The 118,495-nt window shown below is 37.4% G+C and overlaps 1 protein-coding gene across 5 annotated transcripts; it reads left to right on the top strand.

The window, feature by feature from the left end:
* The first annotated feature begins 31,664 nt into the window (after positions 1-31,664).
* Positions 31,665-103,265, top strand: ZFAND6 (zinc finger AN1-type containing 6). 5 transcript variants are annotated; one of them, XM_063089894.1, is made up of 8 exons: positions 31,665-31,809; positions 52,786-52,856; positions 69,363-69,523; positions 87,551-87,721; positions 89,198-89,306; positions 90,423-90,523; positions 99,906-100,019; positions 102,350-103,265. In XM_063089894.1, exons 4-8 carry the CDS (start codon positions 87,568-87,570, stop codon positions 102,496-102,498), a joined length of 627 nt encoding a protein of 208 aa, XP_062945964.1. In that variant the 5' UTR covers positions 31,665-31,809; positions 52,786-52,856; positions 69,363-69,523; positions 87,551-87,567; the 3' UTR covers positions 102,499-103,265. The 5 variants fall into 5 exon arrangements, with proteins under 5 accessions (XP_062945964.1, XP_062945966.1, XP_062945965.1 ...); XM_063089896.1 differs by lacking the exon at positions 52,786-52,856; XM_063089895.1 differs by lacking the exon at positions 69,363-69,523.
* Positions 103,266-118,495: the final 15,230 nt, after the last annotated feature.

The raw sequence follows: 118,495 nt of genomic DNA, 5'->3' as shown, positions 1-118,495 counted from the left end.
CATGAATGTCACATATTTGATGTTACCACCCTAGATAAGTGGGTGTTGTAATTATCATCATAATGACAGACATCATCTGGAGCAGCCTTAAGAAGACACAGCTGTATCATTAAAGAAGATGCAGAATATCAGCTAAAAGAGAATGTGGCTTGAAGAAATAAGTAATTTACTTTGTTGGACTAGGAGTTGGTATCCCAAACAGCAAACTCCAAGCAGGCCCTCGGTGAGCTAGGAATAGAGCTGAACATTTAGCTCCTTCTCCATCTGCTTTATGAGTTCCTTCTCATCTGCCATTTCTCAAGTATCCAGGCGAGGCCCTCTTCCACTGCCATGATGCCAGCTCACAGAGCAATCTTATCTACTCCTATAGCTTCAACCACCTCCATGGATATCTCTGGCCCAGATCTCCTAAGCGCTACACCTGTGTATCCAACAGCTATCTGTGCATTTACACTTGATCTGTGAGAGACCAAGTGTCTACTTGCAAGCAACAGAGACAATTCTGATGAACTAAAGCAGAAAAAACCTATTTTACCAGATATTAAGTAGGGACTGGCCAGTTAGCTGACTTGGTTAGAGCATGGTACTGATAACACCAAGGTCAATGGTTTGGATTCCCATAGCAGCCAACTGCCAAAAAAAAAAAAAAAGTTATTAGGTAGTTCACAGACTCTCTGAAAGGACAACCAGGCAACGCAGCAAAGAATAATGTCAAAGGTCATGCCACAGAACAGCCATCAGTGGACAGGCATAGAATCCTGGGCAACTAATATCACTGACATTGAACACCGAATGCTGCAGCTGGAACAGTGGCCACTCCAGCCTCTGTACACTGGCGGGGGGGGCAGGGGGGACACTGCTACTGCCTTCCTGCCCTGAATGGATTCTGCATGGCTGCTGATTCTTTGAGTCATTAGCTTCCAAATTGAAGTTTGGACATTGTTGGGAGGGAGGGGGGGAAAGGGAGGTGGGAGGGAGGTTTCGGTTATTGGCCACAATAATCAACCACATTGTATATTGACAAAATAAAATAAAATAAAATATTTTTAAAAAAAACAAATCGAAGTCTGGGGGAAAAGTATCTGAATGACAGAAGTGACATGTGCCCATGCCTTGGACTCAAGAAAGTCCAAGAAAGTAAAAGTGTGGCATTTTTAGCTTTATGGTGGAAGGCAGGTTCTGCCTCTTAAAGTATGGAAGAAGGTTTAGATATTAGATGGTACTTTGGGGCTAAAGTGGTATGGTGGAGCCACAAGATAGAAGGAGCCTGGGTCCCTAAAACACCTGGGAGCCTAAAATACCATTTCATCATGTCACTGTGCTGACCCAGAACACCTGCATTAGACTGTCATGTGGACCAAAACAAAAACAAAATAATCAAATAAAACCAAAATTTCCATTGTGTTAAGTCACTGAAATTGTGGAGCTTATTTCTTAGGGCAGCTAGCAATATTATCCTAACTACTACAGTGACCAAAAATAATTTATAATTTCCACTTCACTGCCTCAATAGATACCTCGAATTCAGCAGGTCATCCTCTATTGCCAACCTCCCTACCCCTCATTGTCACCTTGCATTCCCCCCTGTGCTTCACCCCTGACATTCAGCCAGAAACCAAATCGTGCAGATTATCTACTGTCAATCCCCTCCTCAGCTTTCCTACTTCTATTGCCTTGACCCATTCACCAATTCTCATCTCTTTCCTGCTCTGACTTCTGGCTCAGTCTCAAAACTGGTCCTTGCCTTCACTCTGCCTCAGCTCCAATTCATCCATCCATCCATCCAACCATCCATCCATCCATCCATCCTTCCATCCAGTCAATTTATATTTATTAAATACATAGCCATGTGCTAGACAGTGTAAATACTATAATACATGAGTCCCTGACAGAGATGATTGTGGAGACCAACACTAATAAAATAGTCCCACTATAAATATATAATTACAGGTGCTATGAAAGAAAATTACAGGTTGCTGCAAGAGCATCATAATGGGGCCCTGAACTGGTCAAGGGGCCAGGGAAGCCTTCCCTGAGTAGGTGACCTTTGAGCTGAGGTCTAAAAGATGGAGGAGATAATTTGGCAAAGAGAGGTGAGACTAAGATCTTCCGAGCAGCAGGAACAGTGATTGTGAAGGCTCTGAGGCAGGAAGGAGCAGGACACATTTGGGAAGCCAAAAGTCCACCGTGGCAGAAGAATCAGACTTTTTTTTTATCTTGATATTCCCAGGACCTAGCAGCACATAATAAGTGTTTCAATAGTTTGCTGAAGGAGCCAATGAATGAGTGAGGAAATGCATGATGGAGAGAGATGGACAAAGAGATGAAGCTGTAATTCATGGCACAACCTACCACTGCAAAACAGAGCGGGGGCTTACTTGCTGGTCTCCCTACTTAAAGTTTGCCCACCTGCAATCCCTACCCCACCCTATGGCCACAGGTGCTTATGCCATCATAGCACTTATCACACTGTATTTAATTGAGTGGTTATTGTCTCCCTCCTCCTCCACAATGAGCTCCACAGGAACTTGTCTTGTTTACCAGTCCAGCCCCAGCACCCAGCCTACTACCTACACAGAGGAAGCATTGTATATAAATATCTAATGAGTCGGTAGGCATAGGAGGCAAACACCAAGCATCAAAGTCAGTTGGGCAGTAAAGGGTGGAGTTTGGAGTGAGTAAAAACATGAGTCAGCTATCAGCATCAGCCAGCATGAGAGGGGTGGAGAGCCAAGTAGAACACACACATGCCAGTGGCATTCAGCAGTCACCACTGAAGACAAGGCCAGAGTCTGCAGAGGTGAGCGAGGAGGTGGGTGCGGGGGACCCAAGGAGGAACCACAGGACATGCCAAGTCAAGCAGGGGATGGCATCATTCTGACTGCTCTAAAGAGCCTGTCTTACACTTGTCAGGTCATACTATGCCTTCAAAAGGAGGTACCCACACCTGACACTTCACTGCTTCTTTTATTGCATTATGGCTCTGTGTGTGTGTGTGTGTGTACGCACGGGCTGAGTTCTCCTGATACACATGCATCCCTCGGGGAACATCCTGTTTCTATGCACCCTGCCAATGCCCAGCCCAGTGCCTGACCCTTAGTAGGAGTGAGTAAATGTGTGTTGGGGGAATGAACGGCCAGCAGCAGAAAAAACACCGGACCTGGCAGCCAGACCAGCTGTTTAGGTAGGTCCCTAAACAAACAGGACCTTGCCAGGAAATCTAGCAACACAAGGCCCCACATACAATTGTGAGTTTGTTGTCTGAATGCTTCCTGTTTGCCTGCTTGAAAGCAGATTTCCTGCAATGTCTATTCTGGTCCTCTCATTTTGACTTACCACCTTTCAAAATGATCAGTTTCACCATTTCATTCTGCCCTTTAGGCTCCTAGTTTCTGCAACAGCTACATTGAATCTTCATGCATTTATTCATTAAACATTTACAGAGTCCCTATTATGTGCTAGACACTAAGCCACCAGACTGGGGATTCTGTGGGAGAATCTGGTGGAGAAACAACCAAATAATAAATAGTCACAATCCAGAGTGATAAGAGAACAAAATACCAAGGGGATACTGGGGAGCAGATGTTCAAACCAAAATAAAGTACTATTTGATCTAAAATGCTTTTCCTGAATCCACTTCCCCATGTATAAAAGTGAGTAATGAACCAGAATTGGAGGTATTTGGGTCAGAGATGACACTAATTGTTTCCCAAACACCCAGCTGTATGGTCCATCAGAGCAGCTGGGAACAAACACCAACCCTGAAGCATTTACATGTCCATGGATCAAGCCTGGGGGCTTTTCCTTGGCACCAGCATTAACTCCCTTGGTACATAGCCACTCCTCAGTCTTAGCTGCCCAAAGGCCTCAGTCCTTGGTCCTCGTCACTCTGTACTAGAGGTGTTTCCCGGGACAATGCTAAAATCCAACCAGTCCTGGGCAAATCGGGACAGTTGGTCACACTGAAGTCTATGTCCTTTGCTGCACTTTCTGCATGTATTCCGGGGCCCAGGCGTTAACTGCTGCTGCACAGAAAGATCTCAGTGTCAGCACCTGCCTCCCTGAACTGGCACCCCGCCAGACTCTGCTCCCAAGATTGAGGCCACTCAAACTTCCTGCCTGCTGACTCAGCCACACTTCAGCTCCTGAGTCAGTCCTGATGGAGGCAGTAAGGGCAGCTTTGTGTTTGCAGGGAGGGTGGAGACCCTGCTGCTCTTGTCCATCACCCTATCCTTAGCAGCTAACACAGTGCTCTGTAGACCAGGGTTCAATAATGAATGAGTTAGGAGTGGTCTTGGTCTCTCTACTCATTAGAGCTTAGGTTAAAGCCTCTGAGTTAGGCCATGTGCTCCCTCCTCAAGTCTCCTCTGTTGACATTCAACTACAGGACAGCCAAGACCCCAGGGATCAGCTTAGAGAAGCCATGTGGCCTGAAACCCAGTCCTATTCATTTTCCCCTCTATGGGGACTCTGTAAGGCTGCCCAGGCCCCTTTGGCCAGTATCTGACAGCACCCTGCCCCCTTTCACCTGTAGCCTTTCCTTGTGACTGCCAGACTTCCCATGGTCTGGTGCTGGAGTTTCCACATCCTAGGCAGATAGATCTCCAGTGTGCTGGCTGTTCCCTCACCCATGGTCTTCAGTCTGGCGCCTGCCTAGATGAGGATCCTATGTTTTCCTCTATGTCCCCTCTGGGAAACCTGCATGCTGACCTTCCTGATCCTCCCGGCTGGCAACTGCTATGATTTCTACCCCCACCCAGCTGCACTGTCAGGGTCAGTTACAGTCAGCCAGGTTTTAAGGTGAAAAATGAGGCACCAAGAAAAGTGGCAATCTCTCCTCTTCCCCTTCCCAATCAACACGTTTACCACCAGCTAGCAGCTGAGTCCCCAGAGAGCTGTGAGGAGGGCGTAGGAGGAACAAGGGGCTATTTGTAGACTCACAACCTCAGAGCTGGAAGGAACTGTCTGGGTCACTGAGCCCAGCCTCCCACCTGTGCAGGAATCTTGCTACATTCTGCAGATACATGGGCCTTTAGCCTTTGCTTACATCTGCCTTGCTGGGTCATTCACTCCTTTTCCAGTGTGTACTTACTAGTTAGGTAGTGCCCATTGTTAGGAAGTTTTCCATATATACTCATCTCTTGTATGGAAACGAGCCCCTTATCATGCAAGTCACATTCCACTGTTGAACTCCTGCACTCTGGGGAGCTCACCCTGTTGGCACCACTGTGGGTTGGGGCAAGATCTCCCCCTAAGGATGTGATTGTTGCCAACTGTATCAATCAGCATCCCAACAGGTGGTACACTCAAATTAGAATAATGTGAGGAAGATTTATTTATGAAGGGGCTATTGGCCAAGTTGTGAGCAGGATGCAGGGGAACCTCAGGGATAGTGCAGTAACCTGCTTAAGTAGCAGTGGAATTCTTACTCCTTAGGCCTGAAGGACTTGGGGAAAGCGGTGAATACTGGAACCAACAAGGTAAATTGCCTCATAGGAAGCTGTCTATCAGAACCACCTAGGGGCTTTTCAAATATACTCCCCACCCCCAGACTCCTACCTAAGCTAGGAGACAATGGTAGGAAGGGGCATGGGGGCAGGAGCAGGCTCTCCAGGAATTTCCTGGAGCAACTACTGGGGACTGCAAGCTGGATACCAGGGCTTGCAAAGCAGAAAAGCTGAATTTCCAAATCAGATCTGAAGGCTGAGTCTGAGGCTAAGAAAGAACAAAGTTTGGGTGATTCAGGCAGTCACTGGTTTGGACAAAGCACACAGACAGCCTGTGAGAGTCCCTGCACATGAGATGAGTGCATGGGGCCTGCTGTTATAGCTGGCCTCTGGCTGTGGTCGGGGCCTGTGTTGCTCCCCAAGATTTCTTTGCTGCCCCAGACCCAGGATCTATTTCCTGGAGTAACAGATCACTCCTTCTTCTCCTCACTAGGGAGCTCCTTCTGTCTGACTGGACTCTTCCCTGTCCTTGCAAGTTCAGATGGGTGACCTGGATCAGCTGAAGTCTTTTCTTTGGGCCTGGAGCCCTGCTCTGGGGGCCCAAGTCAGTCTATAATCCCACCCTAATGCTTCTCAAACTGTAAGGTATCTAAAAATCCCCTGGGGGCATTGTTAAAATGACAATACTAATTCAGTAGGTCCTGGTGGGTCTGGAGATGCTGTGTTGCTAACAAGTGCTTAGATGACGCTAATGCTGCTTGACCACAGACCACACTTTGAGTAGCAAGGCTTTAACCTAGTGGCTCTCAAACTTTGGTTGGAATCAGAACCACTTGGAGAACGTGGTCAAAACACAAAGGCCCAGGCCTTTGTCTACTTCAGTGAGGCTGGGTCTCAGCAGGCTGTATAGGCTCTCCCGGTGACTCTGATACACAACAGAGTTCAGGAACCATTGCTCTAAACAACAACTGATCCCTGCATGTTGCAGGTGGCCGGCCTGATCGGATAGCATTGGTAGCCACCTGCATTGGATGCCCTGTGCAACCCTACCAAAACCTCCTGGAAGACCCAGCTTTACTAAGGGTGGCTTTATGTTGCCACTCCTACAAATACAAATGGGGTGAGGATCAGTGCCCCCTCCCCTTGGTGCATACCACGACCAGGAAATTTGTCTCCTATTGGGACATAAATTACCATGGGGCTCCTATTAACTGCAGCTTTGAGGGAGTAAAGTGTGCCCAGTGTGGGGGGCTCCAGGTGGACCACAGCTAACAAACCTTCCCGAGCAGCCCCTGGATCATCCGTCCTCCCTGGGGGTCTGTTGATGCTTCCCCGGCCTCCTTCTCCCTTGTCTATCTACAGCCAGGAAAAAAGGGCTGGCAGACAAGTGTGAAACACAATTGCTTTCCACAGGCAATAGGCTAACATACCTTGGCTACCAAATAAAAATGTCTAACAGTTCATAAATACAGTTTCTTGATTGGTTGAAGATTGTGGAAATGGTGAGAAAGAAGCAAGGCAGTCACTAGGGAAGCCCAGGGGAAATGTGGAGAGGCATCTAACATCCCTCTCTCCTACAACCTTTTAACCCCGATTGGGATGCATAGTAAAAATGTTAATCATAGTAACAGCACCATCAAGGCTGGAGCATCATCTCCTGCCCCAACAACCTCCTAAGATATGGCAAAGATCCCTGGCCTGGGACTTGGCTCAGTCCAAGGCTTTGGAAGGGGGATCTAGCTTGACATTATGGATCTCCTGCAATGCCCTTCATCACTCTCCAATCATTGGTCCCTTTCTTCAAAGATAAAGAACATCCCTGTATTGGCCAGCCACCAAAAAAAAAAAAAAAAAAAAAAAAAGATACAGGACAGTGCTGATGTTGTTTGTCCCCATTGCCTACAGCAGGGTTGGCAAATTATGGCCCACAGGCCAAACCCAACCTGACACTTGTTTTGTAAATAAAGTGTCATTAGAACACAGTCATGCTCATTTATTTACATCACTAGCTCTCAACTGGGGGTGATTTTGATCCCTTCCCCCACATGGTGACACTTTGGGTTGTCACAACTGAGAGGGGCTACTGGTGTCTAGTGGGTAGAGGCCAAGATGCTGCTCATCATCCTACAGTTCACAGGAAAGCTCCAAAACAAAGTATTCAGCCCCAAATATCAACCGTACTAAGGTTGAGAATGCTTTTACGTATTGTCTATGGCTGCTTCAGAGCTAAAGTGGGAGGGCTGAGTTGATGCGACAGAGACCATACGACCTGCGAAGCCAACAATATTTGCTATTTGGGCTTTGTATTTGAAAGGGTTTTCCAAAGTAGTCCAACCAACAGGGTGTGTGTGTGTGTGTGCGTGTGTGTGCATGTGCATGCGCGCACGTAGACAGAGACAGAGAGAGAGATTTAAGGAATTGGCTCATATGATTATGGAGACTGGCAAGTCCAAGGTCTGCAGGGTGGGCTAGCAGGCTGGAAAGAGCCAATGTCGCAGTTCAGTTCCAGAGGCCATCTGCTGCAGAATTCCTTCTTGCTTGAGGGAGCTCAGTCTTTGTTCTTTTCAGGCCTTCACCTGATTGGGATGAGGCCCACTCACATTGTGGAGGACAATCTGTTTTACTCAAAGTCCGCCAATTTAAATGTTAATCTCATCCAAACACACCCTCACAGACACATCCAGAATAATGTTTGAATTAATAGCTGGGCATCAAGGCCTAGCCAAGTTGACATATAAAATTAACCATCACAGGCTTTTACAGAAAGAGTTTGTAGAACCCTGGGAGTCACATTTGACCAGAACTGAAAACTTATTGGCTTGGACCCATGAAAGAATTTTAGAGAAGTTACCTCAACTGCACTCAAGGTGGACATGATTTGGGGTGTCAGGGAGAAGGATGAAGAGCAGCCTCTGATGAGAAAGCTGGGCCACGCTTCTATGACTACAGCTGACTCCACCAAGGAGAAAGTCCACCTTGACTATTCCAACTCCCCATATGGACACAGCCTTTAGTTTATTTATTTATTTTTATTGAAACATAGTTGATCATACACATCTCTGGGGTACAGAGTTGAATATCAATACACGTATGCAATATGTGATGCTCATATCAGGATAATTAGTATATTCAACATTATACAATGTAATCATTTTTTTTTTTTTTTTTTTTTTGCCCTTTACCAATTCCTCCCTTACCTCCCGTCCCCCTGTCCCTTTTCCACCTCTGGTAACCTCAGTTCTGTTCTCTCCTTTTAAAAGTTCAGCATATTATGTGATTGTCATATCTTTCCTTTTTAAATTTATTTGCTTATTTTTTTTAGCTCCCACTTATGAGTGAGGACATGTGGTATTTCTATTTCTGTGTCTGGCTTATTTTACTTACCATAATTTTCTCTAAGTTCATCCATGTTACTGCGAATGGCAGTATTTCATTCTTTTTTATCAGCCTTTAGTTTAGGATGCAATTTCCCAATGTTTTCTTTGGTTCCTTGAAATGACCCTTTAAGGTAGAGTCAGGGTAGGTTGTACTGATCCACTGATAAGCAAACTGAGACCCAGAGAGGTGAGGTAATACCACTCATGGAGCAGGGGTGAGAATGCTTCCCATTTTGGTGTTCTTGGGAATCACAATTCACTGTAGGGTGACCAACTGTCCCAGGTTTTCTAAGCCTGAGGGATTTCCTGGGATGCAGGACTTTAGGTACTAAAACTGGGGAAGTTCCAGGCAATCTGGGACCAACTGGTCACCTTATTTTACTACTTCTGGGATGTCTGATATCAGTTACTCTAGCACTAAGCAGAATAAGCCAACCAGGAGCTTGGGACACTGGGGAGTCATCTCTCAGTTACATGTGATGTGAAGAGACTGACAGCACAGGTAGCTACACATGCACCTACTCTCCAAACTTGAGAAAAGGAATGAGATGGCGGCTTGGAGGGAGACAGGGAGGAGTGAGCACTGGAACCCAGGGGTGAGACCAACCTGGAGCTCCACCCCTTTGGCAGCCAACGCAACCACTTTCCCCTAGGTTTCTGCATCTCTAAAATGGTGATATTTGGGTACACCTAATTACATACATATATTTTCAAATCATAATTTCTTGTAGCGTCAGAACTAATACTCATAATAGTAAACTTGAAAAAAATTAGAAAAAGAGAAAGCAAAGTTTTTAACATCCAAATTACCACTAATTCTAGTTTTCCCATATCTTTTTCCATGTACAAAGTTTTGCTTACTTTCACCTGCTAGTGATTATAGTATACAAACTTTCCTAGATTTTTCTTTTTTTAACCTTTGGTTTTGAAAACATTTCTTGCCAGATTATAAAATACAAAGTCATGGTGAAAATATGAAATGTACATAAAAGAAAGCCAATAGTAATCATCACCTATAATCCTATTAACATTTTTGGTGTATAATACTCCCACTTATTTTCCTAGGCATATATATCTAATATATATGTATATACACATACACACAGAGCACACACATACACAGATATATATATAAATATAAACACATGATTTATATATTTGTTTATGTACAATTAATTTTTTATTATAAAAGTAATAATATTCATTATAAAACATTCAAACACTTCATTAATAAGCTTCTTACCACTCAAACCCATTCCTCAGAGACTATAATCACTATATTCATTTTGGTATCTATCTTTTCAGGAATTTATTTTATGTGTACATGTTTCTACATTTTTAACACAGCTATGATCTTAACATAGTACTGTACTGTCACTTGCCTTTTCCACTTAATAAATTATTGACATATTTGCATATTCATAGAACTTTCTCTCCTGCTTTATTCACTTAACTTTCAAAAACAGCTTATAGACTGTAAACTCAAATGAGTTTGTAAACTGAAATCCTCTACAGCTAAATGTCTATAGCTGTTGAATCTTACTTTGGCATTTGTTGTTATTCCTGATTTTAACTTAGTTTTTATATTCATAAGTAATAGGTAGATACATTCACATTGTAAAAAATTCAAATTAGAAACAAGAAGAAAGAGCAAAACCTCACAGTTTGCCTCTCTTTCGTACCCATATTCTTGTCCAGCAATAGCCACTAATAACAGTCTTTTTTCTATGCATTTACATCTATGAACATACGTACTTAATTGGAATCACACTGAACCTATTGTTCTGCAACTTGCTTTTTATATCCATATAGAAACCTACAGGGTCTTTGCTAGCCTCTTCAACGCCTTTACCAGATTTAGAAAAAGGCACTCCCTTCTCAAATAAAATATTTTTAAGTTAGTGTGTTATTGTGTAATCTCATCAGCTCTGCCAAGGGTACCTTCCGGAGAACGGCAGCCCAGCAGCCTGGCTGTGCACCCACACTCCCACCCACTTACACCCCGAACTCTCTGAACACGAGGGTGCTCAGGCCTCCAGATGAGGAAGCTTGTGTCAGATTTGGAGTTGGGCAGGAGGCAGGAATTAGGGCAGCAGGTGAGCAAGGGGATACTCCAGTGGGCCTCTGGGATACATGTGGGACTGGCTTAAACTACACATACGTGTGTGCCAGTGAGTGTGGGTGCATGCTCTGCTGAGGGTGTGTATGGCCACGTGTGCAGGTACTAACTTACATGAGGACCCGTGAGCTCTCATATCTCAGTATATAACTAAGATGTCAATGAAGCTCCCTTGGCGGTGGCTTCCTTGTGCAATGAACAACCTGAACACCAGTAGATGGGAGCCCTGAAGATGGACTTGATTGTATTTAACAGCAATTAACATAGCAGTTCATAGGATGGCTGCATCATAATTTAGTTAGGTGTTTCCTTTTTGACGGATATATTCCTTCCTTCCTTCCTTCCTTCCTTCCTTCCTTCCTTCCTTCCTTCCTTCCTTCCTCCCTCCCTCCCTTCCTTTTTTTCTTTCTCTTTTCTCTCTTTCTCTTTCTTGCCTTCTTTCTACCACCCATCAGTCTATCTGCCTATCTGTTTTTATTACAAACAATGGTGTTAGGAACTTTATACACACTTCTTTATTTCTGTGGTCTACACTACTTAAAGTACAATTTCTGCGTCGGAAGTAGGTGCATTTAAATTCTGAGAATGACTGCATTCTGGTTGAGAATCCCTGTTTCATCATGTTCTTTCTTCCTTTAAGTATTATTAAAGCAACTTTCTAGTTTTGGAGGCAAGTTGGTATCTCACTGTTGTTTACATTTCTTTGCTTACTACCTAGGCTGAACATGTTTACAACTAGGCTTACCAATTATTTTTGGTTGCTTGCTAATTGTTTGTTTGTGTCCCTACTCATTTATCTATTGCAAAAGACCATCTAATTTTAGCCATGACTGGATTAGATAATTAGATAATATTTATAACTACTGTTTACTGAGCATTTATTTTTGTGCCAGACACCATGCTAAGCACTTTGCATAGACTGTTTTTCATTTAATCAACTCAGTGAATGAGATATTATTATCTCCACTTTAAAGATAAGGAACTGAGGCCTAGAGAACTAAAACAACTTACCTCAGATCACTCGCCTCCTAAGCTGAAGGAGCCACCATTTGAGCCCAGCACTGACTGCCCAGTATTCTCACCACTCAGTTGCATGGTCACAAGGGTCACTTATAACTTTAACACTTTGTGATTCATTGGCTGATTTATTCATCTAACAAACATTTACTGGGGCAAGCACATATCTGCCTGGTACTCAGGGCACTGGATAGGTTTCTTGGTGCTACTTATAAATGCTACACACTGAGTGCTGAGTGAAGGCCCTGCTTCAGACTGATAAGGGATGAGGGCAGGGAGCTGTTACTGGAACCTGGAAAGAGCAGTTGAATGGAAAGAGCCACTGATAAGAGCTATGGCTTTGGTAGAAGAATGTCACCAACCTTCTGGGATCCAGCAGGGCTAGAAACCAAGAATAAATAACCCAAACTCACGCTCCTCTCTCCCTTCCATGTCCTGCCAGTGTTTCCCATGGACCAACTACAACTGAGTGCTTAAGGACAAAGATGGTCACTGAGGAAGTCCATGTGAGTCAGCCTCTTGGGGAACAGAGTTGGAGGAAAACACATGAAAAAGTGTATCTAGAGGGGCAAACAGAAAACATACAGCACTCTGTCTTCTGCACATCAGTGCTGGGTCCCAATAATGGCTGGGTGTCCACCCATCTTACTCACAGAACAGGGTACACCTTAGTAATGGCCAGTAGTAGGGTCCATTAGCCCAAGGCCCAGCCAAGGCGGGTTATTGATGTGAGCCCAATGAAGAGTAAATAAGTTTGGAGGGGGTGTTTAAGGGCTTACTGAGAGTTTTAGTTTTTTAAATAAAAATTTTATTTTAGAATAGTTTTAGATTTATAGAAAAATTATGAAGATTGTGCGAAGAGTTCCCATATACCCCACACCCAGTTTCCTGTATTATTAATAACTTATGGTACATTTGTCACAATTAATGAATCGACATCAATACATTATTTTTAACTGAAGTCCCTACCTTATTCAGATTTCCTTAGTTTTTACTATGTCTTTTATCTGTTCCAAGATCCCACCCACGATACCACATTACATTTAATTGTCATGTGTCCTTAGGCTCCTCTTACTGTGGTAGTTTCTTAGACTTTCCTTGTTTTGAGTGACCATGACAGTTTTGAGTACTGGTCAGGGATATTGCAGAATGTCCCTCAACTGGGATTTAATCGGATGTTTTTCACATGATTAGACTGGAGTTATGGATTTGGGGGAAGAAGACCACAGAGGTAAAGTGCCATTCTCATCACATCATATCAAGGGTACATGCTATTAACATGACTTGTCACTGTTGATGTTGTTCGTGATCACCTGGCTGAGGCAGTGTTTGTCAGTTTTCTCCAATGTAAAGCTACTCTTCCCCCCACCTTCCACACATAACTTGTTGGAGGGAAGTCACTAGGCACAGTCCATACTTAAGGGGTGCAAAATTAAGCTCCATCTCCTTGAAGGTGAAGTATCTACATAAATTATTTGGAATTCTTCTGCATGGGAGGTTTATCTATTCTCCCCCATTCATTTATTAATTCAATCATTTGTTCATATTAGTATAGATTCATAGATATTTACTTATACACTTTGGATTATAATCCAATACTACCTTATTGATTTTGTTACTCAAATTGTTCCAGCTTTGGCTATTGGGAACTTTCAATTGGCACCTGTGTTCCTTTGATATATCCCCATTGTGGCAGGGTTTCATTGAGCTCTGCTTCACTTTCTGGCACTACAAGATGCTCCAGTCACATCTTGTATATTCCCTGCCCCAGTCCTAGAAGTAGCCATTTCTCCAAGAAGCCCTGGTTCCTTTTATTGGACAATGGTATTAGAAACCAAGATCTGGGTGCTAGGTGTGCTTGTTGCTACTGGGATGTCATTGTTTCTGGGCCCTCTCAGCGGACACATATCTGTGTATCCTAATAAATATAAATATACACACACATACATGTATGCACACACACACACACATATGAGGGGTCTTCAGAAAGGTTGTGCAAAGATTCGTATTATCTTTTAATTCTATTTTCCACAACCTTTTTGAAGTACACTCGCATATGAATATTCCTCCATACACCCCTCTGTAACTATATTACGTTAAACATGACCGCATACTGATGTCTTCAATTCCAATCCAGTACCACATGGATCATTCTAGCCTTTTCCCCCTGCTTGTCTGTAACCTCCCATTACAACAGCAAGAAATGTGGCTCCCACTATTTATCACCCATACATTTTAAGGTTCATGCTTTGTGCTGTCAAGTTCTATGGGTTTTAACAAATGCATAATATCATGCATCTACCACTACAGAATCATACAGAATAGTTTCATCACCCTAAAAAAATCCCATGCTTCACCTATTCAAACCTTCCTCCTCCCTTAAGCTCTGGTAACTACTGATGTGTTGACTGACTCTACCTAGTTTGCCTTTCTCAGAATGTCATATAAATGGAATGTAGTCCTTTCAGGCTGACTTCTTTCATTTGGCAGTATGTATTTAAGATTCATCCATGTCTTTTCATGCCCTGATTGTTCATTTCTTTTTATTGCTGAGTATTGTTCCACTGTATAGATGTACAATAGTTTGTTTATCCATTCACCTACTGAAAAACACCTTAGTTGCTTCCAGTTTTTGGCAATTATGAATAAAGCTTCCATAAACATTTGTGTACGGCTTTTTGAATGGCACACATTTTCAAATCAATTGGGCAAATACCCAGGAATATGACTGCTGGACCATAAAGTAAGTCTATGTTGACTTTTGTAAGATATTATCGAACTCTCTTCCAAAGTGGCTATATAATTTTGCATTCCCACCAGCAATAATGAATGAGAATTCCTGTTGCTTTGCATCCTTGGCAGAAACTTATGTTGTAGGATTTTTGGATTTTAGCCATTCTAATAGGTGCACAGTGGTACCTCATTGCTGTTTTCATTTGCATTTCCATAATGACAAATCATGCTGGACATCTTTTCATATGCTTATTTGTCATCTGTATATATTCTTTGGTGAAATGTTTTTTCAGATATTTTGCCTGTTTTCTAATTCAGTTGGTTGTATTCTTATTGTTGAGTTTTTTAGAGTTGCATATTTTGGATACAAGATCTTTATCAGATGTGTGTTTTGCCAATATTTTCTCTGGTCTATGGAGTGTCTTCTCATTCTCTTAAATGTGTCTTTCAGAGAACAAAAGTTAATTTTAATAAAGTCCAACTCACTTGTTTTTGCACATAGAGTGTGCTTTTGGTGATATGTTTAAAAACGCATCAGCAAACTCAAGGTTGAATGGATTTTCTCTTAAAATAAAACTTCTCAGAAGTTTAATAGTTTTATGTTTTACACTTAGGTCTATGGTCCATTTTGAGTTAATTTTTTAAAAAGGCATAAGGTCTATGTTCATTTTTTCCCCATATGGATGTCCAATTGTTATGGTACCACGTGTTGAAAAACTATCCTTTCTACCTATAGTCAGTTGACTATATTTATCTGGATACTAAGATGTCTTCATCAAATAATATAATTAAAATGCTTAGCATAGGGCCTGATGTAGAATAACCAATTAGTGTTAGCTTTTTTTAGTTAATGCATCTTTTTTGGTAGTGAGTTCTAATTACAATAGAATAAAAAAATTTAAATAAATCATGAAATATATGGATGTTATTTGGCTAAATCCCACTTTGGACATGGTTTAAAAGCACTTTTTTAAAAAAAAATCAAGAGGAGGTTTTGCCTTTTGTATGGTCCTCTTTGATGAACAGAATGTAGTGATCATAAAAAATCAAAAGAGGTTTTTGCACTATGGACTATGTTTTAATTCAGTAACGACATAAACTTTTATTCAGGAAAATGGTTTACATAGCATAATTATAATTTGCATTATTTTAAATCAAGTTCTTTTCACAACATGTTTCTAAGTATCATATGTACTCCTGCTGTTTGAATCTCTCTACAACTCTGGAAAAATTTATAAAATTACCAACATACAGAGACATTAGGAAATGGTTAACACCTTTGTTATTAGCAAGAGTATTAGCAAGAGGTAAATAAACCCTGAAAGCTGCAACCAAGAAAAAGATGCAACTGATGATACAAAGACAGGCAGCTGGAGATGCCTCTCCTCTCATCTTACAAAATCAAAAGGACTTGACTGTATCCCAGACTTTATTTGTTATGTTTTGTTTTGGTGGCTGACTGGTACAGGGATCAAACCCTGGACCTTGGTGTTATCTGCACTGTCCTCTACCAACTAAACTAACCAGCCAGCCCTATTCTAGACCTCAGAAACATATATTTCTATTGTGAGGCTACAGGGACAAGAACTGAAGAAGAGGACAAAAAGCCTAGGTTCTAGCGTGAATTTGATAGTGATTTTGCTGTTCATAGCCGTGTCACCTTGTGGCAAGTCATTTGGCTTCTTTGTGTTTCAAGTTGTCTTCTGTATAAAGAGACAATAATACCTGTACCTGGCGGAGAACCCCATAATGCTGTTGGGAAAATCACCTAACGTAGGTGAATATATTCATAATATACAAAATGCTGTTCAAATGTTAGATATTTTGAAACACTTTCATTAAAAGGGATTCTACCCAGAAAGATACAGGCTAAAAGAAATAAAATTCTGAAAATACAAATGAAAGGAACCTAGTGTTGGAGAAAGAAAGCCAACATAGAAATCAAACAGTGTGGGACCTTCATACAAAAGCAGCACAGCTCAGAGGTCAGTTCACTATCATAAAGCCTTCTATATAAGAGAGCTACTAAGAAAACAGCCATTCACTTTATGATTTTAGGAGAAGGGGGGAAATGTTCTAATGAAACTATTAGGAAGAAAGTAATTAAGATAATGTAATATTGAAATCAATTAGAAGTCACAAAAAAAGAGTAGAACTGGTAAATAAATATAAGATCGTATATTTTTAAAAAGATAATAAAAACAGGTAATCCAATGAACTCTAGCCAAGGAGCAGGAGTAATTACAATTAGAATGAGGAAAAGGGATATATGAGTAGGTCTAGGATAGTTTTATGTGTTGAGGACAGCTAGCTTGGCCATTGCAATGTTGTTAGGATGTCCTGCCTGGATGAGACTAGTGGCAGTGGAATGTCCCCTGAGAGGCTTTACAGGGCAGCATTCCCTACCCTTGTGTGTTTACATCAGGTGCTCATTCTTGCCTCTCAGAAAGCTGGTTTTGTCGTGAGATCCATTTCTCATTCGCAGATTCACATTAGCCAAGTTCATAAGACTGATGAATAAAATCCAAGTACCAATTTATAAATTAAAAATGAGAAATATAAATGAGGGTGGAAAATAGCCCAATCTTATTAACTCACAACAAAGGAAGTCTGATAGATAAGTTGAGCACTTAATAACCAAGACAACCTTGTAGAGAATGTAAACTGGATAAACAATTTCATTAATAGGGATGCCCAGGCCAGCTAGACCAGCATATATGAAATCTAGCACTGAACTTGCCCATTCCCTGGACAGTGCTGAGATGGGCACTGCCAATGACTGCATCTCTGATTCTCCTCTGTCTCTGCTTTTATTGTGACCAACCCTTCTTTCCTTCTGATTGACATAGGCTTGCTTCAGATATGTCAGTGCATTCAAAAAGGTTACATTAACAATTGCAGGCCTGGGAGCTACTTTATCTCTTTAGTTATGGAATTCATAGACATGGATCCATGGTCCACAGCTAGGTTCTAGGAGATATGAAAACTTTCTAAACTAGACAGAAAACTTTACATATAGTTTTTGCAATTTTCTAAGGAGAAAATCTACAGTCTTTTATCACACTTTCAAAGAGGCCCACAGACTAAAAATAACTGCAACCTTTAAACATCTGTACTATGATCCTTGTGAGTTGGATTTACAGTTTAATTCTCAGCAGACAATTTACATCCTACTGCTTAGAGGAACTCACATTAGCCCTAAAGTACTGACAATACAAGTATACACTAACAAATGTAAAAGTCTCAATGAAATAGGCAACTTTCTACAAAAATGTATATTATCAAAATTCATAAAACATGGAGTGAAAAGCCTGACCAGACCAGTAAGTCAAGCAGAGACTGAGAAAGTTATCAAGAGTAATACTGGAAACCAATCTCACATATGGAAATATGTATTAAGGAAATTGTAAGTATCATGGAGAAGACCGGAATCATAAACACAGTAATTTGGGGGATTGTCTGTGGGCCCATGAGGCAAAGCAATGGGTATTCCTGCATCTGATCATCTTAAAACAGGTGGAACTTGGGACCTGGAGAACAGAGGGGAAGGATTTAGTCCAGGTGAGCCTTTAGTCTATCCTGTCTCCTTGCTGCTGCTAGTGGGAGAGTATTTGAATATTAGCCCCTCCAGTGAGCCGATCTCTTCAGCCCCTTCCTCTTTTGCCCAAAGGAACTCCTGCTGGGCAAGAGAGCAAACATGGTAAGACTGCCAGGGACACCAATGGATAGAGCAACAGAACCAGCAACCAAATAGCAGAGATCCCTATGCTGATTCAGGTGCATTCTATGAAGGGGAAATAAACTTTGACCTGAGTAAATCCCCTAGAATTATCATGAAAGGGAGGGTGAGAGAAGGTAAGGGAAGGGAGGATGGGAGTTTAGAATCATTTAATGTAAACTCATTTGATACTACTGATAAATTGGGTTACATCAGGTAGATGTAGGTGAAAAATCTAAAATATTAGCAGATATAATTAAATAATGTAATGAAAGAAAAAACTCACCATAATTGTGCTAAGCATATCGGTAATGTAAGAAAAATTCAATGTGAGTAAATTTATTAATATACTACTGTAAAATTATAGATCAAATATGAAAATGATCACCTTCACATATGAGCAAAAGTGAGTCAATACAATTCAATAGCCACTTCTAACAAAGATTAACTATAAAAATTGATGGTACTTTAGCATCATTTAGACATTTTTTTAAATTATGGTAAAATACATATAACCTAAAATTTACCACCTTACCCATTTTAAAGTGTACAGTTCAGTGGCATTAAGCACATTCACACTGTTGTGCAGCCATCACCATCATCCACCTCCAGAAATCTTTTCATCTTGCAAAACTGAACCTCTGAACCCATTAAACAATAACTCCCCATTTCCTCTGCCTTAGCCTCTGGCCACCACCATTCTAGTTTCAGCCTCTCTGAACGGGACTAGGCCAGGCATCTCTCTCATCTAAGTAGTCATACAGTGTTTGTCTTTTTGTTACTGGCTTATTTTACTTAGCACATTTGTCCTCGAGGTTCATCCATGTTGTAACATGGATCAAGATTTCCTTCTTTTTAAGGCTGAATAATATTCCATTGTATGTATATATCATCTTTTGTTAATCCATTCATCTGTCAATGAACGAGGGCTGCTTCCACCTTTTGGCTATTGTGAATAATGCTGCTATGAACATGAGTGTATGAATATCTCTTTGAGACCCTGCTCTCAATTACCTTCCCTCAGAAGTGGGATTGCTGAATCATACGGTAATCCTATTCTAATTTTGGGTGGCTGTACCATTTCACACGCCCATCAACAGTGTACAAAGATTCCAATTTCTCCACATCCTTGCCAACACCTGCTATTTTTGTTTTTGTTTTGTTTTTATAGTAGCCATCCTTAGATGGCTTGGTACATAATTTTACTAGGTATTTATTCCAAACAAATCAGCATTTGTCAGAAATTAGTCTAAAGTGTCATATATTACCAATATTATTTGATTTTGCTTTGAAAATTCCAGCTACAGCAGTAAGACATAAAACTTAAATAAAAAAATATAAAAATTTGAAGGAACAGAGAAAATACTGTTTTAGTTAGGATTACAAAAAACAAAGCAATCAACTAAAAAATTATTAAAAATACTTTTTAAACACCAGTTAAATAATTAGGCATAAAATAGATACATAGAATTAAAGAACATTATATTATCAATGACCAGTTTGAAAATATAATAAAAATGAACTTTCATCCACAGTATCAACAAGCATAATATAAGTGAATTATTAACAACAAATATAATGCTCATGAGCATTTTCCTTAATATTTCACTACATCATATTAAATTAAGGAAACAAAAACGGTTTGAGAAATGTTTTTTTTTTAATTGAATAAATGGGGGGAAAAAGACAGCAGATTTCTTAATGGGCCATTCAAATACTATAAATATGTAAATATTTCTCCCTGCTTCCCTAAACTGTTTTCCGTAAATGCAATTCCAATTAAAATCTTGGCAGGATACTTCTTGGAAAACTGACAAAATTATTCAAAGTTAACCTGGAGGCATAAACAAATCAGAATTTCAAAAAAAATTCAGAAAAAGAAGAGCAGTGGATGGTGGAAAGACAAGTTCCACTAGATACTAAAACACACTTTAAAGCAATGTGCTCAAAATGTCATGGGTGTTCAGTGAACACACACTGCTGAAGGAGAATAATAAGACTGGTGGGAAAGCTCAGATCTAGAATCTATTATGTATAAAAAGTTAGCATATGGTGAAGGAGGCCTCACACAAAACCATGGGGAAGAGTAACATTGATATATTTGTTAGAATAATTAATTGGAGACTTGGAAATTTACACCAATTTATACCCTTATCTCATACCAATATTAAAAAATATATACATCAAACTTCAGAAAGACAAGTTTCTGGTCTAACTAGGGAGGAGGCCAACACATAGACTGACAAATTTCAATTTAATGTGGTAAGTGCTGTTGCAGAAGAAATACAGTGTGTTAAAACACAGAAGAGAGGAGCCCGAATTTTGCTTATAAGAGTCAAGAAAGCCTTCACCAAGCAGCAGGTGTTTATACTGGGTTTTGAGGGATGTGTAGGAGTTTGGTAGGAATAAGAAGAGAATACATGCACAAGGGTGAGGTCATAAAAAGGGCCGGCCTCCTGAAGGTAATGAATGGTAGCAAATGAGAAGTATGTCCATGAGTTGAGGGGGATGCTTGCCGGGGCACCTTCTTCCAGTGTAGTACCCTTTCAACAATTTTAAGATACTGTGTCAACATGGTGGTAGTTTAGAGCAGTGGTTCTCAAAGTGTGATCCATGAACCCCTAGGGGTCTTTGAGACACATTGAGGGGGTCTGTAAGGTCAAAATTATTCTCACTTTAATACTAAGTCATGATTTACCTTTTTCACTGTTATTCTCTCATGAGTGTACAGTGGAATTTTCCAGAGGCTACATGATGTGTGATATCACAACAGATAGAATGCAGAAGCACATGTGAGAATCAAATTATGTTAAGTCAAACACCAAAGAGATGTGCAATAAATGTAACTCAATGCCACTTTTCTCACTAACTTAAGTTCTGTGAAATATAGTTGTTTTTCATTTAAAAATGTCCTTTACATTAATATGTAATAGGTTTGTTACTGCTATTTTTAAATGAATTAATAAATACTATATTTAAATGTCTGTTTTAATTTCTAATAAAAGTAAATATTGACAGATATAATCCACATACATGAAAGTTCTTTGGGGTCTTCAATAATTTTTAAGAGTATCAGTGGGTGCTGAGACTAAAAAGTTTGAGAACCGTAGGTTTAAACTCGGATGAATAGTCATTAGAGGAAGCACTATTGGCACAAGTTAAGTCCATGAGTTTTTCTAAGGGTGCCTCCCTCCCCACTAACCAGAGCCTCAGATTCTATTCTGGCCCTACCCTTCCCTGGCGAGTTCCCCCTTATGTTAGAAGTGGGTTCATCTTTGGAGATAGTGTTGAAAAGGTAAATTGGTGGGGTGTATTAACATGGCCATAAATTGGCTGCAAGCTCCTTGCTTCAAAAGGTAGAGTCTAGCTTCCTCTCCCTTGAGTCTGAGTCAGTTTTGTGTCCTTCTTGGATCAATAGAATATGGGAGAAGTGGCATTATACAACTTCTAAGAAAGACCATGCTCATGTCCCTCATATCCCCAGAAACTCCATGCTGTGTAGACCTACGTGGAAATAGGGGCCCAGCTGAACAGCTAACACAGCCCAACTTTCACTGGGCTTCTCTATGAGAGAGCCCAGGCAAGACCAGCAGCAGAACTGCCCAAGCTACCCACAGAAGCATGAGAATAAATTGTTCTAAGCTACAAGGTTTGGGGTGTATCTTACAGAGCGACTGATATTTGATAGAATTGGGGACCAATTGGCTAGCCTCAAATGTAGAAGGTTGTATTTTATCTCCCAAGCCAGGGTTCCTCAACTTGGCATGATTGACATTTGGGGCTGATAATTTTGTTGTGGGTTGCCCTGTGCATTGTAAGATGCTTAGTAGCATCCCCTGGGGAACAAAATCACACACACACACACATCTGGGTTTAGAAACACTGTTCTAGGCCAAACCATTCTGAGAATAAGAATCTACTAGGGGTTTATTAAAAATAGATTCCCAGGCCTCGCCCCCTAGACATTCTCATTTATTGTGACCAGATTATGGACCTGCAATTTGAATTTTTAAAATGCTCCAGGTATTCTCATTGGGGGATTTTGAGAGCTGCTTCAGTAGGAATGGGGTGCCAAAAGAGGTTTGAACTGCTCATTTTGTTTCAGGAAGATCCTTCTGGAAGCAGTTGGAGGACCAGTTGGATGGAATGTGGGGAATAGAGAAAAGAGAACAGGAGTTAGAGGCTATTCTTAAAGTCAGGTGAGAAATAATAAGGGGGTTGTATAGGGCAGTGGTGGTAGGGGTCCATTTCAGAGATACTTCTAAGGCAGAATCAGTGAAATTTCTAACTAATTGGAGAGGGAGGAAGGGAGGACTTAAGAAAAGGATGAGTCAAAATTAAACATCTTTATGCTTCAAACAATACCATCAAGCAAGTGAAAAGACAACCCGTAGAATGGGAGAAAATATCTGCAAATTGCATATCTGAATAGGGACTTTTATCCAGAATATGTAAAAACTCTTACAATGAATAATAAAAAGACAAATAACTCAATTTAAAAACGGGCAAAGATCTGAACAGACATTTCTTCAAAGAATATATACAACGGTCAATAAGCACATGAAAAGATGCTCAACATCATTAGCCATTGGGGAAATGCAAAGCAAAACCACAGTGATAGAGCACTTCTTACTCAGGAGGGTGGCTATAACCAAGAAGACAGATTACAACAAATGCAAGGATGTGGAAAATGTGGAAGCCTCACTCATTGCTGGTGGGAATGTAAAATGGTGTAGTTCCTATGGAAAACAGTCTGGCAGTTCCTCAAATGATTAAACACAGAGTTACCACATGACCCAGCAATTCTACTGCTAGGTATATACCCAAGAGAAATGAAAACATATGCCCCTACTGTGTTAGTCAGGGTTCTCAGAGAGACAGAACCAACAAGACATGTTATAAATATATGAGAAGGGATTTTTTTTTAGGGGAATTAGCTCATGCGATTGTGAAGAGGAGTACTATAAAAGGCCGTCTGCAAACCAGATGCTGGCAGCATGACTCTGTCCAAGTCCAAAGGCCTGAAAACCAGGGAAGCTGATGGTGCCATTGGTGTAAGTCCTGGAACCCAAAAGCTGAAGAGTCTCGACCTCTGGTGTCCACGGACAGAGGAGGAGTGTGTATCCTAGCTGCAGTGGATAGTGACAGGGACTGGCCTTTTTTTTTTTTGGTTCTCTTGGGCCCTCCAGAGGATTGGATGGTTCCCGCCCATACTGAGGGTGGATCTTTCCCATCCAGTCCACTCAGGCTGTCATGCTAATCTCTTCCAGAAACACCCTCACGGATGCACCTAAAAAGATAGCTTTACCAAGTTTCACAGTATTCCTTAATGTAAACAAGTTGACACCTAGAATTAATCATCACAAGTCCACCCCTTGTCAACTTGGTGTCCATTCTTATCTCCTTAGACCACACTTAATCTTCAAATGGGACAATAATGTAATAGTTCCACCTAATATGATGCAACCACCCTGTGTACAACTGAAAACATATTAATCCCTTTCCCAGAGGAGGACATAAAGTCTTTAGATGATATTTACTCTTCTCCTGATATCCCATGACTTAAACGCAAATACTATGATGTAAAGTTAACAACAGTTAAATACTGATATAAAGTTAGTAAGTTTTATGGTACATGATGAAGAATAAGACGAACAAAAACAAACATAATTGTTTAATATAGGTATAGTATATAAACATAGAGACATGTTACACAATAAGGAGAACAATTACAATCTTCATTTCTGTAATTGGTCACATGGTCAAAGCTGGTATTTATAAGCACCTTCCTCTACTACCCATGCTGTATTCCCTATGCCTTCAGCAAGCACCTCAATGGATCTTAGCTCTTTAGCCGGCAAAGTGACTCAAACCTTCATCCCTGAAGAGTCTAGGCCTGGATTTGCATAGTCTTGCTTGGATTTGGTTGTTGTAATTTTCCACTGACCTTAACCACAGGGCATGGTAGTACTAAGAGATGCCCTAAGGGATCTCCTGTATTCCAGATATAATCTTCCTTACCTCCACTGTGAAGCAGTAGTCCAACTTTCCCTTGGTAGTCTGGGTCAATCACTCCAGCCAACACCGTGACTCCTTTCTTAGCCTGTTGACTCAGAGGCACGAGGAACCCAAAGTGGCCAGGTGGCAGCTTTAACTTCCAGTTCAATAGAATCATTTTTGTGTCTCCTGATGGAAGCATTCCTCCCTCTGGAACCAAGACCTCTAGGCCAGCAAAACATAAAAGTGTGGAGAGAGTAAGCAAAAATTTTGACAGTGGGTCACTAGGGGTGAGTGGTGCCACTTCTGTTTCCACCCCTTGATTCCTGGACCCATGAATCCTGGCTATAGGAGAAGCAGTACCATATATTGGGCACTGATTTAGAGCATATACAGCCTTCTGGAGAACCCTGCCTCAGCACTGCAGGGTATTGTCACTTAGCTGGTACTGTAACTGTAACTGTGACTTCAAAAGGCCATTCCACTGTTCTATCAGACCAGCTGCTTCAGGATGATGGGGAACATGTTAAGACCAGTGAATTCCATGAGCATGAGCCCATTGCTGCACTTCTTTGGCTGTTAAGTGAGTTCCTTGGTCAGCAGCGATGCTGTGTGGAATGCCACAACAGTGAATAAGGCATTCCGTGAGTCTTTGGAGGGTAGTTTTGGCAGAAGCATTTCATGCCAGGAAGACAAATCCATATCTAGAGTAAGTGTCTATCCTACTAAGGACAAAACGCTGCTGCTTCCACGATGGAAGCAGTCCAATGTAATCAACTTGTCACCAGGTAGCTGGCTGATCAACCTGGAAAATGGTGCCATATCAGGTCCTCAGTGCTGGTCTCTGCTACTAGCAGGGTAGGCACTCAGCAGTTGCCATAGCCAGGTTGGCCTTGGTGAGAAGTCCATGTTGCTGAGCCCATGCATAACCTCCATTTCTGCCACCATGGCCCACTGACACGTGCTCATGAGCAATGACACAGATGGCTGGAGAAAGAGGCTGAATAGTATCCACAGAAAAGGTCATCCTATCCACCTGATTATTAAAGTCCTCCTCTACTGAGGTCACCCTTAGGTGGGCATTCACATGACAAACAAATATCTCTGTGAACAGTTCATGCCATGGACTACAGTGCTCTCTATATTATTAGAAGTTGAGCTATTAGCAATTTTAGGTCTAAAGCCCTGAAACCAATTGAAATTGAACGAATTCATCTTGAAGATTCTGTTTCTCTAAAACCACTCCCAGTACTGAAATCTGTATTGTCATAAACACTTGGATACAAATATTGATAGAAGCACTATTCATAAAAGACAAAAAGTACACAACAATTCAAATGTCCATACATTAGTGAATGGATAAATAAAATGTGGTATATCAATACAATACTATTCAGCAATAAAAAGGAATAAAGCACTGGTAAATGCTACAACATGGGTGTAAAACGTTATGCTAGGTGAAAACGCTGTGCTAGGTGAAATCAACCAGTTTCAAAAGACCACATATTGTATGATTTCACATTTATGAAATGTCCAGAATAAGCAAAACAATTGGGACACAGAGTAGATTAGTGGTTGCCTAGGGCTGGGGGGAGAGGGGTAGGCAGGGAGAAAAGGGAGGGAGACTGCTAACGGATACAGGGTTTCTTTTTGGGGTGATAAGATGTTCTAAAATTGATTGTGGTAGTATTTGCACAACTGTGAATATACTAAAAACCACTGAATTTTATCTATTAAATGGGTGAATTGTATGGTTTATGCATTTGAAAGGTCTGTGATGAGCAAAGACTGGTACAGAAGAGAAATCAGGCTTGGAAGCCTTTATTTGAGCAGGCAGGCAGCACAGGCAATGGGCATGCACGAGATCTTGCCTTCCCCCACCCCCAGGGGTTGGGCTTATATTTCTTCTTCTGGTGAGTTGTGTTGTTCTGATTGGCCATAGGTTACGTTAATGAGGAGTTAAATTAAATATCCAATGGGAATTGTTGAGGCCTTATGTTAATTAGGTGATTTTAGGTTTGCAGTGATTGGTTCCCTTAATATGTAAAGTAGGGTTTGAGAGGGGACCAATGGCATGGAGTTCTGTTGTGATTATGAGTTCCTTTGTCTTTTTATTTTAGGGGGACATCCTGTAGGGCAGGGACCTCCATTTTGAGTATCTTTGGGTGGCGCCATCTTAAGTGGTCCTCCCTGAAAGTAATAGTATTAAATCTCAATAAAACTGTTAAAAAATTAAAGGAAAAAAAGTAAAGGATGAGTTGCTAGCTTTAATAACTGGAAATGTGGTGTCACTACTAGCCAAAATTAGGTCTATAGGAGGCAGGACATGTTTGGGGGTAAAAATGAGCCTTGAACATACTGAGTGGCTGTAATGAACAGACATTAAATATTCTGGTCTGGAACACAGGAAAGAGGTCAGGCTGGAGATAATAATGCAAATAAACTATAACGTATTGAGCACCTATTATGTCCCTGGGGCTATAGATACATTGTTTATGTACACTGCCCAGTAGGTTGCATATGTATACTGTTCATTGTTTCTGTTCCCTCTCTTCCCCTGTGTAAATCAATGAGAAGAGGGCCTTTATCTTTCGCACTCACTGCTGTATCCCAGCACCTACCACACAGGGTGGCAGAAAGTTGGCGTGCAGCATTCACTGGATGAACACAAAAGCAGTATCTTTTAACCCTCATAACAATCTTTGAGGTAGGTTTTTGTCTTTATTTTACATGATTTTCCTAAGACCACAAAGTTCATAAGTGCCAGGGATCTGTCTGAATTCCAAATCACTGTGCAATGCTGTAATCTCTCAATCTCTCAGTCCAGATGTATAACTAAGGAAAGCAGTAAAGGTCATGTAAACCCAATGTCTGCAAATTCATAACAAATACATATGAACATCCAACTGTGTTAGGTTCCAGAGTTAATACAATGATAAACTGGATAAGAGTCTGAACAAAGATATATTTAAGATAAAATCCATATGATTTGCTTATATCCTTTCCAGTTTACAAAGATAAAGTGAAGATAAAGTTTCATATTTAAACCTCCACAAAACCCCTAATAAGCATGTATTATTTCCACTCCAAACAAGCTTTTGCCCTCCCCCATACTGTACTCCCCAAGGTGACCTTCATGTTGCTAAATGCAACAGAACAGTCAATTCTCAGTCCTGTACAAGTCTTCATTGTACTTAAATAATCAGCAGCTTTTGACACAGTTCACTTTACCACCCCCTCCTTGACAGGCCTTTCCCTGGCTTCCAGCTTACCATATTCTGTTGGTTTTCCTCCTAACCTCTCAGTTTCCTCCTTCTTTGTCTCCTCTGTTAATTCCTGCACTTCTCCATGAACTCTCAAGGTCAGAGCCCTCAGGGCTCAGTCCTTCTTCTCTACACTCACTTCCTGATCAGTCTCATGGCTTTAGGTTCCATAATGACTCTGGAATTTATATCTCCACCAGACCTCTGCCCTGAACCCCAGTCTCATACATCCAACTGTCTACCTGACATTTCCACTTTGATGTATACTAACCTCCAATTCAACATGTGTGAAAATAACCTCAATCTTCCTCTTGTTCCACCTCTCAGTTGCTTAAGCCAAAAATACCTTATGTAACCCCTGACTCATCCCTCTCCTACCCCACATCCCATGTATCATTCCATCTATCAGGAACTTCTGTTGGAAGTACCTTCAAAATATGTCTAGAATTAGACCACTTCTCATTACCTCTATTGCTGTTCCCTGGTTCAAGTCACCATTACCTCTCATGTGGATTCAAACAGAAAAATAGGTGTTCCTACTTCTAACCTTGTTGCCCTTTAGTGTACTCTCAACACGGTAGCTGAAATGATCCTTTAAAATAAGTCAGATCTTGGGCCGACCCCGTGGCGCACTCGGGAGAGTGCGGCGCTGGGAGCGCAGCAACGCTCCCGCCGCGGGTTCGGATCCTATATAGGAATGGCCAGTGCGCTCACTGGCTGAGTACCGGTCACGAAAAAGACAAAAAAAAAAAAAAAGTCATATCTTGTTACTTTCCTGCTCACATCTCTGCACTGGCTCCTCATCTCACAGGAAAAGCCAGCATACACACATGGCTCACAAGAACCTATGTGATCTGGTCCTCCCCTACCTCTCTAACTTCTCTCTATTCTCCCCAGTTCACCTAACTCCAGTGACATGGGCTTCCTTGCTGTTCCTGCCTTGGGACCAGTGCTCTAACTGTTCTCTCAGTCTGGAATACTCTTCACATGACTGACACCCTCACCTCTTGCAATTCAAACCTCCTTCTCATAGTCCCTTTTGTACTACTATAACAGGATACTGGAGGACTGGGTAATTTATAAAGAACAGAGATTTATTTCTTACAGTTCTGGAGGCTGGGAAGCCCAAGATTGAGTCCATCCCACAAGGGCCTTCATGCTTCACCATCCCATGGCTAAAGGTGAAAGGGCATGAGAGTAGGAGACAGCAAGAAGGGGCTGAACTTGCTTTTATAACAAACCAACTCCTGTGGTAATCTATTAATCCAAGGCAGAGCCCTCATGACTTAATCGCCTGTTAAAGGTCTCACCTCTCCACCTTTTGCCCAGGGGATTAAGTTTCCAACACACGAACTTTTGGAGACACATTCAAACCATAGCACTCCCCTTCCCAATGAGGCCTACCCTAACTACCCTGTTTAAAAACTGCAATCTTTACTCCCCACCCATCCTTCATCCTGTTCTACTTTATCTTCTGTCTATACCACTTTCCAACTCACAACATATATGGTACTTATTAGCTTTACTATTTGCATCCCCCCCCCATTAGAATGGAAAATGTATAAAGGCAGGGATCTTTGTTTTGTTCACTGTCATTTCCCGAACTTGAAGAAAATTGAGAGTAGGGAGGTTACGATATTGCTCAATGTCACAGAGACAAAACATGTCTGAGCAGGAATTTGTATGCCGGCTAAAACCCTAAGTTATTTGCATATAGTTCTGCTGTATGATGATCAGAGACCAGTGAACAGCTGAAAATACTCTAGGCTGCAAAATTATTCCTAGTACCAGCAGTTTCTACCAAGTTGTTATAATTCACCATTTCCTTTCCTTTTCGATTCCTTCTCAAATGGCTTCCCATTTCTCATTAAGTCAAGTCAACCATAGATGCTCCTCGACTTACAATGGGTTTATGTTGGTTATGTCCCAATAAACCCATTGTAAGTTGAAAGTATCCTAAGTTGAAATGCATTTAATACACCTAACCTGTCCATCACAGCTCAGCCTGGCCTACCTTAAATGTACTCAGAAGACTTATATTAGCCTGCAGGTGGACAAAATCATCTAACACAAAGCCTATTTTATAATAAAGCATTGAATATTTCATGTAATTTATTGAAAACTGTACTGAAAGTAAAACACAGGATGGTTGTATGGGTACCTGAAGTACAGTTTCTACTGAATGCATATCAATTTCACACCATCATAAAGTTGAAAAATTAAGTTGAACCATTCTAAATTGGGACATCTGTACTCAATTTGGCTCTTAAGACCTGTCATAATTGAACCCCAAACTATCTCTAGTCTCCACTATAACCTAGTCTCCATTATCAGATATGATATCTTTAGGCAAAAATCCTCTTTTTTGGATTAGCCCATTGCTTGTTTGTATGTACTTTTTTTTAGAGCCAAATTTAGTAGTGGGGGGAGTATAGGAACTTTAGTGACACTAATGTTAATAAGTTCTGATAACCCACTACCAGCCTTTATGTACGATTTTAAAATTGAATTTGAATGCCTTTTAAAGACATATGATGAATACTTTTAGGCCCTGGACAAGCACCCTTCAGTTTACCACTGTCCTGCTCCAAATTTTTACATAGGAACAACTGTAGATGTCACATTCCTTACCAAGCCCCTGAAGAACCTGTTTGTCACCTCACAAAATATCATACTCTATTCTTAAAACCCAGCATAGTATCTTCCAGCCTCTTTAGGACAGCAGGAAAGTGCTTCCTGACATTCCCAGCAGGCTAAGCCTTATGCACTCTTCCGTGTCAGAAACCAATACCACCTCCTCCTTGAAGACTTCCTTACGGCCTGTTTTCCCCTCCATAATTAACCGTTTCTTATCCCAATGGCCCATTGCAAGATGCCTAACCTCTACACAGTCAGCTATATCAAAATCCTCCTCCCCCAAGTGAGCCCCACTAGGGTGAGACTACTGAAGTACTCACTTCAGGCATAAGACTTAAGGAGACAACAAAAAGCTCAGTAATCAAGATAAGTAACATTTTAATACGAGTCCCATATATTTAAAGTTCAAAATTAATGCAAAAAGTCCATGAATATCAAAATATCAAATTTAAAATAAAGACAGGATCCTCAGGACTTGGTCCCCTTCCTACCTGTGGGCCCCATCCGAACCCCTCACTCCCGGTAGGATTGAATGACCTCGAAGTGTCATGTACTTCCTGCTTGTGCTGCAGGTCAGCGCGAACGAAGGCTGAGAAACTCCGAGGGAACCATTCTCCCCACCTCACCCCTTCCCCAGCGCAGCAGTGCGGCCGGCACCACGCAGCTGGGAACTGGAGTCCGCGCTGTTGGAAGAGGCTGGGAACAGGGGATGCTTGTGGGGGGCGTGAGTGACCGTACATGTGTGTATGGTACACGTGTGCACGCACGCTTGTAGTCTTGTTCCTCTTTCCAAGTTCTGGCTCAGGACAGGGCAGAGTACCGTCTTCAAGAACGTACCCAGAGCTCGAACTTTGCGCTTGCAAAGAACGGGGACGCCGGGTGGCGTGGGGAGAGCCGCTCAGAATTCCTTCTTGCACAACTGGCAGATGGAGCGCAACTCTTTCTGGCGCTTCAATCAGAAAAAGGAACACGCCACTCCCTGCGAGGTAGCAGAAACCAGACCATCACCAGACCTTTTAAGTCTCCGCGGGACCTCACGAACCGCCCTCCCCCAGCCGTAGGAAGAAAAGAGACCAACGCGAGAGGCGCCCCCCGAAGGCAGGGCGAAGAAAGAGACAGTGGAGGCGGAGAGGGCGGAGGAGCGTCTGCCCTCGCCCTGCCCCGCCTCTTCTCTCAGGTCCGGCCAATCGCCGCTTGCTCCGAGCCTTGACCCCGCCTCGCCCCGCCTCCTCCGGCCTGCACCTCCGCCCGGGTCGGTAATAATTAGGCTGCGGGCGGGGGGTGTCGCGTCAGCGCCCGGCGCGGGCCAATCCCGGAGCTCTCCCCCGCGGTCACGTCATAGGCCGAACAACCAAACAGAAAAGTTTAATAAACAGCGGACGGAGGGGCCGGCAGCGGCGGGGCCGGAGCGAGCCGAGGTTCGGCGGCCTCACCTGTCCCCATTCACCGGCGGCGACCGGCGGCGGCGGGCAGCGCGTCAGGTGGAGAGAGCTGCCGCCAGGTGAGGAACGCTGCCCGCGGGGCCCGGCCGGCCCGGCGCTGCCCCTCCCCCGCCCGCTCCCTTCCCCCACCCGGCTGAGGCTAGGCGAGGCCCGCCCCCGGCTCCTCCCGGCGGGGGCCTGCCGGAAGCGGAGGGCGGCCCGCCGCGCAGCAGGTGGTGGGCCGGCGCCGGGCGTTTGCAAGGGAGCCGGGGCGAGAACTCCCGGCGCTGGGGGCAGGGGCCGGGGCGCGGCGGCGCTCGTGGGCCCAGGCCGGCTTCCCATCCGGGGGGAGGAGTCGCGCCGGGCTCCGGACCCCCCACTCCCTGCAGGCCGTGGGGGCCGCGAAGCTCGCCGCCCTGACCCAATTCCGAGCAGTTGGCGGGTGGGAGTCGGAGGGGCCGCGGGCACCCTTCGGCGCGTTCCCGTCCCGCGCCTGCGAGTCCGAGGTCCTATTTAGAATATTTTTCCACCTGCCGTGTTTTCAGAGACCAGAGTGGGGTGCGTGGGGAGCAAGTCTAGCACGTCAGACTCCCTCGGACCTGCGAGGGGGACGGGAGTTCACCTCTTTTACCTGCTTGTATATATTTGCTCAGGATTCTGAATTTTCTTTCTACTCTTGAAATAGCATTGTCTAGTTTTTGTCTATAGTTACGTAAACAAGTACGCTTTTGTTTTGAAATCATTTTAATTTTATTTTGACGTACTGTCCTAACCGTACAGTTAAAACGCTATGATTTGCCTTCACAACTTGAAGGTGGTTACTCACGTGAGGAAGTTAAAGCTCGGGTTAAAGTTGGCGATAAAAACTGGGCGGTCTTAATGGTTTTGTTGCTGTGAGAAACAGGATTAAATTCCCCTTTCAAACCAAATTTTTGGAATTTTTTAAATGTAAAATACCATAAACGTTTATGTGAGTTATGTAGTGATTATGTCACCAATTTTAGGGCACTTGCGAGTTACGTATAGTCTCTAGGGCTTCAGGGAAAATATTTTTTTGCAAAATGTGCACATTTAAGTTTCCGAAACAGGTTGTCTTTTAAATATTTTACGTTTTAAAATATATTTAAGGGAGGCAGTAATCACAACTTAACCACATTTCACACTTCAAATATATGCAGTTTATTGTACGTCAGTTTTCTAAGTTTTTAAAAAAGTAACCAAATATATATTTGTCCAAATACCCCTGCCTCTCCTCACTGAGGTGATCATTCTAGTCCGGTGGATTTTGTGTTTATCATTCCCTTGCCTTTTTAAGAAATACTTTTATCACATATATTTGTATGTCCCAACAATGTGGTGTTTAGTTTGCTTTTCTCTTGAGCTTTATAAAAGTATTATGTGCTTATAGTTCATTCATTTCATCGCTCTTTAATCTTGTGTTAATCTGCCATAACTCATGGGCATTTAGATTGTGTTTTTGTTTTGTTTCTGATTTTGTTTTGCTATTAGCAGCTGTGCTCTATGAACATTTCTTATGTCCTGCTGTTGGTGCACAAGTGCAAGAGTTTAGAGTAAATATTTATTTATTTTTTATTATGCTAGAGTAAATACTTAATGTGCATTTTATTACAACGTTTTAGGTAATGAGTAAAATAGATTGAAATACTTATAAATAAAGTGAATGAAAAACATTGTGATTCTCTATTAGGTTTAAATGGAAGATTCATAGCCATAGTTATCGATTCTTAGTTGTTTAACATTTGCATGAGAAACCAAGATTTCTGTTAATTTGTATATAATAAATTTCTTTGAAAATACATTGTAAAAAATCTGGCACTATTTGGTATCTCCTTTTTCGGTGTTCAAAAAAAGAAAAAAAAGTAAATATAGTAGAAAAAACACTCAATTGTATGTAAAATAAATAATTCTTTCTGCCCTCCCTCCCATCTTGGGCAAATTACCTAGAAAACTCAAGTGCCTTAGCATACTCATGTAAGAGAAACCTGTCCTAAGTTTATTCTTCCAGTTTTTCACAGGCTTTTAATTAAAGGAACCACCTGTCAAGCGGCCACGCTTATAAGGGAAAGCGTTAGGACCAAGGTGTTATTCCATAGAAATACTGTACTGAAACACTTTTAGAGAAAGATGAGTAGTGTGTATTTCGGTATGTGTTAACCACAAGTTTAAGTATTTTTTAGATTTGAGAATGCTCCAGACTGTGCTTCCAGAGTGGTGTTTTATTATGCTAACAGCAATGCAGTGACAAATTAGGGAGCAATATTTCCTTAATTTCCTGAAGATGGGGTGTATATGTGTGTAAGTAATATGAGTTTATGTACAGCTTTGACCTGTTTTTGTTCAAAGGTGTAGGAGTAGAGATGGTTTTATTTATTTTTTATATGTAGGTAGGTTGCAGACAAATATCAGGATGCTTTGTTTTGGTAGGGCTGTAGGAGGGGTCTTCAAAAAGTTCATGGAAAGTTCAAAAAGTTTGTGTTATCTTTTAATTGTTTTTCCATGAACTTTTTGAAGTTCCCTTGTATTATCCTGCTTTAAAAAGACCTCTTTTTTGTTTTTGATTATAGGGGCAAGGGGAGAGAGAGAGAGAGAAGTGTGTGTGTGTGTGTTTTCCTTGCAAACTTTGAGAATAGAAAGTTAACCTAGGAAATCTACCTAACACCACGGTAGGTAACCATTTTTAATATTTCTGAGTTATACCCCTGGTCTTTGTATAATCTTTATATCCTAAACTATTAAAAGTTAATTCTAAATAGTATTAGGCTGGCTCTACCTTCATAAGTTATCCCCAAATATGATCTATCCCAAATATAATCCATGTCACCATCTTTTTTTTATGTAAGGTGGTAATAGTAGTCGTCTAACTGGCATCCTTGCTTTAACTTTTGCTCCCCTCCTGTGAAGGACAATCATTTAAATTTGTAAATTAGATTACCTTACTCCAAGGCACAAACCCTTCAGAGGCTTTTTAATACACAGAATAAAATTCAGTCTTTTAATATGGCTTATATCCCCTAGACCAGCAATGTCCAATAGAAATATAATGTGAGACACAGTTGGGAAACACATTTAGTAATTTTAAATTTTCTGATAGCCACATTACATAAAAAAGTGAAGTATATTTTATTTTACCCAAAATGCCATGATTTCAACATGTAATCAATATAAGAAACTATTAGTGGGATATTTTACTTTTTTCAGACTGTCTTTATAATATGGTGTGTATTTTCCACTTAAAGTACTTTTCAATTTGGGCTAGTCATGTTTCAAGTGCTGAGTAGCCACATGTGGCTAGTGATTGCCAAATTGGACAGTGCTGCTCCAGACCATCCTGGCCCTGCCTGCTTCATCCCCATCTCTTCTGCCATTCTCTCCCCAGCTCATGCATCTTCAACTATCCTGGCCTTTTTTGGAATTCTTGAGCGTGCCAACCTTATTCCTTTAAAATTGTTGTTCCTTCTACCTAGAGCACTTGATCATGTTTTTGTTCAGGTGTCACTCCTTCAGAGATGCCATTCACTGACCACCTTACGTGACCACTGTGTTACCCTGTTTTCATTTCTTCATAGAATCTATCATCTGAAATTATTTATTTAGTTACTATCTGTATCTGCTTAAATGCAAACTGTTTGAGAGCAGGGATTTCCTCATCTTTACTATTAGGTTCCTGTATTAGCCTGTTTCTGTTGCTTATAACAAAATACCTGAAATTGGGTGATTTATAAAGAAAACAAAATGTATTGCTTACAGTTTCGGAGGCCAGGAAGTCCACAGAGCAGGGAACACATTTGGGGATGGTCTTGGTGGTGGTGACAGTGACACGGGTGTCTCACATGGCAGAAGATGGTGGAGCAGAGAGAGAATTCCTCATGCCCTCTCCTTTTAAAGCCCTCAGAACCACACCCATGACCACCATTAAACCATCAGCTTAATCACCTGTAGAAGGCCCCACCTTTCAGTTATCATAATAGGATTTTAACAGTTACAGTGGGAATTAAGCTTCTAATATTTGAACTTTGGGAGGACACAATTCAGTCAATTCACAGCAGTTCCCTTTTTGGTTTCTTTTCAGGTAATGTTTTATTGTTGTTTTGAGTATGCTTGTATTATTTTGTCTCTTGCTTAAACAAAATACCTAAAACTGGTTAATTTTTAAGGAAATGAAATTTATTGCTTATACCTTCAGAGGCTGGGAAGTCCAACATCCAGAGAACACGTGTTATCTGGTTATTGTTGGCAGTGACTCTGCAACAGTGCAGGGTATCACATGGCAAATGGCCTGACCGAGAACGCTAAGCTGCTCAGCTGATCTCCTTTTAAAGCTGTCAGAACCACACCCCTTACCCAATGAAGATCAATCCCTTCATGAGGACATAGCCCCGTCTTCACAATCTAATCACTTCTTTAAGGCCCCACCTTTCAGTGACCATGATAGGATTTCCCACCCTTATAACAGTGTCACAGTGGGGATTAAGTTTCTAATACACAAAGCTTTGGAGGATGCATTCAACTCATAACCATGCTCCTGATTTTTTAAATCAAATTATCTTCTTCTTTTTTTTTTCAGTTGATTGTACATATTCCTGGAGCACAGAGCTGACCATCAGCACCTGTGCCCAAGATGTGATGATCAAATTATACATATTCCTGGAGCACAGAGCTGACCATCAGCACCTGTGCCCAAGATGTGATGATCAGATCAATACTATCAGCATGCCCATCACCACAAATCAGTTATTCCCCATGCCTCCTGCCCAACCTCTCCCCATCCCCACCCCCCAGCAGCCCTAGTTTTATTCTCTCCCTCTGCAAGTCAACACACCACTGTGTCTTTTTTTCCTTACTTCTTTATCTCTTAGCTCCCACTTATGAGTGAGGACATGCCGTGGTTTTCCCTTTGTGTGTGGCTTATTTCACCTAACATAATTTTCTCCACGCTCATCCATGTTGCTGCAAATGACAGAATTTCATTCTTTTCTATGGCTGAGTAGTATTCCGTTGTGTATATATACCATACCTATCCAGTTGTCCATCGATGGATGTGTAAGTTGGTTCCATATCTTGGCTGTTGTAAATAGAGCTGCAACATGGAAGTGCAGGTACACATTTGATATGATGATTTCCATTCCTTTAGGTATATACCCAGAAGTGGGATTGCTGGATTGCATGTTAGATCTATCTGTAGTAGTTTGAAAACCTCCATACTCTTTTCCATAGTGGTTGTACTTAATTTACAGTCCCACCAGTAAGTCCCTTTTCTCTAAAATCCTCACCAGTATTTGTTATTCTCAATCTTTTTGATTATAGCCAGTCTAACTGAGGTGAGATGATATCTCACTGTGGTTTTAATTTGCATTTCCTTGATGATTAGTGATGTTGAGCATTTTTTCATGTACCTGTTGGCTATTTGTATGTCTTCCTTCAAAAAAATGTCTGTTCAGCTCTTCTGCCCATTTTTTAATTGGGTTATTTGTTTTTTTACTGTGTGGTTGTTTGAGTTCCTTGTATATTCTGAATATTAATTCCTGTTGGATCTGTAGTTTGCAGATATTTTCTCCCATTCTGTAGGTTGTCTTTTCACTCTGTTGATTGATTGCTTTGCTGTGCAGAAGCTTTTTAGTTTGATATAATCCCATTTGTTTATTTTTTCTTTTGTTGTTTGTGCTTTTGGGGTATTATTTGTAAAGTCTTTGCCCAGTCCTACTTCTGATTGTTTCCCCTGTTTTCTTTTAGTAGTTTTATAGTTTCATGTCTTATACTTAAGTCTTTAATCCACTTTAAGTTGATTTTTGTACATGGTGAGAGGTGCAGGTCTAGTTTCATTCTTCTTCATATGGATGTCCAGTTTTCCTGACACCATTTATTGAAGAGGCAGACTTTTCCCCAGTGTATCCCATGTAAAAAAATATGATTTGGGTGGGGGAGAGGGGGGCAGCTGGCCAGTACAGGGATCTGAACCCTTGATCTTGGTGTTATCAGCACCATGATCTAACCAACTGAGCTAACCAGCCAACCCCAAAATATGATTTTTAGAGTACATACTATTTTGTCTTATGAAAGTACTATAACTTGATTAGTCATCTATTATGTGTAACTTGTTACTTTATCCCTGCTATAAATAGTGTAAAAACCATCTTAAGAGTTACTTCTATGTATTTCTCATTATTTCTTTAGGATTTAGTCTCAGTCTTACGATTGCTAGGTCAAAGCATATGAACTTTTTTTTTTAAAGCCTTTTTATAAATATTGCTAAGTCCTGTCCTTAATGTTTGATCAACATTATAGTATAAAGGTTGACTAAAAATGTGAGAGAATGAACATTATTTTTATGTCTTTACCAACACTATTATATGTCCTTCCTTCCCTTTTCGTAGGATTTATTATATATTTCTTTGATCAATTGTGATGATAAATAGAGATACGAATATTGGACATCTTCTAGTTTGTCTTTTGCACCTTTTTGGATGGTGTTTTTATATTTGTGATACCTTTTTTTAGTCTTTTATGTATTTAGGATAGGCACCCTTTGCTATATGCTGCAGATATTTTTCCTGGCTCTTCATTTGCCTTTTATTTGTTTACAGTGTGTGGCTTTTTTTTTTTTTTTTTTTTAAAACGTACTAGAGTTTTTACCTTCTAAGAAAATTTGATTAATACTTTCTTTTTATGGCTTCTACTTTGCTTTTAAAGGATTCTCCTACCCAGATAACTTTTCTTCTAGTTCTTTTATGATTTCATCTTTAACATCCTCTTTCTTTTTATCTGGGATCTATTTTGACGTAAAATGTGAAGTGAAATAACTTCCCTTATTTTTCCTTGATAGTCAACCAGTTATTTCAGTCCTCTCCCCAACCCAACTTTTTTCTTTTTCTTTTTCTTTATTGCCTTGAATTTATGATAAACTAAGTGTATGTTTACTTGGTTCTTTTTAGATTTTATTCAATACCAATGATTTTGCATGATATTTTCATTTTGTGAACAAATTTCATTTTGTTATGTTATGTATTCCCCACCCTTTTTTCTGCCCAAATTCTTGGTTTTGCTTTTTTAGTTCTTGAGTTTTATAGTTGATTCTTTTGGGGCTGCAGGTTGGATTTGGTTTTGAGTTTTTTTTAACTTTAAAAATATATATATATTATTTCTATACTTACTTAATATTTTCTGTTGTATAATGAAAGAAGTTAAGGCCATTAAATTTTCCTCTAAGCATAGCTATAGCAATATTCTTTAAATTTTGACGAGTGATATTTTTGTTATATAAAAATCCCTACATTTGCAATTTTCATTCTTTCAACAAGTAGTTGAGCACCTACTTCATGCTAAACATTGTGCTAAATGTTGAGGATACAACTATGAATAGAACAAGGTCTTTGCCTTCTTAGAGTTTACAATCTCTTGGAAAAGATAGGCAATTAACAAATCAACCACTAAAGAATTTTCAGTTTTTGACAAATGCTAGAAAATAAAAAAATGGAAGGTGCTAATTGGGTGTTCTGAGAATGTCTCTCTGAGAATGTAATTTTTAAGTTGATTGATGGTACCAAGGTGTGTTTGGGAGTTTTTTTAGCTACCCCAGTCTGTCAGAACATTTTTTTAAATTATGATTAAGTTTTTTGGTAAAAAATTTTTTTGTGAAAAATTGCTTTGCAGGCAGTTTTGAGCCACTCCCACACCTTTCAACCGAATTACTGCCCCAAAGCTTGTCCTGTTTAGAAAATTCGGAACTGTGTGATTCTGAGTTCTAAGATCAAGAAGTAGCTGGAGGAAGTTTCCAAGTGCAGGGAACTGCTAGCACAAAGGGTACGCAAAGTGCTTGACTTGATTTAGAATTTGACAGAAGATTGGAATGACTAGAATTTACTGAGTGAGGAGGGTGTGACAAGCTTTATTTCAAGACTTATTTGGGAGACTTATTATTTCCATGTGGTAGGGCTGCTTCCACCACCCCCTCCGCCTTCCTATGCAGTTTAGATTCTGTGATCCAAATCAGTCTCCTACAAATAAATAGCCTATATTGTTTTGCCCACTGGTACTTTTCTTCATTATTTCTATTGTATTTTCAGTTTTCTCCTCTTAAGACCTTTGCGCATGCTGTTCTTTTGCTTAATTGCAGTATCCTTGAGGAATCCTTTCTTGATGTTACAAAGTGGTTTAGGTCCTTGTGTTGACTATACGGGCTCATTTCATATTGGGCATCGCTTCTGTAAACATTTGTAACAACTGCAGCTCATTAAGTGTGTGTGATTTGTTTTAGTGTCTTACTTCATCCAGAGCTGTGCTTTACAGTCTGGTAGCTACCAGCCACTTGTGGCTATTTAAATGAATTAAAATTAAATAATATTAAAAATTTAGTTCCTCATTCATATTAGTCACATTTCAGGTGCTCCTTAGCCACATGCGACTAGTGGCTATTGTATTGGACAGCAGAGATATAGATCTTCTGCGGTGTTAGAAGTTTATCTTAATTTATAATCATGTGGCTAATAGCTACCAGATTTTATTTAAATTTAAATAGCCACCTATGGCTATTGAAATGTGGCAAGTCTGAAATGAGATGTTATATAAGGATGAAATATGAACTTGATTTCTAGTACGAAACCAGAGTGAAACTTTCTCAATTTTTAAAATATTGATTTCATATTGAAGTAATGTTATTTTGCAGATACTGTGTTAAATAAAATATATTATTACAACTAATTTTATCTGTCTTTTTTAATGTTTTAATGTGACTATTAGAAAATTAAAACTTACATGTGGCTTTTGTTATATTTCTATGGGACAGTGCTGATTTGACTCTAGACCATGTTTCTGTAATGGTAGGGACTGTCTATTTTGTTTACCACAGTATTTGCAGCAGCTAATAGTGCCCAGCCCATATTACGTGTTCGGAAAGATTGGGTGAGTGAATAAATTGACTCTGTTAACTCTGAATGTTATTGTATAATTAACAGAGAATGTTGCTATTTAACTTATGCTTTTCAGAATTTTTTTTTTCTTTGTGACTCTAATTTTTAAAAAATTATCTGTCATGAAAAGAAGCCTTTCCTTTGATAGCTATATAAAAATTAACCTTCATCTTTTAATCTTTTATTTTTTTCTGGTTTAGGCTGCCAAGGAGAGAGAGAGAGACCTTAAAGTCTACCAATCTATTTTCTATTTTTTTACGTGTAGCAGTTTTACTCAATGATCTATATAGTATGTTAATTGGCACATGAAAATTTATGACTATTAAATCTTAGTAGTTGAGGATTATGAATACTTTTTCCTTTAGTTTCACTGTCATGATCTCTGTTTCTTTTTAATTTGCCTTTATTGGTGACTTTGTTTATTCCGTTAGACATAAAAAAAAGCTACTTACTGTCTCTTCTAGAAAAATATCTCTTCCTATCAGCTTGGTTATGCTTTCTTATCTGTATGTTTCCTTAATGTTTCCTTTGTGTTCAGTGTTTCGCTTAATGGGTCATTACCACCCTCCCAAACTCCCCATACGAAACCTTATGGATTTATTTTCCCTTAATGAATTAGCAGATATACACCAGGAGTTGCAGACTCAAATGCATACCTCACTTTTGTAAGCAATGTGTATTTGCCAAGGAAGCATTTTTTAAAGTTATTTTTTATTCTCCTTTGGATGGTGGTTGTCAGACTTTATCCTTAGTGATGCCAGGTATGTTTTGCTAATGTCAGGGTGGTCCTTTCATCAAAACTGCACCAACTACCAATTGTGCCCAGAGGAATGCCCAGGATTAATTTCTTTTGGAGGAAGAGCAGTTTGAGCTATTCTCAGTCCTTTAAAATTCCAAGAAAGTTTTTGCCCTGCTGTGTATGTACTCTACCAAAAGTGGTTCCTAATAATCTAGGTGTTGATTCTTTATACATGGTCTTTTTAATCAAAAGTGATTTGGGACCAAGTTGTTCAGTGGCTTGTTCTCTTCTCAATTATTTTTAGCTGATAGGTTTGAGGGAAATCTCTAGACTCCCACAAAGAATATATAATACATCCTTTGAATACTTGATATTCAAAAAGTGGTATTGTCACATGCAATCAGGGAGCCCTGGAGTTTTTGCAGGCTCCTTGTTCCTGTGAAGCAATATTGTTTTCATGTAATCTCAGTTATGTTTTATGGTTGTGATATTGCTTTCCTTTTATTTATTTTGTTGCTGTTTTCTTGAGCTGCTGATTTAGAAATGGAATAAAATACCCTTAATTTTAACCTGTATGTCACATAAATGGTAATCATCACCTTGAAGTTTTTCTAGTAGGTCCTGGAGATCTGTTAACAATCTAGAATCACTAAGTCCACATCTCTTTTCTTTTCTCTTGGTTATAGATAGAGAGTGGTCTTGGTGTTATGTTAGTGTATGATTTGTGTCTGTTTCATATATATAATTAACTTTGAAGTGAAAAATTGGTGTCAAAGCAAAGCTTTATTTGGTTCCCATAGCTGTCTACTAATTTTATGGTTGCCAAATTTTAAGATTAAAATATTTGCCATCTCTTTTTATATAACCCTGTAAAATTTTTGGCCATCTACAATGTTTCCATCAAGTCTTATGCTGTAACTTAAATTATGTATTCTTTCTGCTGATTGCTCCTATACCTCTTCTGCTTCCAGTGTTCTTCTGCAGGAGTGTCCACACAGTGGGAAGAAAGCCTGAACTTGACTCACAAAGTACTGGGCATTCAAAGCAGTGAATCCTTGCAAAGGATCTTGGGACTAGACCTCTGTGAATTGGCTCTTTCAATTTGTCCACTTAAAGGGCATAATAGATTATGCAGCTGTTTGGGCTTCAGCAGGGTATTGTTCCATATTCATGTCATTGCAATTATGTGAATTTTCAGGTTGTTACAAAGACTTCTCTTTGTATTCAAAATAATTTTGTTGCCATTGTGTTCTAATAAGAGTATTTTTTGAAGAAAAATGGTTGAAGATTTTGGACTTTGAAAACTAAGTTTAAATTGAAAATTATTTAATATGTAATCTTATTAAAAGCATATTTTAAGAAGAAACCACTCTAATTTTCTTTAGTTTTGAATTTATTTTTGTGAATCAATAAAAATTTTTGGTAGAGATAAAAATTATACTTTACTAAAGACATTCAGTGTTATTGAATTAGATAATATTGTCAGAGTAATGTTTGGGTCAAGCTACTAAAACATAAGCAGCTCTAATTAAAATATATTATAAACTTATATTGTAAAATATAGCAAACAGTAATATTATAAAGTGACAGTAGGTCTCTTTTGTTTAAAAATCAGAGTGCCTGTATAGTATATCTTTAAAATCTCTGTAGTAAAAATATCATTTAATGAAGCTTAGAATTTAAGAGGAATAGACCCTTGAGCTGCACCTTAAGATACCCATGTCACCTTGAATACTCAAGGAGGGTGCAAAAAAGTTTTCATTCTTTTTTTAAAAAACAACAATTAAAAAAAACTTCCTAAACTTTGTACCTGAACATGTCATTAGAACAAGTTGCCTTTTTCTTTTAGATCTCTGTTTGCAACGGATAAGCATTAGCCTTGGCAGAACACTCACACTACGTCAGACCTCTGAAATGTGGTAGTATGGAAATAATACTTCTGTCCAATTTTTTCTTCAGTTTTAAGTAGAAATATCAATCTTTGATGTCACTTAAAATTTTACTCTATTGTGATATTGAGAACATAAATGTCAGTCAATTTCATAGATAGCTTAGAAATGAATCTTTTGCACTCAGGATTTTAGTGCTGTATATTTTCACTTACGTTATGTTCTCTTTACAACTTAGAGAAAACATGGTTTTGTTCCTCTTAGCAAAAGTTTTGTAATGGATTTTCTGTTTCCATTTTAAAATTTTCAAATAAAATGTGAACTCTTGTTTTTAAAAATCTACCTTTTTGAAGCATAACTTCACCTTCATGGCTCTGTAAAAATAGCAAATGGTTTAGGTTAAAAGCATTGTATTTTAAACAATTGATCCCTGAACTTTGAATTATAGCTTCTCCTGTGAGATTTTCATTGATGTTACTTAGTTTATTTGTTTTTTACCTAGGCAAAAGAGTAAGCAAATAGTATGTGATGGGCAAACTGAAACATTACCTACTGTTTCTTTAAGAAACCAGCTTATCCAGGGGGTTTTAGTGTGTTTAACCTAACCTGCTAGCAAGGAAAAGTTCTTTAAAATAATGGATATTAGCCGTATCCAATCACAATTATCAGTTTCACTAACAGGGAGGAGATTTTACTCTTCAGCCACTAGAATTGGAGAAGGTGGAGCTTGGTGTTCAGGTTTGGTTGCTTTGGAGTACAGCTTCAAGTGAAGTTAATCTGAGGTGAAGCAAACAGAAAATTGTGGAGGTTTTGTTGGTAGGATTTTTGTTCTAATCTTTTAATGATCCTTTATTTTATACTTTTGCTCCTTTATGCTTCTGGGCGTGTTAGGTTTTGTCACTGTTTCTATTTTCTGATGCAAACTGAATATTAGATTTAAGCAGGGAAGCAGAACAAAAGGGCTGTTTGGACAGGAAATAGGTGTTCAGAGAATCAAACTTGACTTTTTTTAATCATTATTTTTAGTTCAGAATTTGAGTGTCATTAAAAAATCTTTAAATTAAAATTATCTCCAATCACAGGCTTTTCTCTTGGATTGGATGTTTGAGCAGTCATTTGTCAGTTTTTATAAATGACATGTTGAGGAGGTCTATTTGATATGTCATTTACCTTAAACTTAATATGTTAAGTTGCTAAAAGACAGATAAATGTGGTAGGCTTAAATTTGTTTTTTTTAAATAATTGAAATCCCAACTGTTTAATTTTCTTTTTTACCCCTAGCGCACAAACCCCCTTTTTGACTTCAGTATATTTTATATTTATAATATGTTGGCATTTTTAATGTGCTCATAGTTTTGGCTTTGTTTTTTGAAAGGACATTGATTTGTCTTATATACAACAAAGTAAAACTGCTTTTTCTTGCTTCATTCAAACTCTTCTTTCAAAGGTGGAGATAAGTAATTAACACTGCTTTGAAACAGGAAATGAGTGGATTTATATTTTTAAAAGCTATAGATAGATAGGCTACCAAAACTTTTTTTTTAAAAGTATCTATGAATCTATTAATGTTTCTTATGAAATAATTGCATTGTTTCAGTACCAGAATTTTTAAGATTGTTTTCTTTATATTGTTGCTCTTTGCTCTCATAGAAATTAAGATATAAAAGTTCATTTCAGTAATCGATACAAATACAGCTAAGCATTTTCAGCTGGTGTATTTGTATTTGCTATGCTACTTGTTCCAGATCATGCAGGAGTTTTTAAATTAATGTCTTCTATATCTATTGCTTAAACAATATTATAACAATAAAATCAAGAAAAGTCAACTATATATACTCAAAAGAAGATCATTGTTATGGTGGTCTCGATCTTTTCCTCTTTCCTTCTGGATCTTATATTTTTGCATTTTTCCAATGATTGTAAGCAAATGCAGTTTTGTATTTTTTTCCACTAAATTGTATTATATGTTAAAATGGTTTTAATCCTGATAGCTATATAATTCTCTTAAGTTGATGTTATCTTAATTAATCAAGTCTTTTGCTTGTTCTACTTTTTTAGGTTGTTCCTAGTTTTTCCCCATTTTAAATGGGACTACATTGAACACACTTCCATGTGTACCTATAAAATATTTTCCTATTTTAAAATGATTTATTTCCTTTGGAAAAGTTCCCTGGAGTAGGCTTATCTAGATCAAAGAATACGAACACGTCACTGGCCAAATTGCTTTTCAAAAAGGTTATACCAATTTGTAGTGCCACCATCAGGATGTGCTTCAAAATTTTTCTAATGGGTAGCCCCTTAGATATTCTATTAAAGTGTGCCTCTGGACTCTCTGACTTGTTGATTAGTTTTGCCTAAACTAATAGCCTATTTTAAATTCCATTTTCCAAAATGTAGATGGATCTAAATTCATTTTCTGGACATGAAAATCAGCTGAAGGAAATTGGAAAAATTTTTACCCACTTAAGTGAGCAATTACATCTTTGTTGGGTATTTTCTTTATTGTATGTATTGCTATCAGTAAGTACAGGGCTTAATATTTTACACTGGCTTTGTTGTTCTCAGGCCAGCTTTCCTTAGTATGTGCTTCTGGTGAGCACATCCAGAAGAAATATTTTCTTCTAAGAAAATATATCAGAAACGTTTGAGGGAGGGAACTGGAGTAGTGCCAGTTAGCATTACTTGACCTGTGTCTGAACACAAGTAAATAGCCTTTGTCACTATTAGTACATTTCTGAATTTTGAGTTTTTTTTAAATATAGTTTAGAAATGGAGAATTTGTTATTTGTGTATATAATTGTAGGTTTTAAAAAGGGTATGTCAGGGCCGGCCCGTGGCTCACTCAAGAGAGTGTGGCGCTAGTAGTGCTGAGGCTGCGGGTTCGGATCCTATATAGGAATGGCCAGTGCGCTCACTGGCTGAGCATGGTGCGGGCGACACCAAGCCAAGGATTACAATCCCCTACTGGTCACACACAAACACACACAGAAAAAGGGTATGTCAGCACCCTTCCACTGTTTCATAGGTTTTCAGTTAAAGGTAAGAAAATAACTGTATATACACGTAGTGATGCCAGACATATGTTGTTGCTTTTTGTCTTTAAAAGCATTCTTTGGCAATGACTGCTGATTTATGTATACTCTTACAAGTTAGTCTGTTAAATAGAATAGGATGTAACTGCTTGGGTTATGAACTAGTTGACCTAATCTTCTAAAATAAACTTAAAAGGTTGTTTTAAAGCAAAATTCAAGATAATTAAAAATACTAATTTATAAGTAGAGGGCAGTTATAAGCCATGGGCTAAGCTGTAACTCATTGATGCAACCAGAAGTTGAGGAGGTATGATCTTGAATTAAATAGTTCATTTTGCAATTTAAATAATTTAACTTATTTTCTGTAAGCTTTTATTTCAACTTACTGGTAACTCTAACTTTCAGAGCTAACGTTGGTATGTTTGTCACCGTCACTGTGTTTGTTTCGGGGGAAAGTTTTGGGTTTTTTTTTGACTGGTAAGGGGATCGCAACCCTCAGCACGATGTGGTCTGCACCACGCTCAGTCAGTGAACGCACGGGCCATCCCTATATAGGATCTGAACCGGCAGCCTCGGTGCTACCAACGCCACACTCTCCCGAGTGAGCCACAGGCCGACCCTTGGGGTGCTTTTAATGTTTATTTTGTTTGTTAGGGTTGAAGATTTTTCCAGACACTTCAGTTTTCTTAATATTTAGAATAGAAGAGTTAAAAACTTAAAATTTTCCATATTTATATCACAAATATTTTTCTTGTTCCTAATTTGAGAAAATGTATTTGATTTTTTTCTTAATAAAATTTAATCTTATTGCCACTAGGTAAATATATTATTGTGAAAATTATGTTTCACTATAATTTTAGTGAAAATCATTTCAGGTTTGTCTGTTGATGACATTTTTTGGGTACCCAAAGTAAAGATTTACCTACTCTTGTACTCTGGGGAACACGAGAACTTTGAGAAACTGTGGTCTCTAATGGTTTCTCTACTTTATTATACTTGTTTCTGGTAGGCAGAAGTAGGAAGAATCTTCAATATATTGGCTTCCTGGGGAGAGTAGAAAACAGTTTTTTACAGGGAAAAAAAACTCAAATTGATCTGGGTACTGGGGAAAGATATGAATATGATAGCTGTGTTTTATTCTTTTAAAATGGAGAAAAAATGATACAGAAGGTATATTAAGTGCCTTAAAAGTCTCCATTGTTAGTTGCCATTCAAGGGGAATGTAGTTATTTTTTCTTCTAATAATATAAGGAAAAATTTTAATGTGCAATAGGTTGATAAAACTTGAAAGAACTTAGCACTAGTGGCATAGTATTTATAAGGTCTCTTTGTTCTGTATAATAGGGGAACTTAACAGTTTTGCAGCATTTCTCCTGTATGGCTTCTTTATGAAAATAGGTAAATGTTTTAGGAAGTAACTTTGTTGATGACTTAGGAAGTGCTTGTTTATGAACTGATGTGTCTGTGAACCTATTTGAATTTGGTTTTCTGTGTTATTAGAAAAAATGAACTTGAAACAATTGTTTGGTTAGTAGTGTTTTGGTAGAAGAGAGCAGATCCATATATCCCTCTTTGTACCTTTTTTTCCTTCCCATTATAAACACACACACACACACACCCGTGGATTTTTTTGAGTACTTAATTTCTCAGCAATATTTAGAAATATTGCATACTTTGCCTTCTTGAAACTCTTCCCATGAATATTATGGATACTGCCTGTACTTCCTCCTATTTGTGATCTCTGTGTCCTTTGCAAATTTTCCCTCTTTACAACCATCAAGTAATGGAGTTTCATAGGATTCTGATCTTAACATTCTTCTCACTCTATACTTCCCCTTGGGTCATCTCCAGTTCCACATCTTTAATTATCATCCTATCATCGTATATATGTTAATGGTTCCAAGATCTTAAGTCTAGATTTTTTTTTTTGGCGCTTAAGACCCATATTCATGTAGCTCACGAAATGGCTGCAGCAAATAGATGGTACTACCATTCAAGCCAGAACCTGGGTGTCATTCTGATTCTTTCTTCTCCTTCACCCCCAAGTAGACACAAAGTCCTATCAATTTTAAATTCCTAGTATCTCCCCATTTTGTTTTCCCCTACCTCCATAGCATAGGCCACACTATGGTTTCTCACTTAGATTATGGAAACAGCAGCCTAACTGATCTTAACTTCCAGTTTTGGCTCTGTATTATACATTCTTAACTATGCAGTTATGTCTTTTTCTGTGCTTAAAATTTGTTAGTGAATACTTGTTGCCCTATCATCTTTAACTTCCTAGGGTGAATAATACCAGCTAATTCTGTACTAAACATTCTCTCAGGTAGTTTCCAAACAACCTTAAGAGCTATGTATTGTTATCCTCATTTAACAAGTGAGACATTTAGAAAGGCTAATTACTTTCTCCTTCAGCTAAGGTTGCCTTAGCCAGTAAGTAGCTAGCACACTTTGAACTGAGGTTTGCCAGACCAAAGACCTTTCAAGGACTGAGCTTTGTGCCTTCCTAAACTAGCCCCTGCTTACTTCTCCAACCAATTTTCCCCACACTACTCCACTTCATCCTTAAACCAGCTATATGCAATTTCTCTTCCTATGCCATACTCAAAGCCTGTTGCCTAAGTCTAAATGTGCTTTAAAGAAAACAAATATTTTCAAAAAACCATTTCTGACAATTTTTTGAAACACTCTGAAAAAGATGACACTTTAGCATCCCCAGAATAAAAGAAGATAAGAGAAAGACATAGGAAAAGTAAAGGTAGTTTTCCATATGTGGTTAGTTTTGAATTTAAAAGCTGTTGAATTCCTCACATTTAATAAAAGCTTGAGACCAAGCTGAGTAAGAGGAAGATTAGGCAAAGTGTGAAAGCACTTTATCTAACTTATTTGAAATGCTAATGACCTCCTTGAAATAGCTATTAGTATGGACCTTGTGCTCATTTTGCATCCAGATGTATAAAGCGTCTACTACTTGTGAACAGAAGTCAGATAACCTACAGAGTAACTTACAGGTAGGGTAGAAAGGCTATATATATTCTTTTGCTTCAAAGATCACATCCACAAAAAGTTAAATACCGCTGCCAACATCACATAAAAAGAAAAGTGAGGTAAACTGAGGAATAGTTGATTTGGAGTCATTTTCATTTCAAATATTTTATTTCTTTTCTCTCTATCTTTCTCCACCATCCTCCCTACAACGTATTTTAAAGCAAAAAGACCTCCATTGGACCCCCCCCCCCAATAGCCTTTTCATCCATAGCTTTGAAAGCAACTTGGTGATAAAGGAAAAGGAACAAATGGATAGAACTTTTGAAATAAGTAAATATTACCAATATTTGTTTTTTGGAGGGATTGAGTTTTTAACTGTAGTTGAGAGTTAAAGATAATTATAAACTTAAAATCAAAATCCATGGGTTACCCATTATAAAAACAGGAGTGTTTGGGTATTTGTTTTGTTTTTTTACCATTTAAAGTTGTTTAGAGGCAGGAAGTGTCATACTACTTTCATAAGTTTTAGTGTGACACATTTTATTACCCACAATAATCTTTTGCTATTTTTAAAATAATAAAAATGCAAAATAACACTTTACTTAAAAGATTTTGAATATTATAATACATCTATATAATACTATAATATATAATTTTAAAAGAATGGTTTTATTTAGCTTTGATAAATACCACAACTATTTTAAACTTTTTAGATAGTTACTTGAAGTATATAATGCATCTTTTCTCTCAGTGAATACTAAATCTCAGTAGCATAGAACTTTATAAATATGTTTACTTTTAGGAGGAAAAAATCTTCTTGGCAGATTATTTAAAATGAAAACCTACACTGGAAAGGTTCCATTAATTGCCTAACTTGTTTCAGTAGAAAACTCTTACAGAGTTGTGTGCTTCAGAGCCTAGTCAGGTAATCGGAGTAGTTACCTGGTCAGGTGAGTTGAAAAGTGCTGTGAGACAGATGGTCCATTTCTGATGGAAGGTCACATACAGTTTGATGAAATTGGGGGATATGAATATTTCCTATTCAGTAAGTCAGTATTGTATATTACTAAGTACCAAATTGTGGTTTCTTATAAATGATTGCTGTATTTATACGGAAAAGATCACTGTAAGCTAAGATAATCAGACAATTAGAAAAAGTAAAATCTGGGACATGCCTTGAAGATTAGATTTGTTAGCTGTGTTTGAGACTGCCCTGGTGACAGTGGGCTTTCTTTCTTAATTTTGGATAGAGAGCAAAGCTTTAGTCTATTCACTTGAAAAGGGACAACCGTGGAAAATGGTAAAGTGGAGAGAGTAATAAAGAGAGATTCTAGATACTCCAACCAAAGTTTTATTGGTTTAGCAGATGGCATATAATTTTCCACTTGTCCAGGAAGCCCCAACTTCCTGGGATTCTTGAGGTGGGGAAGGTATAGGGAGGATTCTCAGGATGGAGTGACTGTGAGCAGTGTTGAACTACGAAAGTGTTTACACAGAGAAGTGGTGAAAACAGTGTTAGGAGTAATTTAATAATTGCAACTCATATACTGAACAGTGTATCAAACACATTAAATTTTTAAGTTCTCACAGCAATATCATGATTTGGGTATTACTATTGTCCTTATTTCACAGATGATAATACTAAGTCATAGAGATATTAGACAGCTTGACAAAGGTCAGACAGCTGGTTAAGTGGCAGAGCCTGGATTCAAATTGGTAAGTCTGACACCAGAGCATGATCTTGCCATTCAGGTTTGCTTGGAGAGGGAGAAAAATTCAAGGCAGGGAGAGACTGCCAGTTGTTTTTGATGCTACGTGGTAATCTGAGTAATTTTTCTGTGTAATGTTCATGAAATTTGGGTTTGTGATCTTAAGATCACTATCAAGTGACTCCCTGGGAAGGGTAGGAAAGATTGACAGAGGTGTATAGCAAGGATTATTCATTCTTATTTCAGTGAACATCAAATGGTAGAAATTGGTAGAGTTCCAGATCCCCAAGGATTTTATGAGGGTTGGACCATGCTCCCTCCCATCCCACACCCCCACTTTCCACTTCTGCTGAGTTTACATCTTCTGATTCTTTGATTTCCTATGAGCTCAAAATCAGAATTTCCTTTTAGAAATTTATTAATCGATCTATCTTCATCTCCCTGAATTTTCTTTTATAAAGACCCCTCTGAAGTGGATGTGGTATAGATAAAAATGGTAGTGGACTGATTACCTACTATGTACCATTGTACATAGTTTTTTTTTTTTTTTCTTTATTTTATATTTATTTATTTATTTTTTTAAAGATGACCAGTAAGAGGATCTTAACCCTTGACTTGGTGTTGTCAGCAACATGCTTTCCCAAGTGAGCGAACTGGCCATCTCTATATAGGGATCTGAACCCGTGGCCTTGGTGTTATCAACACCACACTCTCCCAAGTGAGCCACAGGTTGGCCCTGTACATAAGTTATTTTTAAACCTCCCAGCCCTGTGAGTTAGTGGTGGTACAATAACAAATATTACACAGATTTCTTAAGCACTTACTAGGTGCTGTGCTGGGAACTTATGATATCTTGGGAACGTGCAGAGAATTAAAATGTTAAGTGATACAAGGAAAAAGAGACCAGGTTTTAATAGGAGCAGAGTAGACTTTATAGAGGAAAAAGTGGCTGTGGTAAGATTTAGATAGTAAATAAAAGTCAGAGTGAGTGAAGGGCTGTGATAGGTAGGCCTTAATAGCTTGAGAGAATATCATGTGTGTGGAGATGTGTGTGGAGATTAAAAGCATGGAACCTTAGAGCTTTAAGGTCCATGAGAAAGAATGGCAGGAGAATGAGACTGGATGGGCAGGCAGAGCCAAACCTGTTCTCTTAGGGATGGAAAACCTTTGGATTGTTGATCTAGGGAGTGGTATGATACTGTATTTGCTTTGAGTATCTTCTTTGGCAGTAAAGTGGTAGGGGTGGGAGTTCAAGGTTGCACAGCTAGTAACAAACAGAGCTCAAATTTAAATCCCGGCCTTGACAGTATTACAGTACTTAGCTTCTTTTTAAGTCTATTTGAACCTAGACCATTTTAAGATACCTATAGTGTTCAGGCCCATTGGTCAGGAACATAGACAAGGAAAGTGAGTTCAGCACACACACAGTTAGTTACCAGAAATCAGTTCAGCGAGGCAAGAGATGAAGTGATGAGAGGTACTTTTAGTAACAAGAATGACTGGCCAAGAAGTGGGAGGAATGAAGTGTAATGACATAAAATGGTCAGATGAGAAATATCGACCTAATCTTAATTTCTAATTTACACTGGGGGAGGGGGGACAGAATGACTGAGGTGTTAAGCCAAGTTGCAAGGAGAATCATATAGTTCCCTTGAAAGAAATTACTAAGTCAAGCAAAGCTGTTTTCTGGAACAAGTTATTGAGCTATGTTGAATTTTGAGGTTTAGGATTTTCTCTTCAAATCATTGAAGATTTCTCCTTGTACTACCTTTCAGATCTGGCTCTGTATTAGACTCTGAGGATACAGAGATAAATAAGACGTGCTGTCCCAGCACCTGAGGACCAGGTCAGTATCAGCTTGCACCATCAAGCTTCAAAATACCTCCTAAGCTGCAGCCTAAACCTGGTTAAGAATTTTTGAAGTCAGTTTATTCCTACCATGCCCCCTTGGTTCCCATACCAAAGGCAGTTTACTCCTTGTCCCCCTTTTGCTCTATAGCTCTTTTCTTAGTAAATGAGATACTTAACTCTTCACAGAATATTCTTTTGTCTCCTACTTTGCTTTGTCACCTGCAGAAGCTTTCCTCTTCCCTGTGGTACTCTCAAGTGGTGGCTGCTGATTCTTCCATACTCTACACCAAGAGGTTAAAAAGGGAGTGAGGTCTGTTTCTAGCTCTGTCTTCAAGCCATTACTCTTCCAGGCAAAACCCCTGTGATCTTTCTATCAAGGCTATTTCTCTTGTTCATTATCTCTTTATCTTCCCTACATCATTCTCTCACATTCATTGAGGATTTTCACACCTGGCTTAAGTTCTTCATTCAGAGCCTTCCAAGTGACTTTTCACTTCTGTGAATGCTGGAATTTTGGTCTGTTTTATTTATTGCTATATTTTCAGATTCTAGAATGGTGGCAAGTGCTTAATTGAATGCATTTAAACTTCAAAGTAAATTAATTTTTTAAAACTACTATGATATCTGTCTCCACAGAGCTTTCGAAACCCACTCCCAAGATCAAGGCTTGGACCTTATCATTGCTTGAAACAATTCTTTTTTTCTGATTATAGAATTATAATACATGTCATATATTGAAAATTTAGAAAATGGGTGGGCAAAAGCACAAAACACTCATAATGTAGCTACCTAGAGATAAAAATGGATAAAAATGCCTACATATCTTTCTAGCCCTTTTCTTATGCCCGTACATACATATTTTCAATTTTTTAAATGGACGATCATAGCGTTCATACTGCTTTAACAATCCAGGTGTGTTTTGTGTGTGTTTAACTTAACTGCAGTTTATTGTGAAGTCTTTACGTATAATTAACTGTTCTTTATTCACTCAAAACATATGAGTACCTGCTATGTGGCAGGTAGTCTGCCAATTGCTGAAGATAAAACATAAAAGGAAACAGTCCTGCACTAAGAATGCTTACATAAAATCTAGTAAGTGATGACATTATTGTTATTGGCTACAACAGTGTTCTGTTGAATGAAGTATCGTAGTTGGTTTAACCCAGTTCCTATTCTTTTTACTTTGGAGCTAACTTTTTTACTGTTAGAAATAGTGCCACCATCATTATGTTCTTAAGATAAATTCATAGAATTGGAATTTTGGGTCAAAGTGTATGAGGAAAAATAGCAGTAAAAGGTAATATAAATCCGTACACAAACTTTTGGAAATACACTTTATGCATTTTTAACTTAATTCTGGAGAAATGTTGTATTACTTTATACTGTCACCAGGAGGATATGAAAAAGTAGTTTATCTGCACCTATACCAGTAGTAGATATGTTAATTTTTTTTTGGTAATTGCCAATTTGGTAGGTAAAGATTTTTTTCTTTTTTTCTTGGTTGCTGCACAGTAGTTTATTCTTTTTAATGTTGTGCAGAGTTTACAAAATTAAAAAATATATAGTATATATATCATATAATGAAAATTTTTCTTATAATGAGTTATAATTTACATACATCAAATTAATACATTTCATAAATGTTTAGTTCAATAATTTTTAGTAAATTTACAAAGTTGTGCAATTACTACCTCAATTTAGTTTTAGAACATTTCTCTCAACCAAAATATCCCTTGAGCCCATTTTTAAACAGTCCCCGTTCTTATCCCCCAGTCCTGGGTAACCAGTAATCTGCTCTCTGTCTCTATTGATATGGTCTTTCTTGGCATTTGACATAAATGGAATTATAAAATGTGTTTTTATAATGTTTTGAGGTACATTTATGTTGTAACATCTATCATTAGTTCAGTTCTTTTTTTCTTTTATTTTTTATTGTAATAAAATATAAGATAAAGTTTACCATTTAAACCATTTTTAAGTAGACAGTTCAATGGCATTAAGTACATTCATGGTATTGTTCACCATCACGCCTTCTAGCTCCAGAATTTTTATTTGTATTTTTTCTTTATTAAATTTTATTTATTAGGCTCCAGAACTTTTTAAATCATCTCTTACTGAAACTTTGTACCCCTTAAACAATAACTCCCCATTTCATCCTCCCCCTGGATCCTACTGAACAACATTCTGCTTTATGTCTCTGAGTTTGACTATTCTAGGTACTTCATGTAAGTGGAATCATACAATATTTTTCCTTTGTGTCTGGCTTATTTCATTTAGCATAATTTCTTCAAGGTTCATTCATGTTTTGTAGCAAATACCAGAATTTCATTCCTTTTAAAGGTTGAATAATTTTCTATAGTATATTTATATATGACATTTTATTTATTCATTCATCCATCTGTGGACCCTTGGGATGTGTTCACTTTTTGGCTATTGTGAATAATGCTGCTATGAGCATTTGTATATAAGTCTGTGTGGCACATGTTTTTGTTTCTCTTGGGTAGAAACCTAGGAGTGGAATTGCTGGGTCATATGATAATTAATTGCATGCTTAACTTCATAAGAAACAGCCAAACTGTTTTCCTAAGTGCCTGGTAGCTTCTTCATTCCTACCAGTAATGAACTGAAGATTCTGGGTTTTTTTACGCTCACCAACACTTGGTGTGGTCAGTCTTTTTGATTTTAATGATTCTAGTGGATGTAGAGGGATATCTCATTGTGGGGTTAATTTGCGTTTACCAATGACTAATAACAACTCTAATATTGAATGTTAATATCCTACTTTTCTGGCTGTAGCCTCCTGCCATTCCAATTCTCATTCTCCTTTTCCCCACCAAATTTAGTCTTAAACTTTATCAAGACCTGCTGTCTCAAGATCTCTTGTTCCGTTCTTTGCTCTAGCTCCAGTTCCCTCTTCAATCATTTTTCTTCCGAGTATCCTTAGCTTTTAATCTTTGACCAGTTCTGTCATTTACTTGCTTCTTTTTTGTAACTTTATTTTCATTTAATTTCAAACTTTAACATAGAAGGTGCATGAACAGTACAATGAGCTCTCATATTTCCCCTTTTGCTAGATTCACAATTGTTATACTCTGTCCCATTTGCTTTATCATATTCTCACTTCCTGCGTGTGTGTGCGTGCATGTGAATACTATATACTTACTCATATATATGCATATTAATTTTTTGTGAATCATTTGAGAGTAAGATGGAGACTTACTCTTTTACCTCTAAGTACTTCAGTGTGTATATCCTTAGAACAAGAATATTCTCTTATGTAGTGAGATGAAGTTAGCAAAATCAGAGATTTAACACTTAGGCAGTATAGTAGTAGTATTTAATCTACTGTCTACATTCAGTTTTGTCAGTTATGCCAACAGTATCCTTTATAGACTTTAAACTTTACTACAAACTTTTTAATTTACAACTTGAGCTTGGACTTGGCCATCCTTTTTGGTCACATACCTCTCCCATTCTTCTGTGTGGCTATTTTAAGCCTTCTCCATTTTTTCAAGACTTTGACCTCATTCTTGCCTGTTACTTCATAATTATCATTGAGATTATCATATGAACTTTCTCCATTTCCTGCCCCTCTCTTCCTTAACTTATAAATAACCATATCTTCATTTTCCCCATTTTCTTTGTGCAAGATATATTCTTCTTCCTGGGTAAATTCTCCTTGCATGTGCTGTAGATCAGTGCTGTCTAATATGGTAGCCATTAGTGGCTATTTAAATTTAAATTAATTAAAATAAAGTGAAATTAAAAATTAAGCTCCTTGTTGCACTAGCTCCATTTCAAGTGCTTAGTAGCTACCGGCCAGTGAGTGGCTAGTGGCTACTGTATTGGACAGTGCATTTCTGGAATCCTTTCCTTCCCAACATTAGAAGGATTTTTCTTTACTGCTTCTTATTCATAGAGCCCCACCATGATCTTGCCCTTGCTCATCTGTGTATCTTCATATGTCAACACTTCTTCACATATACCTTATGCTTCAGTCACAACAAACTACATACATTTTCTCCAAATATCCTATTTCATGCCTTTTTTCACTTTTACATGCCTCTGCCTTGTGTGCTCTTCCCACATCTTCCTGAGACACCTACTCGGAATTGATCACCCCTGTTGTTATCTCACTAATCATACCAGATTATAATAATTTAATACATTTGCCTTTTGTACTGAAGTTGTTAGATCCTTAGAGGATAGAGACCATATATTATTTACCTTTGTGTTGTTGTGACGTAGCATTCAAATATATGTTGAATTGAAGTGAAGAGGTAGTCTCTACCCTCTGGCAGCTTACCGTGGGCTGATGATCATCTCTGTAGACCCCCATGCCTATGAAAGTGGAATAGCTTTCCCTGTAACACTGCCTGAGCTCTGCTTTCTACCCAGTCCCTGTTAGCCTAGTTTGAGTCCTGGACCTTGACTTTTGTCTGGATTTTTGCACTATGTTTTCATTATTTTTCTAATCGTCTAAAATCCAGCCTAACTCTCCCGCCTCCTAGATATTTATACTTTGGAGTATCAATCTACTTGTGGTTCTGTGAGCACACTATGTGTAATCATGGTATCATGTTTTATTTAGTATGGAATGTCTTTTATCTTCATTCAAAATATTAATCAGGCAACATCCACCAGAAGCAAAACAGTCCTCCTTTCCCTGTAGAAAGCTAATCACTCTATTCTATAACTTCTTTTGCTTGTTTATGTTTGTGTTGTTTCATATTGTATTGTGACTTGTTAACTTGTCTGTCTTTCTGAGAATAGTGACCATTCCTTATTCAAGTCATACTGCTCAGGAACTTTACATAGTTATTAAGTGGTAAAACAAGAATTTGAGCCCAGGTGCATTTTTTGTTTTTTTGTTTTGTTTTGTTTTCCAGTAATCTGGCCCATACTTAGTGCTCAGGAAATGCCTCTTGAGTTGATCAGTGACCACAATTCATCTGTCAGAATCTACAACTCATTTCTTCTTGGGGTTTTAGCATGTTTAGGTGTTTGGGTTTTGGAGTCATACTCTCTAGGTTCAAATCTTTGATTTACCACTTACAAGCTGTTTGACCTAAGCAAGTTATACAATCTCTCTAAGCCTCAGTTTCCTCATCTCTGAATAGTTTCTACCTCTAAGGGATATTGTGAAGATTAGAGGAGACAGTGCTGATAAAGCATTTATCATGGGACCTCTTAATTATGTTCTTATCTTGTCCTGCTACTCTGACTTAGCTGATAGCTTGTCTTAGTTTATCTTGGTCTCCACTGTCATCCCATGATCTTTTTACTGGCAGAGCCAGTGAGACACCTAAGTGAATTTCTAGTAGGCAGTTAGCAAAAAGAGCCCCTGGAAAAAGGTCGGAGCTGGAGTCACAGTTGAGAGACATTTGCTCAGAGCTGCTAGTTAGAACTTTGAAACCTGAGCTGATGTACATAAAAAGACAAATAGTAGGTGATGGGATTTTGAAATAAAGTTTCAGGAGCCATACATCTTTGAGCAACCTAGTTTTCAAATATTTTTTATTGGCCTTCTAAACTTCTGGAATATTTTAGAAGTATCAGCTTTTTACCATACATAAAATACAGGGTCACACACTTGGAAGCAGCACAGAAATTTTAAGTGCCCCTTTGCTGCAACCCAACAAAGATTTATGTTTTTCCACTAAAATATTCTGTCTTGCTGTTAGATCACACACCATTAATGTTAACAGCTGATAACATTTTTGAATTTAAACTTTTGCTCCCTAATAATGCAAAAACCTTATTTCTCATATTAATAAATCATTTGCTATGATTATTCACTTGACACATTGGAATAGAAGCTCTTTTATATTTTTAGTACCTTAACTCTTAAAATAATTTAGAGTGTTTGTTAGTAGGGAGAAAATATTCTGGCTTGCTGGTTGTGACCATTTGATTCAAGTTTATATTACGTCTTAAAATTAAAATACATATATGAATAACTTTAAAAAGACAAACATATTTCTTACTAACCAAAACTCCTGGATGTTAAATGAATCTGACTGCCAGTCTTTTAGCAAAGGGAAAAGGAAGGAGAATGAGTGTTGATTGATAGGAAGAGGTAGAATTATTTTGTACTGCAGGTAAAATATTTTGTATATTGCCTGTCATTTTTTAGACCTAGCTCCTTAAATAGTTAGAATAAAAAAGATGAAAAGATATTAAGTAATGTTCAAAGTACATAGGGTGTAGGTAGCAAGAAACCCCAGGGTTTCTGTAAGGTGTTAGCCACAGCTGAGCATTTTTAAAAGATCATAATCTCAAGAGGTCTAATTATTTCATAATTTACATTTGCCTAATCAAAATGTGTATTCTTAATGGGCATTCAATCTTTTAGATGAAAGTCTTTTTGCATGATAGTTGGTTTTAAAGTTTAGAAAGAGAAAAAACAGGAAAATAAATTGATTTAATCATAGAAATTCCTGTTATCTGCAAAATGTGAACATCTTGGAATAATATAAACATAGATATTGGAACTTTGTTCTGTGAAGTCATACATTTTGTTCATATGTTGCATATGTATGCTTTTATGAAAAAAAAAACAAGCAAAAACTCTCAGTTCTCTGAGAGATCCTCTTGGTGAAGAAGGACTTGTTTGGTCTCTTCTGTAAGTATGGGAGAGTAGCACTTGGCAGTATTCTCATGTGGATCGGGTTTTCACCCTCTGGAAATAACTGAGGCAGAGTGAAGCCAGGGATTTTTTTCTCTCAAAAATAGTTTTTCTTTTTGTTTTTTGATTTTTTTTTCCTAACTGCCACAGCTTTTCCATTTTACCTTAGCTGTAGTACCAAAACTGGAGTGAGGCCAATGAGAACTGGCTTTGTCACTTAGATTATGTGGCAGACATTTTCTGTAAATTGAATGCAATAAATGGGTGTCTCTAAGATTTTGAGAAGTATTTATTGCATACATTAAATGTGACATGCTGAAAATTGTAACTCCTGAAACTTCTGATAATCTTGAAAAGTATGTCAAGTGCCTAGTACAGTGCTTGCCACAGAGATTTTCAGAAATACATAATGGTTTCCATTCTTCTGTCTGTTTTTCCCAAGTAAATACCTATCTGTTTTCTCCCCTCCCGGGTGATTGATTTCTTGGTCTTATTATTTGTAGATTTCTTCTTAGGTAACTCATTGCAGTTTCCTAGAAGTCTATGTCCATGCTCTGTTTTGTCTGACAAACTTCTGTTTGCTGTATGAACCCTTTCATGGGGGAGGAGTAGGGTTGGTGAATTGAGGGGAGATGTAAATTTTCTTTATACAAACTTTAATTTTTCTGACAACTTACAGTTTCTGTAGGGGAAATGGCTAGTGCTATAATGTTACCTTTCTCTTCATCCAGTTGAACCGATTTGGCTTTTCTTCCCTTTACTAAGTCATTTGTCATCTTTTCACTAACTTACATGGTTGTAAATATATTGTGGTTCAGGGTTGCAATTATGTCATATTTCATTGTAGATAGAGTTTGTGTTCTTATTTCTTTTTTTCCTTGTTACTGCGTGAGTTTTGAGAGAAACTATTTTACTCTGCAGTCTTAAAATTAGATGGCCCTATCTACTTTAACCTCCACCTCCTCAAAATTTTACTTACTATTTTTTGCCTCAAGATCTGAGTAGCAAACGTCTGTGTCAGTACTCCCTTTATTTTAGTTATTATGCTTACTAAATGGTGAAAAAGAGAAACCACTTGGTCCCTACCAGCTACTTACTATATTAATTAGTACTGAACACGTTTTGTTATGTCTAGTCAACAAGAAGCATTTGCTAAAATGCCAGATAGTGGTTCTCCGAAGTTTATAGTGGGAAATAATTGTTTGTTGACAGATTTCTTTTCGGGATGCAGCCTTTGGCCTAATTTTAGTTGACCCAAATCATTTTGAAGTTATCACCTTTACATTTTCTTTTCAGCTGTAAATATGTACTTACTGTATTCGGAACTAAAAGTGATATTTTCCATTATGTATCTAAAGTAGTGGTTCTCAAACTTGAATCTAAGAATCTCTTGGGAGCTTGTTAGTGAGTGCTAATCCTTGGGCCCACTCTCCAGAAATTGATTCATTAGGTGTGGCGTAGGTCTAGGAATTTGCAGTTTTCCGATGCTGTTAATCCTTGGTTTTGAGAAACACAGATCTAAGGGAGAGAAATCCAGTTTAGTAGTTATTTCAGGAAAACTTCAACTTTTTAAACTTGCTTATCTCTTGAAATTTTATATCATACTCTCTTTGGTCTTTGGTTTTAGCTGACTTAAAGCCAGGTCTTTGAGACTTTAACTTCCTAGCAATATGTTCAGGCCAAAGTTGGAGCCAGTTGGACTTCATCCAGCAGATTTAAGACGAATAACTAAGGAGCTATTTATTATAGAGCCCGTTGGTGGAAGGGGAAAAATGAATGCTAAATGGCTTCAAAGAGTATGGTACCTAGCAATTTATTTTGTAGCTTTTATAACTACACATAGAAACAGGAGAGAAAAGCCTCATCTTGGAATGACTGATTTAGGCCTGTCAGACATTCATAGATCAGGTATCACTAACATAGGAATCTAAGTTATCAAGGTGATCTCTATGCAGTGTTGAAACCAGATCAATGCAGATTCACTTGTGATCGACTTCTAAGTGGTTTTAAAGCTAATATGCTTCTACTTTTTTTCTAATTAAAGGATACTTGAAAATTAGAAAGATTGCTAGTGCTTTTTTAGCATTAGGAGTTGAAAATACACACGTAGGGAGTTTTAATGATGAAAAGGGGACTACTGTGATGGTGCTTGTATGTCATTTTTGTTGATATGTTTTTCTTAAATGACCTATATGGGTGCCGTTAAATTCTTGAAGAGAATATAGTACAAATTAGAAAGTTTTAACAGGGACTTGTCATCTGGTATACTATTTTTAGATTATCATAGATTAATCTACTGCTGACTAATGTCCTGGAAGGAGGAAAGAAGCTAATTTAGAGTAGATTAGTATGTTCTACATTGTTAAAGCATTCCTGATTGATCTTAAAAATTAAAGATGAAAAAGACTTTGGTATTTTGATTTTTGTATGGTCAGTTGGATTTCCCGTAGTTGATATATTAGGGGTTCAGGGTTTGCTTTTGTAATGTGGATAAATGCAAATCAAGTGTTAATCTATTATATAAACATTTGAATACCTAGAACACCTGTTCTAACAGGTGTACCAGATAGTAGAAATACAATGGTGAGCAAGACAGATGGCTCCTAAAATTTAGTGTTATCAAAATGTAATGGGCTGAATTATATGACTTCTCTTCAGCCAGAAATGTAACTTGTATATAAAGTGTGCTTTGTTTCCGAGTAGTGATGGTGTTTTTGTGTTTAGTTTTCTCCACATGTATCTATTCCACTTGCAACAGGTAGTATTTATCTGCAAGATAACTGTTAATCAAGATGGATGATCAGAGAGGATTTATAGAAAAAATTTGGTTTGGTGGTGACTGGAAACTTTTTTTTAAATCAACTGTATTCTCAACAATAAACTGAACATGGAATTTAAAACATCAGTTATTCAATATTAACATTTTTTATTAGGTGGGTAGTAATATTTTAGTTTATTTTAAGTTCTCAGTGGGAGGTTAGGGGAGAAAGGATTTCCACCTAACTCGTTCAGGCAGGATTTGTATCTTACATTTTGTATCCCTAAAGGCTCTACACATAGTCAGTGGTGACTGAATGGGTTCATTACAGATGTTTGCCCTGGAATATTTTATCTTGGCATCATTGATATAACCATAATACTGATAGAATTGAGAAAAATTGCTTAAATTGAAAGGCTACTCTTTAAAAAATAGCCATTATTTTGAGCATTTTAATTTTATGGTAAATAAGTAAAAATATTTTAAATGAACTATATTTTTTCTTAAAAATACTTTTTATTTTCAGTTCTCTGAAGAAGTCTCTTGGTTTCAAATTACTATTTACTATAAGTAAATACTATTACTGTAAGTAAGTAGTAAATTACCATTTACTATAAGTTAATCTTTTGATTTTATATTTAAGTATTGGTTATTAAACTTTTCAAGAGAAGTATACTTTTTTTGAAAGCGAAAGTTCTTATCTGAGAAACTGAAAATTCTTTAGGAACATGAATTATTTTGTAATATAAATTTAATGAATGAGCAAGGAAGTTGTATCTGAGGTGTGAGGAAGCTGCTTTCTCTCTCTTTTTCAAAGAATTAGGAAACATTCAGAAATGGTTCCTGATTGAAGGAATAAGCTATGCTGCTTTTATTTGACAGGTGTGTTTTGCTGAAATGCAATAAATTACTTAATATCAGTTACACCTTAAAATCTAGGACTAGCAAATAATGTTTAGTAGAACTTTTCAGAATTATAAGCTTCTCCCCCCAGCTTTAAAAATTGGTGATAAAAATGTTTAAGCTCCAATTCATGCTTTATGCTTTTTGGAAAATAACATATGTGTGTTAAAAAAGCAAGGTACCAAATCATTTTCAAGGTATTGAAATGATGTAAGAAGTAAAGGAGAGAAGTTTGCCTCTGCTTATAGCTAAATGAGGATAATTATTTAGAAAATTATTTTAAGATATAAAAAATAAAAGTTGTGTAGTGGAAAACTGATACATGCAGAAATTCAAAATCAGTTTTGTGCCTCTTCTTGGTGTAACTCAAACTTTTACTCCTTACTCTTTACCTAGCATAGGCTTAATTTTGAATGATGTTTTGAATCAAAATGACTGTTTCCACTCCTTTGTTTCATTTTATCTTTTAAAGTCAGCTTTTTTGAGGTAAATTTATGTAAAATAAAATTCACCAATTTTAAGTATGCAGTTTCAGGTATGGCATATATGATTGTGTAACCACCACCACCACCACAGTCATGAAGAAGAACATTTCCATCTCCCCAGAAAGTTCCCTTGTATCACTTTGTAGTCAGTCCCATCTCCTTGCCCAGGCCCCCTACCTGTGGTTCCTGGATCTGCTTTTCTGTTATGGTCACATTTTTATTAACATTTCATATAAATGGAATCATACATAGTTATTTGTATGTTTTTCTTTCACTTAGCATGATAATTTGGAGATTCAGTCATATTGTGTTCATCAGTAGTCCATTTTTTTAATTGATGAATAATATTCCATTGTGTGGATATGTCACAATTTGTTTATTCACCATTTGATAAATATTTTGGTTGTTTCCAGTTCAATAAGGTCACTGTGAACATTTCAGTACCTTTGTGTGGACATGTGTGTAAATAACTAGGAGTAAGAACTTTGCTCTATTTTAAATGTAATGTTTCATAGTTCTTGTAGAGAAGATAAAAAAGTCTATATTAAACCAGAAGGTTAATATTTATCTCAGGGAAGGAATTAAATTTCCAGCTATTATATTCTTTTACTTTTTATCTATCCCCCTGCCCCCCAATTAACTAAACCTCTCCTAAAATGATAGTCCGTATTTAAAACTCTTATTTACAAGAATATGATAGATTTTTAAAGGGCTAGTTGAATCTTGGCTATGGTGCAGCACTTCCTGTCCCCTACTCCCTAGTATTTCTTACCTTTATACTCAGTTTTATTGTTTTGGAGCCTTTTTTTTTTTTTTTTTAAATTTTATACCACCTCCTTTCTTTCAGGGTTGGGACTTAATGCAGTTTAGGTAAATGGAAATACAAAAGCAGCTGCAGATCAGGGTTGATGATTTATAATGTCATATGTTAGGAATTTGCTAGAAATTCAGCTGCATAACCATGTTGATTTGACTAATGACTTACTGAAAGCCTGTGAAATGAGCTCTGTTTGCTGACTCATATGTTGTAATCTCCTTAGAGTGTAGGTGTAAGAGTTAATTTAGAAAAGAAAACTGAAAACTCACTCTGTTCTCTCAAATATGTTATATATACATACGTATACAAATACATTTATTCATATACATATCCTATATTTCTTAAATTAGGGATTTTAGTTTTAAAATGGCTTATATTTTAGGTTTGAGTTAGTCAAGTTTCATTCACATTGTGGGTTATGCAGATCCTCTTATTATAATGTCATTTACCCGAAGCATTTAGGAAACGAGTTTAAATTGAGATTGCCTCAATAAGCATTATCAGGAAATCAACAGGATGGTTACAAATTCAGGAAAGCCATCTCCTATTAAGAAACCACTAAGAAATGGGAGCAAGCAACCTAGAGAAAAGACAAAAAGAAACACATCTTAAAGGACTGTTAAAGAAAAAGAAAAAAAAAAAAAAAAGCAGGCTCATCTCATGTGGCACAAGAGTACAGAATGTCAAACAATGTATGGAAGTCTCAATAGACAAACTCCAGTTCAACACAGAACACTTTCCCATTTGTGTGGAGATAAAATAGGAAATCTGGTTCTCTTGTTAGGTATTCAGAATGCTTAGAAAAAGTTGGAGGGCTAGTAGATTTGGCAGGGGTAGAGAACTTGACAACTTACTGAAAAAATGAGAGAGAAGGCAGAGATTAGAATTGGAATAAAAAGACTTTGCATGTTTTGCAGTTGGGCATTCTGTAATAATCTGTTAAAATGCCTTCTTTAAACAAGGCAGTGTTAGGTGCCACGGGATCACAAAGATTAACCTGATGTAGAGCCTGCCTGAAAGAAGGCCACTGCTCATCAACAGGGCTCACTGCCTGGAATTAGCTCAAGTAACAGTGTTGTGCCGTAGGTTGCTGATACCTAATGTAGGATATGTCCAGGTTAGTGTAGTAAGCTTTATCCCATTCTTCCCAGGTCAGATTTTCCCATCCTTGACTCCTTCATAACCTCTGCATGAGCTAGGCAATATGTTCTATCACTCCAATCCTTTCCAGTGTGAATTGTTTGTGAGAATTTCCTAGTAGAGAGACTGCTGTTTTGGGCCTCTCTGTGAGTTTTAAAAAAGGAGGGGGGGAGTAATGGCGTAAGATGCAGCCACCATTTGTGTGTTAATCTCTCAGGATTAACATTCTGTTGTCTTTCTTCTCTAGGTGTTCTGTATTGAATGTGTGCTTCATCAGATTTTTATTGGTATTTTGTTGTTTAGAGTGGAGGTTTTGTTTTAATATTTTCTGTATGTGTTATTGATCACTCATTAGGTCTTGATTTGGTTCTTTGCTATCTGACATAATTAGAATTTAACTTAATTTAGAGTTTTTAGCAAGGAGTCACACTTGCTACTACATTCCCACCGAAGAATAGCAGTGCTATATTAGAGACATTTGTCTCTTTTTTTGAACTGCACCATAGTTTTGGGAAGATTGCAATAGAATAACAAGGTTAGGAGGATGCAGACATCTGACTTAGATCCACAGGTCACACCTTGTCATCAGTGGAATGGCATATGTCATTTGGTATTCATATTTGATGTTTTAAACCAGAGCACTGTTTTTTATAACTCACCGAATATATACTCATAAATCAGTTTAGATTGCTGTTGGATTGGAGTTTGTATGTGTGGCGATAAAATAGGAAATCTGGTTCTCTTGTTAAGTATTCAGAATACTTAGAACATGTCACGCTCAAATATTTATTTTTCAGGCTTTATTTTGAAATAATTCAAATTTATAGAAAGTTACAATAATACAAATAATTCCTAATACCACTTAGCAAGATTTATTCATTGTTAACATTTTGCCCTGTTTGCTCTATCATTCTTTATATTTTTTCTGAGCCATGTGAGAATAGGTTGCATGTATATCCCTTTCCCATGTAATACTTCAATGTATTGTTTCTAAGAACAGACTTTCTCTTGAATACATTAACATTATCAAATTAAGAAAATATAACATTGATATTATATGATTAACATACGTTCAGATTTCACTAGTTTAATAATGATGTTCTTTAATAATTTTTTTCTAGTCCAGTATCCAACCCAGGATCATTCGTTGCATTTAGTTGTCACATTTCTTTATTCTCCTTTAATCAGGAACATTTCCTTAGTCTTTCTTTGTCTTTAATGACATTGACATTTTCAAAGAATGACAAACCTTTTATTTGTAGAATCTCCCTTAATTTGGGTTTGTTTCATGTGTCCTCGTGATTTAGGAAATGTAGTTTTGGCAGGAATATTAACATGTGTGTTTCTCAGTGTATCACATCAGGAAGCACATGTCCACTGGTCCTGTTATCTGTGATAATTTTGATCTTTGAGTTAATGTGATGTCTGTTGGGTTCCTCCATTTAAAAGTTGTTATTTTTCCTTTGTCACAAGTAATTTATGGGGAGATTCTTCGAGATTCAATATGTGCCAGTCCCCATAAAACATTTATTCGTAGGGAATTTTAACATTCTTTGGTAATTTTGTCTGAATCAACTATTACTATCGTGGTAATAATTCACATATTTAATCAGGTTCAGAAGTTGCACTAGCTCAATACTATAGGAGGGAATCTATTCCAGCTGTTGGATTCCTTAAAATGGGAAAGTGTTTTGTGTTGAACTGGAGTTTGTCTACTGAGACTTCCATACATTGTTTGACATTCTGTACTCTTGTGCCACATGAGATGAGCCTGCTTTTTTTTTTTTTTTTTCTTTAACAGTCCTTTAAGATGTGTTTCTTTTTGTCTTTTCTCTAGGTTGCTTGCTCCCATTTCTTAGTGGTTTCTTAATAGGAGATGGCTTTCCTGAATTTGTAACCATCCTGTTGATTTCCTGATAACGCTTATCTATCAGGATCACACTTAAAACATGGTGCTCAGTTCTGGATACTAACTCCAGATGTGGTTTGATCTTTCAGTACAGTGGCTCACTGTTTGCCTGAAATCCAGCTTGGTAATCAAGGGCACTAGGCTTTGGAGGCAGATAGATCTGGCTTCAAGTCCTAGCTCTGCCACTTATTAGCTCTGTGATCTTAATCAAGTTCCTAACATCTCCATAATCTGTAAAGAATTGGTAATAAGTAATATCATCTGCCTTTTAGGGCGGAATAAGGATTACATATGCATGTAAAACTCTCAGGATGGTGTCTTTTTACCTTGTAATCACTTATTAAATGTTAATTTTTATTATACAGGAAGCATGCTTCTGTTTTACAGCCCAATATTGATATAATTTATTTTTTAGTTATGTTGTACTGCAGGTTCATTTAAGTTTGTGGTGAAAATCAGAAAGTTTTGACAAGTTCTAATGATGCAAATTTAGACTCTTGGACAGATATTTTAACTGTTTGAAAGATATTCTATCCAGTTACAACTCTTGTGAGATTTTTAATTATTTCTTAAAGCTTTTATATATATATATATAAATATGTAAAATATAAGTAAATGATAAAGAAACATTTGGGTTATTGTCAATAAGCGCTAAAACGTTTAGTTGCCTTTTATAGCATAGCAAATGTGCAATATTTCAGTGTTAAATAATACTTTTTAAAATTAATATACATATACATATCGAGGTTAATGTACATATAGGAGAAGAGTAGTTAACAGGAATTCTAGGACATTTTGATTGAAGTTGTGCATATTTTGGCTGAAGTTTACTTGTAATTGTAGGAAAAAATGCAGATTGAAAAGAAAACTATTGAAACGTCTAAGTCTAAAATCTCCTGTATGAGGTTTTCAGATGGTATTATACATTAAAATTTATACATGATAATAGTGTTAGATTGTTATTTAAAAACTAGATTGGACAAGGATATGGGCAGTAAGGCTGTTGAGAGTTATGTGTCAAATTTTTAAGTGGTATTTCGTTTTTATCTAGGAGTATAACTTTTAAAAAGTGAAATCTTTTAAATGAAAGTCTTTACTGTTTATTTCTGCAGTGCACACTATCATTATGACTGCCTACATAACATTTATTTGTTAATGGGATGGAGAAATAAGGATTTTTATCTTGTTTTTGTAGTTACTTCCTAATTTACAAACCTTTTGGGTTTCCCTTGTTATTTGTATTTAAAGTTCAGTTTGAGTAGGATAAAATATTTTTTATGAGAATGCAGCTTTATTTTCCAGACAAGCCTTCTAACACCTGATTAGCGATTAGCCTATAGTAATAGTGGTTCTATAGAAATTTGAATCTGTGGAGAAATGTGCTACAAACCTTCAGAAACATGTCTCCTGCTGTTACTACAGGACAAGGTTGGAATCTCATTCTCCCCAGTCAAGAGCTATAACAGAGTTATACTTGTGACACTGAAGACATTCCACTATCTATTTGTAAAGGTGTTCTTTAGTTGATGGCTGTTTATTCTAAATAAATAAGCTAAACTTTTGAAAAATAGAAAAATACTTACTTTTGCTTACTTTGGGTACAAAAGGTTGTAAAAAGTAATCCTGCTCACCCAGCCTGTGGCCAGATGTAGAAAAATCAATAGGTTAAAGTTACATATTATTCTATTATACACTAGTGTCAGATACCAAATAGAATATTTTTATTTCTTAATTTTACCTCAGCAACCCTTTTTACATAGCTGTAATAGTAAAAGCACTCCTTAAAATTTTAAATGATTAAAATGTGGTACATAATAAATTTTAACTGTCTCAACTCTGTTTCATGTTAAATGTGTTACAGGAATGAATCTGAAGTCTGCTGCAGTAAAACACTGAAGGCTTTAAAATGTTTTCTTGCATAAAACTCAAACTTTAAGTAGCTGCTTATGAGAATAGGGAAGGCAGGAAGCTAATGTCTGTCTCAAGATACAGGACAGCTGTTTGCTCATCAACCTCCACTGTGTGAGTAGAGACTTCAGTAATTGGGCATAGTAACTTAATTTTTTTAAAATCTAAAGTGCTTGAGGATGCGCTTGAGTCAGCATGATAAGACATTTTTTAGGGTCTGCTTTTTTTTCTGGTGGGTAGGATACTGAGGGTGGAACGGGTGGCAGATTTTTATTTATAAAATACTTTTGTGCAGTAGCACAACTAACGTCAATAGTGACTGCATCTTTTTTCAGAATTATTCTAAACATTGGAATCTGCGTTCCTAATTTTATCATAAAGCAAAAGATTATAGTTCTTTATACTGCTTTTTATTTTGCAGTTGATTCTAGCCTTTTAAATTAATATTTTGACTAAACAACCCTAAAATATGGATTTTCGGAATATGATGTTTGATATTTATATAGGAAATTGCTCCTGGAAATACTTTAATAGTTTAAATTATAATTAATAATTTTAAAAGTTTGTATTTTAAAAAATAGCTTTATTTAATCACAGAGAGCATATACTTCAAAATAAAGAACTCTTGTTCCCTAAATTTAGTGGGAAGTCTTAAATTTGTCAATTTTATTTTTTAGTGTTTTGAGAATATAAATTCCTATGAAGAGAAAAAAAATTCTCTTTTTCTCTTACTAAAGATTATCACCTTAAGAATTTATTTAGGGGAGTGTCTGTTTTTTCTACTTTCCCCCTTTTTTTCTTCATGGATTTAAGAGTGAGACTCTTAATTGGATGTCTTCCCTCCACCCCCATTTAGAAGAATGCATGATTTGTACAGATGGGGTGATTAAAATATAAAACATTATATCAAGCAAAATGATGAGCATGTAGATAAAGATGTGTAAAATCTTGTTAACTAGTGAGGCATGGAGTAGAAGGAATGTATTTGCATGGCATGTTTGCACTTAGATGAATTTACTTTTTCATATCACAAATGTGTTGACGGAAGAAAATTCAGTATCGACTGTTTTTAGAAACATTGAATGAAAAGACATTTAGAAAGCATGTGAAGAATACACATTGAATATGGATATTCTTATGAAAGTAGTAAAAGAGTACATGGCAGAAATGAAGGAGATACATGTAGCTGCGTTCAAAAGTAGTGAAAACCTCAAAGGTTTCAGTTTGCTCTATCCTTTTCTTTTCTGGGTTGGTCAGTAGATGTACAGCATTGAGTGAGTCTGCAGAGGCTATGTATTCCTAATTTTTCAGCAGCTCTAGAGGAGAAATTATAATCTCTTTTTTTAACGACAGGCCTCACTTTAATGAAGTTTTAAGGTTTGTAATATGAGATTTAACTCTGCAGTTACAGTCATTTGGTATTTCACTTGTAAAGCCAAGTTTAATTTGGTGCCGCTATTTTGTTTACAGTACATCAACATTCTTCCTTCCTTTTTCTTTTTTAATTAGTGTCAAAAATAAAGAAAATCCAAGGTGAAAGAACCCTTTGGAACGTACTAATGAAATTTTGATTTTTAAGATGAGATTAGACAGAAAGGACACAAAATAGGAAAGAGAGAAGCTTTTATAAAAACTGTAGAGGATTTGTGGGGGGGGGGATTGTACAATAATAAATTGGTCCCAAATTTCCTTTTCTCCTTTTATCTCTCTGAAATGATTCTCTGTGTTCTACATTACTTTTCTTTCAAGGGGTTAGAAGAAAATGCTAACAAGCTAACTAACTTTACTGGGATAGAACATACATAGGAGTATGTGAACACCATACATAAAACTGTTCTATCCTTTCTGTCCTGAACTACTCTTTACCTTACCACAATAGTGTAGGCCTCTATTGATCTTGTACCCACTTCTATGACAGAATTTTACCTAGGTTTATAAATGTATATTAGCTTCTTTTACTGTTGTATTATGCAGTATGATTAAGATGGAGATCCTGGGCTACGTAAGGCCATGTAACATGGTTAAGTACACAGGCTGTAGAGTCAGGCATTGTGAAGTGTTGTGAACTTTATGAAGTTATCACCTAAGTGATAAGCATAAATGATAAGTCCATGCATATCCTTAGATGCTTTAAGATTTTATTTTTAACTCTGGCTCCTTGTAGACTGGCTCTTAACTTCAAGTTAGCTATGATACTATTGATTTATATTGAATGGTAGTCCCAAAATACAACCCCAGAGATTTATATTTTACTTTACAGATTATTGACCATATCATATTGTGTTCTACTTAATGAAATGCTCTAACATTATCTGGGTCAAGATTTAATTGTACTTCTCCTGAGTAATTTATTTTGTTTTTCTTTAGAATATTGTACTTTGTAACTAGTCGTGTCTTTCTCTGCATTAGCTGTTTGGAAGAAGAGAGTCAAATGAATGGTTTCTATGGGGCATATACCAAATGAATGGTTTCTATGCCCTTACAGGCATGTGTTTTGTTTATTAATAATATTTCTGATTTCTTATTTTTTCTGCAGTTTTCCCTTGGATTGACCATTTTTGCTTACTTTTGGTGTTGTCACACAGCATGCACTTTTAAAGCCAGCTTGAATTATTTTCAGAACAATGTGAGGTATATTAAAAATGGTAGTATTTAGTAAACAGCATTTGTTAAGCCCTTCTTCCCATTCTAGGGTGATTTATTTGCAGTTATCCAGAATAATTTATGCATGATTTTATAAACTTTTGAGAAGAGGATGATAGAAAACATTCTCTCACACTTTTAATCAAGAAAGTAGTATGGTCTCAGGTGGACGTGAGGCATATTCAGAGATATTGTCAATGTGGCAAGGAGGCCTTTTATGTATGTACCTGCCCTCTGTGAGCTCCGGGTAAATGAGGAATCTTGAATGTATGATTGCAGCTACTTTAAATACCTAACAGTTTGCAACTCTTCCTGTCAAGATGAACTACAGATATTTGACTTAAATAAACTACCCAATTCTGAACTGAGCTTTATATTACTGTTTGTGTGTTGTAAAGTGTTTTCACAATCACTGCCCCATTTGATCCTCCTCAAAATCCTGTGAATTAGAAAGGACAGTTATCACACCTGTCTTCATATGAGGAACTTGAGACTGATCACTTACCTAAGCAGGAAGTGGCAAATCAGAACCAACTTTGATTGTTGGTCTTCTGCTCTTTTCAACTTTTCTTTTTTTTTTTGGCAGCTGGCCATTCACTATTCTTTACTGCTCATCATGTTGTCCCTATGTATATAACAGTAGTTTTACAATGATTTAGTTTTGCCTCTTTTCATGATACAGTTGTTATTCATCTCCCCAGAGAGATTTTAACTAAAAAAGAAATCATTTTGTGGAATATCTTGCAGTCATTTTGGGCATCTTTTTTTTTTCTTTTTCTTTTTTTTTTTTTTTTTATAACTCTATGAAGTTAGAGTGATATATTTTAAAACTTTATTGTTTTGGTGCTTCTTAGCCTTTTGTGTTTTTGTGGCTGATAGAGTTGTAATTTTGGAGCCAGGTGTGATGTCTGTGCAGATACATGAAAATCAGACATTAATATTTCTGTGCTGGTACCTACATTGATCCTTGAGAACAGAACCATGTGTCATAAATTTCTGACTTTTGTAGTACCTTAGTGGAGTGATAAGCACACAAATAAGATGTGACAAAAGAAAGTAAAACTGTTTTATAGTCATCGAATTTTGCTGTATCTTTCCTGATAATATTTCTTACTGAAATAGTTTTAAAATCATTCATTTATCCAGTGTATATTTGAGTACCTCCTATGTGCCTGACGTTGATCTAGAGTGGGAATTGGCAAACTGTGGCCCACTGTGGCCCAAATACATTTTAGTGTTTCTTGCTGTAAATAAGTTTTATTGGAACGCAGCCAATATTCATATTTCATATTGTCTGTGGCTTCTTTTTCACTACTGGGTGGAGCTGAGATGTTTGCCAACCCTAATCTGGAGTGCTAGGAATACAGCTCTGAAAAAACTAAATAACTGTTCTCTGTGTTTCATTTGGTTTTTCTCTTCTATGTTATAGGCTCTCTGTCCTTGCAGACTTATTATTTGCTCATTATTCATATTTTAATTCATATTGAAGGATTATAATGATCATTATGAGTAGCTTACAGTTCTTTTCTTCTGAATTTGTGTAGGTATCTTCTTCCTCAGTAGGCTTTTTTCCTGAAATGGGAGACTGTTTAGGAGATTTGTACCCCGATTCTGATCAAGGGTAAACTTCAATTTGTGGTATGTGAAGAGGAAACTGGAATGAGGAAAGCTTTACTCTGGTACAGTATCCTAGAATAGATCAAAGAAGAATGCAGTGCAGTGTAATCAGTATCAAAATTTCATACAATTAATAATTTTATTGTTTCATCAAGAATATTAGTGGGCTGGCCTCTTAGCCCAGTTGATTAGAGCATGGTACTGATAACACCAAGGTTCAGGGTTTGATCCCTGTACCAGCCAGACACACACACAAAAAAAACTGTAAGTGAAACAGGTTTTTTGGGTGGTGTGTTTTTGGGGGTTTTGTTTGTTTGTTTTACTGTTGAGAGTATGGTAGTGATGAATTTAATGGCTACTAGTACAGTTTGGTGTAACTGCCTTGATTAATGCTCAAGCTCCAGTGTTTTACCATCCACTGCTTTTATTACACGAGTACAAATGTTAACACGGGACAAGGCAAATAACAAGTTCTTGTTGTTATGAAAATAGTTTTGCCCTCCTGGATCTCTGGAAGCATCTCAAGGATCCACTGAAAGCTTTTGGGAACTACTGGTTTAGAGAATGGGCTCCAGCCCAACTGCTTAGATTGAATCCTAGCTCCACCACTTACTAGCTGTGTGACCTTGAACAATTTACTAAATTAACCTCTCTGTGTCTCAGTTTCCTTATCTATGAGATGAAGATGGTGGTAGTGCCTACTTCATAGGATCATTATGAAGATGAAAGGAGTTGGTATTTATAAAGTGCTTAGAACAGTGCTTGGCACATAAAGCACTATATAAATATTGTGAAATAAATGGCAAACCAGTTATTTGTATAAAAAGTATTGTGCAGAGTTTTAAGGAAACAGAAGAGGAGATTTAAATTTAGAGAGTGACCATATTAAACTGAAGAAATTAGAGAGAGACATTCATTTATAAATACTGGAAACAAAATTGGAGATTTGACTTGAGGGGGAGAAGAGATTACTTTAAAAGGGTTGGGGTGGAGAGGGGAAGTGCAAAGGTCTGTGTGGTTGAATTATAAGCTTTAAGGTCAAAGAGAAGGGAATAAAAAAGTTTGTTGAAAATTAAAATTGAAAGATAATATGAATCTTAACATGAGCTTTTTGAAGTACCCTTGAATACAGATCTTATTTTATGCTAGTCTTTTTGAGAAGAAACGTGAATGTGTGTCTGTCAGTGTGGAAGCCAATGGGAAAATTTGAGTGGGTTTTCTCGAACCCTTTTGTAAAAAAGGATATTGGGTGGCCTTATGCAGGTACAAACCATCCAATTCTTTAAGGTATTGCGATATGGAACCTAGGTCAGTTTGAGAAGATAAAATTGGCTACAACTTAATTTTACTCATTAAATTACTGTTTGGTGTGTTAAATTAGATTGCTAAACATACTCCTTTCTGAGTAAACTGAATTGGTAAAGATGCCCCAAAGCTTGGAGCATGAGGCCAGCGTCTTTGTTTAGTGCACAGATTGCACAACCATATGTAGTAGACCCTGATGGCAGACTTAGATCTCTCCTTAAACAGCAAATTTAATTTCTTTAAAATGAGCCTTTCTCGTTTCTTGCTTTGGGATAGATACTTGGCTGCTAGCGGCAGTGTGCTGGCAAGGTGGCAGGGCAGTTTCATTCCTACATTCAACAAATACTGCGTACTGTTTGCCAAGCATTATTTTAAGCATCAGTGAACAAAATGGGCAAAATACCTGCTATTATGGAGGTGACATTTTAGTAGAGGGAAGACAGACAAAATAAGTTTAATAGTAAAATAATATTAGGATAAGGGCATTGAAGAAAAATAAAACTGGAAAAGGTTATAAAGGATTCTGGGGACAATTTTAAATAGGGTGGTGAGGGAAGGTCTCCCTGAAAAGCTGACATTTGAGAAAGACCTAAAGGAGGCAAGGGATCCTAATCATAAGGATTTCTGGAGAGTAGGAGGAATAGCAGGTACAAAGGCCTTGAGACAAGAACACACCAGCATGCCTGGCAATGTATGTGATCAGGGGAGGAGTAGAAGAGGTCATGTATGGGACCAGATCATGAAGAGCCTTTAAGTCATGATGGTAAGGAGTTTGGCTTTTACTCTTTGCTTATTTGGTAAACTCTTGAAAGATTTTGAGTAAGCAAGATGTGTGATTTGGTTTAGATTTTAACAGAATCACTGGCTGCTGTTTTGAAAATAGACTATAGAAGGGCAAGAACAGATGCAGGGAGACATGTGAGGTGTCTTCAAAAAGTTCTTGGATCTGAGTTTCATTCTATATTTTTTTAAGTAAAAATTTGTTGAGAAGATTTGTATTATCTTTAATTCCATTTTTCCATGAACTTTTTGAAGTACCCTCATAAATACTCGTAACTGTATTAGCTATCAATTGCTACATAACAAAGTACCCCAAAATTTAGTGGCTTAAGACAGTGAACAACTATTATCTTAACACAGTTTCTGTTGGGAATATGGAAGTGTCTTGGCTGTATGATTTTGGCTCAGGGTCTGTCATGAGGTTGCAGTCCATCCACAGCATGTAGTCATCCAAAGACTTGATGCAGGTGAGGGATCTGCTTCCATTTTCAGTCATACAGCTGCTGGCCAGAGGCTTCAGCTACTCACCACATGGGCTTTTATTTATGACACGGCAGCCAGCTTCCCCAGAGTGAGTTACCTAGAGACAAAGCAAGGCAGAAGCCACAATGTCTCTTGTGACCTAAACTTGGAAGTGGCATACTGTCACTTTCATGCTATTCTGTTGATCGCCCAGACCAACACTTGCACAATGTGGGAGGGGACTGCGCAAGGCCTGGATACCAGGAAGCTTGGAGAATCATTGGGGGCCACTTTGCAGGCTGGCAACAAACAAATAAAAATCAAGATTTTAAAATAAGATTTATAGTAGATTTTAAACAGATCAAATACCTAGGAATATCTAATAAGGGATATTCAAGAACTCTTCACTGAATACTATAAAACATTGGAGACTCAAAATAGACCTAAATAAATTGAAGGATATACATTGCATGTACATCTGTAGAGTCAACACAATTCCAATCAAAATCCTATTAGGTTGTTTTTTGGTTTGGGGATTTTTTTTAAGTAGAAATTGAGAGACTGAATCTAAAATTGTATGGAAATGCAAAAACCAAGAATAGCCAACTCGGTCTTGAAGAATAAAACATACCAGATATCCAAACCTAAGCTGTTATCAAGTACCCAAAAACTATAGTAATTTAAAACAGGATAGACAAATAGACCACTGGAACAGAATCCTGAGCTTAGGAAAAGACCCATACATGCATTGTACCGGTTGTATGCATGAAATTGAGTCTGCAATGTAGTAGAGAAAGATGGTTTTTTCAGTAAATGGTTTTGGGTTAATTGGATATCCATATGGAGAAAAACGTGAATCTTAACTCTACTTCATTCCATACCAAAAAAAAGAAACTTCCAGGTTTTCACATCAAAATGTGAAAGGTAAAATAATAAAGTTTAGAAGAAAAATATAGAACAGCTTTATGACCTTGGAGTAGGCACCTAACTATAGGGGAAAATTAACAGAATTCAAATCAAGGTGAATTTTGGTTTAAGACAGCACTAAAAGTGGAAAAGATAAGCTACAGAGGTGAAGACATAATAAGCAAAAAGCAAACAGTCCAACAGAAAAATGCACAAAAAACTTAAACACACTTAACAGAAGAGCACACCTAAATGACTAATAAGCATATGCAGATGTGCCCAGATTAATGGCAGTGAAATTTATAAGACTGCAATGAGGTATCACTACATACCCACAAGAATGTTTAAAATAGAAAGGCAGATATATTGATTTCTTAGGGCTGCCATAAATTAATATAAACAGGGTGGCTTAAAGACAAAGAAATTTATTCTCTGATGATTCCAGAAATCCAAAATTAAGATGGCGTCTATCTCAGAACTTCTTTGCCTCTTAAGGGTACATGTGATTGCATTTAGAGCCCACCTGGATAATTCAGGATAAGATATTCTCAAGGCCCTTAACTTAATCACATCTTTTGCTGTAAGGTAGTATTCACAGGTTCCAGGGATTAGAACGTGGACATGTCTTTGGGGCCACCATTCAGCCCAGTATAGCTGACAATACTAAGTATTGGTGAGATGGGGAATAACCGGAATGCTCATACATTCTGGAAAAAGGCATGAGGAAGCTTTTGGGGTATGTTCTGTTTCTTGATGTGGGTGCTAGTTACACAGTTGTGTTCAATTTGTGAAAATTTAAATTTTACACTTAGGAGTTGTATACTTTTTACATGTTAAAAAAATAAGTGGGAATAGTTGATTTCTTTTATAGGTTTCTTTACTATAGGATGTCTTTTGATTGAATTAATGGAATATCTTTCATTTTGATTTACATTGATTACTCTCTTAGGTTTGAGTTTTAGTAAAGCAATATTTAGTACTTGATTCTAATTTTTAAAGGACTTTGGGTTGCAAGTGACAACCACCCAAATCAAACTAAAACAAAACCAGAATTTTGTCTCACATGACTGGGGAGTCTAAGGAGAGGAGCTGACATCAGCAAGGTGGATGCAGGACATCGACCCATCTCTGCCTTGGCTCTGCTCTGTCTACCCATTTTGACTTTGCTTATCCTTTTGTTTTAATTCTCATTCAAGTTCTTTCTGCATTTTGGTAAAGATGGCCACCAGCAGTACCCAAAGCAAATGAAATGGTCTTTCTGGAAAAAAAAAAAAAAAGAGAGAGAGAGAGAGAGAGATGTTCTGTTACTTTAAAAGGGTGAAGAAGGAAAACATACTCAGCAGACAAAAATTGTCAGTTTCAGGACTACAGATATCATTCGGTTTCATTTATTGAATGATTTACAATTTTTTTTTTTTTTTCATTTTATTTTGTCGATATTCATTGTGGCTGATGAATGATTTACAATTATTGACACCACAGATTTATCTCCTCATAGCTATAACTCTCCATATAAGCCGCATCTGGGGGTACAGATTTGGATGAAATATGAACTAAGACATGTGAGGCTTAACAAGAACATATAATACTTAAAATTTACATTCAGTTTTGGATTAGAGAATCCTGCAGTTAATAGTACTTATGTTTCAGTCCCATGTCTCCCTAGCCTTCTCACAATATCTGTAGTGATAATTACACTAAAGTTGTTTGCTTATTTAATCCAGGGTTTGGCTCATCACCTATTTTTGTTCAGCTCATGAGCTGAGAATGGTTTTTACATTTTTTAATGGGAAGAAAATAAAGAGTAACATTTTGTGATGTGACAATTCTGTGAAATTTACATTTAGATGGACATGGGTATAGCTTTATTGGAAGACAGCCATAGTCCTTTGTTTATATATTGTCTATGGCTGCTTTTGCATGGCAACAGTAGAGTTCATAGTTGTAACAGAGACAGTGTGGCCTGCAAAGCCTCAAATATTTACTGACTGGTCATTTACAGAAAAATTTGCCAACCCCTGATTTAAACATTGTTGGTCATAATGCAGTAAGTGAGAGCTAAGATAGGAATGCCAATCAGTTTTTCTAAAAGCTGTCTTCAGCTGCAAACAATATGGTGGCTTCTTTTGGTGAGATTTATCCTGCCAGTCAGTGGAAACTTTATAGCAATAACTGGGAAAATGAAGTTTGTATTTATTAGAATTAACTTTAGGGTCTCATGTTTATATAGCCTAGTATGTTAGAAATGATGGATTAATTATTTTCTGGGAAAGAATATGTATCATCCCCAATGATGTTATCCTCATGTTAGCAAGAGTCTCACCTTTTTGTCTTTCAGCCCAAGCAACAGCAGGAAAGGCAACCTGACATAGGGAACTCTAGGGACAGAGAGATAACTACCAAGCATCCTCAGTACAGTAGCAACCCTAATCCAAAATCCCTATACTTTTATCAGAGTGAGTAGCATTCTTCTCAAGTGTTTTGTATCAAGTCATACTTTGTGATCTATTTGCTCTATGAGCTTTCCTGGATGTTTTGTCATCTCTGCAAAGGTTCTTGCCCCATACCCTCCCCCTCCTGCCCAAAATCTATATTGCCCATATGATAGTTGGAGATCTTAATGCTCAGAATTCTCAGGGGAATTACCTTATGCCACCAGGAAATACTAATCTTAAGCACCTATGTCAGGTTATTCCTCTTTTGATCAATTATTATTACAAAAACAAAAATGTTATAGTAGGATGTACCATAAATTCTACTTTGCTCTCTTTGGGGATCTCCATTTGATGCAATTGCAAGGAGAAATAGTCAATTCTGAGTGGTTAGTTTCTCAGTGATTTTTTAAAAAGGCAGAGGGTGGGAGGGGCTTATCTTACCACTTTGTACTTCAGTGCTAGTTCAAATTTTAATGTGTATTCTTACATAACTCGACATGTTATGTGTATTTTTTTCTTCTCTTGAAATTAATAGTAAAGATTCCAAATTGAAAAAGTCGTAGGTGTTACCCTAGTGGTAACTAAAAGTGAAGATAGTGTTAAATTGGAGAGCATAGGCCCCACCTAAAAGGGCCCTAGCTGATGGGTTTTAATTTTAAGAACCTTAGTCCACTGTTGTCAGGTCTTCCTGTTTTTCAAGAGAAGCTAGAGGAATCTGGAATTTTTATGTGACATTCCCCAATTTTTGAATGCTAACAACTAGTTTTAAAAAAAATTAATGTGTACTGGCCAACCATACATGGCTGAGAGTCAGATTTAACTCATGTTTGCCAGTTTGCATTATTATAAATTAAATTTTCTCCCTATTTACTTCAGGAGATGGAAGAAAAACAATGAAATGAAAGAAGTATGTATGCTTTTTATAACTGCCTTAGGCTACTGGTCGTTCTTGCTGAATAACTTTCAGTATATAAATTAAGAGTACTGCAGTGTGAAACATTTTTCATCAATCTTTTTTCTCCCCTTTCAATGGAAAATAATCATTTTTTGCCTGATGAATACTTTTAACAATAATGAAATACGTTTATGCCACAAAATATTTTGTGGAATTCATATTAGGCATAAAGGGGATTTGAAAAAGAAACTTACAATGTGACTGGGAAATGAGTTGTGTATCTATGAGAGACTTGTGTATTAGTAAGATTAAGTGCTCCAAGAGGGTGGTTCAGGCAACTTCTTTAGCAATAAAGTGTTGAGGTGGGCAGAAATGGGCCCAGAAGAAATAGAATTTAAGATGATGTCCTGAAATAAGATTGTTACAGCATTTACTAAGGAAGGAACAATATGAACTAGAATCTTGTTTCCAGTAATGAGCATGATTTGTTTGAAACAGATGGGAACAAAGGATCCTCTACTTTTAGGAAAAGTAAAGTAAGAGCATTACTGAGCTTCTACTATGTGCTAGGCACTATTTAGATACTTTTTATTTGTATTACTTAATCTGGTTAGATAGATGATATAAGTACCCTCTTAGAGATACGAAACCAGGGAAGTTTGGTAACCATGTTCAAGCTCTTACAGGTAATTAAATGGCAATGCTGGGATTCAGACTACTACAGACCTGACTCCAAGCCCATTCTTTTTTCACATAGTGTACTTTCCAGAGAGATTAGGCTGGCTCGGGTAAATTATGTACAGTGTGAATGCTAGGTTGAGTATTCCTCTGTGGGTCAGTTTATTTTTTAATTTTTTTGGTGGCTGGCCGGTACAGGAATCCAAATGTACAGGAATCCAAATGGGGTGATTATTATACAATAATGAAAACACAACTAGTATGATGAGAACTGGGTGTTTTAGGAGAATTTAAATAAATGGATCAGGAAGTGCAGTAAAACAGTTTTCTGTATTAGTCTGTTTCTGTTGCTTATAACAAAATACTTGAAACTGAGTGATTTATAAAGAAAACAAAATTTACTGCTTACAGTTTCTGAGTGTGGGAAGTCCAAAGTCCATCTGGTGGTAGCAACAGTGACCCAGGGGTCTCACATTGCAAGATGGTGGAAGCAGAGAGCAGAGAGAGAGAGACAGACAGACAGACTGTCCTCTTAAAGTCCTCAGACAATTTTTAATCCTTTCACTACTACAGGGTCCTACAATCCAATCACCTCTTCAAGGTTCCACCTTTCAATTACCATAATAGGATTTCCCACCCTCTTAACAGTCACAGTGAGGGCCAAATTTCTAATACATAAAACTTGGGGGACACTAGTCAAGCTTCAGTGAGTTTTGGGAGAACATTTTCAGTCCATTACATTCCACATCTGTCCCCTCAAAACTCATGTCCTTTTCACATGCAAATACATTCATTTCATTTTCAAAGTCTTAACTTGTTTCAACTCAAAAGTCCAAAGTTCAAAGTCCCATCTGTGAAATTCAAAACAAGTTGCCTACTTCCAAGATACAATGGTGGGACAAACATAGGGTAGGGTACATATTCCCATTCCAAAAGGGAGAATAGACCAAAAGAAAGGTGTAAAAGGTCCCAAACAAGTCTGAAACTCAGCAGGGCAGGCATTAAATCTCAGAGCTGGTGAATCATGTACCCTGAGTCCATGTTCCACGTCCTCTGCATGCTGGTGTAGGGGTTCGGTCCCCAAGGGTAGCTCTGCTTCTATGGGTTTCCTGGTCTCAATTGATGCTTTAGCTCTCACAGGCTGGCATTCCACTGTGATAGCTCCACAAGTCTGGGGTCTCTGGTGGTCCCACTCTCACGGCTCCACTATGCATGGCGCTGTTAGGGTTTCTATGCTGCAACTCTGACCCCACGTTTCCGCTTGGCATTTCTTAGCAAACCCTGTCTGCGGTGACTCTACCCATGCGACAGATCTCTTCCTGGGTTCCCAGACTTTTTTCTGTACATCCTTTGAAATTGGAGTGGAGCCTCCCAAGCCTTCAGAACTCTGGCATTCTGTGAGCCTACAGACCTACCACCGCGTGGGGTGCCGCCAAGACTTCTGGCTTGTATTTTCAAAGCTGCGGGTCCAGCCACACCTGGGCCCAATTTAGCCACTGGTGGAATAGCCAGAGCAGCTGGGGTGCTGGTGCTGGAAGCAGCTTCCCAAGGTGGCCCTGGGCAGCGAGCCCATTGGAGGGCACCTCAGGCCTGTTCCCCAAGACCATTATGTCTCCGTAGGCCTTTGGGCCTGAAATGGAAAAACTGTTAAAATAACCCAAGTGTGAAGCTATGGCATTCACAATTGGAATGGAGAATAAAAGCATGAGGCATTTCAAAATGAAAATTATTTGAACTTGCTGACTTTAGGGAATGAAGCAAAGGCAAATAGGTTTAATAGACATGTATTTACCATTATAACGGAGTTTATGTTGCATTCATTTATTGCTGTTCTTTTGTCAGAATTTTAATAATTGGTAATGAATTTTCTTTGGAGTATTAAAATATTTAATCTTGAGTTTTTTATGCTGATAAGAACTTTATAGGTAAACAGACAAAGGAAAAACATTTTGTTAAGAGTGTGGTTGATAACAGCCAATTAAAGCTGCATGATATCTTAAGATCAAATAAATGAAGTTTTAAATTAATCTTTAAATGAAAATAATAAGAGTTAATGAATGCTCACAAAATTATAGGTTTGTAGGGATATGATGGACTTTTGACAGTCATTCTCTTCATTTTGTAGATGAATAAAAAGACATTGACTTAGTTGCTTACTAGATACGTGTCTTTTGGCAAGTTACTCAGTCTTTTTGAGTACCATTTTCTTCATTTTTAAAATGGAGATATCAATAGCACCAACGTTGTAGCATTCTTAAGAGGGCTAAATGAGATATAAATAAAACAGTAAAAACAGTTCCTAATCCATGGTAAACTTTGAATAACTGTCAAGTACTGTCTAAAGGCTTAGAGGGAGTAATGGGTTGGGGTTTGATTATGAATGTTATGAAGTTAGAACTCACATTTGATGAATTCTGTCCAATTCATAGACTTTTGTTTATTACACCATGCTAATCAGTTTTTCTGTTTATGTCTGGTAGAGTAATCTCACTCTTCATGTCCTTGGATTTGTGCCTTTATGATCTTACAGTCCAGCAATTAAGGAATTGTTCTGCTTCTCATTCTTCTCCCTTGTCTCTTTTCCTCCCTGATCCTTTTGAATGCCAAGCTGATGTGCCCTACACATTGTTGACTTACCAAAAATGTACAGTAGCAAGGGGAGGCAGGACTTTCAGTTTCTACATAGCTACCCCATCTGTGCCATTCTACATTCAGATAAACTAAGTTTACCCTTTTATGGTTTTTTGTATTTTTGAATCTTCATGTAAAGGTATATTTTGTGGCCTAAAGATGACTAAATAAAGTTGGTTCTTTTTTTTTTTTTTTTAATAAACTGTGAAATCCTTTGTGCCTCTTGAGTTACAAAAATCATTGTTAATTTGCTGCTGTGCAGGGCTGTTTGGCTTGGGAAAACTGCTAGTGTTACTTGTTTTTGAATTTCAGTCTTATTGTTTTGAAGCAAGTATTGTGATATAAAATCTTGGTGGTCATATTGTACTTTTTGATCTGTGACTGTTTGAATTTTTATAGAAATAGAATATTCTGGGTATTTGTGATTGTAAGACATGTACTGAAAGTATCAGTGGGGAAATTTCTTTTAATTTCTATCTTATATCATTTTAATGTCATTAATAGGCAGCATAGCATAGTTGGTGGTCTAGAGCAGTGTTTCTCAATCTTTTTTCTCTGTTACCCACCCCTGGAGCCTTTCTGGATATTTTTTTCCCCAGTGGCCTTGACCTCCATAAAATTTTAACTCCACAGATATACTGTTTATCTGCTTATGTATTATATGTATATCTGTGTTTTATACATGAAGAGTAAGGGGTTTTTTTGTGCCCCCTTCCCCCAAAGAATCAGTGTTTGCCCTCTTAATGTGCTGCTACCTGTGTTGGGAATGCAAATTTTACAGCAGTGGATTCTCAAAATTTTTGGTTTCAGGACCTTTACATTCTCTAAAATTATTGACGACTATGAAGACCTTTTGTTTATGAGGGTTATATTTAATGATATTTATCATATTACAAATTAAACCTGAGAAAAAATTTTAAGTAATTGCTAATTCATTTAAAAATATTTTATGAAAAATATCCACCCCTACCCACCCCCCCCCCCTTTAGTGAGAAGAGTGGAATTATTAACACATTTTTGCACATCTCTCTAGGGTCTGGCTTAAAAGCAAGATTCTCATAGTTGCCTCTGTGTTCAAACTGTTACAGTGTTATAAAGAAAATCTGGGTTCATATGTAGTTAGAACAGGAAAGGATATTTTAATAAACTTTTCAGATGATAGAGGTTGTTCTTTTTTGCTATTACATCAAAATATGACAACTGGTAGTTTCTTAAAGGATAGTTGCAGTGTGGCACCTGAAACCATATAAAACTTTTTTGTCCTGTTACGTTAAATTCTTTGGTCTGTCTTTCAGTTTGAATAAATTTTTTGTTCATGAATAATTTTGTACCATCATACATTGGTCACTTGGAAAATATTGGTTCACTGACTTCTGAAGATCTTTCAAATGTCAATACAGTATCAACCAATCATAAACTCTCAAAATATTGGAGATGCTTGTCAAACCTTTTTTCGCTTGAATGCTGTCCTTGGTAGTGAATACTATTAGTTGTTTGAAGTGACAGGTGCACCTCAATCATTTTTAAGAAAATGTCTGTCATATACTCTAGTAGAAGTAACCAGTTTATCAGTCATTCTTTCAAATAAAAAAACATGTCCCTTGAAAAAGGTAACTTGGTCAGCTCATAACTCGAACAGTTGCACAAATTCTTTTTCTTTAGTTATTATACTTCTCTGTGCAGCAGGAGTGCTTCGTGTGTGCTTCCCAGTTTGTCACACAAAACGTAACAAGATGTGTGTTCAGGGTCAAGAGCATAGGAATGAAGAATATGACTACAAATACAATTTGGTGCTACTGCTTTGATTTGGCTCATTGATAAGGCTCCAGCTGTTTTATCCACCACTGCTTTTGCACCACTAGTGCTCATGCCTATATGGCGAAAAAGGCAAGTAACTCCTTAGTGTTATCCTATTAACAGTTTTGATCTCTGTAGGGGTCCATGGACCACACTTTGAGAACTGCTGGCTTAGAATGTGGACTTTGGTGGAGCCACACACAAAGTTGTCTGGATTGGATCTCACTTGGCTCTATCACTTATTAATTAGCTACATGACCTTGAGCAATTACCCCTAATACCAAAACCAGACAAACATTATATATATATATATATATATATATATATATATATATGTATATATATGTATATATATATATATTTTTTTTAAATACCGGTAAGGGGATCGTAACCCCTGGCTCGGTGTCGTCTGCACCACACTGAGCCAGTGAGCGCACCGCATCGGCCATCCCTATATCCGAACCTGCGGCCTCAGCGCTATCAGCGCCCCACTCTCCCAAGTGAGCCACGGGGCCGGCCCAAACATCATATTTTTTTTTAAAAAGCTACAGACCAATATCACTCATGAATATAGGCAAAAAAATAAACAAAATATTTGACATTAGCTTTTCTATACCATCATTATTATATTTTAATTTGATATGTACGAGGCTACAGGAGAGGGAGGGATGTGAAATAGTATATATTTAAAGCTGAGTGACAAAGATTGGATTCTGAAAAACTGTCATATGGAATAGAAAGATGCTTGTCAAAATCCCAAATTGTATTTCTAGCCTAAAGGTCTAAATATCCTCAACAGTTTCAAGTTATTTTTTAAAGGCAAATGTTAACCTTGCTGCTTTGTTTTGTAATCCAGTCAAGTTATTCCTCTTGGCTCTGAAATTTGCATCAAATCCTCCTCACCCCTTTAATAGTCTTTTCAAATAATTTAGATGAAGAAAAATCTGGTAATAGTAAGCTTTCCTTTGGTTTTTATGAATTCAAGAAAATTTCAGTAGCAAAGCATTTTGCTCCTTTGGTTGTTAGTCTCATTCTTCATGATCTTTGAACATAGGTGCATCTGAAATACACATACACCCATTTTGCAGTAATCTTCATTTAGGAGATGATTGTTTTTTAATAAGAAAGAGCCTGTTACTACCTTCTGTCATGTTATTCATGCCAAAGAACCAGTTGCTTTATGGGAGAAATGGCACATGGGGTTCTTCCATCTGCTGTAATTGATTATTGACTTCCTGTGGTTCCCAAACACTTGCTTAGTACCAGGATCACTTGCCTTTTGACTGAGGCTTCTGTCCTATTAGTTTTTAATTTTTAAATTTAATTTTTAAATTTTGAATATTGAAAAATTCCCCATTAGGCAAGTAGTATCTTCATTTTAGGGAATTTTAAAAGTACAGAAAAGGTACAAATCAGGAAAAATAAATAACCATTAGCTTTGCCATCCTTGAATATCTTCTTCCAGAAAGATTGAACCAATTTCTTATTTCACCAGCATTCTGCCCAGTTTTTGATATCTTCAGCAGAGCTGATATTATTTTAAATGCTTTTTAAACAGAATAAATTATTCAACTTAACATGTGAACTTCGAACAAAAGTTTAAATGCCTAGAAATTAACATATAGCAAAAACTATGATGTGTGTTCTCATTACTAGAAAAATCCAAATTGAACTAGACTTAATGGGTTTTCCTTAATCTTCTGGTGGTGTGAAGTCTTCAAAACAGATACCTTTCTCTAGGAGTTCTTTGTACTTTCTGAACCAGTACAGACCTGCTCATGTAGAGTGGGGTTGGAGATAAAAGTTGTGTGTGTCTTTTTTGTCTTTATTTTTTCTCTCTTAATTTTAGCCCTAGGTCTTGGGACAGCTATATAGAGTGGTTTAGGTGGGGGAGTGTATGTGGGTTTTTCCTTTATTATATAAAGCCGATTTGGATAGTGTGTGATTGAAGTTTTATGTCTGAGTTCTTTGCTAATTCTATATAAATTTCAGGTGTGCAACAGAGGAACATGGCGCAAGAAACTAATCACAGCCAAGTGCCTATGCTTTGTTCCACTGGCTGCGGATTTTATGGAAACCCTCGTACAAATGGCATGTGTTCGGTATGCTATAAAGAACATCTTCAAAGACAGAATAGTAGTAATGGTAGAATAAGCCCACCTGGTAAGTAATTCTCTTAAAACACAGCAGTATTCATAATTGAAACACACTCGTGTGGCCCATTGTACCTAGGACCTTTTTATTTATTTTATTTTATTTTATTTTATTTTATTTTTTTAAAGATGACCGGTAAGGGGATCTTAACCCTGGACTTGGTGTTGTCAGCACCACACTCACCCAGTGAGCTAACCAGCCATCCCTATATGGGATCCGAACCCGTTGCCTTGGTGTTATCAGCACCACACTCTCCTGAGTGAGCCAAGGGCCGGCCCCCTAGGACCTTTTTAACACCTTTTTCTGCTCTCACATGGTATTTGCATTACCACATTACATTAAAATTTCTTATTATACATTGTGATGATTAGTGGTGGAGAGTCAGGAATAAGAGTCTATTCACTCATTGAAAATACTGTAAATCCATTCCGTAGTTTTACTTGCTATACTGTAGAACTCTATGACCTTATTAAAATAAAGCATACCTCAAGTACATAAGGCTATCTTGGAAAGTAAGGTAAGGGAGTGAGGGCTGTATGAGGAGCTGGGTTCTATTATATCAGGTGACTTTTGCAGCCAAGGTAATTTTTGAAGGAAAGAGCGGATTGTAGGTGGCCACAGCTGACTTTAGAGAAAGCTTTCTCCATTAGGAAGGAGGAGGGGTATAGCCAGTTACCTCAGAGTAAGGGATGTTAAACCCCAGTTCACTAGAGTTTTTAATGCCTTTTTGTGTCAAAGGATTTTCTTGAAATTGAGGTGGTCTTTTGTTCCAGTAGTTGTGTAAGAAAGATCATGTGGATTCTAAGTATAAGTTTTGCAAAAGGACAGTGTCAAAAGTATTCATCTAAGATAGTGCTCTTGTAGTTTAATGCCTAAATATATAGATTTTTGTGGTTAATGAAACTCAGGTTGTTACTTAGTTCATTTTAAATTTTGTATGAAGTCTTTCTTGTCTTTGTTTCATGTTCAAGCCAAAACTAGAAACATTTAATTAAAACTTCTCCAAATTACCTTAAGGCTGATTAAATGAATATAAATCGTTTTTAAATTAAATCATCATTACATGTCTGCTTTATGAAGTACAAGGAAAATAACATAACGTAATGTGCTGATCACAGATTTTAATTCTGAATCTGTCTGTTTTACTGATAAATTATTTTTTTAAGTGTGTTATTTGAACAGTAACACTTGTAATATGTTTGTGAATTAAAGGATTTGGGTTTGGGTGATATTCAGTTCTGAGAAATAAGAGTTTAGGTTATTAATATACAATATGTATACAGCTTCCTTCTTGGTTAAAATTAACATTTTTTAATTGGCAAACTATTGAAAAATTTTAGCTAAAAATAATGAACCAAACATATTATATAGTAAAACAAAATTCATATACTATATTTTGTGGAAGATTGATCTTGATTCTTTTAGATAAAATCTTGGAATGCCCAGAGTATAGAGTCACTAATATGAAATGTGATACTGTTACAGCAGCTTCTGTCAGTAGTCTGTCTGAATCTTTACCAGTTCAGTGCACAGATGGCAGTGTCCCCGAAGCTCAGTCAACATTAGACTCTACGTCTTCATCTATGCAGCCAAGGTAAGATGTAGTCTCTGAATTACAATTGGAACGCTAATGAAAAATGAACAATACAGGCTGAGCATCTCTAATCCCAAAATCCAAAATCCTTCAAAACCTGAAACTTTTTGAGTGCTGATGTGGAGCTCAAAGGAAATGCTAACTGGAGCATTTTGGATTTCAGATTTTTGGATTAGAGATGCTCAACTAGTAGGTATAATGGAAATATTCCAAAATCTGAAAAAATTCAAAACCCAAAACATTTCTGGTCCCAGGCATTTTGGATAAGGGATACTTATACTCTATTTTTGATCAACTCTATTAAGGAATACTATGTAAAGCAACTGTAGGATTAACTGGTCTAAAATTGTATCTGTCTGATTATTTTTTGCTAGTTAGGAAAAGCTTTTATTGTTTTTAGATTGTGGGATGATGGGGCTATCTTTTAAGATTTCTCTTTCAAGCATCTTTTCCTTTATTCTTCCTCATAATATATCCTGACCCACTCGTGACGTCCTTTTGAAGCATGTAAAGTTAGTTCGTTAAATTTAAGTCTTATTCTGCAAGCATAAAAAAAAGTACAGTCTTGTCACAGGTTCTCTTTGTTTAATATCATGATGTAGTATTCATATTTGTTTGTATCAATATATTTTTCTTTTTAACTTTGAAGTCACATTTTTTAGAAGCCTGCATATAGCAATGTTTGTTTCATTTTTATTCTACTATTAGGAACCAATATATCAAGTTTCTACACTATAGTTCCTTTTTCCATTTTGTTATAGGAGATATTCAGTTCTACTAGGCCAGAATATCATTTACATCTTTGCATGAGGATTCCTTAAACACATTTTTATCTGAACACATCTTTATACTAGTTTTCATTTAGTAAATTCATGTGGTGCTTGAAATACACAAAGGACACACACTCTTTTTTTGTTTTCAAGCAGTAAACTTCTCGTCCAGATTGTCACTACTTTCCAAGCTCTGTGATTATGTGTGAGTTATAAAAGAAATATTTCTGTGTTCTTATCTTAATGATCTACCTAGACATGTTGAACCCTTAGTTATTATATCACATTAGTTAATATTTATGTGTGGAGATCATCTTTTAAAATCAAAATATTTTTGCTTTTCTAGCCCTGTATCAAATCAGTCACTTTTATCAGAATCTGTAGCATCTTCCCAAGTGGACAGTACATCTGTGGACAAAGCAGTACCTGAAACAGATGATCTGCAAGGTTTGCATATGAACTAGCATGTATTTTGTCATTTATTTAACATTTGAGTATTGTAGGCCAGATACTATCTTAAACACGTGTATCAAAAAATGGCTGCTTAAAATAATAATTTATATCCTTAAGTACTTAATTAACTGAAATGTTGGTAGCGAGTTCCCACTTACATATAATTATATCATCTGCATAAACATGGAAAATTCAAAATTTGTCTTTTATTGAAAAATATAATTCAGTGAACATGTGACAGTGTTATACTGTTATCATTTATTATTTTATCTGGTTTAATTTAAAAACTATTTCCTCTCCAAGCAAACGGGGGCTGCTGGTATGAGGGGAATCCATTTCTCTGGTCTTTTGACTCAATTATCTGAGAGACTGTGTACAAATTGGCTGGCAGTCACTCCTGTTTCCCCATCTGTGACTTAAAGTGCAGTAGTCATATTCAGTTACTTGTGTTTACAGCATGGTATCTCACATTCTTGCCTATGCTCTTTATATCTCCGTTATGTGGATTAAAGTAATCTAGAAAGACTTGAAAATTTGTATGAGGGCTTTCTTAGTGGAGAGAGAGAGTGCAGAGGTAGCCACTTAGGAGAATGTTAAATAGTCTTTGCTTACTTAATTATACTGGCATTCTACCAGTGTGTGGAAACAATGTGTTAATCGAGGAATGATACTCTGGAAAGCCAAGCCCAAGGATGACCAATGTGTATTCTGTCTATGGAATGATTTAAGGAGAGAAGATGCCCTGACCAGTGAAACTTTCCATTGTACGTGCTGTTCATATGGTGGTGACAGATACATGTGGCAGTCTTAGTTTAATTTTACTAAATTTTAAATTTAGGTAAGCTAGCTAATTCCCCTTGCTTTGATTTCATGCCAAACAAGTGCTTGACATAATTTGTCTATTTGTGTAGATTTTGTTATATAGTAAGAGACTGTACCATGTGACCGGCATAAATATTCTAGTCCTCTTAGCATATTATAAATTCTTAAATATTATGTGAACAATTTTTATTTTTTAGATAAATAGAAAAATTTAAGGAAGGGCAGAGATGAGGGCTATTTTAAAAACAGAAATAGAAAAAACCTTAAGATTCAGTTATCTACTGGACATGGGAAATAAGACAAGGTGGGTGTCAAAACTTTCAGTTTTATCATAATGGCATTGGTGTGGTTGCTTCCAACAGGGGGGCTGAGAAAGGTAACGTAGTTAAACAAATTTTAGCTATAGTGAGTTGGAAGTGATCAAATTTCAAAATTGAAAGAGCTGATTTGGAGGTTATAGGTAGGTAGTAGCATTTAAATGTGTGGAGTGATCAGTATTATGCCTTAGATTTGGAAGTCCTTGGCATAGGTTGAAAAATTAGAGTTTCAAAACAAAAGAGCAAGCAGGAGGATGAGCCGGCAAAGAAAACAGGGGAAGAAATCATCTAGATCCTGGTTAGTTTCAGGCCATAGATGCCAAAAGAGAATTTCTAGAAGCAAGGATTGCATAGCAGTTTTGAGAGAGAGAGAGATACATTAGGAAAGAAGAAAACAGGCTTGCTAATCATGATGTTATTTATCCCTAATGATAGAAAAATTGTAGAATGCTGGCAGTGAAAAAGTGTGTAAAGATAAGTTTAAGGATACAATAGCAAATGTACAAGTCTGGCAAAAGAATAAAGGTTGTGGGTGGGTGAGCTATCATAATAAGTGCTTTTATACCATTTGTGGCATATGGAGAACAATATAGTTTTCTCCACATAGGCCTGAGTATATTAATTCAAAAGGTGGTCATGCTGCCATATTAGGAGAAATTGTAGAGGGTTTTAAAAATTTATAGACTCCTTTTTTAATGTATGACTTGAATAATTTTTAGGTTCAACCAGTATTAACTTTTAAGTACCTTTAAAAAACTTTGCACTCATAATTTCAGCATTGCAGAATCTTTGACAAATCAGGTATAAGTTTCGTCTGAGTTTAAAAGAGCGTTCATTTTCAATATGTAAAATCTCTTAACAGCCTAGTTTCAAAAAATGTTTTAACTTACATTGTTGAATTAAGAATATCTTCTTTTATTACAAACACACAAATTGTATGTGTATGTGTATATGTACATACATGAGAGTACTTCAAAAAGTTTGTGGAAAAATGGAGTTAAAAGATAATGCAAATCTTTCCATGAACTTTTTGAAGACCCATCATTGACACACATATACACATGCATGCATTTATGATTTCCCTGTTTGATAAGAACAAATTCAGAGACTTAAAAATCTATTTAATAGATGGATGAAAAGAGATAAAAAGAAAAAGTCTCTTTGACTCAGTTATATGGTCATTTGAGTTAGAACTGGAACCTAGTCACCTGACTCGAGGCCAGTATTCTTTCCACTAGACAGTTGTACTTGTTGGACTTGGATGTGGATGTGTGTGTTCCTGTTGACACATCTAGCCGCCCCCCTCAGTTCCCAGGGTAGGATCAACTGGTTTGGCAAGCTGCCCCAGTATCTGTTTTCTTCCTTCAAGGGAAGAATGTGCTTCCCTCAAGGGAAATTTTCTTATCTTTTCTTCTTTTCCTCAAGAGAAATTCATTTAGATAGGAAGACCATCCCAGATGGAAGAGGGTATATGAGTAACAGATGTGTGCCTAAGCCAACATTTCCTAACGCTTTTTATTAGAGTTTTCCCAACAGCTTTTCTCTGCAGGTATTCTGCTTATAATTAGGTTAGGATGCCACCAGGTGAATGGTACTGTTTTCATTTTGGCCTCATGGCTCTGAAGAATTTTTTCTCATGTTTAACTAAGAATTTTAGCATAATGTAGTATGTTTCCAATTTGATTATGCTTTTTAATTTTAAAAAATAGCCGTACCTCACTTAGGAATGTTAATCTTATTTCCAGTTCACAAATACTAGCTTTAAAAAAATACTTTTAACAATTGCGGTGTACTCTAAACTATCATACTTGATTGGCTGCCTTGTTGAACAATATCCTTTGGTTAACTTCTTAATCCCTCAGATCTTGGGTCATAGTAAAAAGAATGTGGAATTTAGATTCAGGAGTACTGTCTTTGTAGCTTGACTATAAACTCACTTAACTTTTCTGAGCCTTATTTTTATTCCTTTTAAAGGAGAATAATAACCCTGTTCACCTTATAGGGTATTAAAAGTTATTGAGATAATGGAGGTGAAATAATCTTTGTAAACTACAAAGGGTATTTTTATTCTATATAATGCCAAAGTGATTTGAGAGTTATAGGAGACACAGAATAAGAGAATTTTGAAGCTTTCCAACAGTAGAATGAAATCTGTGTTAAGGTGGTAAGCTCTACATCACTGAAGCATTTTAGGACAGCTGTTATTGTAGGAAAAATGTACAGGGAAATGCTGTACTTGGTGGCAGGATGAACTAGAATTATCAGAGTCTTTCCAACTGTGAGAGTTCCTGACTCCATACAAAGTTGAATTGTCAAATCATTTGTTCAGAGCAGTCAGAGGGGAACAATCCCTTTGGACTAATTTAGGAAAGCTGTATGGGTTAAAAAATCAGGGATTACATCTTTGAAGAGTGGGTGAGAATAGCCAAAACAATCTTGAAAAAGAACAACAAAGTTGGAAGACTAACAATTCTCAATTTCAAAATTCAATACAAGCTATTATAATTGAGACTGTGTAGTATGAGCACGAGATCATATAGTAGAATAGAAGTGAGAGTCCAGAAATATATTTATGGGCAGTTGATTTTCAGCAAGGGTGCCAAGGTCATTGACTGGGAAAGAAATAATCTTTTCAACAACTGGAATATACTGGGACAACCTCATATCCACATTCAAAAGAATGAACTGGACCTCTGCCTCTTAACATATACAAAGACCTAAATAAGTGTAAGAGCTAAACTTATGAAACTCTTAAAAGAAAATAGGTGTAAATTTTTGTGACATTGGATTAGGCAGCAGTTTCTTACCTATCACACCTGAAGCACAGCAAATAAAGAAAAAATAAATTGAACTACATCAATTTCTCCAAAGAAGATATACAGGTTGCCAATAAGCACATGGAAAGACACTCAACATCATTAGTCATTAAGGAAATACAGTTCAAAACCGTGATGAGATACTACTTCACGTCCACTAGGATGGATATAATCAATAACAAGTGTTATCAAAGATTTAGAAGTTGGAACCCTTGTACATTGATGGTAGGAATGTAAAATGGTATAGACACTTTGGAAAAACAGTCTGGCAGTTCCTCAAAACGTTAAAAAATGGAATTACCATATGACCTAGCAATTTTAATCTTAATTCCCAAAAGAACTGAAAACAGGTGTCCATACAAAAACTTGTACACAGATGTTCATAACAACATTATTCATAATAGCCAACAAATGGAAACAACGCAGGTGACCATCAGCAAATGATTGGTTAAACAGACTGTGGAAAATCCATGCACTGGAATACTATTCAGCCACAAAAAAGAAGAAAATTTTGATACATGCCACAGCATGGATGAACCTTGAAAACATTGTGCTAAATGAAAGAAGCGGATACAAAAAGCCACATATTGTATGATTCCATTTATATGGAATGTCTAGAATAAGCCAGTTCATACATACAGAAAGATTAGCCATTGCCAGGAGATGGGGAGTGACTGCTAATGGGTATGGGGTTTTGCTTTAGAGTGACTAAAATATTCTCCATTTAGATAATGGCGATGATTTCACAACCTTGTGAATATATTAAAAGGGTGAATTGTACACTTAAAATGGTGAATAAATTTTATGATGTGTGAATTACATCCTCTACCATCACGCCCCCAAAAGAAAGACAATGAAGAGGGCTCCTACTGGAGGAAAAATTGTGAGAACAAAAGCATTCAGGTAGGAAAACACAAGACTTGGGAAACAGTGAGAAGACCAGTTGCTGAAGTGACCAGTTCAGACAAGTATATATTGGAACTAAACCTGGAAAGATTGTTTGGAACCAAATAATGGAAAATCACTAAGCAATGAGGGTACTTCAAAAAGTTCATGGAAAGATTCCTATTATCTTTGATTATCTTTGAATTCTATTTTTCCATGAACTTTTTGAAGTACTCTAGTATTTGGTTCTAATCAGTGAGGAGAGTCATTTTGAAGGTTTTTTCCTTTTTGTTTTGTTTTTTTAAGATGACACAAAGTTGTGTTTTAGGAAGATTATTGTAACACTTGTTTACCCCCAGGTAGCCGTTAACAGAAACTGATGTCATTTATATAGCTGCTTTGTCCCCAGTATGGTGACAAATTGCCTCATGTGGCTATTGAGCCCTTGAAATGTAGCTAGTCCAAAATGAGATTTTTAGTACATATTTATGTGCTGGTTACACTGTAAGTGTAACGTATACATTGGCTTTGGAAGATTTAATACCCATCCAAAATGTAAAATATGTAATTAATACTCTTAATACTGATTACATTTTGAAATGATAATATATTAATTTTACCTGTTTTCATTTTTTAATGTGGCTGCTGGAAAATATGTAATTAAATATGACTCATTTCTTTTATTTATTTATTTATTTATTTATTTATTTATTTATTTATTTATTTATTAAAGATGACCGGTAAGGGGATCTTAACCCTTGACTTGGTGTTGTCAGCACCACGCTCAGCCAGTGAGCGAAACCAGCCATCTGTATATGGGATCCGAACCCAGGGCCTTGGTGTTATCAGCACCGCACTCTCCCGAGTGAGCCACGGGCCGGCCCGACTCATTTCTTTTAGATGCTGCTACTAATACAACTATGTTTTTCTCTTGGATATTTAAAATCTTCTCATTTTGTAGAGTCTTTGAGCTAGGAATAGGCTAAAGTTCATTCGGTCCACGCCCTCATTTTGCATGTAAGAAAATGAGGTCCAGAGAGAGGAAATTAGTTTTATCCCAATCGTTCTTTGTAAAAGTATGCATTCATTTGACAAGTGTCTATTGAGCACTCGCTCTGCATCATCACTGGGTATACAGAAGTGAGCAGAAATAGTCACCAACCTCAAAATGCTTAGCCTAATTCTTGAATGAGGAGTCTTATCACTACTGTTTAAGGAAAGGATATATATTATGTTACATTGATATCATATCTACTGTCAAGACCAATTAGATATATTAAGATAATGTTTGAGGGTGACCTATTAATTTCATCTTATGTTCAATTTTGTTTTTCACCATGTGTATGAATATGCCCCAAACAGACATTAGTACTAAATAGTTTTATGTACTTACTGTTATATTTGTGCACTTTTTTCTTTTTTCTTTTTTTTTTTTTTTTACAGGACCCAGAGCAGAGGGCCTTGTTCCTCTTGAATGTGATCCTCCATGTGGGTAGTTAAACTAATTTTGCCTGCCTGGTGCTTTTTGAAGTATCTTAGTAGTAACCAGTAGACTTTGTCGAGTTGGGATTTCCATTAAAAATTAAGTTACCAACTGCTGTTCAGATTATTTGACAGCATAAAGTGCCATCACATAGACCTCCTAAATAGGCCTTTAGGACCAGTGAATGCAGCATAGGCATTCACCTATTCTTAATAATTAACAAGCAGGCAATCTCTGTTTCCTGTATGAAAAACTACCTAGTTCTGAGGAAACTGTCCTTATCTTGCTTTAGGTTTAATAAGATTATGGTCCTTTCACCTTTAGGCCACTGTATGGCCCTTTTAAAGATTGAACTGTTTCCTTTTATATAACTAGAATTTGGTAAGGCATTCTTTGGTCTTAAATCTCACATATACACTGAGGGAACAGGGCAATTTCTGGGAATCATAGACTTATAGAGTGCTATATCACCTTGCCCATGAATTCATTTGGCGACTGTTTAAATTCAGGCCATCAGCCACTAGTTTCAGGTAAGCTGAGGTTGCCTTAGTCTCATGGGGATATAATTGACATTTATTGGTCCCATATTTGAGCCCCAACTTATAAGTTTTTAGATAGCCTACTGATCCTTTACTTTAAAGTTTGTATATTTGCCTCAGTTAAAAAGAAAGTTTGCCTTAGACAGGTCTTTAGAGTTAATATTGTGAAATGTCTTTGTTGAAGTATGCATAGCAGATTAGTGATTTTTCACTTTTCTTCATTTCCAGATAACACTCAAAGTTTGTTTCAATAGTTAAATTAGTTTTGTTAAAATATGTGTGTGTGTATATATATATATATATAATCTAGTGATAGTGTTACTACTATTAAAGTATTATCTATATGAATTTATTTGAATATCAGACTGTTTTTGGAAAACAGGTTAGATATTACAGCTTAGATTTCAAAAACAATAGATATAATATGTTCGTTTCTGATTTCAGGCTGAACTATTTTTGAGCTCTTATACACATAGCCATATCATATCTGATATTGTTTGAGGGCCTGGGGATAAAGCAGTAAACATGATATTCAGCCTCTCCCCTCATGGATCTTATATTCTAGGGATTTTTCTGTTTCAAAAATAAAATGTTTATGTTACTAGAACTGTCTCCTGTCTAGCTTCAGCATGTCTAGGTGGAATAATCATGCTGTAGAATTCTTCATTAGTGCATATTTACTTGTTTGTTTGTGATGTTTTGCCTTTTGTCATACTTTGTTAAAATATGAGATAATGTGTTAACATAAGCAGGTAAGACTTCATTACAGCAAATGTTTTGAGCATCTACTACATGTAGTTCACTGTGAGAGGTGCTGGAGATTCAAACCATCCCTCTCCTCAATGGGCTTACAGTGTAGTTGGGGAAAAAGGGCATATAAATACAATAGGTAAGTAATTCGATAATTCAATTCAACAGATATTTATCTATTGAGTACCTGCTATGTGGTAGTGGGCACTAGGATAGGCATTTGTAACAGGGATGAATAGGACAGGTTCCTGCCCTCACAGAATTCACATTTAAGCCAGATTGTCAAACAGTTATTACAGTGTGAAAATTCCTGTCAAGCACATTGTAGGATTTCCCTTTCCAAGGTTGTAGAGGAGGTAGTAGAGTAAGAATTGATTATATAAACTTAAACATGAAAGACAAATTGGAGTTAACCAAGTAAAGAGAGGGACAAGGGCATGGAAAGAGTATTCTTCATGGAAAATCCAGAGGTGAGAGAGTTCAGTATATTCAGGGAAACTGCAAGTACTTTAGTATTGCTGATGGATGAAGTATTGTTGAGAAATAGTGAGAGATGAGGCTAGAGAAAGAGGGATGAAGAGAATCATGAGGGACCTCTAGGCTTTATCCTGGGGGGTAGTAGGGAGCCATCAAAGAATTGTAAACATTGGATTATTAGATTTCTTTTAAGGCAGATGATTGGATGCAGTGTGTGCAGCATGGATTGAAAGCAGGCTCATGTGAAGTGCCCAGTATTCGGTAAGGGTGTTAAGGGTAATCAGTGAGAAGCAGCAGAGAACTGAGATGAGGAAGGCATGTTTGATCTTGTCATTGAAGAAGGGACCTAGATTAAATGAGGAAAAAGGGAAACCCTTTTGAATAGGTTGTAAAAGGTGTGAGCAGAGGTACATGGCATATTCCTGGTAAAGATTGGTGGAGCAACTGACTAGTTAGTCGTAAAACTGGAGAGGTTAAGAACTTGATCCGTTGACAAGTCACTCACTTGTTTTAGAGCAAGATGTCATTTGTTCAAGTTCATGTTATAGACTTGGACTCTAGTAACAGCATTCAGGAGGGCCAGGGTGATTAGTAACAAGGGAGAAGGGGGCACATTAGGATTTAGGAGCAGTAATTTGACCCCAATCTTGGTACATTTGGCTTTGGATTCAGTACATAAATCTATCAATTTCCTATTTTAATAATAACATTTTAAAGCTCCTTTGCATCAATGTATCTTATTCCTAACATTTAAATGCTTTTATGTGAAACATTGGGAACTTTAAATATACTTAGTATTCCTTAGAATCTTGATTTCTCCCTTTTTTTCTTATTCTCTGAGAAATCAGCATAGTTTTGACCCTGAACAATATTAAGAAGGTTGCATATGGCTATTTTCTTTCTTACTTCCTTAGAATACCCATGTAGTATTTGTGTGTATGCCTTTTATTGGTCAAATATGTAATTATTAGAAAGATTAGAAAATACAGTTTAAATATTAAAAAAATCTATAACGCAACTTCTGTAGTCATTTTGACATGTCAGTTGTGTATTCTAGATTATTTTCTGCATGGGTATATACAAGTATATATACATTTAACACAAAGGAGATCATATTTTATAAAGAACTCTGTAATTTAATGTGAACATCTTTTCATGCTAATAAATAAATCCCCCAGTTATCCTCTAAATAAGAGATCTGTGAGGGTAGGGTGGGGCACAACAGCCACCCAAATATCAAAATGTTACTGAATAATTAAATTTTACCACCTTCCTATTTTTTGCCAGCTTCAGTATTAGATACAGCACAGCAGCCACCTGAAGAGCAAAGCAAGTCTCTTGAAAAACCAAAACAAAAAAAGAACCGCTGTTTCATGTGCAGAAAGAAAGTGGGACTTACTGGTAAGGGTCTAAATCAAATGGTTTAAAATTAAGATCATATTGGCTTACTATTATTGACTTCAGTTAAGATTGTTTCTGTTCCTGTGAAGGCTAATAATGGATATATTTCAGCTTCTGAATTTTCATAAATAAAAACAGCTTTAATTATATTCCTAAAAGTGAAATGAAAAGCTTTTCTTTTAAAAATTCATTTCAGCTGAATTTGAGAGTATTAGACAAGTAAGATCAGTGTGCCAGGTGCTGTGAAAGGGCAAAGGTGTAGCTCCTGCCTTCAAGGAGAGAATATTTTAAAAGACTTGAGCTGTGATGTACTTCTCATATGTGAAATGGGGCTAATCACAGGTGTGTGGGTTTGGTGAGTTATGACATATAAGCAGTTAGCCCCGGTACTGCCACACAATAAGTAATCAATATACATTGGCTGCTATACCATAGTTGTCAGATGGTATTGTTATTAAGAGAGGGAGAAAAAAATATTTAGCAGAGAAAGTACGTAATTGCAGTCAGGTTGCTCTGAGAATTCAGGGACAGGAGTACCTAGATTTATGTAATAGGTGGAGTAGAAGCCCAGCAAGGAAAGTACTTTGAAGGCAGAGTGTTTCAGCTGCATCCTGAACAATGAGTAGGACTTAAAAGTGATGGAAATAGGGGCATTTCAGGCAGAAAGAATAGCTTGAACAAAAGCCCAGAGAAAGAATAGGGCATGTTCAGGGATCATGAATTGGGGAATGCAGCTACAGCACAGAATATATGAAGAAGGGTTTGCATGCTGCAGTCATACAGGAGTAGAGGGAGAAGGCTGAAGATTTGTACTGTGATTAATTGGTGGAAAGCAGTTGCAGCTATAAATAGTTACCATTTATTGTTCACCACGTGGGCCAGGCATTGTGCTGAATACTTTGTATAAAAATTTGACATATGGACAGAGAAGTGTAGGTAAGATTTTGAGCAAAATTGTGCTTAGGAAAACTACTTCTGGCTAAGGAATGCGTTGGAGATAAGAGAGGAGATTAAAGCTTGATAACAAAGATGTTTCAGACTGGTTCATACCTTGGCAAATGTATGTTTATTTAAAGAATAGAAACATGAACAAATAAGACATTTTAAAATATACATATTTTTATCATTTGTATCATATGCTTATTTGTACCATATTTGATTGGAAGGTTGAGATTTAGTAATTTTCATTTTGTCTGATCTGTCAGTCTAATCTAGTGTTATTATTTGCTTTGTTTTTCATTCATTATTATAAAGTTACAAAATATGTTTTGTTTTTGTTTTTTGTTTTTTTAAAAGATGACCGGTAAGGGGATCTTAACCCTTGAATTGGTGTTGTCAGCACCACGCTCTCTGAAGTGAGCCAACTGGCCATCCCTATATAGGGATCCGAACCCATGGCCTTGGTGTTATCAGCACCACACTCTCCCAAGTGAGCCATGGGCTGGCCCTTAGAATATGTTTTTGAAGTAAAAAATGTGGTAAAGGAAGTTAACATTAAATGTCGGTGTTTAAAATATTGATTCCTATGCTCCATTTTCAATAATTCCATCATACCTTAAAATCCTAACTTAGGAAGCAGGACCAATATTATATAAAGACTATCCACATCCCTTACATCTCTATTTTGCCTTCAGCTCTTTGGGCATTTCCCTAAAATTAAATAGCATGTATTGTGTGCTTACTATATGTTAAGTACTTAATACATTCTTCATTTAATTCTTACAATAATTTATTCCAAAATTATAGATGCGTAAACTGAGGCTCAAAGAGGCTAAGTAATTTGCCTGTGTTAGTAAGTAGTTTCATACTTAGGCAACCTAACTCTAGATCCCATGCTCTTAATCTCTCAGCTGAAGTACAGTTCATATCTCTAGTGGAGGTTAACAGAGGAAAGTCAATGTGGATACTGTTAGTTGTTAACAGTTCTTTGAGAGGTTTTATTTGATTTTTCTTGAATAAATTTAAAGATTGCCTTCTGACACAGCTTATTTACCCACTGTAATATTTGGACTTGAAAAATGTTTCAAATTCTCAATTTAGCAACCATGTTTTTGATAGGAAGTAATTGTAGCCACATCACTGGTAAAGAAACTTGAGCTTGAGAAGTGGTTAACCTTGCTGTAGGACAAAACTGTATTTGTAGATATAAACAAGAAATGAAGCTATCAGGTAGTAAAGTTTGAGGATGCAGTTCGTGAAACTGTTTATTTGGAGTGATTCTTTAGATTGCTGCCTGAAATACATAATGCTGTTTTAGCATTAATTATGCCAAAGAACTTAATATTTTGCCTTTCTATCCAACTCACATATGTGTATAAATCCGTTTTCAGGGTTTGAATGCCGGTGTGGAAATGTTTACTGTGGTGTACACCGTTACTCAGATGTACACAATTGCTCTTACAATTACAAAGCTGATGCTGCTGAGAAAATCAGAAAAGAAAATCCAGTAGTTGTTGGTGAAAAGATCCAGAAGATTTGAACTCCTGCTGGAATACAAAATCCTTTGATCATCTGCAAACTAAAAATTGACTTGAGGTTTTTTTTCCTAGTCATTGGGAATGTAGATCAATGTATCTTGCATAGACCTTTTAATCATGCATGTCATCAGAAGAATAGATTTTTGTTTTGTTTTGAAAATGACTCTGAACATTTATTTCCATTGCAGTTTCTGTGGCTGAAAAGACTTAAACTTTACAAGTATTATCCTTTTAAGATCATTTTAATTTTAGTTGAGTGCAGAGGGCTTTTATAACAAACACGGAGAAATTTTGGAGGGCTGTGATTTTTCCAGTATTAAACATGCATGCATTAATCTTGCAGTTTATTTTCTCATTGTGTATGTATATATAGCTTTTCTCTGCAGCACGATTTCTCTTTTGATAATGCCCTTTAGGGCACAACTAGTTATAAGTAACTGAATGTATCTTGATCATTATGGCTGCTTCTGTTTTTTCATTAACAAAGGTTATACATATGTTAGCATATAGTTTCTTTGCACCCACTATTTATGTCTGAATCATTTGTCACAGGAGAGTGTGTGCTGATGAGATTATAAGTTTGTGTGCTTTAAAATTTTTTTGAGCAAAGGAAGAAAAAGCTGTATGCATTTCATTGCTGACTACAGATTTCTTTCAGATTACGTTCATTGGTCTGTATGTATACAATATGAAGAATGATCTGAAGTAATTGTGCTGTATTTATGTTTATCCACCAGTCTTTGATTAAATAAAAAGGAAAATCAAAATGCTCTCTTGTATTGCTTTTTCTCTTAATTTTTTCTGGCAGTTTTTTTTTTTTTTTTTAATTTTTTTAACTTTAACTATTTTGAATTTTAACATTTACTTGTACATATTTGTGGGGTGCAGTGTGTTGTTTCAGTATGTGCATATACTTACTGCACAGTGATTCACTTAGGGCAGATAGTGTAGTTTATACTCGTCAGTCTACCCCTTCTCCTCTCCTGGCCTCTGCTAACCATTATTCTACTATCTACTTCTATGAGTAGTTCTCTACTTTCCTAATTTTGTAAGAGTACTACTGTTGTTTGTCTCACATCTATTTATGACTGATCTTGTGATGACAAATTTTAATCTTACATTCCTGTGAGTTAAAGACCTCAGCATTTCTTCAAAGCCAAGAACTTTCTGTCACTTAGATGTCTGTTTTCTAGATCTTGTCTGATTCTCTGTTCCGCACTCTGTCACATTGAATTAGCATCTAATAGAAGCTTCTTTTTGTGGTAGGATTAGAGAAATTGAAAGTATAATTCAAACAGCAGGGCACTTGGAGAATTGTGGAATAGAAAGAACTTCAAACAGTTAGTTTGTATTATGGTTTCCAAACTTAACTGGCAGCCACTCATTTTTAAACATAAAATAATATATAAAATAGATAAAAGCAGTATTTTACGATGCAAATTTCTAGGTTTAAAATTGTTTACTTATTACTTTACTTACATGTTCTCTTTATGTATTTAAGGATGTTTTAATATTAAAATCTATAAATTTATCATATTAACAGATTAAAATGAGAGTAAACCATATGGCTATCTTAATAAATTCATATGAAGTATTATTTAATAGGATTTAACCCCCATTCATGATTCTTAAAAAACTCTTGATAAATTAGGACAAGATAAGAATTTCCTTAAGCTGATAGTTTCTATGTAAAATTTACCGAATAAAAGCAAGCATCCACCAAAAAGAGGTAACATTCCTTTTTAAAGTCAGAAACAAAGGATGGCTGCCCACTATCACTGCTTGTACTCAAAATTGTTGTGTTGATGATACTAGCCAGTAGAGCAAGACAAGACAAAGTCATAAGAAGAAAGGAAACACTCATTATTTGCATATTATATGATTGTTTTTATAGAAAACCCAAACAAATCTAAAGATAAATTACTAGAAATAATAGGGTTTAGTTAGGTAGCCGGATATAACTTTTTTTTCAGAAGTCAGTTGCATTTCTTTACACCAGTCAACTAGAGAACCAGAAGACCAGATGTTAGAATACCAATTACTTAGGAAATTTACAATATATATTGAAGATCTCTTCAAAAAAACTTCTAAAATCTTGAGATAAGACCTCAGTAAATAGAGGGACATGTTCATGGATAGGAAGACAAAATCATGAAGATGTCATTTGTCTCCATCTATACCTCTAGATTCAAAGTAATTCCAATCAAAATCCCACCAGGTTTTTTCATAGAACTGTAGGTGATTCTAAAGTAAAGGTGAAAGAGCAAAGGGCTTGGACATACCAGAAAAGAGCAGGGAGGTAGGGACTTGCACTGCCACATGTCAGGACTCACTGTGAAGAAGTGTTAAGGGCCGAGCCCGTGGCGCACTCGCTGGGAGCACAGCGACACTCCCGCCACGGGTTCGGATCCTATATAGGAATGGCCGGTGCACTCACTGGCTGAGTACCGGTCACGAAAAAGACAAAAAAAAAATAATAATAATAATAATTAAAATAGCATGTTATTAAGGGACAGATTTCCCAATGGAATAGATTGCCCAGAAAAAAACCCATGCATGGACTGAATCTAGTGTAAGAGAAAAATGGCACATTTCATCAGGAGAGGAGACTGTTCGATGATAAGAGCTGAAACGGTTGTGTGTAAAAACATGAATATTGATCCCTATCTTATGCCATAGGAAAAAGTTAAGGACTTAAATGTAAAACAAAACTCTCGGGGCCGGGGGGGTGGGACTGCTTCCTTCTTCTAGACTTTAGGATCGAGAATGACTTCTTAAGACACAAAACATTAACTATAAAGGCATTAATGAATTTGTCCATTAAAACTATTAATTTTGATTCACCAAAGTAGACCTTAAGGTATCTTTCTTCAATGAATGTGAAAAGACAGGTGACAAAGTGGGAGAAGTTAAATGCAAATCAAGACCACATTGAGATACCATTTCATACTCAGTTCAACTGGCAAAAACTTTAATGTCTAACAATATCTAGTGTTGGAGGATTTCCATATAATCTCTTACGCATTGCTGCTATTAGTGGAAAGTGGTCTTATCCTTCAGAAAGTTTGGTATTACCTTTTAAGGTGGAGCTTTTACACATTCTGTAATCCAGAAATATCACTAAGTGTATACCCAAAAGAAACTCACACATAGATTAAATGGGAGACACATACAAGAATTTTCTTAGCACTGTTTACAAAAGCAAAAACCCAGAAACAACCCTAGTCCCCACTGAAGAAGGGTGGATGAATAATATGTGATATATTCATACAATGTAATATTATATAGTATCCAAAACTAATGATCCACAGTGACATAATAAAGTAGAAGCAAGAAAAAAAAATTCTAGAAGTATATAACAAGCTTTAGAAGTATAGTAAGAAGTATTGTAAGCAAAAATAGTCTCAAATATATACAACATGGTCACCTACAAAAAGTTTAAAGTACAGGTGCAAGTCATAGATGGAGTTTATTTGAAAAGAGAGTGGTGATAATGAAAAATCCAGAATGATACCTTTAGATGAAAGGAGGCAACAGGTGGGTTAGTAAGTGGTACCAGATGGTCAAGGCCCCAACTTTTTTTGGTGGGGGGTAACAGATTTGGGATGCTTAGATGACTGAATGCAGGCCTTTTGTTAAACAATATTGAGAGTGTCATGAACCAAGGATTATGATTAACCCAATTTTCTGTACCTAGAGCCTGAAGTATTAAAAGGAAAGTTAATTATAAAGCTGTTTTGATGACTACATTTTGAAATTGGAGGTTATGCATGAAATGTCTGTTCAATCAGCCTCAGTGTTCAATTTGGGTTTTTTTAAATTGTCACAAAAATCCATTCACACAGTCTTGCAGCTTCACTTCACCTAAATACCAAAACCATAAATTACAAATTATCTCATTCTTTGGTCTTCTATACTAATTTGCCTGGGATTTCTATGCTCAAGTCTAGTGCAAAGTGATCTTTCCCCTAATTTTCCTAGAATGCTAACTTGTATTACACAGTGCAATCTTAACATTATTCCTTGACTCTAAGCACATGACTCAAAAGCCATGTTTTTTCTGATGCAAAAACAGTTTATACTTAACTGGTAATGGCTAGACTTCCCCTTTTTCCTAGAGTTTCTACAACATCTAAATAGATATTGTTGGCAATTTAGGAAAAGACTTGTGTAATTTGTTGTGGCATCTTTTCAGAGATTGGCTTCCTGGCCTTTTGTTTTTCCTTTTTTATCATCACATAACCATCAGTATTAATTCAGAGAGCCAGCAGAATATAAAGTCAAGAATATGGAAGTAAGAGATGGATAGAATCTAACCACCAAAATTCTTAGCAACATCTGGAAACTTATTGTAGGAGGTAACTTCTTGGAGTCCCAAAAGGACGTTAACAGCTGTAACATTAAAATGTGGCTCCACAGAAATGAAAGAGGGGCCATTACTGCTGATCTTATGGGCATTAAAAGATAGTAAAGGAATATTTTGAACAACTCTGTACACAGATTTGATAATGTAGATGAAATGAATCATGTCCTTGAAGGACATACTCTTCCGACCAAAACTCACACAAGGAGAAATAGATAATCTAACAAGCTTGTATCTGTTAAAGAAATTGAGTTAATTGCTTTCTTAAAAAATAAAAAAAAAAAAGCCCAGATGGGTTCACTGGTGAATTCCACCAAACATTTAAGAAATACTCAACAAGTTACTAACAAATAGAACCTAACATGTTAAAAATAATTTTATACCACAACCAAGCAGGATTTATTCCAGGTATGCAAGGCTAGTTCAACATCTGAATATCAGTGTAATCACATCAACAGGCTTAAAGAAGAAAAATCATTATGTGCTGAAGTCCAGCTTCAGCGAGGGGTGGGTACCCAAAAAGGGAGAGAGAGGGTCAGCGAAAATAACAAACACAGACGGAGACCTCAATGCATCAATATGCACCTTCTCTCTCTGCAGGCTGTCAGCATGTTGCAGCTGGAGCCCAGTAGAGCATGAGACAATGCCTCTTATTTAGATTTTTCTCTGCAGGGGGTGTTTGGGTACTATTTTCATTGTATCAGCAAGCTTAAATCAATAGTCCAAAAAGCAGGGAGGAAACTTTTTTAGAGGTCAGCCAGTCCTTTCCTTTTGTCAGCATGTCTCAGGTGATCAACTCGCACTTCTTTTTCCTGGAATCAGGTTATAAGATCCAAACCATCCCTTCATTGTCTTGAAGTTACCTTGTGACCTTTTTCTGTTAGCAAGCTGTGGTTAATATCCACCCTGTTAACAGGGTGGGAGCCAAATGTAAAAAGAACAGGGGATATATGAGCAGCATTATCATGCACATTTTAAGGTTATGCATTGGCTGTGGCCCTGTAATCTTGATCTAAATGTCAAAGTGTCATTGTGCACAGCACCATCCCAGTAGCAATCTCTTATTTTTCTAAGATCTAATTTTGCAGGTTTAATAATTTTAGAGCATATATTTTTATCCCAACACCTGATTCTTAATGGTTTATTTAAAACTGGACACCACCAAGTAAAGGGGGTTCTACACTTTCGTTCCCACATACTTAATTTGTCCCAATCATATAATTTCTCATTAATGGCAACCATTCTCTTGCCATTAATACAATCTCCAATAAATGATGTTTGCCAACTTACATCATATTTTGGACATCTCCTGGGAGGGTACCAAATTTTTCCCTTTCTCATTTTATATCCCATGTAACCATATACCCAGATGGTGGGAAGAGGATGGGGACTTCTTTTATTTATTAATTTCTCTGGTAAAGGCAATTGCTCATGATTAATCATGACCAGTGTTTTTGAAACATCCGTTGGCATAATTAATTGACTCAAAAGGGACAATTTGAAATTGTTCAGTCTTCCCAGATCTTTGGTGGGACTATCTAATTTTATGACAACAACTGTTTGTGTGTCATTTTCTGTGTCTTTTGGAAACTCAGGAAACTGCCACGCTGACCAAAACATCAAAAGAGAGAGTAAAAGCAATACCACTATGCCGAGGCAGAGATCCTTACAGCAAAAGCAAGTGTTCATAGCTGTGGCACTGCCAGCAGCTCTCCCTCCAGCGGCCTTGCCAACTCGGAGCGGGCAGCCCAAGCTATTCCTTTCAGGACTCCGCCATGGCATGGACCGCACCAATTATGATTGTATCAATAGATGCAGAAAAAGTGTTTGACAAAATCCAACACCTATATTCATGATTTAAAAAAAAAAGCTCTCAGCAAACAAGGAATATGGAGAAATTTCACTACTAAAGAACATCTACCAAAAACCCAGCAAACATATTCAATGGCAAGAAACTAGATACTTTCCCCCTAAGAACGAAGTAAAGATGTTCCCTCTTACCAGTCCTATTTCAGATTGTACTGGAATTCCAATAATAAAATAAAACAAAAAGGAAAGAAGCTATACAGATTGCGACGGAAGAAATAAAACTTTTCTTTGGAGGTGAAATACTATCTATATAGAAAATTCCAAAATTCAACACAAAAACTCCTGAAACTAGTAAGCAATTCTAGTTAAGATTGCAGGACACAAGGTTAATCCAAAAAAACCCCAGCAAAGGTTAATATACAAAAGTCAATTGTTTTCCTATTATACCAGCCATTTGAATTTGAAAAATTTGAATTTGAAATTAAAAACATGCCATTACATTAGCACCAAACAAAAAGAAAAAGAAAAAGGGAGGGGAGGAAATAATTAGGTATAAATCTAACAAAATACGTACAAGATCCATGTGAGGAAGACTACAAAACTAATGAAAGTAGTCAAATATGATCTAAATAAATGGAGAGATTCCATGTTTATTCATAGGAAGACTCAATATTATCAGTTCTTTCCAACTTGATCCATAGTTTCAACACAGTCCCAATAAAAATCCCAGGAAGTTATTTTGTGGATATCAATAAAGCAATTCTGAAGTTTATGTGAAGAGGCAAAGGCCCAGAATGAGGGGTGATGAGGCGGGAGGGCAGATATGGGAACTATTTGTACTTTCTGCTCAGTCTCTCTGTAAATCTAAAATGTTATAAAAATAAAGTGTATTACTTAGGGGGAAAAATAATTCAAAATAGGAATACAACAAAACAAAATAAACAAAAAAGCCCAGAATAGCCAACACAATATTAAAAACATCAGAAGACTGACACTACCCAACTACAAGACTTAACTATAAAGCTCCTGTACTGAAGACTGGAATTTGTGGAAGAGTAGATAAGTGGATCAGAACAGAGAGCCTGGAAATAAACCAACACAAATACAGCCAACTGGTCTTGACACAGGGGAGAAGACAATGCATGCAGAAATAGTCTTTGTCATAGTTACAGTCTTTTTCAGCCATGGCGATGGATCAATTATACAGTCACATGCGAAATAGTGAATCTAGACACAAGACCTTTATCCTTTCACAAAAGTTAATTCAAAATGGATCATGGACCTAAATGTAAAACACAAAAATATAAAACTAGAATTTAACAAAAGAGAAATTTGAGGTGACCTAGGGTTTGACAATAACTTTCTGGATAAAACACCAAAAGCACAATGTGTGAAGGAAGAAAATTGATAAATTGGACTTCATTAAAGTTACAAACTGCTCTACCAAAAGCTGCTGTTAAGAAAATGAAAAGACAAGCCACAGATTGGGAGATAATATTAGCAAAACACATATCTAATAAGGGCTTTTATACAAAATTGCACAAAGAACTCTTAAAACTCAAATATATGAAAACAACCCAATTTTAAAAAGGGCAAAATAACTAAACAGACACCTCATCAAAGAAGATATACAGATGGCAAGGAATCAAATAAAAAGATGCTCAACATCATATGTCATTGCGGAGTTGCAAATTAAAACAATAATTAGATACCACTACACACCTATTAGAATGGCTAAGATTTAAGCCACTGACAATACCAAATGCTGTTGGGGAAGAAGAGCAACAAGAACTTTCATTCATTGCTGGCAGGAGTGCAACATGGTACAGCCAGTTTGGAAGATAGTTTAGCAATTTCTAACAAAGCCAAACATAGTCTTACCCAACAACATAGCAATTGCACTCCCAAGAATTTGCCCAGATGAGTTAAAAACTATGTCCCCACAAAAACCTGCCCACAAATGTTTTTACCAGGTTTATTCTTAGTTGCCAAAAAATAGAAGCAACCAAGGTGTACATGAATAAATAAACTGTGGCATGTCTATATAATGAAACAGTATTCAGTAATAATAGAAATGAACTCTCAAGGAAAGAATAGACATGGAGGAAACTTAAATACATATCGCTTAGTGAAAGAAGTCAGTCTGAAAAGGTTATATATTGTGTGAGTCCAACTATATGACATTCAGAAAAAGGCAAAACTATGGAGAGAGTAAAAATATCAGTGGTTGCCATGGATTCAGGGGATGAATAGGTGAAGCACAGGGGATTTTTAGAAATCAAGAAAATAACACCATTAAGAATAGCTACAAAAGAAACACAACAACTTAGGAATAAATTTAACCAAGAGGTGAAAGATCCGTACACTGAAAGCTGTAAAACATTGATGAAAGAAATTGAAGACAGAAATAAATAGAAAAGTATCCCATGTTCATGGATTGAAAGAATTGATGTTGTTAAAATGTCCACACTACCCAAAGCAATCTGCAGATGCAATGCAATGCCTATCAAATTTCCAAAAACATTTTTCACAGAAATAGAAAAAATAATTCTAAAATTTGTATGGAAACTCAAAAGACCCCAAGAAAGAGCAATCTTGACCAAAGAGAACAAAGCTGGAGGCATCACACTACCTGACTTCAAAATATACTACAAAGCTATAATAATCAAAACAGCATGGTACTGGTATAAAACCAGACAAATAGACAAAGAAACAGAATAAAAAGGCCAGAAATAAATGAAGACATATACAGTCAATTAATTTTCCACAAAGGTGTGAAGAACACACAATGGGGAAAGGATAGTCTTCAGTAAATGGTGTTAGGACAACTGGATATCCACATACAGAAGAATGAAATTAGACCCTTATCTCACTCCATTTACAAAAATCAACTCAAAATGGATTAAAGACTGAAATGTAAGACCTGAAATTGTAAAACTACTAGAAGAATATATGGGGGGAAATCACAAAATTGGTCTGGGCAATGATTTTTTTGATATGAACCCAAAAGCACAGGCAATAAAAGCACAATTAGGCAAATGGGATTTCACCAAACTGAAAAGCTTCTGCACAGCCAAGGAAACAATAAATAATCAACAGAGTGAAAAGACAACCTGTGGAGTGGAAGAAAATATTTACAAACCATATGTCTGATAGAGGGCTAATATCCAAAATATATAAGGAACTCAAACAACTCAATAATAAGAAAACAAATAACCCAATTTTAAAAATGGACAAAGGATCCGAATGAATATTTCTCAATAGAAGACATGCAAATGGACAACAGGCATATGAAAAATGTTCAGCATCACTAATCATCAGAAAAATGCGAATTAAAACCACAATGAGGTAACACCTCACACCTATTAGAAGGGCTATTTTTAAAAAGATGAAAGATAACAAGTGTTGGCAAGGATGTAGAGAAAAGGGAACCCTTGTATATCTCGGTGGGAATGAAAACTGGTATGGCATTATGGAAAACAGTATAGAGGTTCCTCAAAAAATAGCACTACAATATGATTCAACAATCTCACTACTGGGTATATATCCAAAGGATATAAAATCAATCAGTATGTGGAAGAGATAGCTACACTCCCATGTTCATTGCAGTATTACTTGCAATAGCCAAGATATGAAATCAACCTGTGTCCATTAATTAATGAATGGATAAATAAAATATGGTATATACTCACAATGGAATACTATTCTGCCTTTAAAAAAATCCTGTCGTTTGTAACAAAATGGATGAACCTGCAGGACATTATGTTAAGTGAAATAAGCCAGGCACAGAAAGATGACAAATTGCCACATAATCTCTTTTATATGAGGAATCTAAAAAAGTTGAACTTGGAAGTAGAGAGTAGAATGGGCAAGGGTTTGGGGTGTGGGGGTGGTGTTGGGCTGATGTTGGTCAAAGAATACAAAATTTCAGTTAGAGGAATAAGTTCAAGAGATCTAATGTACAATATGCTGACTATAGGTAATAACAATGCATTGTATTCTTGAAAATCACTGAGTAGATTTTAAGTGTTCTCACCACAAATAAGTATGTGAAGTAATGCATATGTTAATTAGCTCAATTTAGGCATTCCAGAGTTATACATATTTCAAAACATGTTGTACAAGATAAACACATACAATTTTTATTTGTCAATTAATAAGTTAAAAAAAAAATTCTCAGGTATTGTCCCAGACAGATAGATACTGAGATGGGGTGGAACACATCTGATAATTATAATCAAAATTCTGGTGAAGTGCTGGCCGGTTAGCTCTCTTGGTTAGAGCATGGTGTTATATGTAACACCAAGGTCAAGTGTTCTGATCCCCGTACTGGCCAGCCACAAAACAAACAAACAAAAAACAAAACCCACAAAATTCTTGTGAACAGGATAGGCAGAACAGAATACTCCCTCCCAGAAGGTTCTTAGGTAGATTCAGTCTAGTTCCCATTAGTGAGGAGGGGAGGAGGACGGAGGTGGGGAGGGGTAGAGAACAGGGGGTTGCTGACATTTAGAGAACTTTCTATGTCCAACAACATGCTGTGATTTTGGCAGGAGTTAATCTTCCAAACAACCTTATAAGGCAGGTATCATGTTTCTTATTTAATTTTCACAAAGAATGAAACCAAGATTTGGTGAAGTACATACAGTAACCTACCCAAATGCAAATGTGTACTTTCTAGAGCCAGGTTTCAAGTCTTATTTCATGTTTAGGTTTGTTTCTCTTAATACATATGGTCTCCTTTTGTTCAACATCCAGGAAAGGGGCCACGAGGAAAAATCATGCCTAACCAACCTTAAAAAACGGGTGGAGGGAGGGAGAAGGAAAGGGGGAGAGAGAGAGATACTTTAGTGCACAGTTTTTGTTGACAAAGTAAAACAATCTTTGGGAAGGGAAGCACTGACAATGATCTATTCAGCTATACCAAGCAGGTTGCATACAGAGCACAACTTGGGTCAACATTTCTCTGCATTTCTGGGAGCAGGGTGGGACCCATGGCTACAGCTCAAAAAGGCACTGAACATTTGGATGGGAAAACAGCAAAAAGTGGGATGGGAGAACTCTTCAGTATGTACTCATTGACAAGAAAGCATAACAAAATTAGAAGTATCGTGTTGAAATCACAGGGAGGGAGAATCTGAAAAGTTGCTTATGCTTTGATAATGGTAAATGAGAATTCATTACATGGTACACATTAAGTCAAAATGTCAATGGTATTCTCTGTATTTAAGGTGCGGCTTGTTGTGAGTCTATCAGATCCAGCTTAAATCCCAAATGAATTTGAGGTAGTATTCCATCAGAACATGGATGTAATTGTACCTGAAACAAAGCAGACTAAAGACAGAATTAAAGAGGGCAGGAAGAAGAAAATTTGTATTGCAAAAAACCCAGCGCTGGTAGAGCTGGTTCACAGATCTGCTTCACAGTAGTTGAGAAAAAGAGGAAACTATGTTAAAGGCCAAGCACTTTTATGAAGTCAATGTCTTCTCTCCTTAGATTCTGAGCTCAGTAATGTTTACTGTACACAGTTTGGAGTAGACATCATGGCATGTATACCATACATTTTAGCACCACAGGGATATATATCATGTGCAAACAGGCATAACATTCTGTTCTTTCAAAGGAGCCCAAAATTTAGAGGATGTTGGAACTGGACTTAAGTAATTCAAGTGCAAGTGAATGTTGTAGGGTGGGGAGAAGTGGACTGGCTGGACTCCTGAGTGTTGCAAAAAAAGGTCACCGCATCCAATCTCCCAGTGCAGGTAGTGTCTACACCATTCTTTATCTGAATGGCAACTATCAGCTTCTCAGAGCCCTTGCAAGACACCAGTGTCTCAGATCTGGAAAGCTCATTCCTAGCTCTCTTGTAAAGGAGCGAGGGGCACTGGTGTACGAATGAGGCCTGAAGTGTTGTGTGCTGCGTTTCAGCATCAGGGGAAGGCACTGAATATGGTGTTATAGAGGCTCAAACCAGCCCTTAGGTTTGCTGATGCAGAAATCCAGCACACTGCACTGCAGGCCCCATTCACGCAACTATTCATACCCCTTCACCTAGGAATCTACCATTAGACAATAGTCTAGGAAAAGAAAAACATTCTGTGCATGCAGATCTTTACTGCATTGTTATTACCACGGAAAACATTGCAACTTCCTCAGCCAATGAAAATGATAATAATGAAGCCTATCTGGCTACAATGAAAAATGTTCAGGAGAATAATGTAGAGAAAGATTGAAAAATTTCATCTACTTGTCTGTAAAGTTTACAAAGATGGGAAAATCATGTGCATACAAATGGAATGGGAAAAAAAAGCATGAAAATGTGAAGACTGTAGGTTGGCGGGATTACGGTCCAATATTTTCCCCTTAAAATTCCTTTTTAGAACTGTTGTAACGTACGCATTCAACATACATCCTCAAAAAAGGAGAAAGAAAAGAAAATATAGTGTACTTACAAGTTCTTCAAATGCTGTTTTCCAAATAGAGGACAGCTTTGGTGTTTTCAGACACTATGTATAATTAGTGGGTTGGCAAGTTTATTTTAAAACTATGAAATCTTACTCGCCTTTCAACTGTAGAAAAAAATACAACTTTAACATGCTTAATTTGCTTCTGTATTTAATGCTTGCTAAAGATGGGAAAATATAACTAACACCATTTTAAGTAAGGCAGGCCCAGACACATTAAATTCCAGGAAGGGAGTAAAACACCACCCGGTTCCAGGAACTGACTGACCAGTTCCTTATCTAAAAGCCACCTGGAAGATAAATGATTGGGAAATACACTATTCCTTATCGATGTGCCAGCCCGCTAAAGCCCACCAATAAATCCAAAGGTCACCTCTGATAACCTGTAAACAGTGAACAACTCATCCTATTGTGAAAGTCTGTCTAAAAAACTGTATAAAAAGCTCTTGTGTTAAAGGCTCAGGGTCGCTTTTGTCTTGAATGCTGAGTGACCCCAGCATGCTGGAAATAAACTCCTCTTGCTTGATTGCATTGGTCTCTGTCTCATGGTCTTTGTGAGGTGAGCCATCCCGACATGTGGGGTTTGTGCACGGTGCACAGATCTTACATTTTTGGTGCGTTGGCCGGGAAGCAGCTCTCTCTGGGACCAGAGACTAGAGAACAGAGGATCACTCTAGCAGGTACCGCGGTTGTCTGTCTGTCTGCTGTGTCTGTCTTTGTGTCTCTGTTGTCTGCTGTAGTCTGGTTTCAGCTTTTCGGTGGCTCCAGGAGGAAGTCACTGATCTGGTTTTAGCTTTTCGGTGGCTCCGGGAGGGAGTCACCAGTCTGGTTTTGGCTTTTGAGTGGCTCTGGGATGGCGCCATCGGTCTGTAGTGGTCACAGCGGTGGGTAGACGTACTGGCACATCGTGGCCACAGGAATCCTGGAGGACGCTCCAGATTCCTCTGTGGGAGACGAGCAAGTTCAGCTCCACGGGAGATCTCTAGGAAGGAGACCCCTCCCGAGTTCTCTGATAATCTGGTTGTGGTGCCTGTGGCAGGGGAGTGTCAGTGTTCTGGTTTTAGTTTGTCTGGTTGCGTGTGTGTGGGGACTGACGATTTTCTGGGGCAACATGCGGCAGACTGTCTCAACCCCTGTAAGTCTGACTCTGAAATACTGGACTGACGTAAAGGACAGACCTAATAATTTGTCTGTGCGGGTCAGAAGGAATAAGTGGGCGGCACTTTGTTCCTCGGAGTGGCCGGCTTTCCAACTCGGGTGGCCCGCTGAAGGTTCCTTCTCTCTACCGCTGATCATGGCAGTAAAAAGAAAGATTTTTAGTTCTAAAAGTCACCCAGACCAGATACCTTATATCATAGTCTGGGAAGATCTAGTCATGGATCCTCCTCCATGGGTCCGTCCCTTTGTTCCCCTAACAGGTCCATTGGCTGTATTTGCCCTCCAAGAAATGGAAAAGAAACCGGAGGTCCTGCCGTCCACTGACCCGGACTGACTTCTTTCTGATTCTCCTCCTCCTCCCTATCCCCCTTCCCTTCGCCCACAGGCAGCCCGTCCATAGGCCCCGCCAGAGCCTTCAGCCCTGCCAGAGGATCCACAAAGAGCACAAGAAGGTCCTGCACAGGGGATGTGCAGTAGGCAGGCAGCTTCTCCGGAGGCGATACCTATCTTCCCCCTGCGGGCTTATGGCCCTCCTGATGAAGAGGGCAACCAGCCCTTACAGTACTGGCCTTTCTCCTCTTCCGATCTTTAAAACTGGAAATCTCAAAATCCCCCTTTCTCTGAAAACCCCCAGGGTCTCACTAACCTTGTAGAATCCCTTCTCTTTACTCAACAGCCCACCTGGGATGACTGTCAGCAGCTCCTCCAGGTCCTGTTCACCACCGAGGAGAAACAACGGATCCTCCTGGAGGCTCGAAAGAACGTTCCAGGAGCCGATGGGCGACCTACCCTCCTCCCTGATGTCATAGATGCAGGGTTCCCATTGACCAGACCTAACTGGGATTTTAACTCAACAGAAGGTAGGGAGCACCTGAAGGTCTATCACCAGGCTCTAATGGCAGGTCTCCGAGGGGTGGCAAAACGCCCCACCAATTTGACTAAGGTAAGAGAGGTGATCCAGGGGCCCAATGAGTCTCTGTCAGCATTTTTAGAGAGACTCATGGAGGCATTCCATCAGTTTACCCCGTATGATCCTAGTAGTGAGGAGCACAAGGCTACAGTGACAGTTGCTTTTATTGACCAGTCTAATAGAGACATCAGGAAGAAACTGCAGAAGCTTGAAGGGTTACAAGATAAGTCGTTGAGGGAATTAGTACAGGTGGCGGAAAAGGTTTATCATAATAGAGAGTCAGAGGAAGAAAAAGAAGAAAGAAAGCAGAAAGAGCAGGAAGGTAAAGAAATAAAGAGAGAAAAGCGCCAAGAAAGAAATTTTCACAAAATTCTGGCCACTGTAGTCAGGGAAACTAATAAGACAGTACCGAGCAACAGGAAGGGACCAATAGCAAAGCATCAGTGTGCATACTGCAAGGAAAAAGGACATTGGGCTCGAGAATGCTCCAAGAAAAAGAAAAAACCTCAGGCCCCCAAAGTCTTGGCCCTGCAGGAGGACAGTGATTAGAGGGGATGAGGTTTGGACCCCCTCCCCGAACCCAGGGTAACCCTAACAGTGGAGGGGAAACCTACTCAGTTCATAATAGATACTGGAGCCGAGAATTCAATATTACAACAAGCAAATGGACCCCTTCTCAAAAAGCAGTCATGGGTACAAGGGGCTACAGGGTACAGGCAGTACTCATGGACTACCCGAAGAACAGTGGACCTAGGCGTGGGCTGGGTATCCCACTCATTCATTGTCATTCCCGAGTGCCCCTACCCACTACTGGGAAGAGACCTCCTCACCAAAATGGGTGCTCAAATTCATTTTGACCCCGAGGGACCTCGGGTGTTAGATCGACAAGGAAAGCCTCTCCAGGTACTAACTCTCAGGTTGGAAGATGAATACCAATTGTTTAACAAACAAGAGCAGGAGACCGGACAGATGGACTGGTGGTTAGAAAACTACCCTCAGGCGTGGGCAGAAACTGCAGGGATAGGGAAGGCTAAAAACCAGCCCCCCATCCATGTAGAGCTGAAGGCTCAAGCCAATCCTATAGCTGTCCGACAATACCCAATGTCTGGAGAGGCACACAAAGGCATCCGACCCCACATTGCCCGTTTGCTCCAGCTGGGGATCCTATGGAGTGCCAATCAGCCTGGAACACGCCCTTGCTGCCCGTCCGAAAACCTGGGACTAACGACTACCGGCCAGTCCAAGATCTCCGAGAGGTAAACAAACGTGTGGCCAACCTCCATGACACCATCCCT

The sequence above is a fragment of the Cynocephalus volans genome, chromosome 3, assembly GCF_027409185.1.
Source record: "Cynocephalus volans isolate mCynVol1 chromosome 3, mCynVol1.pri, whole genome shotgun sequence".
NCBI classification, from domain to species: domain Eukaryota; kingdom Metazoa; phylum Chordata; class Mammalia; order Dermoptera; family Cynocephalidae; genus Cynocephalus; species Cynocephalus volans.
The sequence above is the reverse complement of the archived record's forward strand: the minus strand, read 5'-3'. Positions and strand labels throughout refer to the sequence as shown.

Bases quoted from the DNA above. Each gene is read 5' to 3' on its own strand.
- ZFAND6 (XM_063089893.1), top strand. From the start codon at position 87,568: ATGGCGCAAGAAACTAATCACAGCCAAGTGCCTATGCTTTGTTCCACT. The intron at 90,524-99,905 runs GTTTGCATATGA...ATTTTTTGCCAG, and splicing joins TGAAACAGATGATCTGCAAG to CTTCAGTATTAGATACAGCA. The intron at 100,020-102,349 runs GTAAGGGTCTAA...ATCCGTTTTCAG, and splicing joins AAAGAAAGTGGGACTTACTG to GGTTTGAATGCCGGTGTGGA.